The 114,500-nt window shown below is 38.7% G+C and overlaps 1 protein-coding gene, 1 non-coding gene and 1 pseudogene across 3 annotated transcripts; 1 reads left to right on the top strand and 2 right to left on the bottom strand.

Moving 5' to 3' along the window:
- The first annotated feature begins 26,316 nt into the window (after positions 1–26,316).
- Positions 26,317–26,477, top strand: LOC149067794 (U1 spliceosomal RNA). The gene has a single exon (XR_016195310.1). It is a non-coding gene; the product is annotated as a U1 spliceosomal RNA (small nuclear RNA).
- A 19,530-nt stretch (positions 26,478–46,007) lies between these two features.
- Positions 46,008–112,201, bottom strand: LOC149067792 (adhesion G protein-coupled receptor L1-like). The gene is made up of 18 exons (XM_089252162.1): positions 111,972–112,201; positions 77,374–77,566; positions 76,698–76,810; positions 74,421–74,663; positions 72,396–72,499; positions 70,330–70,581; positions 68,743–68,857; positions 68,452–68,632; positions 65,903–66,055; positions 63,269–63,484; positions 61,085–61,205; positions 57,003–57,156; positions 54,058–54,124; positions 51,447–51,513; positions 50,982–51,064; positions 48,633–48,759; positions 47,551–47,625; positions 46,008–46,766 (listed from the first exon to the last, which is right to left on the bottom strand). The coding sequence occupies exons 1-18, from the start codon at positions 112,063–112,065 to the stop codon at positions 46,488–46,490; spliced, it is 2,637 nt and encodes an 878-aa protein (XP_089108288.1). The 5' UTR covers positions 112,066–112,201; the 3' UTR covers positions 46,008–46,487.
- LOC149067793 (phosphatidylinositol 4-phosphate 5-kinase type-1 alpha pseudogene) lies at positions 93,470–97,762 on the bottom strand (annotated as a pseudogene). The gene has a single exon (XR_016195293.1). The product of XR_016195293.1 is annotated as a phosphatidylinositol 4-phosphate 5-kinase type-1 alpha pseudogene (transcript).
- Positions 112,202–114,500: the final 2,299 nt, after the last annotated feature.

The following is a 114,500-nucleotide window of genomic DNA, read 5'->3' as shown; positions in this document are numbered from 1 at the left end:
AATGCAGCTGCCAAGGAAAGCGACCAAGACGACGACTCCGACAAGGATGGTACCGCCGACGTGAAAGCCAGTCCGAAAAATCGCGAGCGCAAGGCGACGATGACAAAAGCTAAAGATGACGAGCAAGAAGGTTCCGAACACGAGGAGGAGGACAGTGATGACGACACCGGTTCGGATTCAGATTACGAATCAAAGTTACTGAAGCGAAAGGCCGTAGGCCGGCAGACAAAAGAGGACGAAGAAATGGTATTGGAGAGAAAGAAGAGGATGAAGTTTTGCCGTCCAAGAAACACGGTGATGGTCACCAAGGTAAGAAATCGAAGAACTATGAATCCGACGTCGATAACGGTGCCGAAGAGGACGAGAAGGAAGAGAATGAGCCAAAGACCCGCAAGTCCAGCAGCAGCAGCAAACCAGCTGCCGGCAAGGAGGATGAAGCGCATCAACGTTATTTTTCCTTTCGTCATGCTTTGGCAAGGAGGAGTGTTACGATATAAATGTGAAGCCTTTATAATGGCGGGTTATGCCAAAAGCATGAAGAGTATTGTAGTTCTCCCTTTGGCAACATGTTAAGTAGAATGTCTCCCGTAAATAAAGTGTGATGACGAAGGACGTGCGTTTCCTTGTGTGACTAGTGTATTTCACTTACACGATGTATCCAGTCCACCCACCCCGTTGTTTCGCAACATATTCCGCGAACAAACCAAGGGGCTCCAACAAATCTTCTGAGTATTTTGTTCTGCATAGTCTGTAGTTTTTTGATATTCGTTTTACAAGCATGTGCCCAAGCTGGCGAAGCATAGAGTAGAGTAGGTCTTATTATGGATTTAAAAAGAATAATTTTGTTCTTTAATGAAAGTTTTGCCTGTGGAAATGTGATGCGATTGAGCATACCCATAATTCTATTAGATTTGTTTATTACATGATCAATGTGTGAAGAGAAAGATAGATTTTTGTTGAGGATACAGCCCAAGTATTTTATTTGTCTAACAGGGCTTAAAGATTGTGTACCAATTTGAAGTCGTCTGTCCGGTATTTTACGACGTCTAGTGAACCATAAAAATTTGCATTTGTCACTATTCAGTTGGATGGCAGATTGATCACACCAATATTCTATTTCATCCGTGGTTTCTTGTAAATTTTTGGAGGCCTGATTTGCGTCCCTGCTACTGCACAAAACTGCACAGTCGTCTGCAAATAAAGATATTATGCCATTTTGGGGACAAGGTATGTCATTAATGTATAGCAGGAACAGTTGTGGCCCCAACACACTGCCCTGAGGCACAGAGGCATGAATTTGTTTTATTGAAGAAAGTGTATTTTGAATTTTTACTTGAAAAGTTCGACCTAAAAGATAGTGATAGAAGAATATGACCATATGCGGAGGCATATTTAAGTCAATGAGTTTGGAAAGCAATGTAGCATAATCACAACGGTCAAATGCTTTTGCTATGTCTAAGAATGATGCAGCCACAAAATCAAAATTGTTAAAAGCTTCATTTATGAACTCTGAGACTCTAACCAGCTGTGTCACACAAGAGTGATCAGGCCGAAACCCGTGCTGTTCGGGTCTAATTAAATGATTTTCATTGATGAATTGTGTAAGTCTATTTGCGACAATCTTTTCAAAGATTTTACTCCAGTTGCTCAGTAAACTTATTGGTCTGAAGTTGTGTGCCATAAGTGGGTCAGTCCCAGCTTTGTGAATTGTTTTTATAACAGAATGTTTCCAAGGTTTTGGAAAATAATTTAATGTTAAAGCACTGTTGAAAATTTCTGTTATGTGAGTAATGATATTTTCTGGCAGGCACTTCAAGGCTTTATTGCTAATTTCATCAGCACCTTTTTTGACATCCAATGAGTTGATGATTGAGCTGATTTCATCATTAGTTGTTAGATCCATATGACATGTAGAATTATTTGTGTGAAAGTGAATAAATTGTGCGACTTTTCTACGAAGCCGCAGTTTAGTATTGTTAGGCTGATTCCTATTGGGTGAAAATTGCCCTTCATAAGTAGTTGCGAATGAAGGAAAAATGTGTTGCTGCCATCTCTCGACCTATTTTATAACCTACTAGCTATAATACCCGGCGCTGCCCGGGTTTTCTTCAATGAGGCTTTTTTGGATCACGTTGTTCTTGAGGGACATACAAACCGTGTCCAAGTTAACCAATATGACGACCTGCGCGATTCATGAAATAAACATAGATTTACACAGAAACGTAGAAATGAATATATATTTTTCTTTTTTTAAGGGGCGCCAGGTATTTCGACCCCCCCCCCCTGAACTTCAAGTTCTCCATCTGTCTGTTTCAGCTTCCAAAAATCCTTAGTTAAAGCTGTGGAATTTTTTCGATGCACTTTTCACGGGCTCATAACTAATTTTAAAATATCCTAACCCACATGAATTTATGCAAATAAATATCAAAAGAGACAATATGGAGACATTAATTTTCATACTTGAGAAGATATAAATGAAATCAATGTGTTATTGCTCGAATATCCAACTCAAAAGTATAGGTTTGGCTAATTACTTCGTATTTAATCTCCTGGGCTTCGTATATCTCTAAGCGAACTAAATATTTTAAAAATCGAGAATTCAATACAATTTTTAAAATTATTGATGGGGCGGAAAATCCCACTAATTTCCGCATTTCTACAGTAAAATCGACAATTTTAGCACTGATTGAAAAAGGAGTTTGATTTACAAGTGTGCTTGACGTGTTCGTTGGAGCTCTGTAAGTTACATAGTATTTTTCATAATTATCAGCGTTGTTCGGGGAGATTTTGTTATATTCTCTTATCGGAAGTGGTGAATGCCGAGTTCATGACATTTTTGTTTTAAATAGAACCACGACTGAATTCCGTTGCTGGATTTTTTGAAGTTTAATTGAACCGCCCATAAACATGGCGGTGTAAACAAACAGTGCTGGTTGTATTTGATGCAGTCACAGCCGTCGTAGTCAGAAGCTCGAAATTATTATTCATATGTATCAGAGCAGTTTTTTCTGATAGGAATGCCTGATGAACGCCCTCTATCGTCCTCCGGAGGCAATGTTTTTAATGGAGAATTTTACAAAAGCTTAGATGAAATGTTCGAAATTTTTACGGGAGTTTGTGACTGGAAATCTGTGAGGGCATCGGAGAGACAACGATTTTTGGATTTGAAATCTCAGATCTCGAAGTTATTTGAGGATGCTCACGTCGCTTCGAATAGACATTCGGGAACTACGAGTGTAAGCCCTAATTTTTCTTCTGCTGGTCAAGAGTTTAGTAGTTTATCAAATCTCATCGTAAATAATTTTCAGAAATTTGAAGAGCGTTTCAGCAAACTGGAAAGTCTCACTCAAATTATTCCGAAGATGCAGTCGGATATTTCTGCCTTGTCGAGCACTCTCCGCCCCTCTGTGAATACATCGATAAAACCAATCCAATCGGAATCAACACCTCAATCTCTTGCAGCTTCAGTTTCATTTGCCCAAGTGTTGACTCAGACTCATCCAAATAATGGTGAAACGTCAGAGCGGGATACCATGCGTGAGGTTAATCGTCCCATAGGCCCAGTTCGATTACATCGCAGGGATGAGCAGAGATTGGCAGAAACAGCGCCAAATGTTCGTCAGAGTTGGCCAGGCTGTATCGTCGCAGATACGTGTAGTGCCAGCTCTTCGTAAAAGGCGATTATTGGTGAATAGGTTTGATGTGGAGACTTCAGTATCGGACGTACGCGGGCTATTCCAGAATACTCAATTCGAGTTTGAGTGCGTGAAGTTGAACACGAAGAACTTTATGCATTACGCTTCTTTTGTCTTGACTAGTGCTGAAGAGAACTATAAAATATCTTAAGTGATCCATCTCATTGGCCAGTTGGAATTCATATAAGAGAATTTTTTGGAATTCCGAGATTTATTCTAGAGGATTCGTCTGGACAACAAGCTACAAATGACAACTCTTCTACTAGAGAGGTCTCTAACGGCCCAGAGTGACTAGGAAGATCACTGGGATATCCGGATCCACCTAAAGGACCATGTGATGTGTTTGGAATCTTTTTGAATCCCCGCAGTCTCTGCAATAAACTGTATACTTTGCATTCATTTTTCGAAACTTAAGATCCCTCTCTTGTATGCGTATCCGAATCATGGCTGTCCCCAAGTCTACCCGATTCCCTGCTATGCCCGCGGGGATACGACGTGTTTAGATCTGATAGATTGTTCGCTCCTGGAGGTGGTGTCTGCATATTCGCAAAAAATAATTTGAACCCGTCTGCTGTTATGGCGAGAACTGATACAAATAATGCTGAAATCGAAATAATAGCTGTGGACATTAAAGTCGGTATTCAGTGTGTGCTCGTGATCTGTGCTTATATTCCTCCGGACATTTACATTGTTTTTTCGATGCTCTCAGACTATATTGTACAGTTAGATATCCCATCGTATTGGCCGGCGACCTGAATATGAGAAACATAAAATGGGATTCATACCACCTCATATCTACACATGCAACTGACAGATTCTTTCTTGCCTCTATTGCAGACTTGGGATTCAGTCAACTTGTTGACTTTCCCACTAAGGGAGAGAATTTCTTGGATCTTCTTTTGTGCACTGTTCCCGAATTTATAATCGACATACGATCATTGCCACCCTTCTGCAATAGTGACAACCCACCGCATATACCATTTCTCTTTCGACTGCCTAATTTAATAGCCAATAATTATTCAGGCTTGGCTAAACATGACTTTAGGAGTGCGGATTATGACGCTCTTTCTCTATTACTACATGATCTCTTTGGTTCTATCCGGGAAAAGCGCATGTCTCCCCTCGATGCATTTCAAACTTTCTTTTTGAATTGTTGGAGGTATATTCCTCGTATGTCATTAAAACTTAGCAACGTGGCAAATAAAAGACTGCGACTAATCGGTAAGAGGAAACTGGTTGCTTGGCGCAATTTGACGAGGTATCCGAGTGTTCTAAACAAACGAATATATTGTGCCATGGCTCAGGAATACAATGCGTACGTTGCATCAAGCGAGAGTGCACACCTCCGTTCGATTTGTGGCAATAATAATCGTACTGCCTTCTACAAAGACGCTCGACGGAAACTACGTTCGGCTGCATCTATATCATCCCTTGTTGTAGATGGAGCTATAATTACTGACAGTCAATCTAAGGCTGATATATTTGCGGACATATTTTCAGACGCTTACTTGTTACCGTTCGCGACAGAAGTTCATTTTGATGGCGGCCTTATGCAAGACCATTCCCAATTCATCGATATGTTTGATGCTAGAGGTATCGCTTCTTTAATAGATGCATTGCCTTCTCGCTCTTCTACTGGGCCTGATGGTAACCCCGGTAGCTTCTACAGGGCCTTACGAGACGAGGCATCTTATTTCTTGAGTGCAGTGTTCCAGTATTTTTATGACTTTGGTATGATACCCAATTCCTGGAGGAATGCCATAGTTCGTCCTATTTTCAAAAATAAAGGCAAATGTTCTGATCCTCAAAACTATCGCCCGGTATCATTGACTGATATTTCTTCTAAAATATTCGAAAGATGTCTGGTCCAAAAACTTCTTACATTTGCTATCAATTCAGGGTTTATACCATCTAATCAATTTGGTTTTGTTCCTGATCGATCACTATTAATCCAACAACTAATTTGCCACGACTATTGGACAAATGCCGTTGAAGAAAAAACCGAAATTGATATATTGTTTATTGATTTTCACAAAGCATTCGATAAAATAGACCGCTCTCTTCTAATCACAAAGCTATTGAACTTGGGTGTGCCAGAAAAGATGTGCCGAATACTGCAGTCATATCTGGGCTCTAGAACTTTTCAGGTTCGTGTTGAAGATTGCCTCTCTGGGAAAAAATGCGTATCTAGCGGTGTAGTTCAGGGCTCTGTGTTGGGTCCACTGTTGTTTGTACTATTCACGTATGCCATTGCTTTTTACACTCATCCAATTCCACTAGTACAATTTGCTGATGATGTTAAACTGTTTTTTCCCACGTCTGAACACACAGAGCTTAATTCTGCCTGCCAACGTCTCCGCAACTGGACTGTGGTCAATCGTCTTCCAATTTCCGTTAACAAAAGTGGTGTCATGCACATAGGGGGATACAGAATGAGTCCAAGCTACTCGATGGGTGGCGAAGAGCTCCAGAGGTTCACTTCCTACACTGACTTGGGGATCACCATTTGCAATACCAGAAATTTCGACTTACATTATTCGAATATAGTGTGTAAAGCGAGACGCGCTTCTTATGTCCTACGGAAGGCGTATGGAAAATGTGATACCGCTACACTCATGCACGCATTTACCGTTTTTATACGCCCAATCCTGGAGTATTGTTCGCAAATATGGTCTCCGTACAAAGTGAAAGATATAAAATTCATCGAAAAGGTCCAGAAGTCATTTACCAAACAGTTTTGCAGTCTGCGTCATCGCCCATACGAGGAAAGGCTGAGATGTCTCGGCGTCCACTCTTTAGAATGGCGTCGCCTTGAAGCCGACTTAAAGCTGTGCTTCAAACTTGTACACAACTTAGTATATACGGGTCAGTCAACTCCATTTTTTGAAATCAATCCCAGACCATCACTGAGAAGACATTCATTACAAATAAAAATTCCAACTGCCAGGAACAATGCTAAATTTTTATAACTTCCGATGCCGAGTTGGAAGAGTATGGAACAAATTACCACCAGATCTCGTATGTTCATCTACATATCACAGATTCTGTCGCTCTCTTAACGCTTCTGATCTTTCAACATTTTTAATGTGCTATGCATTTTAGTTCATGTCGGGTTTTATTGGTGCATATATGCTTGTTTTATTTATATAACTTTTTTTTTTCCATCAGTTCTATTGATTATTTCAATTTGGAATTACATGTGATGATTTTTTATTTGTTTGTTTATTTATTTCTTGTGTTTTTTTAAATATATATATATATACATGTATTTTATTCTGATTTATATATTGAATTTTATTGTGTAAACATGTTTATTTTATTGTTGTTTTGTGTTCGGGGATTTTTTATTTTTTTTTTTATTGGCGTCATCTTTTATGCATTTTTCTCTTTGTATATATTCGTGTGTATGAATGTGTACTGACGTTCCCTGCCGTCTCTTTCCAATTTTATTGATTGTTTGAATAGTGCACCTGTGGAGTTAGAGCCTACTGGCCTTGCACAGGTTTGTATATAATAAATAAATAAATAAATAAAATTATGACGTCTATTCAAAAAGCCTCATTACTGAGAGTATATTGAAAATGTGGCAAACCATTATAAAGGCATAAACTATTATACATATACTAACAGGATTAAAGAAGTGACAAACCGTTGTAAAGGCATATACACGTCTGAAACGCATTGCTAGGGAACCACGGTAACCAAAGTAAACGTTCGGAAAGTGATTGTTGAGGCCCAAAAACCATTGTTGCCGGACAGTTTTTTGCCCGTTTAGGGCATTTGCCCTGGTCTGGCGAAATTTTAAAGTAGCCTATCGTTCAAGTCGGGTCCCATTTGGTATATATGCAAAATTTGGCGACGATCGTTCTAAAATTGTAGATTTGTATAGAGAACACACACACACACACACAGAGAAAATCAATTTTATATATATAGAAGATAGATAGATATATGGACAGGAATCTTTACACATCCTGTCTGATCACCTGCACCCATTCATGTCCATTGTGCATTCCGACGGACTTGGACAATTTCAGCAGGACAATACGACACCCCACACGTCCAGAATTGCTACAAAGTGGCTCCAGGAGCACTCTTCTGACTTTAGACACTTCCGCTGGCCACCTAAATCCCCAGACATGAACATTATTGAACATATCTGGGATGCCTTGCAACGTGCTGTTCAGAAGAGATCTCCACCCCCTCATACTCCTTCGGATTTATGGACAGCCCTGCAGGATTCTCGCTGTCAATTACCTCCAGCACTACCTCAGACATTAGTCGAGCCCATGCCACGTCGTGTTGCGGCACTTCTGCGGGGACCGTACACGATATTTTTCAGGGGAACCAGTTTTTTTGGCGTTTCAGTGTATTACTGGCATGACGACAGCGATCTTTGCCTTGGCAGTGCTCGGAACGGTGTCCACAAACATCTTTCGTCGGAAGATCACGTGACTCGGTGCAAACTAACACAATCCCTCCTTATTTTCTTATGGTATATCCACAGGAATTTAAAACAATAAATGAAAGAAATAATTTCAGCATTAATGAAAGAAACAAATCCAGAATTGATGAAAGCAGTTATTTCAGAAGTAATGAAAGAAATAATGATTAATAAAGGGATTAATTAATTAATATTAATGAAATAAATAATTCAATCTTTTTCCGTCTTTTTTAAATGAGTTCTCTATCCCTTTTTTTAATCTTTAAAACACAATATTTAGAGCGCGAACTGTACATTATGCAGGGGCGGTCTTAGGGCAGTGCGACCGGTGCAATTGCACCGGGCGCTAAATGAGTAGGAGCGCCGAAACATGGGAAAATGATTTCTACCCGCTCTAGGAGGAGCGCCAAATCCAAGGTAAAAGGGCAGAAAAAAAATCCGACATGATATGTTATGACATAAAATATCGCTGTTCCTTTGAACGCATCAAAACGGAAAGAGATTGAAACAAAAGTTTTTTTCAATTAGGGGAAGTCAGGGACATAAAAGGGTCCCGCTCGGGTAGAGATTTTGTCTCGAGCCGCCTTTAAGTGCAACGTGTGTGTGTGTGGATTTGAAAATTGCACCGGTCGCACTGCCCTAAGACCGCCCCTGCCGGTGAGTAACGGTAAAGCTTCCTATGAGGCTCCTAGACAGTATCTCTGTGACCACAATGGGACTTTAAAAGGACATCTTTTTGCTTTCAAGAAACTAATGAGGAACGTATGTTGGAAGTTCAATTTGATTTTTTTTAAACAGCTTTGTAAACCAGATTCTACAATCATGGACCCCTCCCGCCCCCCATTCTGTTTTTTAAACTAAAAGAAAGTGAGGTGCAAAATATATATTGCTTTATTCCATTGGGTTCGTTGTCCCAAAAATATGCTTCACGGCATTGTTTTACACCTTGGTAAGGTACTAGGTGGAAGAGAATTGCGCGTTATCGTTGAAATTGAAGCCGAAGTCCCTGAGGTTAAAAAAAAAAATCTAGAGAGAAAAATAACCTCTTCTCAGGGCCGTTTTAACGCATGGGCTCAGAAGTAGAGGGGCCTCACGAAAATGAGATCTAGTTACAATTTTCTAGAATTTACTAGGCAGGGCCTCCGAGAGACCACTTGGTTAGGGGGGCCCATGATGCTCTTAAGATGACCCTGCCCCTTCCCCAGGTCCGTAGCGTGCTTTCTCGGGGACAGACTTTTCTTGAAATGGTTATGCTCACAAAAAGATGTTACAAGTGCCCCCCTCCCCCATTCCGCTCGGGTCACCGTCCAAGTTGCTTCGGAATAGTTACGGGCCTGCCCAAGTTGCAGAGCCCGGTACTTTAGCCGGTGTTTGCCTGCCCCTTCTGTTTCTTAGTACTGGGTCTGAAAGGAATAATTTTAAAGTTCACATGAGTTTTATAAATATGAAGGCAATCATACGAAAATATCACTTTCATTTAACCACTTTTATTATCAGTTTAACCCTTACGCGTGAAACTACGTATATACTTATTTTACCATAAAATTCAATTAAAATAAGTATGAAGAAGATAGATCCTTTGTGATGAGTACCCTGCTTAAATGTGTGACGTTTTTTTTAATGTTTTTAAATCAAACAAGTTGGGTTTTTATGCTTGTTTATCTTCTTTACGCGACTTCTTCGTCCTTTAATATCCAACCAAGAGGGGGGCGGGACGATCGCCACACACCGAGTCTTATAATATGGTAGAATGATTCTGTCCCGTATTTTACGGGACAGTAATGATTAGCAAAAATTGCCTCCTCCCTCACATCACTCTGGATCCGCACCTGGGGGCAGCGCTGACTACTGTTTTTGCACCGGGCGCAACTAGGTCTAAGACCGGCCCTGTGTACATTTCTATAGACAAATTGTCAGGAGGGAACTTTGTTTTCACCGAGTCACGTGATTTCTTGCTTTTGATGTCTATGCCGTCGCGGCGTGTAATCATGACTGGCTGACTAGAACCAATCCTTGTAATGCTCATGCGCTCCAGATTTATCTTCGACATGCAACGAACACGGCCCATATATCGCTGAAACCCCAGCGAACAGGGTATTGATCAAGTAAGTCACGAAGTCCCGGTTGGTATAAAACGCTAATAACTTTTTATTATATCAATACATTTACTTTAAGAATTTTTTAAAAAGTAAATGAGAACCCTCAACTACTTATTAAAATACTTGAAAAAAAAATATTTCTCTATTTAATTATTCAAACAATGTAATGAATGTAAAAAAAATTCAATTAAATTTAATTACTATATAAATTGACAAAAATGCAGTTATACATATTTTCAATCATAGATGTCGCTACACTAATATGACTCTCAGTATTGGTATGCCATCTAGGGTTGAAATTCCAAACACTGCAACCGACAGAAATGTCAATTGTAATCAGGTGTGCATTTTTGTCTAACCATGACATCACAAAAACGAGCTGTGATATCCTGATCATCAGGCCCGTCTTTTTTTTTGCCCCCCCCCCCACACCAGCTTTAAAAAGTACGATAGAAGTGAACAAACAAGGTGAAATACACACTTTTCGGTTTTCGGACGTGTGTGCCCGCTACTCTGCCAAAGCCCGAAGTTGGACACTTCCCACCTGGCCAATCATGAAATTCGGGCTTTTGCCGACCCCCTATATCGATCCCTTCGGGGATATCTCCACGTTGACTTATTTTTTTATGGCCATTTAGATTAGCCATAGCTAACCATAATTCGGCAACAACAACGATCAAAGGAATCTGTGAATATCAATATCTTAGTGATACATATATAGGGATCGACATAACAGCCGACAAAAGAACGGCGAGAGCCCGAATTTCGGACATTGGCCGGATCAACTGCGATGGCCCCTTCGGGCTTTGGCAGTAACATGTGTATACACATATTGAGTATGTTCTTTGCCGCTCCCCCCCCCGAAAAAGTTTGAAACGCATGCTATTCATTGTTAAGAAATTAAGGGGGGGGGTTGGAAAATTCCAAATTTCCTATCCTGAAATTCTTGGAAAATAGCAACTATTTATGACTTCACAGCTTCGCTCGCACCCAATAAACTTGTGAGGAATCTGAGAGATCACTATTTAGTAGTATGTTCATGATTTTCCAGCATTAAGTAATGCAAATTATCCTGAAGTGGTCGAGAGAAATTTAAAAAAAAAAAATCTTATAATAATAAGCCCGCTGAAGTTAATCCTCGATATACAGTAGAACCTCGATTATCCGAAGGCGGACTAACCAGGAAGAAAATTTCAAAACCCTATGGAAAATGAAAGAGAACGAGAGGTATGTAGTTTAGACATTTTTTCTAGAATTTCTAGGAAAATGCTGAAGGAATCGTTCTGAAATTTCGTTCTTATATATACTCTATGTTGTTACTCACCATTTCTAGTGAAAATTTCGTTATTAAGAGTGCATTTACAGGGGACCGACAAAAAATCAAATAAGAGAAAGGAAGGTTTTTGATTAACCGTGTCAGAAAAAGCTGCAAATGAATTGCAACTTTAACGAAATTTTGCAATACTAGCGTGCATTTTCGTGAGAATAGCACGTATATTCACAAAAATAGAAATGTTTTCTACAATAATTGCAATTTTCATCGCACGATTTTTGCTTATAACACACACCGAGTTTCCAACTAATTTTCACGAAAATTACAGAAAACATGACACTGCATAGCGAGTTGTGCGTATATTGCCATGGCTAGAGTGCAGATTAATACAATATAATTTACTTTCCTTGTGAAAGTTAGCTTCCCTTATGGGTATTACGTACGAAAGAAATTTGTTTCATCGGTACGCGATAGTGAATCGTCGGTTTCGTTTTCATATCGAGATTTCCTTGCCTCATTGCCCTTTTCCTCTTTTTCAGCAGTGCTGGAGGGGAACGAGGTGGAGTCGTGAAGGAGTATTGTTACAAAAAGGGGTCTTCTAAAGGGGCCGTGGTGTATCGATCATGTTTATATTCTTACGTTATAAAATTCCATGGATTCAAAAAGATTCAAGAGATTATCTACAGTTGATTACAATTAGATGAAATACAAAGATACCCTTCACCAATATATTTACATTTAAATTACATGCCCTGCTCCCCTTAATTTGGGGGGGGGGATTACCTATTTTCATCAGTATCTCTTTTCCCTCGTGTTGCAGGGGAAGTCTGGGGGGGGGGGTGAAAGGATGCTCCCTCTCTTTTCTTTCCCCTGGAGCGCTCTCCTCGCCTCTCTTATCAGGCGCTCATATATACCTTTCCCTTTCTTTACTTTTCGGAGGGTTCGCTTTTTACCCAACTTTTTCTCTTGGAAGAGAGGAAGGGCGATTAATGGGAGGAGCGCCAAAATTCTTCCCCTGGCTTATCTCTATTGTTATTGTCGCTCCGGAGCTCCTACTCAGTGGGGTCTGAGCTTGCTCCTTTCCTTTCCTTTTCTTTCTTACTTATGATGGGAGCTCACCTCTCCCGTGTGGGCGCTCTCCTATCGTATCTTCGGCGTAGAAGGGATTTCTCTATGGGAGAAATTGTAGTTTCGTTTTGTCCGGGCCTTTCAGGCGGCGATATTTCGTAGTTTTGGTGGTGCTTTAATTATATATCACAATTAAAGCCCCGGGAGTTCTGATGATTTTATTACTATTATATTTTTATGAGGATGATTTTATTCTTGGTCGATAGAGCTACCTTGTGGTGAATTATTTTGCTCATCATATTCTTAGCTATTGTGGCACGTTTGATTGCCACATAATGTTTGATTGTCCCGTATATACGGGCTCAAGCCCTTATGCAGGAGAGGGAGTGATGCGTTGCATTGTATATTCATTAATTATTGGAAGCTCAGCCTTCTTGTAAAATTTATTGGGGGCGCTCAAACAGCCTCAATACTTAGGTTCCGGTGCCTATGCAATGAGGATGTTTACTGCAGCTGCTGATGAAACGCTTCGTTTTTGACTTCGAGAAACGTATGCACCTAAATGTTTGAGGGAGCTGTTTTCTTCCAATTTCGAGCTTAAAAGTTTCAAATCTTCTCACTCAACTTTCAAAACAACTTTCAATCAAATCACTCAACTTTTGAGATGGACCGTAAAAGTCATCGTCTTGCATTTCATCTTTTCTTCCCCTGCAATACGTTTTTACACCATCTCCATTTACTGAAATGCGTCGTTCACGCTTAAAACTTCTTGTATTGTCTCAGAAATTATTATATTCTATTATAATAAAGAATTCTTTTTTCTCGTTATGCGTGTCTGTTTGGCTGATTTTTCCTCTAATTTAATGTTGTTACAAAGGAGAATGTTGTGCACTTTTTTTTTAAAGTACTCAATAAAATGAACTGGAATAGTTATATGTTGCAGAAGCCAAGACGTATTTGCTTCCTACCGGGCCGTCTTACATCAGCACATCGTGCTTTGGCCAGGGATCTCCGGCCACTTCGCGAAATCGCCAAAGTCCAAATTATTTCTGCAATTCGGACTTCGGCCAAAACTATTAGCCAATTCGCGAAGTGGCCGCACTTCGGGCTCTAGCAGTAACATATACAAATATCAAGGAATAAGCAACACCAAGACGCACCAGACACATTTTTCTACACACCGATAGGGTTGGTTTTTTTTTTTTTTATACGGAGAAACTTCATTTTTTATGGTTTTTTGTTCCAGCTAATTTCACGATTAATATAATCGTGCTATTTTTCATTACTTATTCGTCGAGAATACGGGACGGTCGTCCACGGAACCTGCACCACGTGACCAGGGGAGGAAAATGTGCTACGAGTCTCTCAAAAGATTTCGAAGCGTGACGCTGATCTTCTCGAGTGATTTGGAAATGCCTGACAGATACCCAAGTAATTTGTAATGTTTGTAATTCACATAGTACTACGTGCCAATTGAGTGAACCACGGGCTTGCCGCGGGTCACTCAAGTGACTTAAATATGTGCTTTGGGTCGCTTAAGCTATCAGGCAATGTGCTACGAATGATTTGATAATAATCATTCGCGCGCTACTTGAGTGGATTTAGTTATTATTCATACGACTAAAATGTCGCCTGCTGACCACGGGTTGTTTCCAGCACACTCCCTATACGTTAGAGGTTCCATAGGAATAGTAACGTGGGACTGTGTCTGGTTTTTCAGGTTTCAGTCCGTTTGAATAAAATTGATTGTGCTTGTGTATTTTACATATTTTCTCAGAAACGACATTATTTAAATGAATCATTGAATTTCTGAATAACGTTCCACAAACAATTTGCATTTAAAAGCCAATTCTTTCTGCAAGTTTGAGCAAGATTCCGGCAAAAGACATTTCTGACAATTCTGTTCTCGTAGAAAAGCAATTTCCTATTGACTTAACATTGCATGCATGAGCTCGGAAAACCATCTGTCAAAAATCAAATATTCTTTCTAAAAATTTAAAATAAATATCGTGGTAATGAGGGATATTTGAGGCGTCTACTCAGAAAAACTGGTAATGTTTCGAGAATAATTACTTCAGTAAACAAATCATCAATAAACAATAGTTTTACATTGCTTTATCATTAGAAGATGCCATGAGTTGAATCTGATGACGTCACTAAAACCTCGAAAACGAAAGTTAAAAATCCGGTTTTACGGCCCACCTAATGAATGACGTCACTTATCTCTTCAATGATTCGTTTCTCGTTTCTTCGCCCCTCCCACAATTGATGACGTTGCACGTTCTGCGTCTCTCATTCGTTCGATGATGACGTCATGCAGACGTCATGCTAAAACTGAAGACTGAATGCTGCCCTTTTTTGAATCGAGCAGCTTGTTGGATTTGAGAACATGTCGAGGGCCATTTAATCAAGTGCTCTGTAAAGATGCTGTAGATCAGTGTTATTGACCCGCCGGGCCGCGGCCCAATACCGGACCCTAAGAATAGTCACACCGGGCCGTGAGTGATTCGCAGTTTCATTTTTTCCATTCTTTTCACGTTAGTCGTGTGCATGAACGGGCCTTTCACTTACGCAAAAGCGATTTACCGGGCTGCGGGCTTCCAATGGTTGAGAACCAGACCCGTCTTAAGATCAACTTTCCCCCCCCCCGGGCCAAGTGATTTCACTGAGGCCCTACCCGTAAGATTACCGAAAACTTCAACTAATTCTCATTTTTCTGAGGCTCCCCGGGCCGTGCACGGGTGGGCCCATGCGTTAAGACGGTGCTGTTGAGAACCACTGCTGTAGATCACTTAAGTGATCCAAGGCACGTCTGCTGATCACTTAAGTGAATACGTGACGAGTTACTTACTAGGAAGGGGGCAGAGAAATATTTTAGTTGCCTGGAATTGCGCCGCGACCATCTGAAAATATGCCGGGGGCCACTTGAGTGATTATATAAGCAGGTGAGCGACCATATGAGTGTTCAAGTGAGTGTGAAATTGACTGTATGAGTGAGTGAGTGACCATATAAATGACCAAGTGAGTGACTGTATTTGTGAATGTGTAATTGACTGTATGAGTGAGTGAGTGACCATATAGTAAATGACTAAGTGAGTGACTGTATTTGGGAATGTGTAATTGACTGTATGAGTGAGTGACTGTATTTGTTAATGTGTAATTGACTGTATGAGTGAGTGACCATATGATTGACCAACGAAATGACTATATGAATGCTTAAGTGAGTGACCGTGTGTATATCCAAGTGATTGACCGTATGAGTGACCAAATGAGCAACCGAGTGATTCACTGACCATATGAGTAACAGAGTAACTGAATGTATGAGTGACCAAGTGATTGAATAATTTATCGCATGAGTGAGCAAGTGGCTGAGTGAGTATATGAGTGACCATGTGAATGACCGAGTGACTGACCATATGAGTGATCAAATAAGTAAATGAGTGAATGATTAACGGTATGAGTGATCAAGTAAGTGAATGAGTGAGTGATTAACGGTATGAGTGACCAAGTGAGTGACCGAGTGACTGGCCGTATGAGTGACCAAGTAAGTAAATGAAAGAGTGAGTGATTGATGGTATCAGTGACCAAATACAAATACAACGCCACAACAGACAAAATGCCCAACGAGGTGGCTGATAAAAAGATGCCCATAAAGTAATGCCCAAGTAAGTAATTGAATGATTTACGGTGTGAGTGACCATATCAGTGACAGAGTAACTGAATGTATGAGGGACTAAGCGATTGAGTAATTTACCGTATGAGTGACCGAGTGGCTGAGTGAGTGATTGAGAGTATGAGTGACCACGTGGGTGATTGACCATATGAGTGACTGCGCGAGTGATTGACCATATGAGTGACTGCGTGAGTGATTGACCATATGAGTGGCCAAATGGTTGACCGTATGAGTGTCCAAGTGAGTGATTGAGCAATTGATGGTATAAGTAACCAAGTGAGTAATTGAGTGATTGACAGTATGAGTGAGTGACTAACCACATGAGTGACCAAATGATTGTATGTAAGAGTGACAAAGTGAGTGACCGAGTGATTGACCGTATGAGTGTCCAAGTGAGTGATTGAGCAATTGATGGTAAAAGTAACCAAGTGAGTAATTGAGTGATTGACAGTAAACTAACCACATGAGTGACAAAATGATTGTATGTAAGAGTGACCAAATGAGTGACCGAGTGATTGACCGTATGAGTGACCAAGTGAGTGACTGACCGTATGAGTGACCAAGTGAGTGACTGACCGTATGAGTGACTAAGTGATTGAACGTACGAGTGACCGAGTGATTGGCAGTATGAGTGACTGAGTTATTGAATGATTGACCATATCAGTGTCCAAGAGGATGACCAAGTTATTGGCAGTATGAGTGACCATATGAGTGACTGAGTTATTGAATGATTGACCATATCAGTGTGCAAGAGGATGACCAAGTGATTGAACATACTGACTGACAATGATCAAGTGACTGACGATATGAGTGATGGACTGAGTGATTGATCATATGAGTGACAAAGTGATCGATTGTATGAATGACCGAGTGAATTGACCAAGCGAGTGACCATAGGAGTGATCGAGTGATTAACTGTATGAGTTACTGCCTATATGAGTGACCAAGTGATTGACTGTGCAACTAAATGAGTCACCGAGTGATTAAATGTGCGAGTGGTCAAGTGGCCACCTGATTTACCACATCATACGGTTAACCGAGTAAGTGACGGTGTGAATCACCAAGTTGAGTGCCCATTTGAGTGTGTGGATGTGAGGGAATGTATGGCTGAAGGGATGACTATGTGAATGATCAAGTGAGCGACCAATTAAGAGTACCAGGGGCCCTGGGCCAACTTATTTTCCAGAGCCGAACGACAACGTTATCCGTGATTATAGTAAGCGGCGCGTCGCCTGTAACTGAAGCCTAACTTATTAAGGGTCATAGAACTGTAAAGCTGGTTGCACTTGCTTCGCGCGTCCACTGTTTCAATTACACTCCAACTTACACAACAATGTATAGCTGTTATATTATAAATTCATTTGATGCCGAAAATGAAGTGTTTGTGGTCACTCAGAATTGAGTCGATTCCAGGATCACCGTTATCAGACGCGGAGCCCGTAGAAAAAATTATCATGAGGGGATCAATTACTTACTTGGTCAGTCATTCAGCCATTCTTATGGTCATTCACTCGATCACTCACTTGGTCACTCATACTGTTTATCACTCAATTACTCACTTGGTCACTCATACCGTCAATCACTCACTCATTTGCTAACTTGATCACTCATACGGTCAGTCACTCGGCCATTCTTATGGTCATTCACTCGATCACTCACTTGGTCAATCATACTGTTTATCACTCAATTACTCACTTGGTCACTCATACCGTCAATCACTCACTCATTTGCTAACTTGATAACTCATACGGTCAGTCACTCGGCCATTCTTATGGTCATTAACTCGATCACTCACTTCGTCACTCATACTGTTTATCACTCAATTACTCACTTGGTCACTCATACCGTCAATCACTCACTCATTTGTTAACTTGATAACTCATACGGTCAGTCACTCAGATGGTCACTCATACGGTCAATCATTGTGCCACTCATATTGTTAATCACTCGGTCAATCATACTCTCAATCACTCACTCACTCAGCCACTTGGTTACTCATATGGTAAATTACTCAATCACTTAGTCCCTCATACTTGCAGTTACTCTGTTACTCATATGGTCACTCACCCGTTCACTCATATTGTCAGTCACTCACTCTTTCATTTACTTACTTGTTCACTCATACGTTCAGTCACTCTCATTTACTAACTTGATCACTCATACGGTCAGTCACTCTCATTTACCAACTGGATCACTCATACGGTCAGTCACTCGCGGTCACTCATACTCCCAATTACGCACTCAGCCACTTGGTCACTCATACGGTAAATTACTCAATCACTTAGTCCCTCATAGTTTCAGTTACTCTGTCACTCATATGGTCACTCACCCGTTCACTCATACCGTCAATTACTCACTCACTCTTTCATTCATTTACTTACTTGTTCACTCATACGGTCAGTCACTTACACCTGCAGACGCCAGATAAGATCGTAAAAAGTGAATTTTCCCCACATTCCACTCTATAGTAATGTGCTGCCATCTAATGTCAAATTTAAAAGTTACTCACGTGGTGATGATGAACTTTAAAGGAAAAAAAACTATATTCCTTATTCCACTCAGTTCCTCACAAACAAAGCTCATAAACTAAACTGGAAATTTAAACTGGAAGCTCACTTATTTCATCTGAGCATAAGGAGACGTCCAAAACAAAGATCCTCTCAAATGAGCAGACGACAGACGGTTTGTTCGGTTCCCTACAAGCCAAGCTCACAAACTGAACTGGCAGTTCCAACTTCCAGTTCAGTTATTTTTTCAAGACGCAAGGAGACGTTCAAAACAAGTGACCTGCAGAGAAGCAGACGACAGAGATTCTGAGGCTTGCCTCGAGCATATATTACCGAAGGGAGCAAGCATGCCGCCGCCTCGACTGCAGCGCCATCAAATGCAAGGAAACTACGTGACTCCGTGAAAACAAAGCTCGTTTGCCCATAGAAATGTACAGTTCGGTCTCTAAATATTGCGTTTCAAAGATTTAAAAAAGGATAGGGAACTCTCATCTAAAGGTGAAAAAAGATTAGATTATTTATTTCATTAATACTGGAATCATTTCTTTCATTAATGTGGAATCATTTCTTTTACCAATTGAATTTTCCTTCATCAATTCTGGATTTCCCTCCATTAATCCTGAAAATTTCCCTCATTATTTCTTGAATTTTCTTTCATTAATTCTTGAAATTATTTTCTTTCATTAATTCCGGAAATTATTTCCTTTATTAATTATTATTTCTTTCATTACTTCTGGAATAATTGCTTCCATTAATTCTGGATTTGTTTCTTTCATTAATGCTGAAATTATTTCTTTCATTAATGATGAAATTATTTCTTTCATTAATGATGAAATTATTTCTTTCATTAATGATGAAATTATTTCTTTCATTGATTCTGAAATTATTTCTTTCATTAATGAGGAAATTATTTCTTTCATTAATTATGAAATTATTTCTTTTATCAATGCTGGAATTATTTCTTTCATTGATTCTGAAATTATTTCTTTTATTAATGCTGCAATTATTTCTTTCATTGATTCTGAAATTATTTCTTTTATTAATGCTGCAATTATTTCTTTCATTGATTCTGAAATTATATCTCATTGATTCTGAAATTATATCTCATTGATTCTGAACTCATGGATTCTGGAATTATATCTCATTAATTCTGGAACTATATCTCATTAATTCTGGAATTATATCTCATTAATTCTGGAATTATATCTCATTGATTCTGAACTCATGGATTCTGGAATTATATCTCATTAATTCTGGAATTATATCTCATTAATTCTGGAATTATATCTCATTAATTCTGAAATTATATCTCATTGATTCTGAACTCATGGATTCTGGAATTATATCTCATTAATTCTGGAATTATATCTCATTAATTCTGGAATTATATCTCATTAATTCTGGAATTATATCTCATTAATAAAAATTCCAACTGCCAGGAACAATGCTAAATTTTTATAACTTCCGATGCCGAGTTGGAAGAGTATGGAACAAATTAGCACCAGATCTCGTATGTTCATCTACATCATCTGTCACTCTCTCAACGCTTCTGATCTTTCAACATTTTTAATGTGCTATGCATTTTAGTTCATGTCGGGTTTTATTGGTGCATATATGCTTGTTTTATTTATATAACTTTTTTTTTTCCATCAGTTCTATTGATTATTTCAATTCGGAATTACATGTGATGATTTTTTATTTGTTTGTTTATTTTTTTTTTGTGTTTTTTTAAATATATATATATATATATATACATGTATTTTATTCTGATTTATATATTGAATTTTATTGTGTAAACATGTTTATTTTATTGTTGTTTTGTGTTCGGGGATTTTTTATTTTTTTTTTTATTGGCGTCATCTTTTATGCATTTTTCTCTTTGCATATATTCGTGTGTATGAATGTGTACTGATGTTCCCTGCCGTCTCTTTCCAATTTTATTGATTGTTTGAATAGTGCACCTGTGGAGTTAGAGCCTACTGGCCTTGCACAGGTTTGTATATAATAAATAAATAAATAAATAAATTAATTAATTCTGGAATTGTCTCTTTCATTAATTTTGGAATTTTCTCTTCCCTTCATTCTGGAATTATCTCTTTCCTTCATTCTGGAATTATCTCTTCCCTTCATTCTGGAATTTTCTCTTCCCTTCATTCTGGAATTATCTCTTCCCTTCATTCTGGAATTATCTCTTTCCTTCATTCTGGAATTATCTCTTTCCTTCATTCTGGAATTATCTCTTTCCTTCATTCTGGAATTATCTCTTTCCTTCATTCTGGAATTATCTCTTCCCTTCATTCTGGAATTATCTCTTTCCTTCATTCTGGAATTATCTCTTACCTTCATTCTGGAATTATCTCTTTCCTTCATTCTGGAATTATCTCTTCCCTTCATTCTGGAATTATCTCTTCCCTTCATTCTGGAATTATCTCTTCCCTTCATTCTGGAATTATCTCTTTCCTTCATTCTGGAATTATCTCTTCCCTTCATTCTGGAATTATCTCTTTCCTTCATTCTGGAATTATCTCTTCCCTTCATTCTGGAATTATCTCTTCCCTTCATTCTGGAATTATCTCTTCCCTTCATTCTGGAATTATCTCTTTCCTTCATTCTGGAATTATCTCTTCCCTTCATTCTGGAATTATCTCTTTCCTTCATTCTGGAATTATCTCTTCCCTTCATTCTGGAATTATCTCTTTCTTTCATTCTGGAATTGTCTCTTTCATTAATTTTGGAATTTTCTCTTTCCTTCATTCTGGAATTATCTTTCATTAATTTTACAATTATCACTTTTATCAATGCTGAAATTATCTCTTACATTGATTCTAGAATAATTTCTTTCATTAACGCTAAAATTATTTCTTTCATTAACGCTAAAATTATTTCTTTCATTAACGCTAAAATTATTTCTTTCATTAATGCTGGAATTATTACTTTCATTGATTCTGAAATTATGTCTCACTAATTCTGGAATTATCACTTTCGTTAATGCTGAATTTCATTAATACTGGAATCATTTCTTTCATCAATTCTGGATTTTCCTTCATTGATTCTGGAATTTTCCTTCATTATTTCTTGAATTTTCTTTCATTAATTCAGGAATTATTTCCTTTATTACTTCTGGAATAATTGCTTTCATTAATGCTTAAATTATTTCTTTCATTAATGCTGGAATTATTTTCCTGTGTTCTGCGCAGTGTAATAGTTTTTGGCAAATGAAGCATTTCCGTTTCTAGCTCTTTGCTGAGCATTGTAAATATCGTTTATGCCTCTGCATGCCCTAAAATACAGAGGACAATTGTATGCTGTAGACCTAGAACAGGCCTGTGCATCCAACTGTTTGTTGCACAAACTTTGTGTTTCACCTACAAACAAAATATGCACCATAATTTTGAATAATGAATGTTAGTTACATGCCCAAGACCATGAAAAGTAAATACAATTTTTTTTCCCCCCAACCAAGCAGAAGTTTTTAATGACTACTCTACTTGTTCAACCCTCAAGCAAAGAAAATGAAAAATAAATAAACACAAAATAGTCCACATTCACCCCAAATAGCCTTAAAAACCAGTGGAGTCGGAGCCGGGGGTGCTCAAGCACCCATAGTAATTTGTGGCATGGATCCGAGCACCCCCAGAATTGATACAGAAATTAAAATTTCCCATATAAAATTAAAGACCCACAGTTTAGAAACACTTCCGACACCCCTGTTAAAAATGACAGAATTTCTGCTTTGGCAGAATCATTAATTGAAATCTACAACATTAGTAATATTCAGCAATATATCAATGATTTACGCACGGGTGGTAAGATGCTCTTCTACCACAGTGAAGGTTTCTGTCCCTGGTTCAAACCCGAAAGAGGATATAAATAAGATATTTTCCCCTAACGAGCTCGACTTAGACCGCTGATAAACAGCGCTTTCATTTCCAACCCATCTAATTAAATTTGCAGTAAATTGCAATATAGCCATATAACCAGAGTTGGTGTTTGGTGGAGTAGTATATCAATGACTCAAGTTAAAGAATGGATTTGACGCTCCTCCTGGTTCCCCCTAGTTGTGCCCCTGCCTGCGTGGACAGAATCGTAAAAAAAAACGTGTGTGGGCTCCAAAAATACCCATCGTAGGTGCCTGAAGCCGTGGGAATAACCACTGGATAAGTAGAGCAACAGGACAGAACAAGAGGTATAGGATGAAGAAAAAAAGATTTTTCATTTTTTGTTAGGTTTTTGTTTACTGCAAAACACAGCAGCAGCAGCACCCCCGGGTTCTGACACCACACCAAAACATATGCATCTGGATACCCTCCATCCCTTAGGAAAAACAGGGAAAGGGGCACAAGCAGAAATGTGAAAAAGCGGGGGGAGGGGGGGGGGAAACACTACAGTAAAATGCTTGCTGTATCAGCGCCTAAAGGCTCTATCAATTGTGATGGCAGCGGGGACTCCAGCAAGATTCAAGACTCATAGAGAGGAAAAACAGGCAGTTTGTCCTTTAATTTTTTTTTTTTTTTCTTCGTGTTCGATACTTACGGAGAAAAAAAATCAGAAATCTATATTGGAGGTTTTTATTCCTGAATCAATTCTGTGGGTGCTCTGCCCCGTTCTACAAGAGAGTGTGGGTGCTCGAGCACCCACAGCACCCCCGGCTCCGACGCCACTGCTACTAGTCTTACGGCCCGGTGCTGGGTCGCGGCCCGGAGGTTGAGAAACACTGATCTAGAGGTCCCCTTGACACTGAAGCCCTGTGAGCCTCCCACCAGGGTCGCCTTTAGGGGCAGCATATGAGGCTTCGCACCCGGGCGGCAAGTAAGCTCGAGCCGCCCCTGTTGTAATTTCTCAAAATTTAAAGCTGTTCATTTCAGCCTTCGGTCAGTTTCTGTGTTTTTGTGGCGCTCTACTTGGTATTTTAAAAGCAGTACCTGAAACGAATTAAACGATTTTCCCCATAGAAATCTATATGAAATTGCGTTTCGGCTAACGAACCTGATTTTACTACCCTATCTAGGGTGGCCAGATGTCCCGGTTTTTCGCTATTTTTCGCCCTGTCTGGACGCCTGTTTGTCCCGGTTTTTTCCTTGAGTACAATGAAATGGAATTATTTTCGATATTTTTCCAATTTTAGCTACGTTAGATGTTATGGTAGGAATTTATTACATCACTGTTATATTTTTGTCTTGTTAATATTTTATGAAACCAAAGGACGCCGAACTCATTTTGAACCATTGTATTCAAGAGTCATTAATATTTCTAGATTGCAAAGGGGATACCTACCAATATATGAGTCCGATGAGAAAAAAATTATTCTTTTCGATGTTCCGTACAATAATAATGTGTAATAACATTTGTTATATGGTATGCCGTTTCTTACTGATATAAGTATAATCAGAATATTTCGTACATTTTTTTTAATTCGAAGTTGTAGGTAACGAGGGAATGAAATAAAGGGAGGGGGGCAACTGTATATACTACATTTCTCATAGCTTTTATTGGCAGTATGCTTATTGATTATACCGATTGGCAGCAAGTGACTTATAGAAATATCAATTCAGTTTCAAAGGAATTGTATCCAGATTGTTTTGCAGGCAGAGAAATTTCGTGGGCTGTGACACTGAGCGTATAGATGATATTAAAGAAACCAGACATGCGCCCCCCCCCCCATCTTTGGTTCGATACGGGATATAAGTGCGTTATCTTGTAAGGTTAGGATTGTCTTTTCTTGCGAAAAGCGTTTCAGTGTTAATCCAATGATTTCAATCGGTTTCATGTTATGCGCTTGAGCGTAAAGCACTGCTGTGAAAAAGTTCACGCTAAAATTCGGAACCCTTGGAACGAATTAATCAATAATACATTCGTTCTTAGTGGGAGGACCAGAGCTGCAACTAGATGCTTGGTCAACCGGGGCCAGCGTGCATTTTTACGCCCCCTCGTAATGTTGAAGGAGAGGTTTCAGAATGGAATTTTTGCCCCCTCGAGTCCAGCGCCCGGGGCACGAGACCCGCCTGTTCCCCCCAAGTTGCAGTCCTGGGGGAACTATTTCGGTTTCTGAACAATTCGGTTTACGAACGGATTTCCGGAACGAATCATTAAGTTCGTATACCCAAGGTCGGCTGTTCATAGCAGCATAAACATTATAATATGAGACTAAGAACACTTAAGTTTCCTCCTTAGTAATCTATGAGTATATAATGTAACGCATCTCACCCTTCACGGCATACGCTCTTCAATCACGTCCATACGGGACATCTGACAACCATGGCTCCCATCCCGGCGTTTTACTAGTTTTCTCGCCTCTGAGCAGAAGTACTGTGGTAATATTTCCGTAATACATTGTGAGTTTGCAATTTTACATTGTAATGCTCACCAAATGAGAGTTTTGAAAATGTCCCGGTTATTATTAATGAATGCCTCGGTTTTTAACAACGATTTCCGGGATTTGTCCCAGTTTTGCGGGCGCTTATCTGGGCACCCTAACCAACACCACCTATAGAACAAGGCCTCTGCACGAGGCTTGCGACGTCGATGAAGACGGTGATTTCTCTTATTGCCACTGGATATATGTATTGAAAAAAAAAGAAAAGATATCGCATGCGTCGGCCTGCTGTATCCAATGGACGCCATAATCTCAGCTCCAACCCCCTTTCCCTGGCGTAAGCCAATGGTAGTTTTCGTATTAAAAATTTATTACAGAAAAGGCATTACAAGAATAAAAATATGTGCACATTTTAAGATAACTTTGATAATGTCTAAGGATAATGTCTTAATTGTAGGGAATATAAAATCGTGTAAACTTTAAGAAAGAAAAGTATCAATGCAGACTTAATTCTTAAAAAAATTATTCAAATTTATTTTAGTCTCCATTGATAAATGATTGCATAAATTGTGATAACACTTGGAATGCTTTGGCAAAGTATAAATTATTCCTCATTCCATCACGGAGAATTATTATTATTAAAGTAGTCCACATCAGTGTCACCAATACGCATCTAGATACGTGATTCACGCATCAAAATTCAATTTTACTCCTCTAAATTTCGTTGAGGGAAAATATTATTTCAAATATCTTAGGTCCTTTTTTGTTCTAGAGTTATTTCTCACTAATAAAATACGTAAATACCCCTCTCTTTACAATGAATTACAATGGAAAAACAAAGGCATTTTAAACAAAATACGATTCCATCTAGGTTAAAATTGACCCAAGACCCCCCAATGAGAAAAACCGACTACAGAGACAAAAAAAAGGACTCTATTTTAATAAAACTCATAATAAATACATGTTCCTAAAGATCAGATGGGAAGTTCACAAGCGTACTCAGCGCCATCTACACATAAGAAAGTAAACGAGCCAACTGTGAGAAAGGATCATAAAAATTATTTATATATTGTGGTAAAATCCCAATTTTCTTTTTTTTTCTCGAAATCTGCAAAATGCTGAGCAAATCGACAAAAGTTTATTCGAAACCATATTAACGATATTATTCTAGAAAAAAAAAAATCATCCGTTAAAAATTGATTACGGTAATAGTGTACGAGTAATTGTGCAAACCAAATCCGAGCATACTTACCTGGCGCTGGAGATGCCGTGATCAAGAAGGCGGCTCTCCCGGGACGAGGCCTTCCATTGCACTTCGGTTGGCTGAATCCCGCCACATTCGCAAATTGCGATTGCTTGGGGCGCATAATATTGGTAGCGGGGTTAGCGTTCGCGCTGACCTCTCCTTATCGGAACAAGTAGAAAATTAATTGAAGGGCTAATTACCAATTTTTATACGCTTTGAAATAGTTGAAATCGGTAACTTTGATTAATAAATAGAAAATACGCCCATATACGGGGCTACGCCATAGAAATTATATACCAGAAAGGGTTCCGCGAGTCGAAACTGCGTTGAGAACCATTGAAGTAGAATTTTGTGATCATAGGCGGAGATAGACTTGAACGACACGATGATTATGTCAAATTCATAATATGAATATACATTATATCATCCTGGCGAATTTAGCGCCAAACATGTCCGTCGACCCTATCAAAAATCGCCAAGGCCGTTAGACACATTACGGGGGAAAAAAATCGCCAGCATAGAAAACAATATGAAACACGAGAAATGGAAACATAAATAAGATCTGGACGCTATACATATATATATAATTGATTTTCAACTTGTGTGTGTGTTCTCTATACAAATCTACAATTTTAGATCGATCGTCGTAAAATTTTGCATATATACCAAATTGAACCCGACTTGAACGATAGGTTACTTTAAAATTTCGTCAGAGCGGGGCAAAAAACCGTAGGGCAACAATTGTTTTTGGGTCTCAACAGTCACTTTCCGAACGTTTACTATGGTTACCGTGGTTCCCTAGGGAACGAGCCGTTTTGGGTTTTAACGGCGCGTGGACTGGGGGGGGGGGCATCTTGCTCATAGAAACTTACAATGGAGTCCTAAGAACTGTCGTCTGAAGCAATGGCGAATGCGGTCGTTTTTTTGTCGAGAGATTGGGTCTTTTCCTTTTAGCAATACTTTCCGGAGATTTGTCAATTTGGGGTGATTTACGAAAATACAAGGCCATAATATGGCAACAAGGGTTTTCTTTGATCTTTTTAAAAAACTCGCACAGTCCCGATACGAAGGGAGCTGCTCTCTCGGTTCTGAAATCCTCATCACTATTCGCATAGTCGCTATATTTTACAAGAAGGGTATCGAAAAATTCGGACGTATTACATGCTGCCTCCTCGAGGGCTCCTAGATCCGTTTGTTTATCGAAAAAATAAACTAGCCAGGGTTCGACTATTTCCAAAAAATCACTAATATCCCCCCCCAAAAGTTCGGTAAAATTATCACGAATATGCACAAATTTATCAACTACATTGCCGCCTTCAGCGGGGCAAAACCTAACCATTATGATAAGCGCACAAATTTAAGTGACTCACCTCAAAATTGGAGCGAGAGAAATACACAACCGTCCCCTACCGCGAGCTGAGCTGAATGGAACTTAATTCGCCGTTCAACCGGTGTCTTAGCTGTCCAGACCAGAATTGAACTTTAAGCCGATTCCCAGCCCGCGAGGGCCAACTGCCGGCATAAAAACTGGCCAAGAAGGCCTGTGAAGAAGAAAATGTGTACATGTTTAGAGATAGATATGTGTTTGCATGAATGTGCAGTGTATGTAAAAAGAACTGGTCAAATTGATGAAAAGTCATGATCTGGCTATAAGCAGGCAAATGTCATCACAGAAGCAGGTCACACAATCTGCAGCTAGCAACATATATTCGAAGTGGAATGGGGGAAAAAACATCACATGGGAGTCGTGACGCAAAAACCCCAGCTGTAACATCAAAAATGCAATACAGGTAATAAAGTTCTGTTTCAACTCAGTGCATAAGAAATTAATGGGGATTTACTATTGACAAATTTTATGTAGCAAAACAATCCAAAATTCAAAAAGAGTCTTCTCGCTCTTTTTTTTTTACACCTTTTTCAAATGTACATCATATGCAGGTCAAGTTCAATTGGGAAATATATGTGTATATACAAAATTCAATAATGAGAAGATACAAATCGAATAGATGCGAATAAATGTCAAAAGTGGATAGATATAACATAGTATGCAAGTAATGTGAGTATATACAATTGAATGAGAGAATTTAAGTATTAAAATAGTATGTATACAATGAGATTTGTAGAAGAAAGCATCTTTACAAATTCTCCCATGTAAGGCGCCCAATTTGTTTGGGCCTCCTATATTTCCTTAAGCAGTCAGCATCATAGTCAACAATTTCCCTCAGATGTTCGAATAGGGAACTAAACATTCGCTCGAATTGTTCATTGTTTAATTTCTTAATGTATGTGAATATGTGAGGTATGTCCAAGTCTTGTCTGATGTTTATTCTGTTACGATATAAATGTGAAGCCTTTATAATGGCGGGTTATGCCAAAAGCATGAAGAGTATTGTAGTTCTCCCTTTGGCAACATGTTAAGTAGAATGTCTCCCGTAAATAAAGTGTGATGACGAAGGACGTGCGTTTCCTTGTGTGACTAGTGTATTTCACTTACACGATGTATCCAGTCCACCCACCCCGTTGTTTCGCAACACGTTATCAGCACGAAGGCTCCTGGATAGACGTTTCATCGGTAAGTGGGAAGTAGATAAGTTAAATCTAATTTCACAAAGGATTGAAAAAAAAATTCTACACGCGCGGAACTAAGCCTAACAGAGATGGAGGAATTGAAGATTCCAAAGCTCAATAGGGACAATTACAACGCGTGGAGTATACGAACGCGCGCCGCACTGGTGCAGAAAGACTGCTGGGATGCCATAGAACCCGGATACGGACCAGAACTGAGGGAGGACGAGAGGAAAACCAATGAAAGGGCCCTCACGTTTCTGTTTTTAGTGGTCGAAGACGACTTTTTAGACGATATCGCGGACTGTGCGAGAGCGAGGGACGCTTGGGCATCCTTGAGGGACATTCACACGAAGTTCGGATTATTACACGCACTGCAGCTTCTTAGAGACTTTTTTAATGTGTCGATGAGGCCTGACGAATGCGTAAGTGCATACTTGGGAAGATTGATGGACTTACATCGAAAGGTAGCGTCCTGTGGATATGGTTTCACTGACAGAGAAGTCGCTCTTGTGATATTAATGGGTCTACCCAAAGAGTACGAAGGTCTGATACTGAACTTGGAGCGTGATGAGAACGAACTGTCCACAAAAATGGTAAAATCGCGTCTGATTGTGGAAGAGAAGAAGTTACTGCGTGACTATACGCAAACGAATTGCGTAGCTGTGGGTGATAGAGCTCTTAAAACTGACGATATAGGAAAAACTCGCGTACAATCAGGGAGATACTCCAGAAATAATGAGAGAAGAATTCGGTGTTTTTCCTGTGGTGTTTGGGGACACATAGCCAGAAAAAGGCCATCGTCAAGGATCCTAATGAAAGAAATAGAGTAATCCTTACTGCATATAGAAGTGGGAGACTTTATAAGGTTGAAGAAGCGAGGACTTATAAAGCGCATATCTCAAGGCATGAGGATCTTATCCACCGACGCTTAGGACATTTTCATTTGAATGCAGTGAAGAAGCTCATGAAGCAGGATGACACTGTCATTAGTTGTGCAGAAGCAATGGAAGATGGAAATATTTGCTCTACTTGTGTCCTTGGAAAGATGAGAAAAATTCCTTTCCCTAAAGGAGAGACCAAACGTGCATCGAGGCCACTTCAGCTCATTCATAGTGATGTCACAGGACCTATCTTGCCTACATCTAAAGGAGGGTCAAGGTATATTGTCACTTTTGTTGACGACTACTCAAGGTATGCAGTAGTGAAGCCTATGAAATCCAAATGTCAAGTCCTCGAGAAATTTATTGAGTTCAAAAAGACTGTTGAAAATTTCCATGGAGTTAAAATCGCTACTCTACGAAGCGACAATGGAGGGGAATATATCAGTCGTGAATTTGACGATTTTTTGAACAAGAATGGAATATCGAGGCAGCTCACGGTCCCTAGAACTCCAGAGCAGAATGGGGTAGCCGAGAAAATGAATCACACCCTGTTCGACATGACCAGATGTCTTCTTCTAGACTCGAAGGTTCCAGACAACTTGTGGGCAGATGCCGTCGTTACCGCCAGTTATTTGCGGAATAAATGCCCATCTGAAGCTATCCAGGGAGATATACCCGAAGAACTTTGGACCAAAAGACCTGTCAAAACTAGTCATCTTAAAATTTTTGGTTGCAAAGCGTATGCGCACATGAATAAAACGCAAGTAAAGGGAAAGTTAGGAAAGCGCTCACAAGAATGCGTTTTCATTGGATACCCTGAAGGAGGCAAGGGATACAAGTTGTGGAACGTAGACGAAGACATATTTTTCCCCAGTAAGAATGTGAGGTTTGATGAGACTGTTTTTCCATTCAGGAGGAGCCAAACAGATTGTCAGTTGAAAGGAAGTAAATTAATAGTCAATCTAAATGACCAAGAGGTACAAGTGACACCTCCTGGAGCCTCTCTAAGGGATGCATTGCCCGACTTGAAGCATGCAGAGCAAATGGTTGGACATTCGAAACAGCCTACAACCACTGCGAATCAACCTCCAGATGTTAGAAGAAGCAAGAGACAAAGAAGACGTACTAGTTTTTATGGGAATCCAGTGTCATACAAAGCTGTCAATGAAGCGCAGTTTAATGCTGATATTCGGATCGAGGATCCCGCCACCGTCGAAGAAGCGATGGAATCATCTGATGCAGAAATGTGGAGAGCAGCTATAAAAGAAGAAGCAGAACAAGTGACTCTTGAGGAAGCTGGCAAAGTGAGTGACGCTGTCGTTGAAGAGAAACCGATAACCAGGAAACGTGGTCGGGCAGCTAGATCGGCTAAGAAGACGACTGATAACGACGATAACTCTAGTCGGAAAAGGCGCGAGAGACCCGCTAATGCAGCTGCCAAGGAAAGCGACCAAGACGACGACTCCGACAAGGATGGTACCGCCGACGTGAAAGCCAGTCCGAAAAATCGCGAGCGCAAGGCGACGATGACAAAAGCTAAAGATGACGAGCAAGAAGGTTCCGAACACGAGGAGGAGGACAGTGATGACGACACCGGTTCGGATTCAGATTACGAATCAAAGTTACTGAAGCGAAAGGCCGTAGGCCGGCAGACAAAAGAGGACGAAGAAATGGTATTGGAGAGAAAGAAGAGGATGAAGTTTTGCCGTCCAAGAAACACGGTGATGGTCACCAAGGTAAGAAATCGAAGAACTATGAATCCGACGTCGATAACGGTGCCGAAGAGGACGAGAAGGAAGAGAATGAGCCAAAGACCCGCAAGTCCAGCAGCAGCAGCAAACCAGCTGCCGGCAAGGAGGATGAAGCGCATCAACGTTATTTTTCCTTTCGTCATGCTTTGGCAAGGAGGAGTGTTACGATATAAATGTGAAGCCTTTATAATGGCGGGTTATGCCAAAAGCATGAAGAGTATTGTAGTTCTCCCTTTGGCAACATGTTAAGTAGAATGTCTCCCGTAAATAAAGTGTGATGACGAAGGACGTGCGTTTCCTTGTGTGACTAGTGTATTTCACTTACACGATGTATCCAGTCCACCCACCCCGTTGTTTCGCAACATATTCCGCGAACAAACCAAGGGGCTCCAACAAATCTTCTGAGTATTTTGTTCTGCATAGTCTGTAGTTTTTTGATATTCGTTTTACAAGCATGTGCCCAAGCTGGCGAAGCATAGAGTAGAGTAGGTCTTATTATGGATTTAAAAAGAATAATTTTGTTCTTTAATGAAAGTTTTGCCTGTGGAAATGTGATGCGATTGAGCATACCCATAATTCTATTAGATTTGTTTATTACATGATCAATGTGTGAAGAGAAAGATAGATTTTTGTTGAGGATACAGCCCAAGTATTTTATTTGTCTAACAGGGCTTAAAGATTGTGTACCAATTTGAAGTCGTCTGTCCGGTATTTTACGACGTCTAGTGAACCATAAAAATTTGCATTTGTCACTATTCAGTTGGATGGCAGATTGATCACACCAATATTCTATTTCATCCGTGGTTTCTTGTAAATTTTTGGAGGCCTGATTTGCGTCCCTGCTACTGCACAAAACTGCACAGTCGTCTGCAAATAAAGATATTATGCCATTTTGGGGACAAGGTATGTCATTAATGTATAGCAGGAACAGTTGTGGCCCCAACACACTGCCCTGAGGCACAGAGGCATGAATTTGTTTTATTGAAGAAAGTGTATTTTGAATTTTTACTTGAAAAGTTCGACCTAAAAGATAGTGATAGAAGAATATGACCATATGCGGAGGCATATTTAAGTCAATGAGTTTGGAAAGCAATGTAGCATAATCACAACGGTCAAATGCTTTTGCTATGTCTAAGAATGACGCAGCCACTAAATCAAAATTGTTAAAAGCTTCATTTATGAACTCTGAGACTCTAACCAGCTGTGTCACACAAGAGTGATCAGGCCGAAACCCGTGCTGTTCGGGTCTAATTAAATGATTTTCATTGATGAATTGTGTAAGTCTATTTGCGACAATCTTTTCAAAGATTTTACTCCAGTTGCTCAGTAAACTTATTGGTCTGAAGTTGTGTGCCATAAGTGGGTCAGTCCCAGCTTTGTGAATTGTTTTTATAACAGAATGTTTCCAAGGTTTTGGAAAATAATTTAATGTTAAAGCACTGTTGAAAATTTCTGTTATGTGAGTAATGATATTTTCTGGCAGGCACTTCAAGGCCTTATTGCTAATTTCATCAGCACCTGGTGCTTTTTTGACATCCAATGAGTTCATGATTGAGCTGATTTCATCAGTAGTTGTTAGATCCATGTGACATGTAGAATTATTTGTGTGAAAGTGAATAAATTGTGCGACTTTTCTACGAAGCCGCAGTTTAGTATTGTTAGGCTGATTCCTATTGGGTGAAAATTGCCCTTCATAAGTAGTTGCGAATGAAGGAAAAATGTGTTGCTGCCATCTCTCGACCTATTTTATAACCTACTAGCTATAATACCCGGCGCTGCCCGGGTTTTCTTCAATGAGGCTTTTTTGGATCACGTTGTTCTTGAGGGACATACAAACCGTGTCCAAGTTAACCAATATGACGACCTGCGCGATTCATGAAATAAACATAGATTTACACAGAAACGTAGAAATGAATATATATTTTTCTTTTTTTAAGGGGCGCCAGGTATTTCGACCCCCCCCCCCCTGAACTTCAAGTTCTCCATCTGTCTGTTTCAGCTTCCAAAAATCCTTAGTTAAAGCTGTGGAATTTTTTCGATGCACTTTTCACGGGCTCATAACTAATTTTAAAATATCCTAACCCACATGAATTTATGCAAATAAATATCAAAAGAGACAATATGGAGACATTAATTTTCATACTTGAGAAGATATAAATGAAATCAATGATATTGCTCGAATATCCAACTCAAAAGTATAGGTTTGGCTAATTACTTCGTATTTAATCTCCTGGGCTTCGTATATCTCTAAGCGAACTAAATATTTTAAAAATCGAGAATTCAATACAATTTTTAAAATTATTGATGGGGCGGAAAATCCCACTAATTTCCGCATTTCTACAGTAAAATCGACAATTTTAGCACTGATTGAAAAAGGAGTTTGATTTACAAGTGTGCTTGACGTGTTCGTTGGAGCTCTGTAAGTTACATAGTATTTTTCATAATTATCAGCGTTGTTCGGGGAGATTTTGTTATATTCTCTTATCGGAAGTGGTGAATGCCGAGTTCATGACATTTTTGTTTTAAATAGAACCACGACTGAATTCCGTTGCTGGATTTTTTGAAGTTTAATTGAACCGCCCATAAACATGGCGGTGTAAACAAACAGTGCTGGTTGTATTTGATGCAGTCACAGCCGTCGTAGTCAGAAGCTCGAAATTATTATTCATATGTATCAGAGCAGTTTTTTCTGATAGGAATGCCTGATGAACGCCCTCTATCGTCCTCCGGAGGCAATGTTTTTAATGGAGAATTTTACAAAAGCTTAGATGAAATGTTCGAAATTTTTACGGGAGTTTGTGACAGGAAATCTGTGAGGGCATCGGAGAGACAACGATTTTTGGATTTGAAATCTCAGATCTCGAAGTTATTTGAGGATGCTCACGTCGCTTCGAATAGACGTTCGGGAACTACGAGTGTAAGCCCTAATTTTTCTTCTGCTGGTCAAGAGTTTAGTAGTTTATCAAATCTCATCGTAAATAATTTTCAGAAATTTGAAGAGCGTTTCAGCAAACTGGAAAGTCTCACTCAAATTATTCCGAAGATGCAGTCGGATATTTCTGCCTTGTCGAGCATTCTCCGCCCCTCTGTGAATACATCGATAAAACCAATCCAATCGGAATCAACACCTCAATCTCTTGCAGCTTCAGTTTCATTTGCCCAAGTGTTGACTCAGACTCATCCAAATAATGGTGAAACGTCAGAGCGGGATACCATGCGTGAGGTTAATCGTCCCATAGGCCCAGTTCGATTACATCGCAGGGATGAGCAGAGATTGGCAGAAACAGCGCCAAATGTTCGTCAGAGTTGGCCAGGCTGTATCGTCGCAGATACGTGTAGTGCCAGCTCTTCGTAAAAGGCGATTATTGGTGAATAGGTTTGATGTGGAGACTTCAGTATCGGACGTACGCGGGCTATTCCAGAATACTCAATGCGTGAAGTTGAACACGAAGAACTTTATGCATTACGCTTCTTTTGTCTTGACTAGTGCTGAAGAGAACTATAAAATATCTTAAGTGATCCATCTCATTGGCCAGTTGGAATTCATATAAGAGAATTTTTTGGAATTCCGAGATTTATTCTAGAGGATTCGTCTGGACAACAAGCTACAAATGACAACTCTTCTACTAGAGAGGTCTCTAACGGCCCAGAGTGACTAGGAAGATCACTGGGATATCCGGATCCACCTAAAGGACCATGTGATGTGTTTGGAATCTTTTTGAATCCCCGCAGTCTCTGCAATAAACTGTATACTTTGCATTCATTTTTCGAAACTTATGATCCCTCTCTTGTATGCGTATCCGAATCATGGCTGTCCCCAAGTCTACCCGATTCCCTGCTATGCCCGCGGGGATACGACGTGTTTAGATCTGATAGATTGTTCGCTCCTGGAGGTGGTGTCTGCATATTCGCAAAAAATAATTTGAACCCGTCTGCTGTTATGGCGAGAACTGATACAAATAATGCTGAAATCGAAATAATAGCTGTGGACATTAAAGTCGGTATTCAGTGTGTGCTCGTGATCTGTGCTTATATTCCTCCGGACAAATCTTCCGATGCCGGACATTTACATTGTTTTTTCGATGCTCTCAGACTATATTGTACAGTTAGATATCCCATCGTATTGGCCGGCGACCTGAATATGAGAAACATAAAATGGGATTCATACCACCTCATATCTACACATGCAACTGACAGATTCTTTCTTGCCTCTATTGCAGACTTGGGATTCAATCAACTTGTTGACTTTCCCACTAAGGGAGAGAATTTCTTGGATCTTCTTTTGTGCACTGTTCCCGAATTTATAATCGACATACGATCATTGCCACCCTTCTGCAATAGTGACAACCCACCGCATATATCATTTCTCTTTCGACTACCTAATTTAATAGCCAATAATTATTCAGGCTTGGCTATGACTTTAGGAGTGCGGATTATGACGCTCTTTCTCTATTACTACATGATCTCTTTGGTTCTATCCGGGAAAAGCGCATGTCTCCCCTCGATGCATTTCAAACTTTCTTTTTGAATTGTTGGAGGTATATTCCTCGTATGTCATTAAAACTTACCAACGTGGCAAATAAAAGACTGCGACTAATCGGTAAGAGGAAACTGGTTGCTTGGCGCAATTTGAGGAGGTATCCGAGTGTTCTAAACAAACGAATATATTGTGCCATGGCTCAGGAATACAATGCGTACGTTGCATCAAGCGAGAGTGCACACCTCCGTTCGATTTGTGGCAATAATAATCGTACTGCCTTCTACAAAGACGCTCGACGGAAACTACGTTCGGCTGCATCTATATCATCCCTTGTTGTAGATGGAGCTATAATTACTGACAGTCAATCTAAGGCTGATATATTTGCGGACATATTTTCAGACGCTTACTTGTTACCGTTCGCGACAGAAGTTCATTTTGATGGCGGCCTTATGCAAGACCATTCCCAATTCATCGATATGTTTGATGCTAGAGGTATCGCTTCTTTAATAGATGCATTGCCTTCTCGCTCTTCTACTGGGCCTGATGGTAACCCCGGTAGCTTCTACAGGGCCTTACGAGACGAGGCATCTTATTTCTTGAGTGCAGTGTTCCAGTATTTTTATGACTTTGGTATGATACCCAATTCCTGGAGGAATGCCATAGTTCGTCCTATTTTCAAAAATAAAGGCAAATGTTCTGATCCTCAAAACTATCGCCCGGTATCATTGACTGATATTTCTTCTAAAATATTCGAAAGATGTCTGGTCCAAAAACTTCTTACATTTGCTATCGATTCAGGGTTTATACCATCTAATCAATTTGGTTTTGTTCCTGGTCGATCACTATTAATCCAACAACTAATTTGCCACGACTATTGGACAAATGCCGTTGAAGAAAAAACCGAAATTGATATATTGTTTATTGATTTTCACAAAGCATTCGATAAAATAGACCGCTCTCTTCTAATCACAAAGCTATTGAACTTGGGTGTGCCAGAAAAGATGTGCCGAATACTGCAGTCATATCTGGGCTCTAGAACTTTTCAGGTTCATGTTGAAGATTGCCTCTCTGGGAAAAAATGCGTATCTAGCGGTGTAGTTCAGGGCTCTGTGTTGGGTCCACTGTTGTTTGTACTATTCACGTATGCCATTGCTTTTTACACTCACCCAATTCCACTAGTACAATTTGCTGATGATGTTAAACTGTTTTTTCCCACGTCTGAACACACAGAGCTTAATTCTGCCTGCCAACGTCTCCACAACTGGACTGTGGTCAATCGTCTTCCAATTTCCGTTAACAAAAGTGGTGTCATGCACATAGGGGGATACAGAATGAGTCCAAGCTACTCGATGGGTGGCGAAGAGCTCCAGAGGTTCACTTCCTACACTGACTTGGGGATCACCATTTGCAATACCAGAAATTTCGACTTACATTATTCGAATATAGTGTGTAAAGCGAGACGCGCTTCTTATGTCCTACGGAAGGCGTATGGAAAATGTGATACCGCTACACTCATGCACGCATTTACCGTTTTTATACGCCCAATCCTGGAGTATTGTTCGCAAATATGGTCTCCGTACAAAGTGAAAGATATAAAATTCATCGAAAAGGTCCAGAAGTCATTTACCAAACAGTTTTGCAGTCTGCGTCATCGCCCATACGAGGAAAGGCTGAGATGTCTCGGCGTCCACTCTTTAGAATAGCGTCGCCTTGAAGCCGACTTAAAGCTGTGCTTTAAACTTGTACACAACTTAGTATATACGGGTCAGTCAACTCCATTTTTTGAAATCAATCCCAGACCATCACTAAGAAGACATTCATTACAAATAAAAATTCCAACTGCCAGGAACAATGCTAAATTTTTATAACTTCCGATGCCGAGTTGGAAGAGTATGGAACAAATTACCACCAGATCTCGTATGTTCATCTACATCATCTGTCACTCTCTCAACGCTTCTGATCTTTCAACATTTTTAATGTGCTATGCATTTTAGTTCATGTCGGGTTTTATTGGTGCATATATGCTTGTTTTATTTATATAACTTTTTTTTTTCCATCAGTTCTATTGATTATTTCAATTTGGAATTACATGTGATGATTTTTTATTTGTTTGTTTATTTTTTTTTTTTGTGTTTTTTTAAATATATATATATATATACATGTATTTTATTCTGATTTATATATTGAATTTTATTGTGTAAACATGTTTATTTTATTGTTGTTTTGTGTTCGGGGATTTTTTTTTTAATTAGCGTCATCTGTTATGCATTCTTCTCTTTGTATATATTCGTGTATATGAATGTGTACTGATGTTCCCTGCCGTCTCTTTCCAATTTTATTGATTGTTTGAATAGTGCACCTGTGGAGTTAGAGCCTACTGGCCTTGCACAGGTTTGTATATAATAAATAAATAAATAAATAAATAAAATTATGACGTCTATTCAAAAAGCCTCATTACTGAGAGTATATTGAAAATGTGGCAAACCATTATAAAGGCATAAACTATTATACATATACTAACAGGATTAAAGAAGTGACAAACCGTTGTAAAGGCATATACACGTCTGAAACGCATTGCTAGGGAACCACGGTAACCAAAGTAAACGTTCGGAAAGTGATTGTTGAGGCCCAAAAACCATTGTTGCCGGACAGTTTTTTGCCCTGGTCTGGCGAAATTTTAAAGTAGCCTATCGTTCAAGTCGGGTCCCATTTGGTATATATGCAAAATTTGGCGACGATCGATCTAAAATTGTAGATTTGTATAGAGAACACACACACACAGAAAATCAATTTTATATATATAAGATAGATAGATATATGGACAGGAATCTTTACACATCCTGTCTGATCACCTGCACCCATTCATGTCCATTGTGCATTCCGACGGACTTGGACAATTTCAGCAGGACAATACGACACCCCACACGTCCAGAATTGCTACAAAGTGGCTCCAGGAGCACTCTTCTGACTTTAGACACTTCCGCTGGCCACCTAAATCCCCAGACATGAACATTATTGAACATATCTGGGATGCCTTGCAACGTGCTGTTCAGAAGAGATCTCCACCCCCTCTTACTCCTACGGATTTATGGACAGCCCTGCAGGATTCTCGCTGTCAATTACCTCCAGCACTACTTCAGACATTAGTCGAGTCCATGCCACGTCGTGTTGCGGCACTTCTGCGGGGACCGTACACGATATTTTTCAGGTGAACCAGTTTTTTTGGAGTTTCAGTGTATTACTGGCATGACGACAGCGATCTTTGCCTTGGCAGTGCTCGGAACGGTGTCCACAAACATCTTTCGTCGGAAGATCACGTGACTCGGTGCAAACTAACACAATCCCTCCTTATTTTCTTATGGTATATCCACAGGAATTTAAAACAATAAATGAAAGAAATAATTTCAGCATTAATGAAAGAAACAAATCCAGAATTGATGAAAGCAGTTATTTCAGAAGTAATGAAAGCAGTTATTTCAGAAGTAATGAAAGCAGTTATTTCAGAAGTAATGAAAGAAATAATGATTAATAAAGGGATTAATTAATTAATATTAATGAAATAAATAATTCAATCTTTTTCCGTCTTTTTTAAATGAGTTCTCTATCCTTTTTTTTAATCTTTAAAACACAATATTTAGAGCGCGAACTGTACATTATGCAGGGGCGGTCTTAGGGCAGTGCGACCGGTGCAATTGCACCGGGCGCTAAATGAGTAGGAGCGCCGAAACATGGGAAAATGATTTCTACCCGCTCTAGGAGGAGCGCCAAATCCAAGGTAAAAGGGCAGAAAAAAAATCCGACATGATATGTTATGACATAAAATATCGCTGTTCCTTTGAACGCATCAAAACGGAAAGAGATTGAAACAAAAGTTTTTTTCAATTAGGGGAAGTCAGGGACATAAAAGGGTCCCGCTCGGGTAGAGATTTTGTCTCGAGCCGCCCCTAAGTGCAACGTGTGTGTGTGTGGATTTGAAAATTGCACCGGTCGCACTGCCCTAAGACCGCCCCTGCCGGTGAGTAACGGTAAAGCTTCCTATGAGGCTCCTAGACAGTATCTCTGTGACCACAATGGGACTTTAAAAGGACATCTTTTTGCTTTCAAGAAACTAATGAGGAACGTATGTTGGAAGTTCAATTTGATTTTTTTTAAACAGCTTTGTAAACCAGATTCCACAATCATGGACCCCTCCCGCCCCCCATTCTGTTTTTTAAACTAAAAGAAAGTGAGGTGCAAAATATATATTGCTTTATTCCATTGGGTTCGTTGTCCCTAAAATATGCTTCACGGCATTGTTTTACACCTTGGTAAGGTACTAGGTGGAAGAGAATTGCGCGTTATCGTTGAAATTGAAGCCGAAGTCCCTGAGGTTAAAAAAAAAAATCTAGAGAGAAAAATAACCTCTTCTCAGGGCCGTTTTAACGCATGGGCTCAGAAGTAGAGGGACCTCACGAAAATGAGATCTAGTTACAATTTTCTAGAATTTACTAGGCAGGGCCTCAGAAAAACCACTTGGCTAGGGGGGCCCATGATGCTCTTAAGATGACCCTGCCCCTTCCCCAGGTCCGTAGCGTGCTTTCTCGGGGACAGACTTTTCTTGAAATGGTTATGCTCACAAAAAGATGTTACAAGTGCCCCCCCCCATTCCGCTCGGGTCACCGTCCAAGTTGCTTCGGAATAGTTACGGGCCTGCCCAAGTTGCAGAGCCCGGTACTTTAGCCGGTGTTTGCCTGCCCCTTCCGTTTCTTAGTACTGGGTCTGAAAGGAATAATTTTAAAGTTCACATGAGTTTTATAAAGGAAGAAAGCTTTTCCGACTTCTTCGTCCCTTAATATCCAACCAAGAGGGGGGGGGGGACGATCACCACACACCGAGTCTTATAATATGGTAGAATGATTCTGTCCCGTATTCTACGGGACAGTAATGATTAGCAAAAATTGCCTCCTCCCTCACATCACTCTGGATCAGCGCCGCCCCCAGGCGCTGACTACTGTTTTTGCACCGGGCGCAACTAGGTCTAAGACCGGCCCTGTGTACATTTCTGATAGGCAAATTGCCAGGAGGGAACTTTGTTTTCACCGAGTCACGTGATTTCTTGCTTTTGATGTCTATGCCGTCGCGGCGTGTAATCATGACTAGCTGACTAGAACCAATCCTTGTAATGCTCATGCGCTCCTAGTAAATAGTGCACACACAATTGATCACGCTCCAGATTTATCTTCTACATGCAACGAATACGGCCCCTATATCGCTGAAACCCCAGCGAACGGGGGTATTGATCAAGTAAGTCACGAAGTCCCGGTTGGTATAAAACGCTAATAACTTTTTATTATATCAATGCATTTACTTTAAGAATTTTTTAAAAAGTAAATGAGAACCCTCAACTACTTATTAAAATACTTGAAAAAAAATATTTCTCTATTTAATTATTCAAACAATGTAATGAATGTAAACAAAATTCAATTAAATTTAATTACTATATAAATTGACAAAAATGCAGTTATACATATTTTCAATCATAGATGTCGCTACACTAATATGACTCTCAGTATTGGCATGCCATCTAGGGTTGAAATTCCAAACACTGCAACCGACAGAAATGTCAATTGTAATCAGGTGCGCATTTTTGTCTAACCATGACATCACAAAAACGAGCTGTGATATCCTGATCATCAGGCCCGTCTTTTTTTTTGCCCCCCCCCCCCACACCAGCTTTAAAAAGTACGATAGAAGTGAACAAACAAGGTGAAATACACACTTTTCGGTTTTCGGACGTGTGTGCCCGCTACTCTGCCAAAGCCCGAAGTTGGACACTTCCCACCTGGCCAATCATGAAATTCGGGCTTTTGCCGACCCCCTATATCGATCCCTTCGGGGATATCTCCACGTTGACTTATTTTTTTATGGCCATTTAGATTAGCCATAGCTAACCATAATTCGGCAACAACAACGATCAAAGGAATCTGTGAATATCAATATCTTAGTGATACATATATAGGGATCGACATAACAGCCGACAAAAGAACGGCGAGAGCCCGAATTTCGGACATTGGCCGGATCAACTGCGATGGCCCCTTCGGGCTTTGGTGTGACATACACATATACAGTGTATACACATATTGAGTATGTTCTTTGCCGCCCCCCCCCCGAAAAAGTTTGAAACGCATGCTATTCATTGTTTAGAAATTATGCGGTGGGGGGGGGGGGGTTTGGAAAATTCCAAATTTCCTATCCTGAAATTCTTGGAAAATAGCAACTATTTATTACTTCACAGCTTCGCTCGCACCCAATAAACTTGTGAGGAATCTGAGAGATCACTATTTAGTAGTATGTTCATGATTTTCCAGCATTAAGTAATGCAAATTATCCTGAAGTGGTCGAGAGAAATTTAAAAAAAAAAAAAATCTTATAATAATAATAATAAGCCCGCTGAAGTTAATCCTCGATATACAGTAGAACCTCGATTATCCGAAGGCGGACTAACCAGGAAGAAAATTTCAAAACCCTATGGAAAATGAAAGAGAACGAGAGGTATGTAGTTTAGACATTTTTTCTAGAATTTCTAGGAAAATGCTGAAGGAATCGTTCTGAAATTTCGTTCTTATATATACTCTATGTTGTTACTCACCATTTCTAGTGAAAATTTCGTTACGAGTGCATTTATAGGGGACCGACAAAAAATCAAATAAGAGAAAGAAAGGTTTTTGATTAACCGTGTCAGAAAAAGCTGCAAATGAATTGCAACTTTAACGAAATTTTGCAATACTAGCGTGCATTTTCGTGAGAATAGCACGTATATTCACGAAAATAGAAATGTTTTCTACAATAATTGCAATTTTCATCGCACGATTTTTTGCTTATAACACATACCGAGTTTCCAAGTAATTTTCACGAAATTTACAGAAAACATGACACTATACATGCAATACGCCGCATAGAAATATAAAATGCGACAAATTGTTATCCAATGAGATATGAGTATTTTTAGTTAATAATTATTAATTGCTCATGCATTTTCATAATTTGATTGCCAGGGCAATTTATTGTAAACACTGGCTGTCAATGTCGTTAGAATTTAGAAGGATATGCGCAGTGTATCGTGAGCTATTATTTTTCGAAACTTGCTGAAAGTAACTGAATAATAAGGGATTTTCCACAAATATTGGTGTACGATCATTTACCGTTATTTCATTTTTGATTTTAGTTTGTTTGTTTCGACATCATACACGCGTGTTATGCCGCAACGCATCTCTTACGTGGCATCAGACACGCGTCTCTGCTCATTCTCATAAAGCTGTGCGCTTATTTTTGAAATAATCAAATAACATGAAATAATCGAAATACAAATGTGTGGAGAATCCCTTATTAATCGGTTACTTTCACTTGTTTGTTAGTAATAGTGAATTTCCAATGTGAAAAAAAAGGTAAGGGTCGTCCCGGAGCTAGAGGGTGCCAAAACTTGGGTGCTGAGGCTGTTTGAGCTCCAATAAATAATAAATTTTACGAAAGGGGTCATTCAAGTATTACGGCATCATAGATGGGGGGGGGGGGGGTTTCGGATTTGCTGACTTTTGATGACAATGGGGAGGGGAGGTTTGAAGGTTGCTTACGTCATCAACCACCCCTTTTTGAAAATTTGAAATATTCTAGGCTGCTGACGGGGGGGGGGGGTCAAAAATGGCTGAAAATCTGCTTACGTAATACTTGAATGGCCCCAAAGGACTAAGGGCCCCCCCACCCCAATAATTAATAAACGTTCAATGAAACGCATAATTCCCTTCCCCCCCCCCCGCCCGCTCCTGCGTAAGGGCTCAAGTCCCATATCTACGCGATAACTGTCAGCTTTCAGCCTCTCAGTGTTTTCTTCACGTCGGCGTCTCTGACTGGAGCCCTGCCAGCTCCCTACTCTAGTCGGGGCCATATAGCCACATAATTTCGTTTTTACAACAAATTATAATTTACCATTCGTGTCATAGTTTCACTTTCTTGGTGTGACAAAAGGACAAATTTTTCTCAATTTTATTTAGTCTCATGTCTTGGCGCAGTTTGACCAAATTGATCCTTGCGCCAATAAATCCAATCCACATAATTTCGCTATTTGATACAGCGGTCGTTTCGATTCTACTTGCATGGCACCCTGCATTTCTGCATGAGTAGCAGCATTTGAGCAAGGCTTCGTACTTTAAGGGCTCCGGTTAAACAGTATATGGTTGAGAACAAACCAAGATCCATTGACCTGGGGAAGGGGGGGGGCTCTAATTGGAGGCGTACGTGGTGAGGGAAGCTGTCGTCCCCCACCCAAGACAACCAAAAATTTAATTCGTTATAGATACTTTGTAAAAAAAATTAATATCGAAAAAAAAAATACCTTTTATGCAATTTTGATCAATTTCTGTTAATTTAAATGTTTTTTGAAGGTTGATAACTAAAAATTTCTCTGGAAAAAATTCCTTGTGCCCCCTTCCCCCCTTCAAATTTCAATCCTTCGTACGCCCCTGGCTCTAATGACTGCTTCGTTCGGGGCTCTTTCAAGTCAAAGTTGGACCCTGGGTTGGAAAATAATTGCTGCGAAAAAATTGTGTATACATTAAATACTTTCACAAAATAGATTCTGAAATATGCTATGGCAGAGATGACGAAGGAATTACAACATTGGGGGGGGGGAGAGGGGGAAAGGGGAGCTGAAAGTTGCCTTTCATCCTGTATGCACAGGGACTAAAGTCCACATTGGTGGGGGGGGGGGGGCCCTCTCCCCTCCAAGTTTCCGGCACCTATATGATATATGGCATATTTACTTCTATTTACGTCACAGTTAACAATTTTAGAAACTGTATCCAAGAATTTAACTAGCTTTGGAAGTAAATATGTTGAAAATATATTGAGCCCTCTTGGACATGTCCTATTTGCCCTTGCAAGAAAGGGGTCATTCAAGTATCACGTCAGCATCGGGGAGGGGAGGGGGGGGTTGAAGATTGCTTACGTCATGTTCTTAAGTCAGCTACCTCGTTGGGCAATTTGCCTGTTGTGGCGTTGTATTTGTGTATTTGTATTTTCTGAAGTAAAAGATTGCTGAAATTTTTTTCTGTCATGGGATAGGGAATTCCATCTGCGATGAAAAGGCTTGTACCTGCATTCTTCTGACAATCCTCTTTGGTCTGCATCCCCTCAGTCAAACAAAAACCTTTATTAACACTTTCTTCATCAATATTTGATCTTTAAAAAAAAATGTATATGAAGCAATATGAAATAATGTCTAATAATTATGCTTGTGCTTGTTTTGTTTCTTTGCTCTCTTCATTAAACCCCTAGAAATCTGGAACCAGTTTCATTTGAATAGGTCATACACATTCACGAATCACCGATGTGCTCAAGTGGCCTGAATCTCTAGGATCCTGTATGTGTATATAGTGTAAGGTAAGTGCACCATTAATGGGCCGCCCGTTTTCTATTTTAAAATATATATAGTTAAGAAAATTATGTAAATAATCATTATTTATAATTCATTTATTATGTCATCTTTCACCTGTAAATATTCATTAATGCATTTATCGGTAAATCTCGCAAAATTGGTGGATTTAGCAACGGCTCCAATGATTTGGAGATGTCACGATGCCAAAAGAAAGGACTAGATCTCACGAGAATGTGGAAGAACATTCTAGAAGCTTCCTGCGCCTGCATATAAGCGCTGCCAGAGCTAAACTGAGAGAAGTTCATTGAGTTTTATTGAAGACAAGATCCCTGGTATGTGAGAAGTCACTCGCTCTCTATTAAGCGTGTTGTAAAATTGCTACTTGTAAATGCGTGTGCATAGCTATTCTGTACAATAAATCTGTGTTGGTCTTCAAATTGGTTCGAGCTTTGCCATCTCGAGTGCTTGTGAGAGACATTATCCAGGACAATATACATTTCAAAATCATACGTTAGTTATAAGAAAAAAAATCTGGAATCTTTCCCTGCTGAAAGTTACTCACAGCATGAAAAGCAATTTCTGAAGTGAACTTTCTCATTTAAAATGATGGAAATTTCTTTATTTCACATCCCTTCACACTCGTTTAAAAATCAAATAGAATGGTTCGATACAATGCCTTATATGCAGAACAAAGGTATTTTTGCTTTTGACACAAATACTAGCCGAAATGGCTAGATCATTTCATCGATACAATGCCTTATATGCAGAACAAAGGTATTTTTGCTTTTGACACAAATACTAGCCGAAATGGCTAGATCTTTTCACCGACATTGCAAATGCTATCCCAACGTCAGATTTTTGAGAGAGAGATGTTTATTTTCACATTATATTCACATTGTGCATTGGCAAAAAGCATTATACAGTTTAAATACTTCTTCGACACTGACAGTGTAAAATAAAAGCACAGACATATTTCACTTCTTTGGTGCGCATTATTCAACATGTCAACGTTTTATAAATCTGCAGTAAGGGATGCAAAAAAGTTTAGCATTGAAAAAATGGAGGTTTCAAGCTTGCAACTTAAATACTGTCTGCATCCTGGATCACGTTCCAGTTTACGATTTTCGGTAACTGTTCGCTTGTTGTATTCGACGACGACTTCCTAGGAGTCAAAGCAGCATTAGACTGATTGTTGGACACGTTGAAATCAAAGTGGAATGACGACCACGGCTTCTGGAGGAAGTTCCAGGTTTTTTGCCATTTGGTGAAAGTCTTCTTTTCGTTTTTTATCAGGATAGACGATCCAGAATTCTTCTTGCTCGGGCGGTTGCTCGAAGTTGTTCTGGAAGATATGGTGCTCTAAATAAAGACAAAGTACATGAGTGTCAGCATATCTAAAATATTGTTTTGTATTTACAAATAGAGTCACATGCAATTACCAAACCTTATATGAGTAAACTATACGTTTACATACAGGGCGATTACATAGTTCCCCTTACCACATTTTGTGGAGAACCGTTGATTCTAGGGCATACTTCCACTTAGAAAAATTATCCAAATAACATGTGGAACTCAGATACATTATTAATATTTCAAGGGGTTGTATAGTTATCAAAACAAAGAAGTTAACTTTTTATATGGGCACCCTGTCCTCAAAAATTCAATTAGAAAGTTGTTGTCTTGTGTCTCCTGAGACCAACAAAGAAAATTCCACATTTCTAAGTGCAATATTCGCAAAGATATTTGAATTCAAATATTGGAGGAAAGATTAAAGAAAACAGCATAAACTAATAGAAGCTTCTTTCCCCGATTTATGCCATTCTCTTTACCAGTTTTCACATTTTTAAATTAAAATTTCTCCGTGAATATTGCACTTAGAAACATGGTTTCCTCCTTTTTTTTGGCCTCAGGAGAGACAGGGCAAAAGAACTTCTTCATTGGGTGTTTTAGGACAGGGTGTCCGTTTAAAAAAAGTTAATTATTTTATTTTAATAACTATACTACCTCTTACAACATAACATATTTGAGGTCCACGTGTTATTTGGATACTCTTTGTGGTTGGGAGTATGCCTCTATGATAAATGGTTCACCACTAAAATGTGGCAAGGGGAATTAAGTAATCACCCTGTATGTATTAACTTACTCTTCGTATGGACGTCAGAATCATGGACCTTGTCTTTTTGTCGAGGAGGCAATGACAGATAAATATGAAAAACCCCTGCAATATCAAATCATAATAAAATCAAATTTTTGGAATGTAAGCCCGTAATTAATTTTGGCAAAACTAATTTTATTGAAATTTCATGGCTATCATCATCAGGGGGATTTTTATAGGACTGAAGGATGTCTCTTTTGTGATTGTCTCATAAACAGTCAACTCGTAATAAGTTGTATTTCCGTAAGTCAAATATCTGTTTACGTCAAATATTTCACGTGGCCGCAGATTTGAAGTATAAACCTTCGATGTTAAAGGGTAATTTGATGAGTCAAACTAATGATAATAGTTTTTGGTCAGCCATTGCGTATTCAACTGATCTAGATTTTGCTGTATGACTCTGAAGGAGTTGCTTTGCTCTGATGATCACGCCATACTCCTGCAAGTGATAAATATGCGACATAATCTGAAAAAATCCTGTAAGCATGTGCTGATGACGGCAACCACTAATATGGGCAGATTAATATCGGTGCATCAAAGAAAAAATGACACACAAATAAAAGGGAAAACCTGGGGGACTTTTTTTTAGGAATTACAACAGGTGACTACATATATAAATCCTGTTTTCCTGGGATGCTTTCATCGATGTCCCAATCTTTCAGCAATAATTGGCAACTTTGCTTGCTTTTGGCATCATATTTGGTGACTATTACCCATTTTTCGTACTTAAAATCCTGAGGATTCCCCATAATTTTCCTGAGAAAAAGTGGTCAGCCTGGAACAGCAAGGACTGAAAGAATATATTTTTAGGGATTTTCCATTCAAATAAAGCATGATGAGGACTTTGAGGGATTTTTCTGTGAAGATACGAAAATTGGAAGAATCTGATTTTAATAAGGCTAAAAAATTGGAGGGCTTCCAAGTAAATCTGAAGCATTGGCGCCTATGTTACCAGCGTAAATAACACAATCTTTTGAATGAAAAATAAGCACTGTCTTGCACACAAAAACTAAAATTTATACAAAAAAGAATGCATTTTACAAATTTAACAACATCACATAATTACTCACTTGTAAGGAATTGAGAAATGCAAAGACGTAGGCAACAATCTTGTAGTTGTGCCCAATGTACAAAAATCCAAACACCCATGTGATTCCAAGAATAGGGAAAAGAATCATCGTGACCCTCAACCATCTCCTGTGGTCAACAATTAGAAATATACATGAAGTACCGAGTATAAAAATCACAACATCAATTTAAAGAAAGAAGAAATGTTGGTGTTTCGAATGCACATTGAATTGCAAATACAAATATTTTCATAAATGTAAATGTATATTTTAGCAGTAATTTGTATATGGTTTAAAGTGAAAAATTACACTATGTAACACTGTTTTTGTCCTTGGTGAGTAAACCGCATTTCTCAATGGCTTATGACTAGAAAAAAACTGAATACAGTGATTTTATGCTTGAAAAAAGGAGGACTGTATGAGTTGTAAGGAAATATCATGAAAATATTATGCCATAAGTGGCAGTTTTTTTAACTAGAATTGTCAGTTATTGATCTCGCAAATCATTGATTCCCCAAGAATTTTCATATTTAATTAAAACTACAGTGAGAAATATGGATCATTTCATCGTCAATCAATCATCAACGAGGTCAAATTGCCCCCCCCCCCATTACCAAAAACGCCAAAGAAAAACTTGCTGATTTGAGACGCAAAAATGCAGATATAGATATATCCATTGCTATATAATCACAGTCACAGCTTCTTTATACTCAGCACTGTGTCATGGGATAATAAAAATTTCACAAAATACTAACACCTCGGCCATTGCCTCAACCCATATAGTTTCAAGATCACTTCTCTGTATGTTACACTCTCTAGCCTTCAAACATGATTTCACGTATATCAAGACAGCACCTCTTTTAATATCAGACCTATGTTTTTAAAAACTATCGTATCTCCTGAGATGTGCAAGAATGATTCATCCCCATCATTTGCCCAAAATTCTGTAATGTCTATAAGATCCAGGCCCTCCACAGGTATCATAGGTTCTAACCCACATTCCTGTCTATGTGGTCTGGGAATAGAAAACCTGTCTTAAGCCTATCATAAACCTCCCAGACCCCCCCCTCACCACCTATTTAGGTGAAAGAAAGAACACATAGAAAATATCACGGAGATTACTTTTTGTAGATAACATGGGAAGATGAAGCGTACATGGGAATAAAAATGGTAAAAATTCCAAAATTTTTTACATTTAAAATTTAATTTTAACTCTATTTCCTGTGAAACGCTCAGATACTATAGACTTGTATTCTAAAAGTTATTTACAGTTTTAAAACTATTATTGGTGTGAAACATTCTTTTTTTTTTCATTTTCAATATTCCAGCCACCCAATCAGCCATTGGTGAATGATCAAACCACAAATATTGATCCCCTTAGAAATGAATTACCTTTTGGGTTAGATAATACAATTGAAAGCCCCCCCCCCCCCATCAATAAACTTTGCTTCTCTAAACTAAAAGATCCCATTGACACACTCAACAACTGGGGCATCTACAGCATTTCATGCCAATGCGGATTATCATATATAGGCCAAACTAAACGTGCCCTAAAATATCGTTTAAATGAGCATAGAAGATACGTAACCAACCAAGACTTTAACCGCTCCTCCATAGCCCAACACTGCTGGTCCTTTGACCATAAATTTGACTTCTCTTCTGCCAAAATAATTCAAAAATGCCCCTCACCATCTGACCTGGACTTCTTCGAATCATTCCACATTAACAAAAACACAAACCAGTTGGTCAACGACCTAACTAGCACACCACCCTTCTCAAAAATCTGGCAACACACAGTTTCTACAATATAATTATTCTTTTCCATCAGCATCACTATCACGTTCTTGATTGTGATTGGCTTCGCCATTTTATTTTTTCCACCCTCCTCCTCTACTCTTTTGTTGCCGGTTCATTTTTGAATTCGACTCTTTCGTCTACAACAGCGCATAACTCCCCCTATAAGGAGTTTTTCTTCTTTGTTTCTGCAACTGATGAAGGAACTTAATATAGTTCCGAAATGCATATAGCCATGGTTCTTTTGCAATTTTGGGTTCACCTATGTTGGCTTTCAATTGTATTATTGATCCCTTTATCACAAAAGTCAAGTTTGAGAAACTAATCATCATTTTCATGATTATTCAGGCCAAGCAAACACAGAAATAACAGCTTTTACCCAAGGACGAAGGAAACGTTTTTTTTTTGTTTCAGTGTTTCGATTTTATTATATTGGCTTTGTTTTGCTTTAGAATGCATACTTGTCCTTTATTTATGGTTTTTCGCCTTAAACATTACATAGTGAAGAACATTTGTAAAAACATCATGATTTGAACAGAATTAGGGGGAATCACTCACTTCATGAGCATCAAGGGCTCCTCTTTTGTGGATTTAATTTTGCTGGCTTTGAACTGAGCGAGGACGAGAGCTGCAAAATTCATCTGTGAACAAATAAAATACACATTTGTTATGCAAGGCAGGTTTCAAGTCTATTAGAATATCAGTAGATAGCATTTATCCCATAAACCTTCCTGCATATTTTAAGGAGGGCAGGTAAACATCTGTATGCCTGTATTGGGGTAACTAGCATCATGTATGCATCAAGGAATCGACAAGCGTCCTATGCATTTCTATAATTCAGCAAGCAATTATGTTTCAAGGGGTACACATGCCTCACACATGTATTTCTAGGGCTTACACAAACCTCCATTTCCAGAGGGATACTTGAAGCAAGCAAAAAGGGTGAAAGACAAATGATATCATGTAACAAACTTGTACATAGAGGGAAATATTCTAAAACACGTATAACTTTCAGGAACTTACCAACAAGATGCATGCCACAGGTCCCGTAAAACTCCAGATAGTCCCTTTTTCAATGGACAACCAGCAACTATTTCCATATATAAATTAAAAACCGCATTATGGAGTTTCAAAATGAACACACATGAAACAAACACGCTCTTGTTAAGAGCTGATTTATGAAAAAATTATGTTACTTAAATTATGAGTATTTCCGCAAACGCAAGTTTATAGTCGCTTGTGTCCCATCTTTGAAAGTTTTCGGTTAATCACACCTAGTTGCTGGCATCTTTCAGTTCTTCTGATGTTCATTGGCTTTCTTCCTTATATGCTTAACTTGAACTCCCAGAATTACAAAGGTGAAAAATTGACAAACAAAATACAGTCATGTTGCTCATTACAATGACCCTCTATTATTCTGCCTCAAAAAAAGCTATATTGAGAAGGAAACATATAGGATAATCGTTATGCAAAAACAATTTGGAGTTATTGTACCAGTCATAGTAATTGAATGGTTACTATAACATAGGGTCATTATAATGAGCATTGACTGCATATGATTTCAGCAAGACTAGGGTGACCAGATGAGATATGTGAATAAGTGGGACAAATCCCGAAATTCCTAATTAAAAAACTGGACAAAACACGGAATCCATTAATAAAAACCAAGACAAAACAGGACATTTTATTAAAAACCTTTTTTCTGGGAACATTACAGTATAAAATTGTGAACTTACATTTAGATTACGAAAATATTATCATACTGCTTCTACACAAAGGTGCCAAAATGACTAAAACATCGAGATAGGGCGGCTATAAATGTCTGACATCCCCTATATATACGGGATTGAAGGGTGTACATTGTGAAGGGAGGGAGAATTTTTTTTCTTTAATTGCAGCCAATATTTTTATTTAGTTGCACAAACAGAAATCCTTTCTTTTCATGATCTCATTTTGATAATATCAAGATATTTCATGAAGCTATGACATTTGTGAAGATTTTTTGAGAGTTTTACTAAATTTTAGGCTCTTTTTAGGCTTTCATTAAAATTTTAGTGCCCTCTACTGGCTCTGCAGAGAAAAAATAAAATAATTAAAGGTATGTAATTGAAGACAGCTTAGACATTTCAAGCCCTTGAGTCTAGGTTTTCTATTAGTCTTAACTGGCAATATATTTGCATAATTTTCAAATGTTTTACCTAATACAGGGTGGGCAAAAAGTCCAAAGAAACTTTAAAAATGAATTAAAACCGGGAAAAATAACCAAAATAAAAAATGGTTTGCAGGGTTAGTATCGCTAAGTCACAGGAATTTTTTAACACAGGGAAAAGAAATAACTAAAAAACATCTGATAGGTGGCACTGGTACGAGCGACTTTGGTGGCAATATGCAAATGAGAGGGTTATAAGAACTTGCACTTCTAATCCACAACCAGTTCACCGTTGTAAACCGTGTATGCGGACCTGCTGCACTCTGCCGTTGCTGAACTTGTGACTCGCCTGCAATGTATTATACCCAGTGGTGGTGGTCATGTGGAACACATACTACTGTAATAAGCGATTTGGAGGCATTTTGTTCATTATCTGCGTATCTTTTCTTTGATGTGTTTCAGCCATTATCTAATTAAGTGGGTTTTTCTGTACTTTTCTTTAATAATTCAATGTCCATTTTAACTTTGTTCAGCTCGGGTGCATCAAGACTGTGCACCACTCAATACTGATTATGCTTTCAACCTATAGATCGAGGTGTAACATTCAGGATCTGAATCTTTTTGCTGAAGTTAAGAGTATGGAAAATATTGGAAAGCTCAAATTTTAATATAAACGTACAGTGAAACCTGTCTTAAACGGAATCCAAAATATAGTCTGTCCAATGATTAGTGCTTTTATTTGCACCTTTATAAAAACGGAAATCTGTCTAAAATGGAATATTATTTCAGTCTGTTGACGTTCCGTTTCATATAGTTTCACTGTATTATGAAGTTGACATTAAGAGTATGGAAAATATCAGAAAGTTTGAATTGTAATACGCTAATGAAAGTATATTTCATTGATAGCATAAGAATGATAAGCAAAATTTAGAAAACAGTTTCATAAAAAATGATCATGATCTGTTTCTGCAAATCAGACTTTGAACATGGTCAAGAAATTCTGCAGTGATGCTGATTCCAGAGCAGTGGAATAATGTAGCAGCTGTGATCGATTACTATATTCATAAATTATAAAAATTTGGGAAATTGTTTTGGAAAACAGGTGATAAAATTTTAATAGATAATTATTATCCCATGTGAATGTTGATGATTAAGTTGCAATTCGTAGCAATTTTACAGATCCAGGATAGGTTAACTGGTTAATTCAAACTTTTTTCCTGTGACTCGGAACTTAGAATTAACCAAGTTAGACTGTATATACATATATGCAATTTTATTTTCTATGAGACTACAAGTCACACACATACAAGGAAAGCCACTAACATTAGAAGAATCAAAGGACACAATTTGCCCTTAAATAGTGATGATAGGCCAAGAACTGCTAGAGGGAACAGGAATGTTTTGCCAGGAATTTGTGTTTGAAAGTAAGTTCCAAAAATGAATAGGACACCACAAAAATCATTGTAACTATATGAATGAAAATACCTCTTGGATGTACCGTAGTCATCGTGTCGAATGGCAGCTGTAATCCCCACAATGACGAGAGGAAAACCTGAAACAAGACATCAATCAAGATCAATTTGCATCCAGTATTTTACATAGGAAATTTCAATCCATGAACACTTACTGTATTTTCCTCCGTAAGTGGTTAAACATTTTTCTTTAAATGCAGATTATCTACCACTGTGGACAATCTGCAGAAAAATATGGTATCAGCCTGTGATGAGTCAAAATTTGAAGGTTTTTGACTGAACTGTAAATTTTGTTTTGTGTGTGAATAATGCTATTGCTTCGTTAATAAATTTCATTAATTAGCATACCAAGGGATTTATTATTGAAACACAAGTTAAGTTTCTATTTTTTTATTTTTAAATCCTGAGGATAATAAGCAGCCACAGGTTATACATTGTTGTTTTTCCTTTCTTCAAATATCGCATGCGGATTATACACAGGAAAATATGGTACAACACTAATGCTATACATCCTCTACATCAGAAAAAAGTGAAACAAACTATGGAATACTCTAATGCACTAGGCGCTAGAGTAAAACCATAGTAGATGCAATTTTATATCCTGCTTACACAGTATATGCACAAGATCTGTGACACATCTTTGAATGAGGACCAATGATTCCTGCCTTAGCCTGATAAAGATTTGAGTTACTGGATATCCCTTTCTCTTCTCTATCCAACGTGGTAAACACAGATGACCTCATTCCTGTGGACAATGGTTCTTGGTGGTCAGTTGATAGATTAATAACAAGTTAATAATCTTTTGTGTTCTCTATGAAGATAGAGGAATAGATTTTTTAGTGCGCCTAATGATGACCCCCCCCCCAAACTGATGGCAATTATGTGGGATTTTAATTACAAAGGTATTTTGCAGGCAAACTTAGAGTCAAATAGAAATGATGTCAATCCCCACTGCTCAAAGTATAAAAGCGCTATTAGTGCTATCAGCTGTTATTGTCGCTGAGAACTATTAGCTGAGTTAGGAAGCTGTCCCCACGTGCAGTTTCTATTCAACATACATATATAAAGATCTAAGGCAGTGGGGTTCCCAAACTTTCTGAAGTGCACCCCCCCCCTCCTCCCCGACCAAAAGAAAATTATGGCTGACCCCCTACATAGGCTTATCATATGTCCTGGAAGACCGGAACATTCCAATTTTTTGCTAGTAAATTTACTGTTCCGAAAGCACTTTTCAGAACGCTAGTCTTGGTTTTAATTAAACGATATTGACTTTCAACCATATTCAATATTTTTGTAAAATATCATATAAATATTAATTTTGTTTTTTGATATCCTTAGTGTTCCTTATGCAAGATGGAAATGTAGCGAAATGTATGCTCCTTGATTTTCATATACAGGGTGATTACGAAAAAATCATCTGATTTCAAAATGCTCTCTCTCTCTAAAATGTAGAAATTTTCTACATTATATCAACATATATTATTTATCATTCAGTGTTTTTAATATTTAAGACATACACAATTTTGGAATCAGTGATTCTCCCGGAGTCACCCTGCATAAGTATACTCCTGAGGAGTATTGCATCACCGCAATACTCTCCTCCCCCATAGATCACAATACATCCAGCAGGGTCATCAGTTTAGCTATCTGACATCATTCGATTATTTCATGGCATAAAATAATGACCACAAGTTAACAAATAATTAACATTTTATTGAATTAACTTGAGAGCGAAATTGTACGTGACCAACGGTTGCAAGAATAAGCAGACTCCATAGTATTATACAGGTGTATATAAGAATATCTGACACACATGTGAGCATGCGATATGACTCAAGAGCCAGAGAGGGCGCACGTCACAACAGTAATCTTGAAGAGTATTATGTTGCCCTAAGCTCAGCTGAGTAATTGATGTGACCCCCGCCCCCGGAGGGTCGAAACCTACACTTTGCAACCACTGCTCTAACGGACGAAACTGCCATCCAGTCCTCTGTAACTTAATGATAGAGTACTTGCCAGGACTGAAAGGGGACGGAAGTCCAATTCCTGCAGAGCATAGTTTCTCAACCTTTTTTGTCCCATCGCCCCTTTCTTCAGAATTTTTTTCTCTCATCGCCCCCTAACGCAATCTAACCCATAGGATCCTATGTTATACCCGTAGCTTTTACCGCCCTCATGGAACATTTCATCGTCCCCCAGGGGGTGTTAACGCCCACGTTGGGAATCACTGCTGTAGAGGCATATAAATATTCTTTCTGAAATTCATCTCCACTTGGTGTCCAGTCGTTCGTATTTTGTATATATAAACTTGGACTCTGTCATTGGTCATTTCTGTAGCAAAATTTCCTGCAAACAAGAACTAATTAGGCCAAACCCACAGTTCATTGCTGATTCCAAACAGTGGCATTACCTTATTATTTTTTTTATGTACATGCGAAAAATTTCACATCAAAAAGGTAGGTGAACTACTCGCTAAGGTTTGGGGGGGGGGTGAGCTTTCTACAATAGAAATTAGTTTGCAAGCCATCTAATCACTCTTCCTGTTACACCTATATTCCAGGAAAGATTCTGACAAGGATGGATCGGATGGTCAACATGTTTCTGTAAGAGTAGTAGAGAGTTTTGCATGATGAAGCTAATACTGACAGGATCCATAGGTGCCAGAACCTCCGGACTGAGGCTATTTGAGCACCCCCTCAATAATTTATTAATATGCAATGCAATGTACCACTCCCTCTCCTGGATAAAGGCTAGAGTCCTACATATACGAGAGAACTGGCAACTTTCTCCCAACGTTTTCTTCATTTTGCCACCTCTGATTGGATCAGTAATAATCCTTCAAAATTTTGTGCTAGTTGAATAGAAAGCGATATTGAATAAATGGCAATTCTTAAAAAAGAGACAATGAATGTAATACTGTATATACTATGTGATTAAGATGGGGAAAAAATTCCTTACCATAACCAAACAAGAAGTACTTTCCATTGTGTGTCTTCTTTGAAGCGAACACGACGACCAGAAGCAAGTAAATATGAAGGCTCTCAAGCAACATCCAACTGAACGCAGAAAGGAAGAAATAATGCAGAAGTCCTGCAACGATAGCACATATGATCTGGAAATACAGAGATAATACTTCTCAGAAAAGGTCTAGGTCTTAAGACTATCAGTAAAATATTCCTAAATCATGCACAGAGCAACTAGTTAGATCACACACACATGCCAAGTAGTGCACAGTCACGCTGTTGGCATCAGATGGCAAAATGATGATGATAATGAAAAGGTTACTAGATCATGCTTTGACTGATGAAGTGCAATGCTTGAACAGAAACCAGTAAAAATTTTTTTGGTTTTTTGGGGGTTTATTTTTTTTGGTCACAGTAAGACCATGAACCTCAATCCATTTAGCAAGGTCAGAAAAGGCACCTGACAGCTTAAGTAAGAATAATAGAATCTCAAAAAATGTAGAGCGCATCTCATCTTGCATGTAAAAAATGTTTGTAAAAGTTTGATTGTTTCAGAGAATAGGACTTGTAGAATGACTGGTGCAAACTGGTACAGGTCGTAGAATAGTGCAGGATGCACTGCTATAAAATGGCAGGTACTGGATACTGGTACCAGGCAGCAGTCCAACCACTACTTTACCACACAAAAAAAAAAAAAAAAAAGAAAGAAGGGTTGGCCATTGTTCACTTACTAAGAAAATTAGCAACTTAGTACAACAGAGATACACAGTAAAATTTTGCTTTTGGCTGAAAAAAATCAGGAGCAGGAACATTTGAAATGTTGTACAAGACTTATCGTGAAAGACATAATGAGGTGGAAAAATGTACATTCCAATGGCATTAAACAATTTGAGAGCTGAATTAAGTGTTTGACTCACTTTGCCAAAGGTGTCCGTCAACATGAACAGTTGTAGTTGATGTTTGATTCATTTTGATAAGAAATGACAGCTGCACTGGGAAAGGTGATTATAATTAAAGTTTTGATTTTAAAATGCTAAAAAATTAGAACCACTGGTCAGAATCACTTGGCGAATGCAAAAAAATGCCTAAAATTTACTAACGGATGGTGCTGTACTTGTCAAATATAAGAAAATTTGCTGAATGGAAAAAAAAGTCAGTTAAGAACAAAATGACTATTTATAATTTAGCATCATATGATTTCATATAATCCATGGAAAGATTATGAAAATGCCAGCATAAAACAAACACCTACAACATAATCAAGAAACATTCACTATGTTTTCTACCGTGTCCTGCAACAAGGTGGGAGCAAAAACTGTGTTAAAGATCAGAGTGTGTCAATGGTAATGATTGGGAAGGAGCCTTTTTTGAGTTCCTGATTTAGGCGCAAGTTTAGAAAGAGTATTTCAAATTTCAATAAAAAAATTGAATTCAATTTATTTTCTATTTCTAGTTCATTTTCAAAAATTAAATTAATTAGTGTTCGATAGATTAAATTAATTTTAATTTTTTCATTGATTTTGAAAATTTAAATAATATTTTAACATATACTTATACAAATACAAACACTGAGGCCACAACTGGCAAAATTATCCAACAACGTGGGTAAAAGTTAAGGCGGTATTTTGAGGAGATGAAACTCTAGTCAAAGTGATCGTAGTTAGTGGTTGGCCGAAGTTGGTTTTCCCATGATTCCCAACTTTGAGGTGCAAATGCGAACTGATTCTCCCATTAAAAAGTTTCGCCACAGAGAACAACAGACCTCAGGGCCAGAGTTTCGCATGGGCAACATGAGCATTTGCCCAGGGTCACATTTTTTAAGGGGCCCCCCTGAATTTATAATAGTATTTATTTTACACAAATTGTTATAGTTTTTACTTGGTAAAATTTTGGAAAATCGAAGAATTTTCCCTAAATCATACTATATCCAAAGTGCCCATTATCAGCAAATCCTATTGAATATCAATTTTAATATTATAACCAATCAGTAATAGACTTTACACAGCAGGTGCAATGCAACTCCACAAAAAAATATGTTTCAATATGTCACAGTCTTTTGTTCAGTTAATCAATTTCACATCTTTTTAACCGTAAAATGATTTATGAAACGATGACAAGAAAGTTTGCATGTTTAACCAACATGAAATCCTCAAAACCTCGTGAAGATTCTGTATATTTGCAATGCAAAACTTTATGCATCTGATCTTGCAAACACTTTTTCAGACGAACTGCAATAATTTCATCCTTGGTTCAGGTTCGTGGCACATTGCCACAAATGTTAAATAACGCTAAAGGTTTAGAAGAGACGTTTCCAAATGGCGAGACAGCACTGAATCATCATTGACATCACCAACATCAAAATGTTTCAGAAAAAGGTCATTCTTCTTATGAATACAATTATTCATACAATCATCAATTCGCTCAAGTGTTTTACAAGAAAAACTGAATGAATGAACGCCAGGGTCTCTGCCACCGGACTTATCCCGTTGCCGAGATCTCTTCCAGCCCAGCTTCATGGCAGAGTCTGGAAGAAAGTGAGTGCACCTAACAGTCTGAGGTGTGTGCTAGTGTTGTGTCTGATATTTCAGTGCTGCCATCTATACTTCAAATTGTGATTGAAGTGTAATGATTGAATAATTATAACGTTGTAGGCCTGTTGCTCTCTGTGGCGAGACTTTTTAACGGGGAGATCGGCTCGCATTCGCGCCTTGAAGTTGGGAACCACAGAAAACCAACTTCAGCCGACCACCACTGTGGTGCCGGTGGGGTTCGAACCCGGATCTTCGCGATGCGAGTCCGTCACTATGACCACTCGACCACCACAGCGGTTACAAGAAAAACTGTCATCTTTAGCTTTATTCTGTATTGAAGCTGAGATAAGTGAAAAATTATATTTTAATGACATTATCAATGATTTTGCTCATATGAAAGTGTGAAAACAGCATTTATTATATTTTATGGAGAATTTTGCTTTACATTTCTCATTTAAAATAGTGCATATCATTTTATGACGTATTTACAAACATATACAGTCAAACCTCGTTAATGTGTCACTCTTGGAAGAGCAAAAATATGGCTTCGTAAGCGGAGTGACTCGTTAAACGGAGTAAGCCATAGTTGTGCCAATTCCTGCCTGAGGACAATTGGGACTTCCAAAAAAGTGACCCGGTAAGCGGAGTAACGTGTTAACCGGGTGATGCACTAACGAGGTTTGACTGTACTGCATTTGCTGATGTATTAAACCTCTTCAACCAAAGTCAACAGGCCCCCCCCCAATACCACTTTTGCCCTGGGCCCCATCAAGTAAATTCAGGCCCGACAGGCCTACAACAGTACAAATACAAGTATATTCAATCATTACACTTCCCTCATAACTCCAAAAATATATAGCAGATGGAATGGCAGCACTATAATAAGCATTACACAGAAACAAACTCCACGTTAGGTTTATAACATATACATGCACATTCAAACATGCATTCATTCTTTAGAAATGCCATAGAAGAATATGGATGAGGTGCATGTGTGGTTTAGTAGTAGCCAAGGTGTCTATAGATAGAAAACTTGATAAAGAACTTGAATACAATTTTGAAAAACTGTGATAAGAATTATCCTTTTGTTTTTCTCTCTTCTCTCAAACAATTTCGCACATGTACTTCAAAAGTGACTCAAGTCAAAAAACTATATTTTTGAGTTATCACAGTGGAACAATCAGGTGAAGTCCTCTATCAAACATCGAGAGTTTACCAAATTTAGCTTACAATCCTGTTCGCAGATGCTAAATTATTAGTCATGTAAATGTTTTTTAATTTACCACTTCACAGTTTTTCGAGATTTCCTCAACGCAAGAGTTTTTGACTTGTGTCAATTTTGAAAGACGTGTGGTTTTTTTCCCACTTAGTTGATAATTTTTTCTGCCGATAAAGACAGAAAATGGAGTCTTCAATTTTTTTTTTTTTTTTTTTTTGGAAGATAAAAAAATCGCTTAGGAGAACAGGCACCAATGTAGGCAAAATTTTATTGGAGGAGCCATCGCTTCCCCTGGCTACGCCAGAATATTGATCAGCAATAACTTACTTTGTCTTGAGTTTGATTCAGTCCAACCAGCAAAATGATATTTGCTATGAGCAATGTCAAACACAGATTCCGGTGTATGCTGTATCGTACATTCCAGCTATTGTTGCCTCTCTGAAGATTCCTGAGGAAGAGCAGAAAATCAAAATATGCATAAAAACTGTTTGGCTTATTTTTCTTGGCAAATTTATGCATAATGCATTAACGATTTCAAAGAAAACTGTATTGAGTCACATGACTAAAGTTCAATTGTGGGACAGCCACATTCTCTACTTTTCAAAAGCAAACAAAATAATAATCATACAAAAATTCTAATAACAATATTACCTCAATTAACCTGATCATCAGTAAATTCAAATTTCTGAATCAATTCTGAACAATCATCAGTTTTGCAGGCCCAATATCCTTCAGGGTAAAAATTGCTCTAAACCATAGATTTCCGATTCGGGTTCCTGGACTTCCAGAGGCCCACGATCTCATTGTATAATTATGAAAAAAATTAGCTACCTACCAAGTTGAAAATATAAACTTTATATACTTATGCATAAGTCAGTCACACACACACTCTCTTTCTCTCTCTCTCTCTCTCTCTCAAAATCTCCCAAATATTCCCCCTACACTCACTCTAAACTTTACAAGCCACATTAAAATGTTTTTCTATCATATCAATGGCTACAGCATAGGCAAAAACTCATGGTTGAACAAAATGTTCACTCTGCTGTCTGGCTACCGTTCGCGGGCCACAAACTGTTGCAATTATTATGCTGAGTGGATTGATACTTTTTTTTTTAGAAACTGTATGACGTAGAACCATCTGAATGCAGGTGTTCACCTGGGCACTGCCTCTAGGACTCTTGGTGCAGGAGGGGCCTTGGATAATCTTGCATAGCCATTGCCATAAATTTTGTCCAACTTGTAGGGGGTCTCGGTGTATTAATAGACCAGAACCCTCCCCCTTCTCGCTGAAGCACAGCTTTGTTTTTGTGAGCTGAGTTGAGCCCACTTTGTGGACTAGAATTAGTGCACTTTGCTATAAAGGAGAGGTTGATAAAACTCAAGTTGAATTTTTTCCCTCAAAAACTGACCCGTGTATAAGCCAACCCTCCCAATATATGAAAGATTTTCTGCACAAAAAAAACTTGGCTTAATGTTGTTATGATTTGACAAAAATTGCATGTGTGGTGACATCTCTTGATATGAGTATAAAACACTGTTCTAGTTCGTTTGCAGTCCAGCAGATGACATTGCTATTGCAGCACATTTACTAGTACTGGATAGAATGTCCCCCATTGTTTGGGAACATTCTTGCCGATAGATGGCTGTAGTGTCTTCTGCTATAAATAAGGGTCCATGGCAGACATCACGATTTCCAAGGGGGTAGAGAACTAAAAGTATTTAGGAACTGCTGCTTTAAACCATCAGTGCACAAACTCTAACCCACAAAGCAATTAAGAAAACAAACAGTATCATCATTTTTAAATATGCTAATGGATGCATGGTTCAATATGATGCATATAACAACAAAAATGCATAATGCGTTATTTATTCTTATTCAATAACAACTGAGCAGAAAGTACTTCAGCACCAGTTAAACATGTTCAAACTAATTCTAACAGTGTTTTTCAGTGATATTTGACTAGCCAAGAAATGATCTAGCTCTCCACATATAAAAAAAAAGTAAATATAATCCTGGGGGTGTCCTCCTCCTTGTGAGATCATGGCCTGCAGACAGGCCGAAAAATTTACACACCCATGATTTAAACTTTCCACTCTACATTTTTTTGAAGGACACACATGTTTTTGATTCAAAAAAAAGAAAGTCATTGAATGAATGCCACTGAGTACTGTTATTCTGAATGATGACATGATTTTAGATTTCAGATGATAGTAAAGGGCTTGAAAGGAAGTATGGCGTGGTTGGTTCCAGCATAATTGCCAAGTGTGTAGCCAAAGTCATCTCTCCAATCTTTAAATAATTTTTCTGTTATCTTTTCTAAATTAGAGAAGAAGCATCAAAGTCAAGTCTACTGCCATGCACCATGCTAGTAATGATCCCCTAAGAAGAAGGAGGTGTAGACCCTTGTAGTTCTGGCATTCTACATAACTGAGTCATGGTCACTTATTTTTTTAAGAAAGGAAGAAGTCATGTGTAAGCATAGAACTAGTCTTTTCTGATATAAAACTTACCCATAGCAAGAGAAAACGGCAATGCATATGGCCAAAGAAATGATGGACAAAGAGCACCCGATCACAGTTACGTAATAGAAAGAAACCTCTCCAACATCACTTATCAGGCCTTGGAAATCCGTCAAGACTGCAAAATTAGTGAGGTGGCTGCATTCACATAATGTGTGAGTGACGTTTGAGTCCTTTAATTGGCAGCCGAAATCATCCCATGTATTCCTGTGAAATGAAAATTTTAGATCAAAATATAATACCCAGAATACTGCGGGTTTTTTGTCATAAACTGGATGAGATACAGTTATCTATATATATAAAATTGATTTTCAGTGTGTCTTTATGTTCTCTATACAAATCTACAATTTTAGATCGATCGTCACCAAATTTTGCATATATACCAAATGGGACCTGACTTGAACGATAGACTACTTTAAAATTTCATCAGAGCAGGGCAAATGCCCCAAATGGGCAAAGAACTGTCGGCAACAATGGTTTTTGAACCTCAACAATCACTTTCCAAACGTTTACTTTGGTTTCCGTGGTTCCCTAGCAACGCGATTCAGACGTGTATATGCCTTTGTTACTTCTTTACCCCTGCCAGTATATGTATAATAGTTTATGCCTTTTTTTATAATGGTTTGCCACATTTTCAATACTCCCACTAATGAGGCTTTTTGAATAGACGTCATCATCAGCATCGCTTTCAAGGATCATCAAGGGTGATCCTCATACAAATCAGTGTTAAAATTGTCGATTTTACTGTCGAAATGCTGAAATTTGGTGGGGTTTTCTGTCACATCAATAATTTAAAAAATTGTATAGAATTCTCGATTTTTGAAATATTAAGCTTAGAGATATACGAAGCCCAGGAGAATAAATATGAAGTAATTAGCCCAATCCATACTTTTGAGTAGGATATTCGTGCAATATCATTGATTTCAACTTTTTATTTATATCTTCTCAAGCATGAAAATTAATGTCTCCGTATTGTCTTTTGATATTCAACTGCATAAATTCATGTGGGTTAAGATATTTTGAAATTAATTATGGGGTAGTTAACTTAGACACAAAGAAAGAGGGAGATATCACGTGATCCAAAAAGCCTCATTAAAGAAAACCCGGGCAGCACCGGGTTTTATAGCTAGTTTATTATAATAATAGATTTCCACTGAATGGAAATTAGAGATGCTACAAATATTCAGCCACTATTCGGTATTCTGCCTATTTGGCCCTTTTGCAAAATATTCGGTTCAGCTGAACCATGCTGAGGTATTCAGCCAAATATCTGTGTAAATCTAAGCATAACAATATTATTTTTAAAAATCAAATTGAATTTTTTGTGCAAATTAAAAATTTACTGATTATACATTTTATTGTGTGGTGTATATCCCTTTCTGTGAAAGAGGTTATGTCCGGGTGAATTTCAAAGATAAGGAAAACACTTAACTGAAAATATAATGCTACTGCAATAAAGTGGAAGTGAGTATGAATTACATAAATTCACCAACTCAAGGATATAATGATGCATTGCTACATAGTTAAGAGTAAATAATGGTTGACATTTTCTTAATGAGATGTATAATTGGTAGAAAGTATTGAAAGAAATTTGATTCCATAAGTAATATTAAAATACAATATATGATTGCTAAATTTGATTGTCAGTATCATGGCAATGAAAGTCTTTCAATTGCCATTTTCTAAATATTTATTTAAATAATAAATTGCATAATTAAAATTCAATTTCAATCATTTAAAATTACCAATAATTTAATTTTTAATTAAAAACATCAGTTTTATTCATAATTGCGATGAATTTTAAAAAAATTTATATTTGGATGCTGAATATTCGGTATTCTGCCAAATCACTATTCGTCCCATTCCTAATGGAAATGGAGCTCCAGGGAATGGAACTGATTAGCACAGTGGCAGATCATCATAAAAAGTCCTGGCAGGCACAGAAATCATTTTGCATTGCATTATGATATGAGCAGAATCCCGATTTCTGCCTGGGCAGGTGTAGTGTTTGCTTCTGAGCCTTATGATTTTGGGAAGCCCCAAAATTCAAACAATATCTCTGATTCCAGTTGCAGGGACCTCACTAATTTCTGCTTTTCAAACTTATTTGACTCAAAGTAATTCCATGGCATTAAGTTGATATAAATTTATTTGAAGAATTAAATTAATGACTTAGAATTTTTTTAGGGAGGCACGCACGCCTTTGCATCCTCTTTGGGCGCTGCCCCTACTGACTGGTACAAAAGAAATTCATAGCGCCTCCACTATAGTGCACTACAGAGGAAATTAATTTTGGATGATTTAAAGATTCCAACTGAATGGTCATGGGCAGTTAGTTAAGTAGGTATGTGTAAATAAAGTGTATATTAGTGCACACAATTTTTTTATATAGAATTTTCAAAAATTCCATTAGAACTTTTAGTAATATCCTAGGTCAGAGGTTCTCAAACTTTTTCCTCCCACAGCATCCCTTACCCTAATCACTGCTTACCAGAGGCTCCCCACAGAGCAGTTTAACATAGAATCTATTTGAAAAACCTTTGTCGGGCTGCCACTCCGCAGAGCCCCTGACAATGGGTGGTGGAGCATAGTTTGAGAACCCCCGTACTAGGTTTTACCTCATACTTTTGAATGCTCCAGAACATGCATTCAGACAGATTTGAAACAGATCCAAGGTTTTCCAGCAATATCTCAACTTTTGCATCCACAGACAAGGGTTCCTTCATTTCACCTTGTGTTACAGATGCACTAACCACCAACGAATTCAAACCTCCATTCCTACAAAAGAAGCACAAAAGAAAGAACATTATTGCTGATTGAATATGTAACATTAACAAAGACTTGAGTTATAGCAACAAGAGTAGTGATTATTACATAGGAATATCAATATGAATATCATATTAAGTATTTATCACTGGTGTAATCTACTTTTAGACATTACATAGAAATAAACATATTTATTTTTAATAGGAATTTTTTTATACTGCAATGAATTATTTGACATTTTTGACACCAGAGTTTCAACTGTGGTCTATCACGCATCAAAAAACCTACCAATCCTGAACATACTTGTTCAGCCCCCTATTTTTGAGTAAATAAACTGAAAAAAAGTAAGGATAGCTTCTTATTTTCCTGGCACCTTTCGCATCACAAACAGTTTGTGAAGAATTAAATTTAATTAACTGCAAGTACATCAAGTTTTTATGCAATTACCATAAATCACAGAATATGACAAAACAGGGTGAAATTTATTATTTTTTTTATATTTCCTTTCAATAGTCTGATAATTGTTTTTGCATAGCATGGCAATCACCTAAGCAGATTCTGAATGTCAAATGATGTCGGCAAAATGGACTATGCACATATTAAATAAGTAAAAAATAATAAATATGTACATACATGTAATTCACAGTCCAAGGTTACTACATTGCACCATACTCATTTCAGGCAGCCAAGTTAAAACAAGAAAGATCTATTTTTCAACACGAAAACACAAATTTACTTTTGTGTAGATTGCCCTCCCATTTGAAGGAAAGTGATTTATTATGAACGTGTATTAGATGGCATGCATGAAACCCTGAAAATCGTGGGTGGGGGGAGTCGGTCATAGAGACCATTACACATTGGAATCTTGATAACTTGCACATGGATAACTCAACATCTATTATTCTCTTGGTTGGCACAATACTAATTTCAATGTAGGGTAAAAATCAAAACATGTTTGGCTTAACTCCACTTAAGTCGACTATGATTTTTGTCCCTTTACCACAACTGGTTTTTACAATTGCCCATGTAATACCAGTTCTAAGAATTTTTCGACATTGTTCATGGGTATTTTGACAACCCTTTGTTTCTTTGTTCTCTATGACGAGTCTTTTTTATGAAATTCGGGGTGGGGTGGCTGTGCATGTGAAGAATGGGTGTTTGAAACCTGTTGGCAAGCTTATCATTTTAGTGGCGTTTCCAGGGGAAAAGTTTTTCATTCTATTCATGGTAAAAAAAATTTGGATATTGTCAACATCCAATAGTGATAAAAATCTTATCTATTGGGAGTTTTTATATTGTCTGCTGCATGGACGTTTTTGGCGGGACTGAGTTCTACGGTTTCTTGGAAAGGGAGTAAAAGAAAAAGAGCTAAAGCCTGGTTAGATGCTGAATATGTCATTTGATTGTCATCCTGAGTATAGACATATTCCTCTCAGATTACGTGTGGAGAAAGCATAAATAGTGCTACAGGTTATTTTATTGATGATTAATTTGTGAACGTTGACTCTGATCTTGTAACTTCAGGACTTTTAGAAGATGGCGATATTCTAGAATCACTCAACCAAAGAGCAAGTGCTTCATGTTTTGAAAAAATAGAATCAGAAAGTTCAGATGAAGTATCAGCACCATCTCGCCATGATACATTCAAAGCTGTAGATGTGATAAGTCACTTCTTACACATTGAGGAAAAAGGTGAACAATCGTGGGTAAACTGAACAGTGTAGAAGAATTTTTGTTTTCTCTTCGGAAAGAAAAACAAATATACTTGATTATTTTTCTTGAGTAAAATTTTTTTGGTTTTGATTCTATTATGAAACAACCCCAAATTAAAACAGATGAGAATTAGCATTTTATTTAATGGAATTGTTTGATTGTATATAATTATGTACACAAAAACGATCGAACAAAAAATTAGAGTGGAACCGCAGTAACGTGACATCTGCTTAATTCAACATGTTTGTCAATACTTTTGGAGTATCGAGTTACAGAGAGTACTGTATTATCAGACATCCCATTGTATCTTTTGCCATTACACAATTAGGGACAAATTTTGTCCATTTGTTTGCAAAAACAAAAGGAACAGGAAAGAACTGCATTCAGACGTTGTATTAGATTGAATGGTCTTCACAGGTCATTTATATTGGTTGAAAAATAGTATGGGATGAATGGAAATGAAAGATTTGGGACTTAGCATATTGGTTGTTATAATGGAATGGTCACAATAAAGCATGGTCAATATAACGAATGTCAACTGCATATTCATTCTAGGATGGGAAAGTGTGCTTATTTGAAGTTTTCAGTACCTTTTGAGTAAGGCACAGTCTCAACTCGAATTATCAGTGCTTCACAGTTGTGAGTTTTTTGGCGAAATGATATTTCATTTTACAGAATAACAATGTAACACATACTTTTCAGGGACCAGCATCATGCTCATGTTTGCATAGCATACATAAACTATAGATGGAACCGTGCCTCGAGAGGAATCGAACTGAAGCCCACTGATAGATATATATGCAGTTCTATCATATCCACTAAAAACCTCCGGCAAAGATATCGATGTTCCAATATCCTTCTTGTGAATTTCTATGGCTGATACGAGAAGAAGGAAAAAAAGCAGGAACGATAAATATCACAAGGAAAAAAGGAAAGTTGGTACATTTTTTTTATATCACTATGAAAAAAGAAAAAAAAATATTCACCAATATTTGTCTTGACAATGTTGTGACAAGTTTTATTTATGAGTGTGCTTGCCAAGAGAAATCCATAGCTATCTATGGCTGTGAGCATCTGTGAACTGGCTTTAGCGACATCTCTCTATGGGTAAAAATATATATATATATATATACAGTAAAACCTGTCTTTAACGAATCCTGTATTAAGTGGAAAACTGACTTGAACGGGAAAAAATTGTGGTCCCGAGATTTAAAAATAATAAAATACACATTAAAAAACCTAGATTAAATGGAACCTGTCTACTGCAGAAATGAAAAGAAAAATTCTACCCTTTAATGGAAAATTGCACACAAACACTGTGGGTGTTTGGTGACCAATAGACCAAAGGATCATACAAAATGTTAAAGTGCTCTGCCGAAATTTTTTACGCAATCTATGCTTGCAAATGTGAGTTTTACGTCATCCGCCCTTTAGATTAGCAAAAACTGTTTCTGTACTTGGATGTTGTGGTTTTGATAAGCCTTAAGCAGTTGCTTTCTGAAATTAAAACAGAATTTTTCAGAAAAGCAGGCGTTGAATTTCCAAATGATATGCAAGACACAAAATTGTATGCAAGCTGTGTGCATTCTGTGATCACAATGCTGCGCAGGGCTGGAATTAATTAGAGAGAGGCAAAAGGGGCAACAGCCCTGGCTGCAAAATTCAGGAGGGGGGTTGGCCAATTTTAGGTGGAAACAAAAGAAAACACTGTTATAAAACCATCAAATTTTACAGGGTAAGGGGTGGCAAAATCATGTTGCTCTCTCTCTCTCTTTCCCTCACAAAACTCTTGGTTACAGCCCTGATGCTGAAGAATACATAAACATAGACAATAATGTACAAACTGAACCTGACACGACAGATACTGACACCCTAATTAAACATTTTTGAAGAACCTAAATGTCGTTATTTTAGAAGAAAAACATGTGTCGAAACCTAAATACCGTATATATTTAGTAATTAATTATTTATTTTATCTATATTTTTAAAGTATTTACTTTATTTTTAATTAATTTATTTTTATTTCATTTCAATCACACATGAGATCGTTACATAATTTTACACATTATATCAATTGAAGCTTTATTAAGTGGAAACCCATGTTCAGCGGAAAATAATATCCCGGTCTCTTATGATTCCATTGAACATAGGTTTCACTGTATGTATTACAGAACTGAAACATGGCGTTTTATTGCTGTTAATATTTTCCATTGGGGATCATTTAAATATTACGTAAGCAGATTTTCAGCTATTTTTGACACCCCCCCCCCCCCTTGTCAGCAAAACACTGACCCCCTCCCCTTGTCAGCAGCTTAGAATATTTCATATCTTCAAAAAGGGGTGGTTGATGACGTAAGCAACCTTCAAACTCCCCCCCCTTATCATCAAAAGTCAGCAAATCCAAACCCCCCCCCCCCCCGATGCTGACTTTGACTCGAATACTTGAATGACCCCTTAGCACTGTTCGACTGTGTTGAAATCAGATAAGGTTGATTGCAAAATGAAGTTACTGAATTTAAAAAAAATTACCTAAAAATGTATGAGTTCAATATACAGAGAAATCTGCTACTTACAGCTGGTAAATCCTTCCAAGCTTCTCTCAGAATCATCATGTCAAAAATGGCAGCACTTTTAGAAACGCTGTCTTCAGTGACTCTGAATCTCTCGCTTTCTGGAATAAGAGAAATTTCCTCTCTAATTTTTTCTATCAATCCTGACATGATCGTCACAGAATCAACCAGATCATTTCCCTGTAGTGTTACTGAATCATTTCGCACAAAATTGACCAGAGTATTGATTGTGATATCGGAAGGTTCATTTTTGAGCTATAAGGATGAGATAAACACTTAAATGTTTGGCAACTTCACCGATATGCTAGAACTAAATATGTGACAAAAGTTCAAAAATATATTACAGGATATTTCGAGTGACATATAAAAAAATATTGTTGAAGCAGTTTCAAAATCTTCTAAAAAACATCATTATAAAGAGATTTACAGGGTGTTTCAAAAAGAATCATCCAATTTAAAAAAATCATAGCTATTCAGCTTTTAATCCGTTTTGATCGAATAATGTATAGGTAGAAAGAAGGACATCTTGAGTTTCACGCAGTTGCCGACAGGTAGCGCTAATGCTCTTCCTTCGGCCGCCACTTCAGTGTTGTCAAGATGGCAACTGCACAACACAAAAGAGTCTGCAAACTGTTCATCACACTTTTCGTCGACAATACTCTAGTGTTGAACTTCCTACTGCTCAGAGCATTAGGCCATGGTATAAACAATTTTGAGACATGAGTTGTCTGTGTAAAGGGAAATAACTTGGCCATTCCCCGCATGTCAGACGGAAATGTGGGGTGCATCCAACAGCGTTTCGCATGTAGTCCATAGAAATTTCCTCGCAGTGGATGCAAACATACTCGCAAAAGTTTGGGACAAATTTGACTACCATATAGACATATGCTATGCATCCCAAGGTGGACATATTGAGCACCTTTAATTTGGTTTTTAAAAAACTTCATGATTAGCCATGTAATATGAAATTAAGAATCTTAAGTGTCTATGTTCAATATTTTTCGTAATATACGCATTTCAAATCGGGTAATTCTTTTTGAAACACCCTGTATTGTAGTAAAAGATATTGTTGTTGTATCAAGAGGATTAGACTATAGGCAATTCCTAACAAGATTTTAAAAAATATATCATTGGAGAAGGATTTATTGTTACATCAAGTATCGTTGTAGCGAAGGTTTCACTGCATATTTAAAGAATAAGTAAAGGGATCTTTTTACTACCATCGTTATGTAATTTAGAAATTATGGTTTAAAATGTAATTATCTACTATTATATGCATGTAGATGGCTTTATTAATTTTTTTAGAGCAAAATACGAATCAATGTGTTCAAAGAGGCATAGTACTGCTTTGAATATAAAAAATTGGGAAATAAACAAAGCTGGATCCTAAATCACCTACATCCGGAGGAATTAGAGAGGTTCTACCATAAAATGCTTGCCTGGTTTGTAAGAGGACCCAAGTTTGATTTTCGTAGGAGACAACTATATCACTTTCCTTCTAAAGTTTGCTTGTGCATAATATCCAAAAAGTTTCTAGATTTGTTGTAGGCTGAGAGAGAAAAAACCATCTCTCTAATTAACTTATTGTTTTTGCATTATTATGTTCTGAATATTATTCTGTGAAGGGATCTGTGGCCTTTGTCTAATTGGTACAGGATCTATGGTTGACAACCACTGCAGCAGAAAGAATGAGCTTAAAGTAGGCATCTTTGAAATTTAGTGTTCTTTCAAGAGTGCCAAGTTCCTAACAAAAGCAGACAAGAGTGCTTAATACTGGTTCCGGATTTTGTGCTTGTAAGTTGTTGATTGGCATCATTTAAACCATTGCATTCAATATTTCACATCACGATGAGTTTAAGCGTATGGTGCTGCCAGATGGGAGTGCTCTTCTCCTGATGATGAAGATGAATTGTGCTCACAAATTGAAAAAGTTTGAAGACCCCAGCCAGTGTCAGGAGTCAACAAACAGTTCATAAGTTTATAATTGGGGCTTGTTCCATATATATACATCGATGGATTTTATAGTTTCATATAAAAGTAAAATACATGAAATTTCAATTTAAACTCACTGCCTCTTTGATTCTCTTGAGGAATTTAGAGCGGCATCTACTCATGTCAGGATTATCAGGAAACCAACCACCAGTTGTCGCATTGCAAAACCAAGTTGCCATTCCTTGTAATGCAAAATAATATGTTCATATTTTAAGGTCATACTCAATGTTACATACATTAATGTAAATTTTCAACAGTGATGTGATTGACACTTTAAGGAACAGGACAGCGGTGAATAAAATATTATTATACACTGACTTCCAAAAGTTAAGCATGCGAGAGCCTATATTACACAATGACACCACTTTAATTGTGTCTCTTTGGATTGGATGGTTTGTGCAACACAAATATATGGTACTTGGACATATAGCCCCCTTCATGTGGAGCCTTTGCGCACAGTACTGGCAGATATTGTCTTGCCAAGTAATGCTGCAACCATGGATGTAACAGTGTGAAGTCACTCGTTGATTCCGCTTGGCTGATTTAGTAATGTACCAATTATGGAAAAGATTTCAAACAAGTCAAACAACTGTCTAGAGACCTGTGCTCAGTTGACTAGGAGCAGCTCTTAGGATGTACAACCTATGTGGCAAAACAGGGTGCCACTCTGAAGAGGGGGGCAAAAATAAGCTTTGTCTACCAAAAACAAAACGTGGGTAGAGAGCACCAAAAATATGTCCAGAAAAGGTAGAGATTTTTTTCTCGAGCCGACCCTGTTGTCTCACAAGCAAGGGTTACCATCCCCTCTGATATGTATATTGCTATAGTAGCCAAGCAGAATCCACTAGCGTCCTCCACAATTGTTACATCCATGGTTGCAGCATCACTTGGTAGCACAACATCTGTCAGTACGGTATGTACACCAAAGGCTCCACGTGAAGGGATTGCATGCCCCAGAACCACTTGTTTGTGTTCCACTAACTGTCCAATCCAAAGGAAAATGGTTAAAGTGGTGTTATGTTATATAAGCCGTAGCGTGCATAGCTTTTGGAAGACAGTGTATCAACATTATATGCACCATAAATAAATGAACCATGATTAATCAAGGTTCTACCAACAAAGGCTTCTATTAACTACAGCATTTCATCAGATCAAAGTTGAATGGTGTTGTTTGATAGTGATAGTAACCGAGAGATACCCAAGCTTTGTCACACTCTGTGATATAAGCACATTGTCTCTAGGGACTCGGGTGCCTCTAGGGGACCTAACTATTTATTCAGCTTGAAAAAAAAAGCATATACATATTCATGGGCAGGTGCTGTTATGCACATCACCGGTAAACAAGTATAAAATTTATGATCGAAAAATGGTGATTGAGGTAAATAAATAACAATTAATTGTGATATATATCACAGGTTATAAATCACAAAATCATCATAATCTAAAATAATTATTGATAAAATTTGATCTGCTTCTCTTCAGCGATTTTCATTGAATCAGTTACTATCAGTCTATCAAAACTGTCAATCTGTGTTGTCTGATAGATATTCTTAAAAAAAAATCAGGAATGGCACCAGAGTGGTGCCATTGGATCCACTACGGTTTTTACACCTCTTCCCATCTGGGTGCCAGGCTTATGGCCAACTTTCATAATGAAATTGTTTTGTGCTGTATCTTGAGAGATTTGCAATGCAAATAGGCTACAATGGTTTCATCTGTTAGAAGATACCCATTTTATTAAGTCAGCATCTACCACACTGTTAAAAGAACAGAGAACGTATATTCAAGTCAAAACACTTGCGACTTGGAGTAGTACCCTAACTTCTTTCTTCCTTTTAGTACTAGCTGTGCTTGGTTTCCAAGCAGTGCACAGTGGTACTGAATGGTAAGTCACACACACACAAGGTCTGTGTCACAGTAAGTCTGACTCACTACTTACTCAAAAGATATCTGCCTTTATACTTAAAAAAATAATTATTTTAAACAATTTGATTAAAGAATTACCTTATGCTTTAACTGCATAACAAAAAGTGAGTATTCCATTCCATTTTAGTTCGTTGCGAAATTGTGAGAAACTAAAACAAAAATTTCAATATTCATACCTTCTGAATCACCTGGACAAGGAAGAGACACCAGAGTATTTGTTTCCGCTAGAGGCCATAGAATCCCTCTCTTCAAAACAGATTGGCACAGAATGGTGGAGGTTGACGTCCAGTGACTTACTAATGTAGACTGTGAACTCACTATGGATGTAGTTGTTGTTTCGTACACTGTAGATGTTGTAGTTGATGAGAGCTGTGATGATGGGATAGTTGGCGACTGTTGTGTTTCGGTGGAGGATTCACCTGGATTCAAAAGGGAAATTTGTTTTCAATGCCATTCACATTTTATACATGCCAATCGAAATGTAAAGAAAGGCAATGCAAGACATCCATTAACATGTTAAAAAAAGAGAAAAGGTTGTATGAAAATTTTATTTGCTATTCAACATCGGCTGAGAGACATATTTACAGGGCAGCAAATTTTAGTACAGTAAAACCCCTACTTTGCAGACACCAGCAGTACAAAAAAATTTCTATCTGCCTCTATATCAGCTGTTAAATGATTGTGGTGCGATAAATCAAATATGAATGGAAATCTGAATTTAGGAGCAACAGGCTTCTTATGCATAGAATAGGAGTTTTTAACCAGGGATCCTAGGAGAAATTTAAGGGAGGTTCATGAGCTTGGGTGAGAAAACGGTGTAAAACAAACACAGATATTCATCAAATTAGTAAAATTACAGTGAATGCTGCTTCATGTGATCACAGCTGGACCGAGTTTCTGAAAACAATAACCTATCGATTAATAATCAGTTCTGATCAATAATCTCTACCTGACAAAGAAAAGCAAAAAAAAGTGGCTCCATTTTTTTTTGTAACGCAAAATGCATTGTAAAATGCCCAACTGCGCTTTCTTTCTTTCTTTTTCAAACCAAGCAAAACTTTTGTCTATCCCCATGGGCAAATTACTACAGAAAGAGTTGTGTGCATGTGATAGTTCATTGTCGGATGGCAGCATCAGATATTAACATTCAAGCAAGTAAAATTAAGATCACAGGCCCAAATAATATTCAGCACAAAGAAATATAAAAATGAGATTTTTTTTCTTCTAATTCAAGCTCACTGACCCTCTAAAATACCTACTGCCCCCTGATTGAGAATACCCTTGTCACAGATAGTCATGCAGGTTGGTAAAGATAAACTCTAATGGAAATAAAGTCTGATTCAACCTTAGCTTCAAAATGCACAAAAAGAAACTTAGAACAGAAAAAAAATTTATAACGTAAATCAAAATCTTGATAACTATAAACAGCATTTTTCCAAAGTTATGGTTTGATCATTTTTGTCGCTCCACTGTCATTTTCTGCCCACAAGGGCTAATTATAGACCGGGACCTACAATTTATTGTAGATTCTGAACGGCAGGCTTGTTTTTTATATTCATCGAGAGGTTGGTGTGCTAACCCTCGATGGGGGACTCCCTGCGGTAGCAATTTTTTGCTGCGGTCAAGTTGTCGTTTCTGTTGTACCCCCTTTGTCAGGAAAGTTTTCTGACAAGGACAAACCGGGTATCAAACTCGCGACACCTCTAAACATCCTTTGGTACTTTAGGCAAGTATCTCATTGACCTAGGCCATCTAGCTCCCAAAGTTATGGTGCAGATCTGGCCCATGCATTGCAAAAGTGATAACAATAACCAAATGATAACACCATAAGTGCCAATTCACAGACTTGCAAAATCTGTAGTTTATCATGTGATGGCATATTTGGCGTCAAAGAGAACATGTCTCACAAATAAAAGGGAAAACTAAGGGATATATTTTGGGATTGCATCCGGTGACCATATATAAATAGTTTTTCCCAGGACGCATTTTTTGCGTACCTAGTTTTTAGCAATAATTGACAACTTTGCTTGCTTTTGGTATCATATTTGGCAACAGTTACAGATTTTTCGTACTTGAAAACCTGATTTCTCATATTTTTCCTGAGAAAACAAGGTCATCCTGGACTGCAAGGATCATCCCATCATTGCAAGGACTGAAAGAGTATTTTCTTTAGGGATTTTCCATTTGAATGAACAGAATTTGAAGACTTTTAGGGATTTTTCTATGAAGACATGAAAAATCAGAAGAATCTGATTGCCGAAAGAAAACTTTTAATAAGGCTGAAAAACCGGAAGCATTGCCACCTATGATAATTAGTGATTTCAATTAGCAGTGTCTACTGTATATTAATTTATGATCATGTTATCAAATATACTATCAGTATGGTGTAGGGTGATGAAGATGTGGGACATGAGCACCATAGTGCTTTATCATATACAGTTATGAATACACACCTTGGTTGATGCTGCAACATATGAATGGCAATTCTTCCGAGCATGATCTTGACAAATAATGCCATACTCTATCAGAAGATTTATCCACATAAAGGATCAGACATTTTTCCAAACTAAAAAAAAGAGAGAAAATGTTAAAATTATGTAATTATTCAAAAGTTACGTCCATCATCCACGTTTTTTACAAAGTTATATTTTTACTCTCTATTACAACAGCATGTGATATGTTCACAAGCTAGGCTATCATCGGTTTTGGCCAGAAGACCATGGGATCATGGTTTGATTTAGTTCATGTAGGCTGGTGTCAATTGACATTCAAGTCAGCTTAGTGTTCCTTTCGGGTGACAGTGAATACTACTACTACTTAAGGGGGTTTGTACTAGGATATTCACAATGCCCATACGGCCAAACAGCAGTCAATATTCAAGACTACCAATCATGGAAAAGCTGGTTTCTCTTGGATTATCCTTTATAAGTGCTAGAGGCTAGTAGACCCCCAGGATTCCAACCACCCAGGATACGCGGTGTCAATCTATTTTGTGTGGTATGCATAAATGAGCTTAATGATTTTTTCTTTCCTGCAATATAACAAAATTTCTAATTCTAAACATCATCAATATAATTTTTTTAAAGCAATTTAAAAATCTTGTGGAAGCAACTCAAAATGTTATGTTACGTTTCCTCAGCACAATTTCTGTTGGACAGCCACAGCCTGTTCATCTTGACTGGAGTTGGCAGCGAATTGATTATAGCCTGAGTGTCCTTCTCTGTTTGGTAACACAGAAGTCGCCTGTTTTCGTTTTCGCAAATCTTCACAGCATTATACCATGTGGATTTGACGAAATGAGCAGAACACATCACCGCATTACCTAATAATAAGTTTCAGCAATGTTAGAAATGAAAATTATATTAAATGACAATCGTAACTAAAACCATAATTTTCGCTCACAAATATATATCTTACCATCAATCACTGAGAGTAAGAGAGGCAGATGCTGCCACTGATCAAGAACTTCTTGGAAATCACTTCAATATAATCACATATTAGTGATTGTCACATTGTTCAATGATTTTTTTTTTTGAACGGAATGAGAATTTTTGCAGAATCTAATAGAGATAGTAGTATTTGGAATATCCAAATAATAGTGATAAATATGAAAGCCAGAAAATACCAGAGGAAAACGATGCCAAATTGTTGTGGCCAAAAAGACTTGCTCTGATCTGGAGTTACACACTACATTTTTCAGGGGCAACTTTTCCCTTATCATGCGCGACACTCTTCTGTTCTGTTTATGCGCGACACTAAAAATCAGTAAAGTCAGTGATTTAAATCGTAATTTTCAGCCAGCGTGTCACTCCATTTTAGTAAGCCGCGCAAAACATGAAAATGGTGCTCTGGACCATCTTAACCAGAGAAGGGGGGGGGGTGTGAACAAGTCTAGCATTAAAAATTGTGCGCTAGGGTGTGCTAGGGACAATCCTACAGGATCTCTTTCTCAAGGAGTCAATTATCTTCTGAAGATGGCCTCCGTCAATGAGACCCCCGTCTATATAAAGAGTTCGTAATAATTCTAGGTGTCACAGAATCTTAGCCGCAAGTTAAGGTGTGCTGCAAAATGAAAAATGGTAGCAAATCGCTCACTATAGATAGACCGGTTTGCTTCCTTGGAGCTGCAGCACACATCAATATAAAAATAGCTCACACATTTGCTATACTCCTGCCTGAGACGTAACGGAAGTCTACAACAAGTTTTGCTCAAAGTGTAATAAGAACTTGTATTTTGTTAAGATAAATATGTAAATGTAAATCCACAAAAAATCCTTTCAATGGTAGATGTTGTTTCAGCGACATTAGCACATCAGTTCTGACATCCCTGCCATGAGGTAAATGGATCAATCATCTAATCCCTCTATGCCAACAGTGTTCTCACACTTTTGCTGTCTGCGGCTCTCTTCCGCAGTCAATGTTGATTTGCTGCTCTTCAGAACAATCTAATAAAGAGCCACTTCAAAGCACCAAAGAGGCACACATGAATATCAACAGGTTGCCAAAACACCCCTGGGAGCCACAATGACCACTTCAAGAACCACAGATTTACACATTCATCAACTTTGGCTTAACAAATAATATAGTTCAGCACCACACCACACACACAAATACAACTTAATCTCTAAACTGCGTAACATAACAAAAAAAATTATCCAAACAGACCATAATTACCTAAAGTAATTATGCAACATTTCCATTTTAAAATCATTCAAATTTATTACAACAGTGATAACGATAGCAATGTTACAATGAAACTTTAAGTACAGCAGAGTGTCACATAAGCAATGTGTTCGAGTCGCACACGAAAAAATACTCAGAAACACTGACCGTTTCACTCTATAATGAGATACTACAGTGTATCCCGCTTAAGATGTCATTGCCAGTACCATACAACATTGTGTTGAATGGGAAAACAACTTGAAAAAATAAATGTTTGCATACAGGGGGGGGGGGGGGGAAATTGATATTCTGGAGATAAGACTTCTTAAATAGGATCTGCTGTATTTTCGGTAAAGGGAACAGAAGCTACTGTTACATTTTTTGCAAAATGAGGAAGAAAATCTTAGAATGCGAAAGAAGTATTAGCTACTTTAGCAAAAATTCCTACAGGAGTTACGAAATGAGTAGACGTCCATCCATCAGTCATTAGCATTTTTGCATTTTGCTAAAGCTTTTTTTCCCATTTTCAATTTTTTGCTAAAGGAATCTTTTATATAGCTTAAACTCGGAAAGGGAATGATAGGGTAAAGTAATATAACTGATTCATAAATTAGCAAGTGAAGCTGTAATAATCGTTGAAAAACTAAATATATATTATTTATATCTACAAATTGCTATATCATACATTACATAATCGATACATGTGACTCATAACTGGAATATAACATGAATACGCTAATATTATAAACTCGCTAATCAAAATTCGTACACGCATAATCGAGGAAAGATTGAATATATTTGATCTTAGAAACATGTTCTACAAAATACATATGCAAGCACATATGTGCGGCAACATTAGCATTAGGTAAATTCGTCATATAGATGCCATATTATTATTTTTTTAAGACTGAATACACTGAGGGTCAGAAAATGGACATTTCAAACTTCGATGGATGGGTTTCTTGCCTCGATAGAAATCTGAGTCTGAGCAAACTTCTCGAATAACAAAAACCTTTTTTTCATATCAAATTACGTACAATAAGTATTTGGTGTTTGACAAAAAAATACATGGCACGTAGGTTCAATCTCTTACACATTAATAAGCTTTCGATACAGACGAGATGGAATTCCTATGCGGGATAGAAGTGTATGCAAGATTCGCCTTTGAAGGAGCACAAAAGACTTGGGGGAGGGCCACAAAAATTTTCTTCCGGAAACATTTGGAGTAACCAGCCTTCAAAAAACACTTAAACTGACAGAAATTGATTAAAATAGCACATAAAAGATATTTTAATATTTTTTTTGCAATTTTTTGTTGGCTTGGAGGGACATGAGCCCCTCCCACTTGCATACACCTCTGATCTAGGAAGTAGTTTTTGAGTTTGTAGACAAAAATTATGGTGATAGTAAGACATAATTAATTTTTCATGATAATATGGCAATATCATGGCACAATATGGCATATCAATATATTACCTTAAAGTACAGTAGAACCCCTATTCTCTGAGGTACTTTTCGTAAATTCATTTTAAAAATTAGATTGAGTAAAACAACATGCTCATATGCCTAACATCACGAAAAACTTGTTCACGGAATACTGCAGCATATAAAAGAGCTCACGAGTTTTGAAGAGTAGATCAAATGTTTCACAGAATAGGCGATATCACCCTTTTCGGGAAAAACAGTAGAAGCTGCAAATGCAAAATGAATGATCATGTTGATCAACAAAAATTGATTGACAAGCATCTCTGAAGCATTTGAGAGTGCCTTGACGACAGAAGACTATTATTTGAAATACTGTGTGTAGTCTTAAAAATTTAAACATATAAATAAGTTGTTGTACATTTCACGTAAGTTCACACTGTATTCATTCCAGGACCTCGTTATCAGCTGGGTGCACCTGCCTACTGATTTGATGAGCTTTCAAAACAATTAACATCTATATATAAGTCACTAATAAGTCGTTACCCACTATAGGTCAGAGATATGTCAGACTTATAGTGGGGCCCATGATAGTATTAAGGTGGCCCTAGCTGGATCCCAGGTCAGGGTCATAGCTGTCCGATATAAATTCATTCAAAACAACACCTATATCATGTCTAAAATGAATAAATTATTTTGTATCAGGTTCTCAAATTTCAAGGTTTACCCGATTCACTCACCACAATCATTGAACCCTGAGCATCATAGATAAAAAAAATCGAGCGTCTCACCCTACTTGATATAAAACTTTTCATTTTTTTTTCCAGGGAAAAATCGATCAAAAACGACTGATATTCCTCCCTTTCCCCCCAAAACTGGTAGTATACTCCAGAAAAAAAATTCAGTGTCATACAAAAGTCGGATGGAAGCAATGGATGGCAGCGGTATCTGGAAACAGTTTCAAAACATATCGGCAAAATTGATAACTGCAAACTGCTCATATTTCATAATAGCTACAAGAGAAGAAATAACATGGATATATCAAGTTGGAAAGCGTAAATCAAAAGAGCTAAAAACTGATGCTTCAAAGACATATGAATAATATTCGGTATGAAATATAGGAAGCACGAAAAAATCTTACCAAATACATCAATCGAGATCAAACATTCTCTTTACATTTTGGTACAAACATCAGAAATACACACACACATATATATATATATATATATACAATACAGCTTTCCGTTCTTTGATCATTATAACCATTGCGACGAAATGTTTACAAACACGCACACACAAATATAGAGAAGATATATAAATTCCTTTTAAAAAAATAACTTGAGACTTCAGCTGTTTTGAGCAGGGATTTTCATGCGGATGCAAACAAAAAACAGGATTAGGTGGAACTGAACGTTAATTTTTGGTTTAATAATGTATTATTCTTTTTGCCAGTTAGTATTATGGCATTATTAGTTTTAACTTCATATATTGTTGATGCATAAAATACTTCATTATGGATGACAGGTAGTAGGGACAACTACGAATACAGCGCATCAGATTTATGAAGTAAGTAGCGTATTCACAGGAGGTGATGAAAACTGCTGATAGAACTGAGCTGCATAAACTGAAGCTGCTTTTCCCCGGCACAAACCTCCAGTGATAAAGTTCATATCAATCTGACACCCAACTGCTCGAGTTAACTGAGGGAAATTTTTTTATTTCTCTTATCCACAGAAGCGATTCTTAATCCTATGGACGGCAATCTTTTATCTTGATTTTTACTGTTTAATGACATGAAACTTCAAAGCTTCCAACTTCCTAAACGAAATGACACAGCCATTTGATTTTAAAAAATTTTAACAGAGTAAATAATTTACATTATGCTGGGGACAACCGCTAGAAGAAGAAGGAAATTGCAAAATGACATAAAAGCTTTTCCGGGATAAGAAGAAGTTTATACAGTCAAACTTGGTTGATTCGGAGTCTAAAATCATACAAAAATATCCCAATCATCCAAAATTCCTATTGCATTTTGGCACACAGTGGGTGTTGTCTTTAGAGGAAGAATATATAACCACTAATTACACTGACTGAGGATCCCACATGGATTGAATACCAAATCTTCACTCACAGTTGCTCAGCGGAAAAAAACATGTCTGCTCACTTCAAACGTCGCGGTCAGACTATGGCTGATTCATTACAAGCGGGAATTTACAAAAATTCTAATAACATAATCAGGTAGCTCCATTTCATAAGTGGCCAATCAGAGTGCTGCATTAGTCTTACATGCATGCTCTCGGCTTCATTCTGACCACAACGGTTGAGAAGTGAATAAACATACTTTTTTCTGTTGAGCAACCGAGTGAAGATTTGGTATTCAACCCAAGTGGGATCCTCAGCCAGCATGATTTGTGGTTATATATTCTTCCTCTGATGATGACACCCACAGTGTGTCGAAAATGCATTAGGAATTTTGTATTTTCCATATATTTGCTTTATTTATTGGAGAGCTTTATTCATTGGGAAGTTGATTTTGTAGTAATTGCAGTTTAATCATCAATATTGACATGGATTTCATAAGTCTTTCACGGGTCTGGAATTGGCATTCACATAACCTGGGAGGGTCTACCAGCTTCTAATGATTATAAAGAATACTCTGAGAGAAACTGGTTATTTGCATTGTTCATGACTATACAGGGAGGAAAAGAAAATTGTGATGACAGCTCGGTGAACAAGCAGCGTTTTCATTCCATTTGTACAGAAAAAGAAGAAAGACAAGGAGCGAGAAGAACCACTCACTGAGATTCAGATTTCACACTTGTAATGAATGGTGTTGCGTTTGTGGGAAATTATTTTTCGTTCTCTTAAATAATCGAAATGCAATAACAAAAAGATCAAATACTTTCATCCCATTATACAAACAGTAATTTTTCTTGTGAAAGAAGCGGGTGACCTATAAGTTTACTCTCACTGAATAAGGGATTCATCTGCATCTTACCATTAAACTCGATTTGAAATTCACATATTAAAATATGCTCACACAAAAAAGTTGCAAAACTGCAGCAGATGGTCATACGGCATATAAATATTGCGTCAGAAGAAAAATATGAATGAGATGAGGCATGATTTGCTAAATTCTCAAAATTGTTAGCCTCGATCAATCACAATCTGTCATTAAGTAACAATATTGTCTTCCAGAAAACTGAATAATTTTAACAAACCACTGCAGAAATCAGTTTATATATATGAGATTAATCAAAGCCGGAAGAAAGGTGCATGGGAGAAGCAAACATAATTCCAACTGTCCGATTATTCTGCACTTTTTCAGGAATCAAGGAAGGTTTACATAATTTCGCTGGATTAGTATGCTTAAATATATGTATTTAACAACAAAATTCCCTTTAATAAACCCAGCTCATTAGGCGCATGAGCCCCTGATATCTCGCTCAAATGCAGTATTGGCAAATAACAACACACAAGAGCGCGATGCCAGTGTCACCAAAAAGAAAATATCTCAAATGGATGTCAGCGATTGCTAAGATGAAAGGTGCAGAGAAAAATTATTTGTCCTTCAATTTTTTTCCTTTAATATGCCATAATCTCAAACATTGTGTGAAAGGTGGTTATTTATTATCTAATTGAGACGATCATTAAGTCTTTGTCTCTGAGATTATTCCTTATAAGCATTAGAAGATAGTAGACGCATCCCGGGTTCTCCGTCCAGACTACGCTAACATTTCAACTAGACTTTCAACTAGAAAAAGTATGCAAATAATGTGTGTAACTGCTTTTTCATCTCATTTGTGTGCCGCCCCTTTATTTTTTTCCCCCATTTTTAAATTCAAATATCTCAACGAATATTGCACTTAAAAACGTGGAATTTCTCTTGTTAGTATCAGTAAAGATGGGGCAACAACTTTCTAATTGGGGTTTTGAGGACAGGGTTTCCGTATAAAAAGTTAATTTATTTCGATCCCTCGCAATATAAAATAAAGAAATCTGAGGTCCACACTGTGTTTAGATATTTTTCATAATTGGAAGTATGCGTCTAGGATAAAGGGTTCGCCAGTAAATTTTGATGCCAACTGTTAGCTATACGTCCTGTTTATGGATAAGTATGGCTGTTATTTTCAGATTTGTTGGGGGAGAGGGTTTAATTATTCGAGTTCACTCGCCGCCACAGTCAGTTGAAAAAACAGACAAGATAACAGTAAAAATTAAAATCTATCTTAAATCTGACCAAGAGCCTGTGTAGACCAGGAATTCCCAAACATTTAACTTTTTCGGCATCCTCAGAAATTTTTGAATATCTCATGGTACCCTTGTTCTATCTCAAGACGCTCAGGCGGTTGATGTGATCCTAAAGCGGAATTTGAGAAATCCCAGGTGACTTAAAAGTCGGCATTGGCACTTGCATTCAATTTTTTTATTAATTGTAACTGAATTGAAGTCTGAGAGCAGCACAAAATTATTGGAAACTACGACAGTACGTCTGCTACTGTATCACACACCAAGTCCTGTATTGTTGTTATACTTTCCAACCACAGAAGGTGTTACCTATCGGTGATTGCCCCAGGCTCGGTAGGTAAACAACTTATTTTCTATGTTCTTCCTTGGGTTCAAACTCATACACACTGGCAGAAACCTTCATGGTGGAAGACAAGCATCTTACCACTGCACCACGGGCAAGTGCATCTGCTAGAATGGAAAGGCCTTCTTTTTCTTTTTATTGATGCCTAATCTTTTTTTTTTATTTGACAAGTCTTGCCCTGAAGTGCCTTGGTCCATTCAGCCAGGCAGAGTACAGTAAAACCTCTCTTTTGCGGACATCAGTCGGACAAAAAAAAAATGCATCTGTAAAAGAGGGGTGACTGTAAATCAGGGGTTTGAAATGCATAATTTTATTACATGAGGGGAAATTCTCATTTGTCCATAAAAGAGGGGTGTCTGTTAAGACGGGTTTTACTGTATTAAGAACAAAAAATAGTGTAGAAGGCAGCACCCGATAGCTGCAAGTGACAGGATTAATTGAGCTAATTATCATTTCAGCCAGGTAGGAAAACACGTAAAATGCATCAAGTAAAATAAAATAATACTCGGCTCAAAAGAAATTCACCTGGCGCTTAAATGTTTATCTGATTTTTTTTCTAGCTATTTGAGCAGGACTGCAACTAGGGGGGGGAGCAAGCAGGCAGGCAGGTCTCGTGCCCCGGGCACTGGACTCGAGGTGGCGCAAATTTCATTCTGGAACCTCTTCCCTCAACATTACAGGGGAGGGGGCATCAAAATGTGCACTTGCCCCGGGTGACCAAGCATCTAGTTGCGGCCCTGTATTTAAGTAATATAATAAGCACCACATCACTGAAAATGACTCTTAATTTGGGTTACTGCTGCTATAAAATAATTGTGATCAATAATCATCCATTATCTGAGCATGTTAGGCAATCCAAATACTTACATTGGCACAAATACATTACAAAAAAAAACCACCACCAAAGTTGTGGCTGAGGGGGAAACGTGTAAAAAGTAAGTATATCTTCATGAAAAAGGACCGATATAATTTTATGAATAAAATAATTTGATACACAAATTTCGGGATAATACTGATTAATATAATACTTAGTCTAAAATTACGCGATACTTAACACAGCAACTTCATAAAATCTCTCAAAGTCATCAAGAGCAACAACAACAATAACATTAACGACATCATAGAAGATGATGAAAATAATAACAAAAACTTACAGCATATGTAACAGGGCTTGACAAATCACAGGGGACACGTCAGAATGGTATCTTATTAGTATCGATGCATGAGACTGGAGTCTGAAGACGACACAAAAGTTTTAGAAAATACACAGTATGACTATTAACATGGGAATGGAAGGGGATCACCAAGTCACAGAATCTGGGAAAAAAAGGATTATCAGAGACTTTTTTTCCTCTTGAAAAGATATGCTCGACTCCTAAAAATTTGGCTAGCGCCTATTCTTTATTTGTCAAGCCCTGATATATAGGCTAAAGTACACATGTGCAAGGTATGATCAAGAGGCTCTCAAACTCACTCTCAGGAAAATTAAGAGTTCGAATTATACAGACGTTTCAACCTATATTTGAACTTTGGTTCAATGAATCCCACAGCTGATTTGGAACACTTGTAGAATACAGGACTGTATTAAGAGCACCATGGAGGAGGGGGGGGGGCCCTGGGCAAAATTGATTTTCTTGAGGCTTATCTGGCGACCAATTTATATGTTTAGTCTTGAAAATTTCAACCAGATCTCATGGGCAGTGCGGTAGGATGTCACCTGCACCTATGTGTGATTTAGCTTGCTTAACCAACCCCCCCACCCCCCACCCCACACAAAAATAATCATTCTCACCAGAAAAGCTCTTATTGAACACATATCATCTGAGAGTATCTCTTGATGGGTGAAAGGCTGACACGATACAAGTTGATTTTCTTATCAACATTCCCCCCCCCCTAATGCTAGTATTTGTATTATCAGGAGGTGTCTTTGCGGCATTGCTAAATTAAAAGATTTGTTGCTAGCTGCAAGTCTCAAGACTTTTCAGCAGCTCATAGAGCGTTACTTTATCTTGATGAGCCATCATGATCTCAAACTATGCAATCTCATAAACACTACTAGTTTATATCTAGATGTATGCAATTGAATAAGAGACACCCAGTTATCTGATTGGTTGTCTCATTTATTTCATCGGTGGCCACTGAATGGAGATCTAATGTTCTTCAGAGTTGGAATATACATCCTGTTGAGCAGGGTCAGGGGTGGGGGGGGGGTGCAAAGAGAAAAACTATCATGGGCAACAAATCTTCGGAGGAACCAAAAAGCATGTTAGGAAATTGTTGAATTTCACAGTGGAGGTGGCAATAAAATCAGTCCCCCCTCCCCCAAAAAAAAAATCCTAGTTACAATCCTTTACCACCACCTCGAACCTAGGGCCATTCTTAAGAGAATCATGGGCCTCCGAGCCAAGTGATTTTTCTGAGGCAAATTCTTGAAGATTTCAAAAAGGTTCTCATTTTCGTCACCTCCCCCCCCCCGCCCATGCCTGGGTGGGGCCTACATTAAAACAGCACTGTTCAAAGAAGCATCTGACCTAGGTTGCCAGATTCAAAAACTGAGAACGCCTGCATACACACTTGCACCCTTAGTGACATCATTTATCCCAATTTTCACAATAGATAGTGCCACTATTCCGACCAATAAAACCGGCCAAAATGATCATTTTTTCAAAATTTGAAACAGAACCGCTAAAAAACGCAGAAACAGAAAAAATTCTGGGAATTGGGATGGCGAATGCACCCACACATGTGGAAAAAAAACCAAAAACACTCGTATCTCAATGAAGAAATATGTTTCAAAGTGGGAAAAAAATTCCACCCAGAAAAAAAAAAAGAAAAATAATTTCGGAAACCTGCAAAGGAGGGACAAAAAGGTGAATTTTCCGAAACGTAGGAGGACACTTGAAATGACATCAAAGAGGAGGACGGTTGGTAACCCTAATCTGACCAGTCCGAAAAAGTGTCCATACATGGGGTACTCTTTCATTATATATAACCATACGTAATACTAACATCCTGCCTTTGCTGAAATGCGGCAGATGAGTTAGCCTGGAGTTTCAAGGAGCTCCAGCTGCCTGTAATAGATCCAGATACAGATGAACTTGGCTAATTGGAACTTCGTTGATTTAAAAATTTTAGGGGAATTCCCCTTGAATTTCATATTCAATGAAATGTTAAAATTGCTTGTTTAATTTGATCTTTTTTCCTCATGTTTTCGATGATTCAAAGTTTGGATCCAGATGTCGTTCGCAAAATGTCCAAATTTCTCGCTTAATGTTGGTCACCCCTTTATTCCATGGTTTACTTTCATGAATGTCTCCAAAAACTTTTTTTTCTTTGCCGAAACCTTAAAAACTGCAACCTTCACCTCTGCTTCCAAACCTACATTCTTCCAATACTCTCATACGTCAGGGAAATCTGGGATCTCAATACGCTCTCCAGTATAGACAAGTTAGAATCTATTCGAAATGAATCTGCCCCCTTCAGTTTAAATTGCTGGTCTTCCTCTGCCTACGTTACTGAATTTAAGAACCAGCTCAATATATATCCCACCATTTTCCACCCATACATATATCTCTCGATTAACTTTCTTTTTCAAAATCCTCCATGGCCATTTTCATTTTTGCAATTCCCATATATTCTAATTAAACCTTCGCACTTTGCCAATAGACTTAACCATTCCCAAAAAATTGAAATCCACCTTTGTACCCACAGAGACTGCTTCAAACTTTGTTTCTTTCCTCGAACAATAACATAGCGGAACGACCTCCCAATCAAGCATTATTGATTGAAAAATTAGAATCAACAAAATCTGAACTTTTTTTGTTGTGGCTCTAATCAATAAGAGAGGCAATGTTTTCGTTTCCAGTTTCACACACTAGAGCAGATGCAAATGGCATTTGCCTGTGGTTTTTACTAAGAAAATATGACAGTCGTGGCTCCCACAAGGGTGGAGCTCATAGCCCTGGACAATTTCCACCATTTTTCTATTTTTTTTCATGCTTTAAAATAAGTATAGGGCTCGTGAAAAGCCTGACTCTGGGCTTGCCAAATATCTCAGAATTGGGGCCCTGCACCAGCATGTGGTGGTCATGGTGAAAGTTTGTGTGTGAGAGTAGCGGTGCAGACATAAAGAAAGCATTGGGGGGGGGGGGTGCAGGAGGCAGAATGGTGTGTTCCATCGCACATTCATGAATTTTTTCGGGGACTCGGCCAACACCCACTAGAGAACAAGGCCTCCACACAAAGCTTGTGACGTCACTGAGGTAGGCTATCTCACCCATAGCCATTGAACAGAACAAGCTGAAGCATGCACCATCTTAACTCTTTTTGTAGCATATCCAATGGCTATAGATGAGGTGCCCTACTTCAGTGATGTCACAAGCTTGTGGAGGCGTTGTTCTCTAATAGATGTTGGTTCAGCTCCCTCAAAAAATTTATTGGGGGGGGGGGTGGCTCAAATTACCTCAGCCTCCAGGTTCCTGGACCTATATGCGTGAGTGGCAATCCACACACAGATGGAGTGTTTAAAAGCTAAAATCCCAATCACTTGTCTAGTAAGATGTGTTGGAAATGCATGTCTCTCTAACATCATTTTAGTTTTTTTTTTCGGATGTAGCTTAGCAACATTTTTGCCATGTCTAACCAAGGCTCATATGCTTGTTCAACTCCGAGAAAAAGAAAAACTCTGGTTGCTTTACAGATGTGGACATTGGTGAAGAGGTGAGGAACAAAGTCACAGTGAATCTTCTCACGGAGAGGATAAAAATGAATATAAGAAAAAAAAGCAACAGATTCCCTACAACAACACTCGCAGAAGCTAAGAGCATGTTGCAAAAAATAACGCTGGTGAAGCTCTAAATCAACTTGAAAATTTCGTGCAATGTGTAAGAGCATCCAGAAGAAAGAAAATGACAATTGAAATCATTTTTGCAATCGTTTACATTTTATGCAGGCATAGTAAATCAGAGCTGGGCAAGTGCCAGGTCGCCATGGGGGTGACTAGAAAATCTGTATTGGCGCCTAAAACTTTTGTAAATGTAAAATACCATGCTTGGCTCCTAAGAAATTGGGCTGGCGTTTAAATATTTTTTAAATTTGTCAATCCCTGTAATAAATGTAGCCCATCTTCAATGGGCCTACGTTTTTATAATTATTGAGAGTTTTTGTGGACATAGTCATCTTATATTGATTAATCAGAAAATTCAAATTTTAGATAATTTTTTACTTTTTTTTTTTGCCCCCTTGAGCTTCAAATTAATCAAGTTCAAACAGCTTATACTGACTACACATTACATTATGGCTGCCTAACGAAGCCCTTCTGTGGAATTTCAAGGATCGGATTGGTTTTTTATTTTTTTTTCTGGCACAAGGAACAGCATGTCTGTAGGAACACTTGCATCATCGCCAATGATTAAAAGCACACTATTATTTTTCTTTATATGCTCACCATGTGGCCGAACAGAATACACACACACACACACCTACTTGGTAAAACATTTTAAACGCCACAAGCATGTCGAGCAACAGATTTGCCCATCCATTAATTCAACTTGGACACCTTCTGATAATGCACTTGATATTCTTCCAAAAATTAAATAAAAAATAATACACTCTGGACTATCCGGCCTAATGTGGTAGAAAGGCAGGCTGGATAACAAAGCTGGATAGGTCAGAGTTCTATAAATGCTCAGTTCCTGCCTCGACTCTACAACTGAAAACGCCCTTTTTTTATACAGAAACCTGGTTTTATTCACATTTTCTTACCTCTTAATACAGGTCATTACTTTATGAATATTTGTTATGCACAGTACACTGTACGTTTTAAAAATTCATAGCAAAGAAAGAAAATCGGAGAATGAAAATACTGCACAAATGTTGAGATAAGTTTCATAATGCTCAACTTAAATGCAGGAAACATATAGGCCTACACTGTGCAGTATAAACACATTTTCCTGCCCCCTACCTCCTATCACATATTGGTAGGACCAGAGACTATTCGCAGGGAGTGGGGACTCCTGCCCCAAACGATCACAAAATCATTTTTTTAAATGCAAAAAATATTTTTTTTTAAAAAATCAAAATTGCAACAGAAAATAACTAAAATATGTTATTATAATCAATTTCTGTTAATTTCAATGCTATTCGAAGGATAAGAACTCAAAAAATTTCTTTTTAAGAAATTCATTGTGACCCACTCTCTAAGCCATATAATAATGAATCCTTGGCCCGTGGGTCCAAATGTGGCGCAGGGATTATCTGATGTGGCCTGCCTCCTCAAACCTAATTTTGTAAAAATGAACTAAGCGGCATATTTACAGATTCCTTAAGTGTCCCGTGGCACAATTTCAGAGCGTTTAGGCGGCCCGTGACACATTTTCAGATCACTCAAGTAGGCCCATGCCACATTTTTCACATCACACAAATAGAGGCTTGTGGCACATTTACAGATCACTTAAGTGACGCACGACACAGTTCCATAACACCTAAGCAATCTGTGGCTAATTTATAAATCCCTTGAGTGACAGTTGACACAGTTTTAGAGCACTTAAGTGACTGCCAGTGCGGCTCTACATCCCTCAAGTAACCCCCCGGCACATTCCTAGATTACTTAACCCTTTCCGGCGCGGTGTCCCCATAGCGAAACCACCTTTTCAAAATTCCATTAAAAAATAACTAATTTCCGCACTGTAATCATTTAAATCTTATTAAATAGCTTAAGATTTAGATTTTCTGTCAGAGATGGCAGCATCATGCTGGTTTTGTTTTGCAAGTGGTAAAAAAATCCGCCATTTTCTCTATTTTTATAGTACTTGTTTTAAAATTTATTTCCTAATAAAAAAAAATTTTTTTTCAAAAATTGATAATGGTTTTTTATAGATTTTGCCCTATTTGTTGAAATCAAGCCATTCAATAAACTTAAGAATAGTTTAAAATCAAATTATGAAAGTTTTAAAAAGGTGGTTCCATACTGAGGACACCGCACACCTAGAGCAATGAGATACACCAAGTGACGTCAGTGTGAAACCACCTCTCGGAGACGAAGCGACCTTGTTTTTTTCTTCATTTTCTCCCCTCTTTCTTGTTTACTAGAAAATGGGTGACAGCAGCAATGGTGTTGAAACATCTCAGATGTGTATTTGTGGTGGAAATTTCGGGGGTTAGAATGGAAGACACAACATATGTTATTTTTTTGTCCCACACATAACCATTCTTTCATTCTAGTGATTTTAGAGCAGCTTTTTCTTTTGACGACTACTTTCTATGCTCTCTCTACTGCTTTGATTTTATTTTCTGGAATTTATTTCGCTTTGAGTCCCCCCCCCCCTCCTCCACAACCGATTATTGGGCATTTATTACTTTTATTGGTGGTGAAATGCCTATAAAATTCCTAAGTACAGTTGAAGCAATGTTATACTAATTTCAGAGCTTCTCTCTGATCTGGAGTCTAATGCATCTCATGATACACCAGATAAAGAAAATAAAACAAAGCTTACTGCATGGGTTATCACGAAAATGATGCTAATGTATACACTGCCCAATGCCTGGATCCTCCCGACAATTTCATATGGTTCAGGAGAAAAAACCAAAATCCAGATTTCAAGGAAGAAGTGGGACCATCTCAGTAGATTCTACCAATGCTGGATACATCGCCAATCTTGATGTTCTTATTGTTTTTTTCAGTGCCACTGATGGAAAATTTGACATTTCGAATAAATTTATATGCCACTCAAGAAGGAAAATTTACACTGCCATCTCATTGAAAAAGATTTACCAGCTATCAATATGCTTATGTTGATCATTTTGGCCTACAAAATCGGTAGAAAGGGAATTTTCAAACAAAATGTTGCTTTTCCTGCATTACACCCTAGGGAAGCTTTCAGTGTTCTAGGTGTGCGGTGTCCCCACTGTGCGACCACCTGTTGTTCGCTGGATTTTGATGAAAATAAAATAATAGTTGCAAAACATATTTATATGAGTCCTATGTATCAAGTATATGAAGTTATTTCGGCCAAAAAAATTTTTTTTTATATAGTGCCCCTCAAAGGGTTAAGTGATGCGCGGCATAATTACGGATCACATGAATGATGCGTGGCACAGTTCTAGAGTATTTAAGTGGCCCAAACACATTTCTAGATCACCTGAAGGATCCACGAAACATTTAGAGATCACTAAAGTGTGGCACTCTAGGAGACTTATCAATAGGGAGATTTATTTCAGGTGCCCACAAACCACAGTTCAGTATGCCATTCGTGGGCAGAGATAGGGGGGGGGGGAATTTCCCCCCCCCCCATGTCAAAGGTGGAGTTGACTGATCTAATGTATATATGCATAAATTGACATCATCATCATCGTGCCCCCCAGACTTCCAAGTCCACCTCCGCCTATGATGCCATTAAGAATATTTCATATTTTTATAAAAGGTTGTTTATCACATAAGCATCATCCAAACCCCCTCCCCCCTTGTGATTAAAAGTCAGCAAATCGGAAACCCCCCCCCCCCCCATCGATGCTGATGTAATACTTGAATGATCCCTATGCTGTAGAAAAGGGTTGAAATGAACAAAATATTAACATAAAACGCAGGGTTAATTATTACAAAAACTATTTCAATGCATAGATGCCGGAACCTAGGGGCTGAGGCCATTTGAGCACCCCCCCCCCCCTCCAATAATTTCTGAAAAAACAATGCAATGAACCCTCTTTCCTGCATACACACTCCAGTCCTGTTTATACGGGACGACCAGCAACTTTCAGCCTCGTCCCCAATGTTTTCTTCACGTTGGCGCCTCTGTGTTTCACCGTATTTCATTGATAAATTATTACACAAGCAACACCACTTGAGAAAGTTAATTATTCACCATTACGGGAAATTATAATAACTTTTTTGACTAGGCCAGATAGTCGAGAGTCTACTGTAATAAAAATAATAACGCCAGACGTGCACAAATAAGACCTGAAGCAGTTACTGTTGATATGATTGAAATGTTGAGAATGGTTTTTTGTGACACAGTGCTTTGTAAAAAAAAAAATTTCTGAGCAGCGCAAAAAAAAAAAAGTTTGTAGGTTCATTTTAAATTAGCAGCCACCAATTCTTGGAAGACATCAAAAACCATGGAAATTCTTTGATGAGCACAACCCCTGAAAATGTAGAGAAGGTTGGGAACCGCTTTGGTATAAGGGACACGCCAAATTGGTGACTTTTTTCCGGTGATAAGTTGCCATCGTTGGCGCACTCTGGTTCGGTGTTGTTCTGCTGGGTTGTCGCTGTTCTGGAAAATTCTGCCAGGTGGCGTTAGTTGTTTAGCGCGTCTTTTCAAACAGCCGTACAGCCATTTTGTCGTTTGTGCTTGTTCCGAGTGTTTGGATTACATTTTCGTCGCTGGTCAGGTGGTATTGTTCCCTTTTTTTTTTCCTTTATTTAAACAGTGCCCATATTTTATTTATACCCTGATAGCTTTATTATTTAAACAACGGTCCAGGCTTTATTTAAACCCAGATCGATTTATTATTTAAACAACGGTCCAGGCTTCATTTAAACAATGCCCAGGTTTTATTTAAACCCTGATCAATTTGTTATTTACAACGGTCCGGGTTTTATTTAAACCCTGATTGATTTATTTTTATCCACAGTTTTATTTTTTAAACAATCCAGAGCTTATTTTTGTTTATACCATTTGTTTTTATTGTTTTCTATGCTGGTGATTTTTTTTTCCTGGCGCATGTAGTGTCTGGCGGCTTTTTCTCGGACCGTTGGAAAAAAATCACCAAAAATTGCCAACCTGTCTCTTATACCAAAGCTGTTCCGAATGTTGGAACCTTCCCCCCTGATTCAGCTATTCGCATGGCCGCAGAAGGTCCAACTGTGAAAGCAGCTGACTTTTTAGAGCACCAACTGAATGGGAGTGATTTTTTATCACCCAAATACCATTCACTCATACTTGGAAAATGTCCAGAACCGGCCCTGGCCATTCGTGAGAGGATGGTTCAAGAGTTATAAACATGGCACAGAATGAGTGCACATCAAAGAACTCCAGTTGTATGGAAGAAGCACCGGGGGATTGATCTATTCCATTCAAAGAGAGGGATTACTTTGAAGGCAATCCATAACAATAACATGATAACACTTTACAGTTCATGAGCATTTCGATCGTACCTTGCCTGAATATGAAAATTAAATAGAGCCACATTAATATACATGACATTGAAGCCAAATTAATATCATTTGGCTTCAGACCACACATAAGTAACTCGAGTGTGAAATAATAAGTATAAAAACATATAAAAACACTCCGATGTCCCACACTCAGGTAAAAATCTTACAACTGCTCACAACCGCAAATCACTCACACTTTCCACAATATTCACATTCATTGATGCTTTCAATTTAGCACGAACTTTTGAAAATAAAAGTATCGCCCAAATTTTTAGAGTTTTGCACCAAAATATTAAGAACACCTTTGATACAGGAATCATGCTGCTCACATGCACGGTACGATTAGAAGGAGTATTTATGAAGAACGTCAAGTTCTGTAACAAGTGGTTGAAATTTTAGACGTATTGGAATATACGACAATCTAGGATATCATCAGTGAAAGGGTTCGCTGACATCAACCAGACTTTGCATCTTCTGTTGAGTGTTTAGCAACCATAGAATCTTTGTCTGCAAATTGTGGCATCTCTCCCTCAGCATATACACTGGGTTTCATATCTGCTTCCTCGGATGCACTTAGGGCTTTGAAACTCATAACTTTGTTGTCATCCCCATCAGAAAAAGAATCAGCAGAGCTTGGTACCAGAACCGATATCGATCTGGAAACTTTAGTTTGAATCTTATCCTCCGTTTCAGATGCGATTCTTTGACGAGAAGCCTGGCTGGATTCAGCTATTGTCAGGGAACGCTGCGGTGCTTTCTTTTTGGAAGGAGAGCGTTTAATTGGCGGAGGAACTTTGCGGAATACAGTCTTCTTCATGAAATCCTGAAAGCGTTGCGCATAGAAGCCTGGTCTGTGTACAGATACTGTGTCGCCATCATGTATCATTGATTTCCACGTATGTTCTATCTTTTTCTTCAAATGAAAGCTCTGGAGAATATCGATTACGCCTATGAATAGCAGCAGGCGATCCCCGTTCAAACTTTTGGCCGGTATGCCACCGGCTGGAACATCCTCTTCTTGATCTGCTCCTTCTGCTTGTATCGACTCCATAGCAGTAGTGTAAGCTGCCAGTCTCTGGCGGATGAATGATTTGCTTCTGGCGAGCTGTGTTGCAGCAGTGACATCATACCCAGGAGATACAGACTTGCCTTCACCGAACTGATGGTCATTGGCAGAAATGGATAAATGCTCTTGCTTCCACTTCTCCCTCTTTACAAAATCTGTGTTGTGTACCCCAACGAGAAGACTGTAATCCATGATCTTGAAACTCTCCAACACCCGACAGTCCCTCTGTATGGTCTTCATCAAGGCATTATAAGTCTCCACTTCAAGAAGGATGCCTTCGCTGTGACGTTCCATGAAATCAAGGTCCTTGTAAGTAGGAGAACTCTTTGCCCTCTCGTGTCTATTAGCTTTCCTTTTGTAAGTAGATCCCTTCAGATCATATTTTTCATTCAGCGAAACCGAGGATGGAAGCAAGTTGTTCATGACGATCAGTCTCACATTCTTCCCACCACACTGGTAACAGTACAAGCCAAAAAACTTTGGCAACAGTGTTCGAGGGTTCTGATTCAGGTTCATGTAATACCCGGGGAGCAATCTCTGCAAGAACTCTGCCTCTTTCCTCTGCACCGTCTTGATGATGAATTCGTCATCGTCTGACAGATAAAATATACTGCCGCTCGCACCAGGATTCGTCAGCTCCCTCATCGGGTGATGGCACAGAGACAACAAGAAATCATCAGGTTGAATACCGAACAGGTCCCTGAAGCGCCTAAATGCAACAGGAGCATACGTCTTGAACTTGAAACTACTGTATCTGTGCGCCGGCGTGATGCTGCTGCCATCACGAGGAAAAGACGTCGTCTCTACAATCTCAAAGTCTTGCAGCAACAAATCGTGCTGCGGCAACGACGCCAGGCTTCCCACTGCATAGGCGATGCCCAGCTGTATCGAACCCATGATCTGCGAGGTCTCGATCTTCTTGAAGGTGATCTGTCCTTCATCGTCGACTCTGCGGTGACCGATTTTACGCTCCTTAGTCTTCAGTTTGTCAGTCGCAGCACCCGCGTAGGGGGCACTGGTCGGGGTCTTGGGGTCGCTGGAAGACGTGGTCAACTGGTCTTGTTTCATCGCCCGGATCTCAACCGGCGGTGGCTTGGATTTGTGTCCCGTGGATGCAGCGGTGGCGACGGCAGCTGCTGCTGCTGGATCGCCTTCGGAGGAGAAATCCGCGTCGTTTTGAGGATCCGTCTCTTGGAGCTTGATCTCGACATCGGCCGCGTCCAAATCTGTCTCTGTGACGGGGTTTCTCTGTACGGACGCCATCGGAATTTATTGACAAATCCACGAATTCAAAACATATTCACCAATTCGGAAATACACGGAACAACTTCTAATGACTACTTATCGCATCGTCCATCTTGAGAGAGAAAGAGAAATTTCTTTCTTTTCTTTCCTGGATGTAACACGTGTTGTAATAACGAGTTCTTTTCTTTCCTCGTTTTTAGGGAACGATACGCCGCATAACAACCGAGACTCGTCGAAGCACTGACGCAACAATAAAAACCCCAAAAGCGAGAAATTCCCGCAGATAACGAACGAACGAACGGCAATCAGTGACCCAACCCCATTTACAACACTGCCTTTCTTCTTTCTTTCCTGGTACGAAAAGATGTTTACAAAACAAAGTTTTGAACTAATGAGGAGATTCGCCTCTGTAACGGCTGGCTCCAAGGGCAAATGTGGAAGGATGTCGTCTGCTGTGCTTTGTTCACAAAGTCCAGGGCTGATTCCGTGGATTTTGTATTTAATTATCTCGTCTGCTTGAGTTTCTTTTTGTGAGAAATTCGAAAATTGAATATGTCCCTCAATCAATGTGCAGAATGTTTCGTTTCGGATCAAGTGAAAATTACTGATTTTCATAATTTTGACGTCATAATTATTATTGCAAAGCTGACCATATTTGCACGAGAAGAATGAGGCTTTTGTTGGGTCACGTGATATGTTTTTTTTTGACGGACATACAAGGTAATCAATATGGCGACATCTTGTGCGATTCATGAAAGAAACAAATCTAAATTAAAGAAACATATAAATGAATCGCTTTTTCTTCTTTTTAATGAGAGCTGAGATAAATTTTTTTTTAACTTCTTAACAGTTATCGATCTGCCTGCTTTTGCTTCAAAAAATGCTTGATTAAAGCTGCGGAATTTCTTCAATGTAATTTCTATGGGCCCATAATTAATTTAAAAACATCCTGAACTATATGGATTGATGCAATTGGATAATATAAGACACTAATTCTCATTTTCCCGCTTGAGAAGATATAAATAAAAATTTGAAATCAATGTTATTGCATGAATATCCACCTCAAAAGTGGATCTGGCTCATTATTTTATATTTAATTTTCTAGGCTTCGTATCTCTAAGCGAGCTCAATATTTCGAAAACCAAAGATTCAATTGAATTTTTAAAATTATTGATGTGGCGGAAAACCGCAATGAATTTCCGCATTTCTAAGCTAAAATTGGCAATTTTAACATTGTGTATGTCCTCAGTGTATGATCATCCAGTGTATGTCCCTCGGGAGTGATGCTGATGATGATTATGACGTCTATTCGAAAAGCCTCATACGGGAATTAAAGCCGGGTTTTCCTAGGAATAGGTTTGTTGCGCAGCGTGAACCGAATCAGACTATTTCGCGCCAACAGAAACGAGTTACATAATCACACTACGCGTTTGTGTTTTCCTAGCGGGACGCGTCAGATCAGGGTGGCTATATAAATTATATAGCTTTGGCATCAGCTACACTGTCTTCTGCATGCTCCGGTTTGAAGGGAAGGGAAAGAAGACACACAAGAGTGAAGAGAATATCGGCGAAACCGCGGCGCACGACGCATTTGACTCCTCCAGAAGCAGTCGGCCAATCACGCCCGACGTAAAGCGCTGTCGCCAGGCGTATCGCGCTCTGTAGGAAAACAGTCATACGGTTTTTCTCATTGGTGAGTGGACGGCGTGTCGCGCTGGGTGAATCACGTTGCGCGCGGAACGGAAAACCCGGCTTTAGGATCCCAGATACAATGGAACTTCGGTTAACGAGCAATTCGCATAACAAAAAAAAATTTTGAACAAATTTTGACTCGGTTAACGAGCGATGATTCACATTACGAGCAAAAATTTTGCGCTTTGTTTATTTTCTTTAAGTCGCTATGGGGATGAATTAAAACCGTTCAACCTTACAATGCATGATTTTTTTTTTCGAACTGTTAATTTTTTTCACAGTAACTGGAACGTACAGACAGCCAGAAAAAAAAAAATCATACTTAAAACCTTAAAACATATTTTTCAAATTGTGCTGCTTATACAGAGCCTTAGAAAGAAGATTTCGTTAAGATTTTTTTTTTTCTGATTGGAAGTATGTATACTAAAAAAATTCTGGTTGCAAACTTCAAGGTAAAAAAAAAAAGTTAAGTAAAACATTTTTTAAGAAATTTTTAAAATTTCTCTGACCCAAATCATAAACTGCCACAAAAGGAAAATTTCCACCTATTTCCAAGAAGAATTTTTTTTTTCGATTTTATATATACAGTCAAACCTCGTTAGTGCGTCACTCCGCTTACTGGGTCACTTTTTGGAATTCCCAGTTGTCCTCGGACAGGAATTGGCACAGCTATGGCTTACTCCGTTGAACGAGTCACTCCGCTTACTAAGTCATATTTTTGCTCTCCCAAGAGTGACGCATTAACGAGGTTTGACTGTATATATATATATAAACTGAAGAGCCAAAAAAACTGGTACAGGCATGCGTATGCAAATAAAGAGATATGGAACCAATCAGAGTACGGCGCTGCGGTCGGCAACGCCTATATAACACAAGTGTCTGGCATGGTTGTTAGATCGGTTACTGCTGCTACAATGGCAGGTTATCGAGATTTAAGTGAGTTTGAACGTGGTGTTATAGTTGGCGCACGAGAGATGGGACATAGCATCTCCGAGGTAGCGATGAAATTTGGATTTTCCCGTACGACCATTTCACGAGTGTACCGTAAATATCGGGAATCCGGTAAAAAATTAAATCTACGACATCGCTGCGGCCGGAAAAAGATCATGCAAGAACGGGACTGACGAGAATCATTAAACGTGACCGACGCGCAACCCTTCCGCAAATTGCTGTAGATTTCAATGCTGGGCCATCACCAAGTGTCAGCGTGCGAACCATTCAACGAAACATCATCGATATGGGCTTTCGGAGCCGAAGGCCCACTCGTGTACCCTTGATGACTGCACGACACAAAGCTTTACGCCTCGCCTGGGCCCGACAACACCGACATTGGACTGTTGAGGACTGGAAACACGTTGCCTGGTCTGACGAGTCTCGGTTCCAATTGCTTCGAGCTGATGGACGTGTATGGGTATGGAGACAACCTCATGAATCCATGGACTCTACATGTCAACAGGGGACTGTTCAAGCTGGTGGAGGCTCTGTGATGGTATGGGGCGTGTACAGTTGGCGTGATATGGGACCCCTGATACGTCTAGATACGACTCTGACAGGTACGTAAGCATCCTGTCTGATCACCTGCACCCATTCATGTCCATTGTGCATTCCGACGGACTTGGACAATTTCAGCAGGACAATGGGACACCCCACACGTCCAGAATTGCTACAAAGTGGCTCCAGGAACACTCTTCTGACTTTAGACACTTCCGCTGGCCACCAAAATCCCCAGACACGAACATTATTGAACATATCTGGGATGCCTTGCAACGTGCTGTTCAGAAGAGATCTCCACCCCCTCTTACTCCTACGGATTTATGGACAGCCCTGCAGGATTCATGGTGTCAATTACCTCCAGTACTACTTCGGACATTAGTCGAGTCCATGCCACGTCGTGTTGCGGCACTTCTACGGTCTCGCGGGGGCCCTACACGATATTAGCAGGTGTACCAGTTTTTTTTTTTTGGCTCTTCAGTGTATATATATGGGCTGACTGCTCCGACTAGCAGGTTTAGGAAGCAGGATCAGAACAAAGGAAGGCAAACAGCGAAACCATGTTTGTTGCCCCCCCCCCCCCCCCAAAAAAAAGTCGTAATTACGGACTTGCCGGCGGAGGATGAAATACATGCTCGAAGATGAAGCTGAAAATAAATCTATTTGGGCTCGACATTGCCCAATTGAGAGACTCAAGTATGGGAAATATTTCTCGATTTAAAAATAAAGCGCATCAAGCATAGCGAGACAGACATTTTCTCATTGCCACTGTAAGGGTTAAAATGTAATTCACGACAAAAAAAAAACCCCTTTAAATTCACAGATATGTTAGATCAGGGTGATCGTATGACCCATGTTTTCTCCGGCATATATATATATATATATTGGTCATCCCGACGTTGTTAACCCCCCCACCCTATTTTTTCTCATGTTTGCTACGAAGCCCCCCCCCCCCCCAATTTGAATTTTTATTCTTTGTTGAAAAAGCAAGGAGTAAAGTGTTATTTTCCCAACTTTCCCAATTTTTTGTTTTGTTCTTGTGACTATAAATACGAATATTCGTCTCATATACTATTATTCGTTTTATCCGTAGAATTCATTGTCAATTTGCAGTAACGCTTCCAATTCCTCAGTTGGCGATTTTTCGGTCATTCCTGCAATAATTATGCACTTTGCTTATACCTGCGGCGCGGCACGTGTATTTTTTTTCTTCACAATTATGTTTTCGGGAATGCCATTCAACCCGACTCGAATCCAGAGGAATGCGATGCGGGTGATCGTCCCTCCTACGAACCAGAGAAAAGTGGGAAAAATTGGCCTGTCCCTTAAAATGCACAGAATCCCACGAACCTACACAAGAAGTCGCCTTTCTCGAATCATCACCTTGAATCCTTGCCTGAATGCAACTGATTTTTAGAAACTCTCAAAGTAGACCTTTCGAGGGTAAAAAAACAACATCAAGAGTACAGTAATACGTACTTTTTTCAGTTGTGAATGTGTTCCGAAAATTGAAGACAGATGAAAGACTTTTATAAAACGGAACATTCATAATTCTGACAACATGAATAGATTAAAGTCATACACGTTCCGGCATGCATGAAATCGTTAAAACCTCCTCGGAGGAATGTTTACGAGGTGCAAGTATGGGTAAAGTAGCAGTTGGGAATGATAGAATAAGACAACATATGGTTTGCACTAATAGCACTGTAATGTAAGAAGGGGTCGTAAGCAGATTTTCAGCCATTTTTTTTTGACCCCCCCCCCCCGTCAGCAAAAGTCAGCAAAACAGTGATCCCCCCTCCCCCCTTGTCAGCAAAATTTCGTCAGCAGCTTAGAATATTTCATATCTTCAAAAACGAGTGGTTGATGACGTAAGCAACCTTCAAACCCCCCCCCCCCGCCTTGTCATCAAAAGTCAGCAAATCCGGAACCCCCTCCCCCACGATGCTGACGTAATACTTGAATGACCCCGAATGGTGCAAAGTACATTTATGGTTTTTGTCTTCGTTAACCAAACTTCATCAAGGGAAAAAAAAGATATTTGTCATTGCAAATTGTATTATTGTACTCAGTCATTGAAAGTTATTGCTAAAAAGGTGTCCCGATAACTTCTGCTGCTAAACCGCACACCTCTTAAATATTCCTCCCAGAAACTTCTACCGAATTTGCTCATGTCGGAATGTGCTGTATGTGCGTGATGTTATGAACACAACATGAAGTATATGTTTCTGAGGAATGTGTGTGTGCTTGTTATACAGTCGAATACCGTTTTAACGAATACCGATATTGCGAAAATCTCGTTTTAACGAACACTTTTCTAATCCGCCAGATAAGTTTACATAGGAACAATGCGAAAACCTAGAATTCCTTTATAACGAAATTTCATTTTAACGAAGTGATTTCTCCGGTCTTTCGGAGTTCGTTATAACGGGATTCGACTGTATGTGTGAATATTGAATAAGTACTACCACATGCCCCCCCCCCCTAATTCCCTAATTCGGATGCAAACACTTCGGCAAGTTATTTTGCCTGTTTTATCTATGGGGGGGGGGGGGTATGGTGACCATATTATCCCTATTTTAAGGAACATTGACGTATTTTCCCCCATAACTTCAGGAAAGCCACAGCGCATGATTCGTGCGCATTGCATTCATCTTCATAATTTCGCAGTAGCTTTTACAGCACATTTTCGTAAGACCTGTTTGAAGAGTTTCATAATTTCTTAAATTACCGCGAAAAGCCAGAAACTAACCAGATCTGTCGAGGCAGAGAAATCCGAAACACTCCCACCCCTTTTCATCATGTTCGCTTGGCTTTTCCCGATTTCTGTGTTCAATCTAATCCTATGTGTTATAACATCATTACCGAGGAGTGGAAAGGAACATGACCAACTGATATTATTCAACGTGCAACCTGTCATCATATTGTACAATAAAAAAGAATTGTCAGAATTACGCATGGCACTCGATAAGGTCACAAAGGGGCCTGTCAATCAGCAACAGAAGATAAGAATTATTATTATTGGGAAGTTATCGCGGATAATCAAGCTATTTTTACTGGTGATAGGGGATTTTTCTTCCTTCGTCATTTGGATATGTATAATTAAGTTATAATACAGTACATCGCACTATTATTATTACACAGAACAAAAATGGCATCGCGTCCGACATGAAAATATTAAATCCCGCTGAACACGAATATGGCGAGAAAAAAGTTTTATTGGCTGTAGTTTTGGAAACATTTGTTTACCTTCGGCATCATTTTTCGGCAACAATTAGCGATTTCTTGAATTCTAGATTCCAATTTCCCGTTTTTTTTCCGGAAAAATATGGTCAGTCTAGAGATGAATACATTTGTAAAAGTCGAGCCGGTCAAAATAACGACTCCCCAGCGCGACCCAACCCGCAAGGGTAAAAGGCTTATATCCCTGGAGGGACAGAGCCTGGGCGTGACTGGTTTGTCGGTCAAAATAACGAGAATATCCCGTAGAAAACAAGCCATACGGTCACCCTATATATACTAGTTTCTGGCCTGCGGACTGAAAACGTTGCGCATCCATGAGTATAAGCTTCTGGCGTATTCCAAGGGGGTCATTCAAGTATTACGTCAGCATCGAGGGGGGGGGGCGATTTGAAGGTTGCTCACGTCATCAACCACCCTTTTTGAAGATATGAAATATTCTAAGCTGCTGACGAAATTTCACTGACAAGGGGGGAGGGGGGGGGTCAGTGTTTTGCTGACTTTTTCGTACTTGAATGGCCTCCCACAGCTGAAAGGGTCAGATTTATAAACAGATATAAGATTCTCGAATAGGGGGGGGTACTTCTGCCCTCCCGCTTACGCCAATAACACATTTTTCCTCGTGAACGAGAGGGGGAAGCGATCCTGCCTATTTTTTGAAGTACCTAAATCACCCTATATCGAAGTATCTTTCGAAACATGGAAATACGTATTATATGTTGGGGGGGGGGGGGAATCACGAAACTAGAGTACAGATATATAACGGGAGGAGGGAACAACTTATTACCTATAGTGTTACAATATAGCTTCACAGTGATGAGAAAAAAGAGGTAAAAAGAATAAGAAGAGCTGGAATGAATTTCTTCCATTAGCGTTTGGACGAGATATCTCGTCTGTTCATAGCTACGGTATTAGGACTCAACCAAATAGTTGAAGACCTCCAGGAGGGGTTAACACATGGGTATTTCATGGTTTAAAGCATAGTTTTCCAAACTTTTTTGTTCCATCGGCCCCTTCATCAGAATTTTTCCCTTTCTCATCGCCCCACAACTCAAGTGAACCCATAGGATCCTGTGTTAAATCCATAGCTTCTATCGCCCCCCCCCGGACCATTACATCGCCCACCAGGCGGCGATATTGCCCACTTTGGGAAACACTGGTTTAAAGTGAGGGAGCTACAGAAGTTATAGTGTTATCTTGCAGTTCGATGTGCTCCGATACTCCCACACAATTCAGTCCTGCAATTTGACACAGTCCCGCAGTTCAACTCTCGACTTTGTCGCATGAATAAAGTTGCCGAATGGACTCGTACAGTGTAGATAACATTGGTCAGAAATTCGACACGAGGTAAATGAAGGATTAGTGTTGAATTGCGAGCAGGGACGCCGGAAGTCGAAAATGTTTGTATTGCTGGAGTAATAATAACACATAATGTTCACTTGGACATGTTTGAAGGCCGTACGTCACACATTCAACAAAAATGTCCCGTTTTTGGTAAATCGCCCATCGCCCGAACTGAGAGTCCAATGAGTTACATTTGAATGATGGTTGGTGTGTGTTGCTGAGAGCCATTCAGATGACTTACTGTTGCCATTCTATTCACTTACCATTCAGATGATTGGTGTTGCTTTAGCAACATGAGCACATATGTTCCGGCGTTTCTGATTGCAAGGCACCACTTCGTAGACAAGGATATCACAATTCATTCACAGGCAATCTTTTGCTTCAATGGCGTATGAAGGAGGGGAAACGAGGAGAGAAGAAGGCACGTGTCCCCTTCACCACTTCAAGATCATCAAGAAATGCCCTGCATCCAAAATAAAGTGCTCCCTATTTCCCTGCCATGCCCTGAATGAATGCCTATTTCGGGGTAATTCTATGAGATCAAGTGATAAGCCACCAAACCAAAGGCGTCGGAAGTGTTTGAGACATATGAGTGCTCGACTTGAAAAAGAAAAGAGATTTTAATTTCTGAATTAATTTTCGGGGTGCTCCGACGCCGCTGCACCAAACACTTCATGCTTCTGTATTTGGATAGGGTCGACCAAAATTCAAATAAAAAAAAGCAAATACAAGGTTTTTTAATGGGAGAGCCATCATCTTCACATCTGCCAACAGGGTCCATAGGCTGAGATTCTCGACGGGTCCCCCAGGATCGACGGGCCCTCCTCCACTCTGGGACGGATCTAGAGCTCGCTGTTGGGAGGGGATGTTTTTTTTATCATTGGTGTAAATGAGATAACCATATGTCCCGCATTGTACTTATTATTTGTGTCTTACTTATTTTCAAAAATTCTATCCCTTTAACTGAAATTCTATTAGATTCCGAACTCGAAATTGTTGGAGCCGAATGGCTTCAACCCAACTGTCCCCCACTTGCCATCTTTTCTGTCTATTTCCCTCCCTCTCCTGATTTCCACCTTTTTGAACAACTGGAAATTATTCTTGAAAAATTTTATAACACACATTCTATTCTTATCTCCGGAGACTGGAATCTTCCCGGCATTGACTGGAAAAATATGGAATCCCTGTCCGGCAATCACGGAATTAATAACAAAGTACTAGATATCTTCCTTAAATTTAACTTGGTCCAATCCATTTTTGAACCCACAAGAACCACCCTCTACTCCAGCTCTACCTTAGATCTCATTGCTACCTCCAATCGAATTTCAGTCCTTTCCACCTCCATCTTTGAGGGTTGCTCCGACCATAATATCCCAGTCATTAACTTTTCCCTCCGCCACTCTATCCCATCCTACAAACTCGCCCCTAAACGTAATTTCAACAAGGCAAATTATCCACTTATGCAAAATATTTTTCGCTCTCACTTGAATGATTTCTTATCCATATCCTCTTCTAACAATATCCACACCCTCTGGACCTCTTTTAAATGTATTATAGACAAATGCTTAACTACAGTTCCAATTAAAAATGTTTCTCCTAAGTCTTTTTTTAATCCATGGATCACCAGAGATATTATTCATTTAAAGAGGAAAATCCGCCGAATCGCCTTCAAATATAAAACTAACAAATCCAATTCACTCAAATCCATAATTTCAGCCTCCACCCGAGACCTCAGAAACCTCATTTCCGTCCAAAAGTCCAGATACCTCTCTCATTCTCTATCCCATTACTTAAAAACCAATCCAACAAAATTCTGGAGTTACCTTAGACCTAAATCTGTTGGTCCCACTTCCCTGAGAAGTTCAAATAAATATACATTTTCTCCTTCAGAGATGGCTACCGAATTCAATTTAGCTTTCTGCTCGGTTTTCTCAATAGACCCCTCTCCTCCCCAATACTCTTTTTTTGATTCTATCCACAACTCACCCCCTATATCCTTCTCCAAACAAGGTATCCTAAAACTTTTGAAAAAACTGAAACCCCATTCTGTTGGCCCTGACGACATCCCAAATTCTATTCTTAAATTCTGTGCTGATGAAGTCGCCGACTATCTTTTAATCCTGTTCAATGTTTCACTAAATTCTGCTACCCTCCCGAACGACTGGAAAATCAATAAAATTATTCCTATCCACAAAACGGGTTCACTTTCCAATCCCCTTAACTTCAGGCCAATAGCAATCACCTCTTCCTGCTGTAAAATCTTCGAGCATATTGTAGCAAAAGAAATCCGTATCCACTTAGACTCCATCAGCTTCTTTTTCCCCAACCAACACGGCTTTAGACAATCTCTCTCTACTACCTCTCAACTGGCCCTCTTCATCCACGACCTCTCTGAAGCCATTGATAAAAACCTACAAACTGATATCGTATTCCTAGATTTCTCTAAAGCCTTTGATAAAGTTCCCCACGATAAACTTCTTTTCAAACTCTCCCGCCTTGGCCTTAACGTTCAATTACTTAATTGGGTGGAGGCTTTCCTAAAACACCGTAAACAGTTTGTTCATTTTAATGATCATAACTCGTCATCCGCCTCCGTAAAGTCTGGGACCCCTCAAGGATCGGTCCTCTCCCCGTTACTTTTCCTAATTTATATCAATGACCTTCCTCAATCCCTCAACTGCACCACTAGACTTTTTGCTGATGACTGTGTAATTTACCGTATCATTCACCATCAATCTGATCAAGAACTTCTCCAACATAACCTGGCTTCCATCGCCGACTGGTGTTCCCTATGGCAAATGCCAATGAATATCTCAAAAACGGTTCACATGAAAGTTACCCGTAAACTTCTTCCTCTTGAATACTCCTACTCCATCAATCATTTACCGTTATCCCAAGTTTCACATATCAAATACCTTGGTGTCATTATTTCAGCCGACCTACGTTGGAACAAACACATCGACTACATTTACCAGAAGTGTCTTAACAAACTTTTCTTCCTCCGCCGCAATCTTAAACACTCTACTCGGGATATCAGAATTCTCTGTTACCAAACTTATATATCCCCCATCCTCTCCTACGCCGCTGAAATCTGGGACCCTTACACCTCCAGTAATATAGACAAACTTGAATCTATTCAAAATAAATCCGCCCGATTTGTTCACGATCTGCTCACGATGCTGGTCATCTTTCATTTCTGTGTCCGAACTTAAGAATGAACTTCACCTCCTCCCTCTCTCTACTCTTCGTCTCATCTCTCGATTAACATTGCTTTATAAAATTTTCCATGGTCAGTTCAACATAGATACTTCTGGTATCTTGGCCAAACCATCCTACATCTCTAGAAGACTCGACCATTCCCTTAAAATAAAACCTATTTTTGCTTCCACTGACTGCCTTAAATACAGCTTCTTTCCTCATACCATTGGTGAATGGAACAAACTCCCAAGCTCTATTGTTGAATCTCCCTCTATCACTAGTTTTTTATCCAACATCAAACAATATCTTTGGCATTCTCAATCGCATCCTCTTGTATAGGCCCAGGGGCCAACAATATTGTATAAATAAATAAATTGTCCCGAATTTTCCTGTCATGATTTCCTCTGTCTTGATTTTTTTTTGAAAAAAATGCCCCAGTTTTTCCTTTTTTTTAGTCAAAGTTTTCCTGAATTTGTCATTTAATCAAAAATATTGATACAAGTTATTTTCAACGGATTTATAAAGGGGCCGTTCAAGTATTACGATACTATAATCAAGTATTATGTAATTATAATTAATTTCTGTGAATTTCAATGTTATTTGAAGGCTATGAACTCAAAAAGTTTATCTTTAACAAATTCATTGCGACCCACCCTCTAAGCCATATAACGATAAATCGTATAAAGGCCCTTGGCCTGTGGACCAAATATGTCCCCCGGGGGGGGGGGTTATCTTATGTGGCCTGCCCTCCTCAAACCTAATTTTTGTAAAAATGAACTCAGCGGCAATTTTTACAGATCGCTTAAGTGTCCCGTGGTACATTTCTAGAACATTTAAGCGGCCCGTGGCACATTTTCAGATCACTTAAATGACCTGGGACGTAGTTTTAGAGCTTTTAAGTGGCCCCCTGTGCGGTTCTACATCACTCAATTTATCCGTGGCACATTCTCAGATTGTTTAAGTGATCCACGGTATAAAATGATGTATCATTTATGTGATGCATTTTCTCATTGTCATTTAAAAATCAAAAATGAAGCAAAGCATACACACAAATACAAATTAAAATATCATACATCAGAATGTTGTTTAGCCGCACGCACGTATTTGTGCATTTATCCCACTTCTAATTAGTTATAATTAGCAAGACTTTTAGATCAAAAAGCCATTTTTTTTTGTGGATATATCATGTTCTGATCAAACACCACAGAATTATGGATCACGTGAATAATGCGTTGCACAGTTCCAGAGCACTTAAGCGGCCCGGACGCATTTCCAGATCAATTGGATCCACGAAACATTTAGAGATCGCTAAAATGGCTCGGTAGGGCGCTTATCAATAGTGGGGAATGTTATTTCAAGTGCCCACAAATTATCGAAAGGTTTTTCTCGTTTTTGGCGTACAGAGTAAGATGCCAGTAAAAAATTTCATATTTTCACAAAGGGTGGTTGATGACGTAAGCGTTATCCAAACACCCCTCCCCCTGTCATCAAGTCAGCAAAAGAAACCCCCTTTCCCCCCCATCGGTGCTGCCGTAATACTTGAATGGCCCCTAAATGCAATATTATCATATTCACATTTCGCTTAGGGAAGAGGGAGTTCCATAGATCCGCGCCCGCCTCCACAGTGAATTTATATTGCCGCTATGGCGGTCGAGTGGTCAGAGTGACGGACTCACATCGCCCGTGTTCGAGGAGGCGCAGTTGGTGGTCGGCTGAAGTTGGTTTCTTGTGGTTCCCAACTTTGAGGTGCGAATGCAAGCCGATCTCCCAGTTAAAAAGTCCCGCCGCAAGGAGCAACCGGTCTTACAACGGTACAAATATTAAATCACTACACTTTATTTGTAATTTGAAATATCAACTCAATTGGTAGTGAATTGCCCATGGGTCGATAGACCGAAGTTGGGCTCGATTTAAAAGAAAAAAAAGAAGATAGTGGATTTATATATTGTGAAAAAACAAGAAATGATAAAACTCTTGCCGTGCCCCCACAGCCCTGTCAGCTCCACCCTTATGGGTGGGGGATGGGGGCGCCACGCCGACAAAAGAAGAGGATAGAACTCTAGAAATTCTCAACACATAAATTTCAGTCAGAACTATTTTCGGTCAGTTTAAAAAAAACCTATAATACAGTCAAACTCGATTATAACGACGTCGAAGATTCCGCTAAATTTTGTCGTTATAACCCCTGGTGTCGTTACAACCGAGGACGTTTTCAAGATTTTTCTTGACTAAAAGTGCAATCAGATTCTCTGAAAATATAGTGCATGAAATTGTTACGTCATTGGGGTTATGGTGACCAAATTCGACCGATAAAAATACTTGGAATTGAGATCATAAATACGCGGAACATCGCCAATTGTCGCCAAAAAATGTTGCCGATTATCACTGAAATAGTCAAATATTGCCCTTTAAATAACGCTTGGCGTAAAATGACATTCCACAACAAATCTGCAGTGATTCAAACTGTATTTCATGGGAAATAATTTGGCCATGACAAATATGTGAGACGAATATTTATCTATATTTATAGTCACACTGATGAGAGGAATATAAAAATACTGAATGTGATTTTGACCGAAATATGAGAAAATACCGTTGTGTAGAGGTTTCAAAATCTGTAAAAAAATATCGTTATGGAGGGGGATTTATCATCGTAAAGGATGTCGTTGTATTGAGAGCAGTTTTAAATTAGACTATAGGAAATTCCAAACAAGATTTTGAAAAAATGTCATTGTGGAGGGATTTATCGTTATATCGTGTATCGTTGTAGCGAGGTTCCGCTACATGCCAAACAGGATCCGACTTGAAAGACAGGCTACGTTAGAAATTAGTCAGAGCTAGGGATGTGTTCCCGAAATGGGAGGAAACCAGTCGGGTAACAATGGTTCTTCAGCCTGAACAATGACTTTTGCGATATTTACTTTGGTTGCCGTGGTTCCCAAACAATGCGTTTCAGACATGTTTATCCCTTTGCAATGGTTTGATTACTTGTCTTGTGCTCCTGGTATATAGAGGAACCCCGGTAGCACCGGGTATTTTGTTAGTATTTTTTTACGAAATAAAAGAGTTGGGAAGGGCATAATATTACGGGGCAATACGAGAATGTATCGAATTCGTGTCAAGCAATCAAGTCGGAGCGTCAAACATGCGATAAATTTATTTTCCTAACGTATCAACAGCAGGGCCATCTTATGAGCATCATGGATTTTTCCAAGGGATTTTTCCGAGGCCCTACCAGGCAAATTCTCGAAAACTTGAACCGGTTCTGATTTCTGTGAGGCCCCTCTTCTCTTGAGGCTCTCGGGCCATGCTCGGGTGGGCCCATGCGTTAAGACGGCACTGATCAACAGCAGACAAACGTTGCCTCAATGCGATTACCTTAATTCTAGGGGGATTTCTTTGGGGGGAGCTGGGGGCACCAGAAAAACGCAAGCAAAAGTAACGGGGAATTTTCGTTCGTTTTATATCCCAGGCCTTGCGTTTTCATCGACGTTATAAGCAGGGATGTTCATTGACATTATTTTCCACGTGAATGAGATCGTACCACTAGGTTATTGACGTTACAAACGAGTGTTTGACTGTGAAATCCGATATTTTTCAATTCATGAAGTTCTGAAACTTACCGAAAACTACAGAATTTCCACGGCTGTGCACGCAACAAAACACAGTGACGAGCAGCGTGAAAAAAACATATTTACATGCATTATTATGCGTCATCGTGATAAATGGATTCGGTACATCGAAACTGGACGAGAGAGCTCAAATCTCGACGCCGCCGGTTTCCAACCAACCCTTCAGAGCTTTCATCGCGTCGCTTTGATATCCATAATAAACAACAGCTCGAGAAAAAGTGCGATATCGCGAGATTTCGGTTCTATCGAAATGCCTTGTCTCTGTTTTGTGATGGATTCCTAAAAAAAAAACGTAGAAGTGCTTTATCTCGTGTTGTCAAAAAAGAAGAAAAAGATCAGGAGAAATATATATATATATAAAAGAGATAAACCGGTGCGCAATAATGTACATACCTTTTGTTATTGTGACAAGTTGAGGCAACCGTAGTCACAATCTAGAGAGAGAGAGAGAGCCAAGGGCCTAATAAAAACAAAGGGCGATGATAACTCGGTTTTAATGGCTTCTTCTTCTTCTTCCAAAATAATCATTTCTACGAATTCCGGTTAATTTCTTTTTTCTATCGTGAGCAACAGATAGTGCCAGCAGAAATCGCCCTATCCCAAAACGTCTCGAATTACAGTGAGCCCCAGACATGGCTCCCACGAGGCTGGGGCTGACAGGGCTCTAGTCTTGGGGCCCTGGACAATTCTCATCAATTTTTGTTTAGAATCAACTATAGAAGGGGTCCGTGAAAAGTCTGACCGGGGGGGGGGGGACCAGCAAAAGATCCCAGCCTAGGGGTTCTTCTTCAGGATGTGGGGGCCATGGGGGCCCAGATGCGCCACATATAGAAGAAGGCCTCCGTACGAAGCTTGGGACGTCAATAAAGAAGGTCATTTCACCTATAGCTATTGGATATACTGTACTACAAAAAAAAAAAAAAAAAAAAAGAAGTAAAAATGGCGCATGCTGTATCCAATGGTAATAGATGAAATGGCCTTCTTCCGTGACGTCGCGAGCTTCGTTCGGAGGCCTTCTTCTGTTGGTGGTGTTGGTCCTGGGCAGTGTCAGTAGGGGTGACTTATAAGCCCCGTTCACATGGGACATAAAGTATCCGGGGCAATTACCGGTAACATGATCTTAGCTACAACCCGTTTACACGGTGTTTAGTTTGTACCTAGTTTGACCATACGTCCCGTATTTTCCGGGTCAGTTCCGATTTTTTCTTTTTTTCTGGTTGTCCTGACTTTTTTGCAAAAGTAACCCTTGTTCTTGACGTATTTTAAACGAAACCAACTTGACGTTTATTTTTCAAATCAATGATTAAAATTATCTTCCCAACTCAGAAATTACATTAAGATAATTACGACTACGGATAAGAATAATTATTTCACATGTTTGCGATTTTTTTTTTTTTTACATTCATCACAATTTGAAGTGGTGCTTCATTTTTCTCGATTAGATACTTTTCTGTGATATTGCCACGAGTCGGCGACTTTGTTTCCTTTTGGCATCATCTTTGGCGATTATTGGCGATGTCCCGTATTTTACAGTATTTCGGGGCCCAATCCAATTTCACGTATTTTTCTCGAGCAAATATGGTCAGCCTATTTATACCGGTATTTCCCCATTCTTTCCGGAAGTCGTCACTGGTCACATGGGTTGAACGGAAGTGCCTCACACAAGATGGTTGAGAAATAAGCTGACCATATTTCCTCGAGAGAAATACGGGAAACTGGGGTTCCAAATACGGGAAAATACGGGACATCGCCAATTAAAAAAAGAAAAATGTCAATCTTTCACTTCAATTAAGAATAACAATTCAAGTAGACTTCGTGGGAAATATGGGAAAAACCGGGACACTTTAGCTAAAAAGTCGGGACGGCCAAAAAAACTGAAAATACCGGGACTGTCCCGGGAAATACGGGACGTATGGTCACCCTATTGGCAAAGGAACTAACAGTTGAACGAAATGATGAACCTCTCCGCTATTTCTTTGCATCTTTGCAAGATGATTGCAAAGAACAGTCACAATCCTCCGAGTATTATTCCCGTATAATTAGCAGAAAGGTCCATCGTTTCGTTTCATGTCGCCATCTGGGGGCTAATTTCGTTGCGAGCTATTGTTGAGTTAGAAGGCTGTCTATTGCGGAGTCCCGTTCAACTCAAAGAACACAGTGTTCTAAGGAAATAAAATGTCTCTCTGTAGCTTAATGGTAGAGCACGCGTCCGGAAAGTGAGAGGTCATGGGTTATGAGCATATATGTTTTAAAGAGTAAAGAAACAAAAAACAAGAATGCTCCGGGCTGGAGCGTTCGGTCATCCGAACCCTTGCGGTGTAGGTTCGTTTCTCATTTGAAAAACTCTCTTCGTAGAGAGCAGGCAGATCTCCAACACCATACTTGCATGACATGAAAATTCAAGCGTTTACCATCTTCACGTCGAAATAAGTAAGGCAGACGGCAGCACCAGGAAGAACACGTTACAAGCACACTACTCTGATAATATAAATAACCTACGTTGGGGGCCACGTGTGTAGA

Source organism: Pholcus phalangioides, unplaced genomic scaffold (genome assembly GCF_987345545.1).
Source record: "Pholcus phalangioides strain wild (caught in Gottingen) unplaced genomic scaffold, Ppha-v1.0 ptg000028l_1, whole genome shotgun sequence".
Classification (NCBI taxonomy): Eukaryota; Metazoa; Arthropoda; class Arachnida; order Araneae; family Pholcidae; genus Pholcus; species Pholcus phalangioides.
This window is presented reverse-complemented; position numbering and strand designations above follow the sequence as displayed.

What these genes read in the sequence shown, in the direction of transcription:
- LOC149067792 (XM_089252162.1), bottom strand. Translation starts at nt 112,065, where the DNA reads ATGACGCATAATAATGCATGTAAATATGTTTTTTTCACGCTGCTCGTC. An exon ending in TGGAAATTCTGTAGTTTTCG is followed by an intron (nt 77,567 to 111,971) that starts GTAAGTTTCAGA and finishes ACTTATTATTAG; the next exon opens with GTAATGCGGTGATGTGTTCT. An exon ending in TCAAGAGAATCAAAGAGGCA is followed by an intron (nt 70,582 to 72,395) that starts GTGAGTTTAAAT and finishes TCATCCTTATAG; the next exon opens with CTCAAAAATGAACCTTCCGA.